The sequence below is a fragment of the Gordionus sp. m RMFG-2023 genome, chromosome 1 (genome assembly GCF_954871325.1).
Source record: "Gordionus sp. m RMFG-2023 chromosome 1, tfGorSpeb1-WG-v2, whole genome shotgun sequence".
Taxonomy (NCBI): domain Eukaryota; kingdom Metazoa; phylum Nematomorpha; class Gordioida; order Chordodea; family Parachordodidae; genus Gordionus; species Gordionus sp. m RMFG-2023.
The window spans coordinates 65,417,398-65,561,576 of NC_088775.1; the positions used below are offsets into that span (position 1 = coordinate 65,417,398).

A 144,179-nucleotide genomic window follows, 5' to 3' on the forward strand; every position below is an offset into this window, starting at 1 on the left:
ATTTTAATTTAACATGTTTATAATTTATTATTTTACCCTTTTACTTCAAAAAAAATCAAAAAAGATTAAAAAAGGCCATTATGACAATTGTCACTTATCTATGGTACATCCACATTTAAATTTAACAAGTTTACAATTTATTATTTTACCCTCTAAGTTCAAAAAAATTTAAAAGGGATTAAAAATGACGATTAAGACAATTTTTACTTTTCTATGGTAGATCTTCAGTGAAATTTTAATTTAATAAGTTTACAATATATAATTTCTTCAAAAAAAATTAAAAAAGATTAAAAATAACGATTATGACAATTGTCACTTTTCTATGGTACATATTCACTGAAATTTTAACTTAACAGGTTTACAATATATATTTTTACCTATTTGCTTTAAAAAAATTCAAAAAAGTTCAAAGATAACAATTATGATAATTGTCACATTTCTATGGTACATCTTCACTGAAATTTTAATTTAACATGTTTACAATATATAATTTTACCCTTTTGCTTCAAAAAAATTCAAAAAAGATTAAAAATAACGATTATGACAATTGTCACTTTTCTATGGTACATCCACATTTAAATTTCAATATAACATGTTTACAATTTATTATTAATCTCTGTTGCTTCAAAAAAATTCAAAAAAGTTCAAAAATAACGATTATGACAATTGTCACTTTTCTATGGTACATCCTCATTTAATTTTATATTTAATAAATTTTTATCTACTTGTAAAAAAGTTCAAAAATAACGATTGTGACAATTTTTACAATCATTAAAACCATCTCGAAACATGCTCAAAAAATTTTTTCTTGCCTATTTTACACCTAAAATTATTTTTATAGGTTCTGATATGAATATTATGACAATTGTCACTTTTGTAGTTTACACATTAAATATTAATTCATGTTTAAAATAATCATTTTTCTCTATTTCCAATTAAAACATATGTGAAATAAGTATTATGACAATTGTCACCTTTATATACTTTACAATCACTGAAATCATCTCAAAACATGCTCAACTAGGCTTTTTTAATTAAAATTATTTTTAAAGGTTCTGAGATGAGTATTATGACAATTGTCACTTTTATAGTTTACATTAAATATAAAACATTAAAATGATCATATAACATTTTTAAAATAATCATTATTAAACCAAATATTAAAAAAAATGCAATCGGTGTTATGACCAATTCTCTCTCACACACATTTACAACTTATTCAAAAAAAAAAATTTTTTTTCATGATTAAAAAATAATTAAAAAAAAATTTTATTTTTAAAGAATTTTTTACCAAAATAATATTTGCACAAAAAATTTTAAGATCAAAATTTCAAAAATGTTTTAATAAAGAATTCCTTACAAAAGATTTTATTTTATTATAAAATCCTCAAAATATTTTCTCAAAATTATAGAAGATTTTTTTACAAAAAATATTTTTTATTTTGCTCAAAAATCTTCTTTGAACAAGTTCAAAATTTTTTTTAGCGAAAAAATCTTCGCATTTATTGATCTTCAAAAGAGCAACGATCTGTGAAGATTTTTGAATTTTGAGCAAATGTTAACCCTGGTTGTAGTGTTGGCAGTGGTTGGAAATTTTTGTTAATAAAAAAAATTGATTTATTAAAATTATTCATAATTTTCTTTCTTTCTATCTTTATTCCATTTTGCATAACACATCATTTCCATAATCATTACATTTTCTCATTTTATCGTTTCTAACTTTTTTTTTTTATTAAGTTCAAAAATGTTACCAATATTTCTTGTCTACAGTTTACTTTGACTTATTCAATAAATATTTTAAAGCCATTTTGAAAAAAAATATAATAAATTTGTTAACAAAAATATGGAACAAAATATATTGAGATAATCTACTATTATTGATGCATTAACTATATTTATTATAAAATATCGAAGATATTGTTATGATTTTTAAGATAAACCCGGCCGAAGGCCGGGCAAAGGGCCGAAGGCCCGTTAAAGAAGGTCTGGGTGGCGAAGCCTCCCAGTCTTATATATGTATGGACCCCCTCTAAGGAAAATTCCTAGCTACGCCACTGGGTCTTGCCTATGTGGCTAATTTTAGCTGACTCTAAAACGACTTTAGAGTTTTTAGGTGAAAAAAATAGCTATATCTAATTAGCCTTAGACAAAGTTTATCGCCGATTATGCAAAGAGATTCGGCCACAATAAAACACTAAGTAATATTGAATGTAAAATTTAGAATCATGCGAATTTCCTTGTTATACATTTTTATAAAAATAATATTTTTATTTAAAAAAAATAATTTATGTTTAAAAAAATGCTTTCAAAGTAACAAAAAACAAAAATTATGTTATATAAACCCAAAGGTTTTAGAACATCTTTCTAAATGCAAAATTTTTAACTAGGTTTTAAAGTTTTTTTAATTTTAATAAGTTTTTCTTCGTGAAGTAATGACAGTGCCAATTTATTACTAGACCCTGGTTTTAGAACTTCTCTCTACCAACTTTTTACTGGGCTTTAAACCTGAAATATATGAAATTTTTTTATATTTCTAAATTTTATGCGTGGAGTCAAATATTAATCTCTTTAAAATTTTTATGAGCTCAAAGGTTTTAGCACATCTTCTAATCTCAAAAACTTTTAACTAGACTTAAAGTAAGGATTTTTGAATTTTAATCATTTTTATCCTCGTGGAGTAAAATAAAATGGCAGTGTCAATTATTTACTAGACCCAATTGTTTTACAACTTCTTTATAATGTCAAAAATCTTTTAGTGAGCTCAAAACATAAATATAATTATTTTTTATCATTTAATGAATGGAGTTTTTAAAAAAATGGAACTTGAAACTTATTTATGAACCTAAATGTTTTAGTACATCTTATAAAATTAAAAGCAAAAATTTTTCATAATTTTTCTTTCTCATAAGGTAAAATATAATGAGAGGGCCAATTTATTGCTAGACCCAATGATTTTAAAAGTTTTTCCAATATCTACTGGGCTTAAAAAAAATAATGGCATGAATATTTTTTATGAGCCCAAAGGTAATAGAACATCGTTCTTATATCTAAAGTATTTAACTAAGCTTAAAACAAAGATTAAAAAATTTTCTAATTTTTTTCCTCGTGGAGTAAAATATAATGGCAATGCCAATTTATTACTAGATCCAATGGTATGAGAACTTCTTCCTAATATCAAAATCTTTTTACAAAAAATAATTATATATTTTTTATATATTTCTGCATGTTACACGTGGAGTTAAAAATTAATGGTACTATAAATTTCTTATTAAATCCAAGGGTTTTCGAAATCTCTAATAACAAAAAGTCTTAATCCCGAGTAAATTAAACGAGTTTAGAATTTTATGTAATTTGTTGACCCAGCGAGCGGACTCATTGGGTCTGGTTGGATCGTGGTCGATTTTTCAACCCTAGCTTAGGGTTGGGTCGATTTCTTCGACTTCGATTCTTCTGGGTAGAACAAAGCGAACCAATTGGCTAAAATAATAAATTGATATATTTTAAAATTTTTGCCAGAAACAAGACGTTAATATTTTTTGTTTGTAGAATATAATTTTTACAATAAAAAATATTTTAAATATATTTGGACAAATAATTTTTTTATTTAGTGGCTTTTTGGGACAAATAAATAAATTTTGACCAGGCCGGGCAGGACACATTTTTAAAAAAATTTCTAACCGGTGTAACGTTTTAAATAAATCCCTGTTTTAAATAAATTCTAATTTAATGATATTGACATTTATGACTGAATTTCAGATTTTTCAATTATGATGAAGAATGTGTTAAGATCAATTTTTCTTAATCAATTTTTCTAATATCTTAATAAAATTAATCATTTTTAGATAAAGTATATAAAAACATAACCAATTGCTAGCCTACAAAGTAATTATATATTATTTTATTATTAAAAATATGGTTTATATATTCAGATCTTGATATCATTATAACAACGATGAACATCATTATCAATAATTTATAGACTGGCATAAAAACCTTATTAATATTATACCAATACTAACCTTTGCAATGTAAATTATTGCAATTATTTTAAATAATAAATTTCAGCTATTTTCATTGAATATATTATTTATTGAATACAATAAATTAAATTTATGGATATGGGCTTGGGCTAAAAAAATTTCATTTCAATTAAGCTTATTTAAATCTTTACTAACTTAAAAAATTATTGCAAATTTTTTCTATATAATAAATTCATTATTGCAAACAAAACGATTGCCTAAATGCACTGAAATATTGTTTATTTTCATTGAATATTTTTTTATTTTCATTGAATACTATAAATTAAATTTTTGGATGTGGACTTGGGCCATTTATTATATATATATTATTTTTTTATTCATTTCAACAGTTGATTTTGATACAAAAATTAACATTCTTTTCCTCAATCAATTGACGAAGACGATAAATCAAATATATAAATTTTGTTTATGATATTTCTATTCATTTTAATATAGAATTCAATGGGATACATTGGCGTACGCAGCTAGGGGGGGAGCAGGGGGACAAATCCCCTCCCCACCCAAAGCCAAAATGCAGATGCCGGACATATTTTTCAAAAATATTATTTTTTATATTTTTATATTTTATTATATTTATTCATATCTATTTCTTTTTAAATTTTTATATTATTACCTTTTTCATTTACTAATTTACTTTATCAATTAATTTCATTTTCAAGTTTTCCTTGTGGCGTAATATTTATCTATTATTTTTAAATTTCCCGGTATTATAATTTTCAAATTTCTAGTCATGGATATTAGACTTTTTTTAAAAAACGCTGAAGGTGAAAATCATGCCAAAAAGCAAAAAAGTATAGTATAATAATTTAATAAAATTTAATTTAAAAATATTTTTAGCAATTAAACCCCCCCCCCTACCCCCATAATAGCTAATAATGAAAGAATTGTTGAAAAAATAATAGATAGTCAGTATATAGAGCCATCTAAAGGTCAGTTATTCTAAAAATACATTTGGTATTTAATAAATAATTTTACATTTTTATGTAAATAAATAATTTTACATTTTTATGTACTTTTGGAGGTTTTTTTAAACACCTACTTTGAAAATGAAATGTTAATTTAATTATGTAATAATAAAATAACTGAATCATAAGATTATTTTAAAGAACCTTGTAATAGTAAGGATGGGATATTAAAATAAGAATTTTAGGTATTTAAATTAGTAAAAGAATGAGATTGCAACAATGTGCAGCAATAATTTTTTTAAAAATAATTTTAATTTAATAACTAGAGTACAATGATCATCCATATGATATAGCCAATTTTTTAGATAAAGATAATATTAGCCTAGAAGAAAGACATATACTTCTTAAAAAGGTATATATTAAAGATAACTATGATAAATATTTTATTTAATAATAGATTTATATTCCACCCCTTAATTTTCAATATCCCCAAACTTTATGTAATCGAAAGTTAAAATTTCAAAATAGCTATTTTACAAGGTGGTTATGGCTAGCATATTCCATCCGAGACAGTGGAGCATATTGCAAAATATGTGTCCTGTTTGGACCACGATATGCTGGCATAAATCTAGTTAAGCTTAACACTCTTGTTAAGACTCATTTCAATAAATACAAAGATGCGGGGGAGATTTTTGACAATCGTCAGAAAACAAATTATCACAAAAGCTGTGAACTTATGATTTCCCCAAAAGAATCAATTCAAAAGGGGATATGATTTCCATTTCAGCAATAATTGATAAAAATAGGGTTAAAATTGCAAAAGAAAATAGAGGCAAGATAAAACTAACTATTGAGGCTATTTTATATTCCTAGCACTTCGTGGCCACAAGGATTCAGGAAGCTTAAATTTTAATAATAATGATAACGAAAGTAATTTACGTGGACTTTTAAAATTTAAAGCATTAGGAGATCCTGTATTAATGGAGAGCCTCATTAGTACCAATAAAAATGCTACTTATCTCAGTCCTAGGATACAATATGAGATAATTGATATTTGCAACAATATCATTTTAGAAAAATTGATTGTTGAAATCAATTCTGCCCCATGCTTCTCAATTTTGGCAGATGAGACCACGGACATTGCTGGCATTGAGCAGATGTCGTTGTGTGCGCGATATGTAGATACTCATAAAAACATTATCAAGGAAATGTTTCTCCAATTTATTCCTGTTTCAAGCATGACTGGGTCTGCTTTAGCTGATGTAATATTTGTGAATCTTAAAAAATTAAAAGTAATAATTAATCTTATTATATAATTATTTTCAAAAATATAGCTAAATATAAATATGATACGTGGACAAGGGTATGATGGAGCACGTGCAATGAGTGGACAATTCAATGGGCTTCAAGCATTTATTAAAAAAAATTCCCAACCGCTATATATGTCCACTGTGCTGCCCATTCACTCAACTTAGCAATATCGGATTCATGTTCTTTACCATTGATATCAAAATGCTTAGGTTTTTAATTATTAAAATTAAATTTTCTATATTTATATCAGGTAAAATATCTAGTATCTAAGAGATGTTTAGATACCCCAATCGTCAAAATATATTGAACAGAATTATATCTGAAACTCCTTGCCCAACAAGGAGAAAAAAATTGCAAAAAGCTTGTCCAACAAGATGGAGTCTTCGACATCAAGCAGCAACAGCTTTTATCGAGTTAGAAGAGCCGATTATTAATGCTCTTACAGAAATATCACAATGGTCTGAAAGAGATATTTCTTCAGAAGCAAGCAAGTTACTGGATTCAATACTTATACCAAATTTTATTTTCGCATTAGAATGTATTAATAAATTATTTAATTATACAACTATTTTATGTAATACTTTTCAAAAACCTGATATTGATTTGATTGAGATGATGAGAATAGCAGAGACAATTATATTAGAACTCGAATAAATTAGAGCTAATGCTGATGAGGAATTTCATATTTTATATGTTAATGTTGAATCAAAAGCAGAGCTATATGAGTTCAATATTTGTCTCCCTCGACTTGCAGTAAGGCAAACTTATCGTCCAAATATTAATATAGGGTCAATAGAAGAATATTATAAAATAAATGTCTTTATACCTTTTTTGGATACATTTATAACCCAAGTAAATGAAAGGTTTTTAAATCATCAAGAAGCACTTATTAATCTGCAGATATTACTTCCGCAAAAGCCCTCTGAACCTTTTTCAGATGGTGATAGAAAAAAATAAAATATTTGAAAGATTTTTATCATGAAGACATTAATGTATCTCATGATGCTTTATTAGCTGAATGCCAACTATGGTATAAAAGATTAACTATGGTTGATATAGTCCCAAAAAATGCTATGGATGCTTTGCATCATTTCAAACATCTTTTAGATTATTTTCCCAATATATTGAAATTATTATATATATTAGCAACTCCTCCCATTAGTACTGCAACTAATGAGAGAACATTCTCTTCTTTAAGAAGATTAAAAACGTACCTAAGAAGTATAACTTCTGAAAGTAGGTTGAATGGTCTGGCCCTTTTGAATATTCATTAGCATTTGACGCCAAACACGGATGAGATAATTGAAAAATTAGCCCACTCCCAACGAAGATTGGATTTTACATTATAAAAATATAATGTTTCTATAATATTTTTTGTGCTATCATTTTTTAATGTCTTATATATTTTTCTTTTACATAAAAAAATATAATTATTCAAATTTCCAACATTTAGATTTTTTATACTCTATATATAAATTTTAAAGGCTCAAAAAAATTTAAATTTTTATTATGGATTATTTATTTTATAGTCATCATATCCTGGTTATATCTTAATATTTTATAATTCAGATTTATTTAAAGTATTTATATGCCGCCGGTTATATCCGTTTAATATTTTTTAAATCAAATTTATTTTTATATACCAGTTTATATATTTAATTTTTTATAATTCATATTAATTTAAATTTGTATATTAGAAATAGTTATTAGTCCTAATAAATTTATGCTTGATTTTAAATAACAATAATTTTATTTAAAAAAATTTTAATTATCCCCCCCCCCCACACTAAATTCCTGCGTACGCTACTGATGGGATAATATCCTTTATCAGAAATATCCACCATCGATGTCTTCCAAAAAGTTTACGACTCAATCTGCGAGTATAGGCCTCAATTCGCAATGGTAAAATGCTTCCCCATTCTCATAAAGGTGAAGCATTTTGGAGCATGACCGAAGAATTCAACTTCTTAAAAAAGTTCTGTGATACTAATGTGTCAGCAATATCCCTTGCTGCCCATTTTTGTAACTCCAAGACTTACAGCAAATTGGCTAATAGTTAAAATATATATAAATAATATATTATATGATCAATAATATATTTTTATATATAATACACAATAGTAAATTGTTTCACCTTTCTTATAATGGTGAAACAATTTTAGATTGTAACAGACGAGCTTAAATCCTTGAACAAGTTATATTGAAGTGGATGTGATACTAATGAGGCAAAACCTTTAGCTGACCATTTTAGTATCACTAAGTCTCAAAGCTAATTGGCTAGTAGATAAAATATTTTTGCTAAATCATGTATTATATTTTTAGCTTTTGGTAGTCAAACGTTAATTTTGTAAAATGTTGTAACATTTTCCAGCGTAGCAACATAAGATTTGATAAAACCAGCAATGAGTTGCATTCAATTACGATGCCAGCAAAGGTTTTAAAGTTGATTACATAACAAAACCTAATGAAGAATAAAATATTGGTAGTCTGTATTACGAGGAATTGCTTTGTAGAATGGATATTAGTAGTAGGAATTTAGCTCAATTTAAATATAAAAATTTAATTAATCAAGAAAAAAACAGTTTTATTATTAAAACTAGTAGAAAGCCCGTCAAAAATGACGGGGAATGAAAATTTTCTTCGTTCTTTTATGAAAGATGTTACCTTTTATTTAAAAACCATAATTTTATACTTTTTACCTCCCCCCTTCAGGTCAAGTCCAACTCTTAATACTAAGAGTGAATACTATTTATTGATTGAAAATATATTTAAATTATCTTTCAACCCAAATCAAAATTCTTTGTTAAAATATTATTGATTCCCTATGGCTAATATTTAATATTATAAAATCCCAAGCCAGGTTCAATCAAGCCCACAATAATTTTTAAAAATTTCTCCACCCGGGGACCATAATAATTTTAGTAGTTCAGAACTAAAATAAAATTTTAAAATATCGTAATACATTAATCAGAGATCCTCATGGTCCTTTTTTTGATCAGGCCCGGTCCAGACCTGGGAAAATTTTTTTTAGCCAATGTCTGGCTCATATTATATATTAAAAACTTTCCAAGCGTCCAAGACCTTAATAATTCTAGAAAATATTTAATTTTAAAATTTCTCAAACCTGGTTCAACCCATAATAATTTTAAAATATTATTCCAAGCCAGGCCCATAATAATTTGTAAAAGATTTTCCCAAGCCCCGAGATAGTTAAATTTCTAATTAATTTATCATAACCCGGCCTTAGGCTGGAGGAAGTGCAGCCTGGGAATTATAAATGACATGAAATCAGAAATTCTCATGAATAACAAATGGCAAAGGATCACAAATCAGGAGATATAAGAGTTTAAATAAAAAATATATGGATATGGGGTTAAGAATGGATATTAAAAAAATATTATTAATTTATGTATTGCCATAATATAAATGTGTTTATTTTCGTAGGCTAGTTTTATTGAGAAAGAACCATGAGAAAAAAATTGTAAAAATATTTACTATATGCAAAATAATAAGTATATATGTGAATTAAGATAAATATTGTTTGGAGAACCATTTTGGCAAGCTTTCTATAATGTAGGATCGTAGAGAATATAATTTGTTTTTAAATATTTAAAAAGGTAACGATTTGCCATTTTGAATTGAAATTTTCCCCTTTTTATTGGATCTTTTCCTTTTTGATAGAACCTTTACCTTTTTTATCAAACTTTTAATGGGTAATTAAGGGTGCTTGAAAGAAAATAGAAATCCAGAATCAGTTGGAATTAAACTTTTTCTAAGAATTATAGGAAGAAAGGGAAAAGAAAAATAAAAAGAAGCAGGAGAAATGAAAGGAATTGGGAAAGGGAAGGAAAAAAGGAAATAGGAAAAAGTAAAATAAAAAATAGAGAAAAGGGGAAAGTGAAAGAAAAAATAGAAAAAAAGGGAAAGTGAAAGAAAAAATAGATTAAAAGGGAAAAGTGAAAGAAAAATGAAAAGGAAAGAAAAGGGGTAAGGAAAAAAAAGAGCAAGGAAAAGAAAAAGGGAAAGGAGGAAAAACATGTAAAGGGAAAGAAAAGATATGAGAAGGAAAAGAAAATAGGAAAGTAGAAAGGAAATAAAATCTGGAAAGGCAAGGGAAAGAGAAAGAAAAAGTAAAGGAAAGGGGAAAGAAAGGTTGTAATGAAAATAAAGGGGGAGGGGGGAGGTAGGATTGTTAAAAATCTGATTTAGGTCGATTTTTAAAAACAACCTAATTATTTTGGCCAAAATAATATTAGGACTGAAGATTTTGCTCGTAGATGGCAAAAATGTTTACACATATATTTTGCCAAACCTTATATAATTTTATTTTTTCTAAAATAATAATAGAATCATTTTTGTAAATCGACTCAAATCAGCATTTTAATAACCCTATAAAAATTGAAAGGTAAAGAAAAAAGGTAGAAAAGGAACAAGGAAAGGGAAAAGAAAAAAGGAAGAAAAAGGAAAGAATAAATACAACTTATTATTATTTTTATTGAAATAAAACCTGTAGAGGACAGCCAGTATTAGTACCCTTTAGAGAGCATATCCAGTGTAGTGGATTATTATCCACTTTGGAAATTTAAACCGGGGGGGGGCACATCCTTGTTGCTAAATCCATCTAACAACACTTTGACAAAAATGAAAATAGCCACCCTTAATAAATTGTGTATTTAAAATTCCCCTCCCTTTACAATGTTATAAATGATATTTATGATATATATCTTTATCATTAATATATAAATATTTATTAGAGTATAAAAGGTTATTATTATAATTTGATTTTATAAATTTATAAAATGCTTTTTAAAAAAAAAAATATTGAAATTTAAATGATGATTAATCTATTTAAAAATTAAATAAATAAGAAAATTAATTTTGAATATTGTAATATAATTGATATAATGAAAATATTATGTATAATATAGTATTTTAGATTGATGGTAAATAACTGTTTTCACTGATAGCAGCTTCTTGAGTGAGAGTGGTAATATCATCTTGAATAGCTTTATAATTGATATAGTAAAAATATTGGTAGAATATTGTATTTTACATTGAATTGGTGAATAATTGTTTTCACTGATAGCAGCTTCTTGAGTGATAGTGGTAATATGATCTTGCATAGCTTTATAATTAATATAATAAAAATATTATGCAAATTTTGTAAAAAATAAATTAAAATGATTTGTAAAATTTTGTAAAGATAAATTAAAAGAATATTTAAGGTTTTACTTTATCATCCTACAGTACAGTTGCATGGTTAACTGAAGTTATTGGCTCATCTGTTAGTATAGATATTAAAATAAAAATCAAATAAATAAATAAAAACGTACTGATGACATGACATAGTGAGGACATCGGGAAATTATAATATAGAATAACTAAATTGAATTGTATTTTCTCACGAACCGGTTATAAAACATAGCTGCAAACTCATAATAACAATTTATAATATAAATTGAGTAAAAATAAAAATAAAAGTTTAGTACATATTATTATAACAAAACTTTAATTGAAATTTTTTATAGTTTTGGTCATTTTAATTATATCTAATTTTTATGTATTTTGTATTTTTCATTTTTAGCCTTATTAATGGTCTGTCTATTATAGCTTATATGTATGTGGCACTTGTTTTTATTAGTTATGTTGGTTTTATTGAACAATTTAAATTTTATTATAACTTATACCTTCTATTTTGAGTTTACAAGAAATATATATTATATTACTTTTTAGTTTCTATAATATTATTAAATAAAACTAATGGTTAATATAACATAGTCTAAAATAAAAATATACTTGGCATATAATCTAACAATTAGAACTTATACATAATCTGAAAATATAATAAATAAAATTAATATAGTCCCCTTCAATCTCAGGTAACAATTGATATATTTATTAGAGGTCTGCGCCCGCCCATTATTTATAAAAAAATTTTAACCCAAGCCCGCTTATAAAATTTAATTGTGGCCATTATTTCAATTTTTAAGCATCTAATAAAAAAAAAATTCAGCATTACACTTTTATTAATTGGCAATTAGACCCAATTTTATCGTTTTGTTTAATTGAGAATTGTCTTTTTGATAATATCCGGTTATTTTTTATTATCTATCAAATCTTCATAATTTACATGCTGAATGAAGAAGGATGTGCCACTTTTGTTATTATATTTATAGATAGATTCGCAATCATTGCAGCGAATCCAATCTAGCTTTTTGTCATTTTCATCGAAAATGATTTAATTGTTTCCACATTAAAGATTTGAGTTTATTGTCGAATTCATTATCTTTTAACTTGCAAAAATTATTTTTTATTTTTTTAGATATATATTCTTATTTCATAATATAATTTTAAAATAAAAATTAAATTAAAAAATTTTTTTTTTAAATTTATGTTATAAAAAATAAAATTATGAAAAAGGCAAATATAAAGATAAACTAAAATAAAATAATACAATGCAGATTGCAGACCCAAAAATGAAATTTTAATTTTCAATATCCAAAAATGATTATTTATTTTTAAAGAAATGTTTTTAAAAGGAAATTTTAATTTTTGATACACAAAAAAGTTTTTTTATTTTAAGAAAAAAGTTTTGTGTTTATTACATAATATAGTTAGGAAAGTGTTCTTCACTTAAAAAAAACGATTGGTACAATAAAAAAAGAAATATTGTTATTGATCATTTAAATAATTATGATTTTTTTTTAAATATCTTTGACCCGCCCATCCATTGTTTAAATTACTTAACCCGCCCACCCATAGGTTCAAAATTTTTTAACCAGCCCTCCTGCCCGTTCTCGAAAAATATTTTACCCGCTCAATGCAGACCTCTAATATATATCATGATTTCATTTTTTAGCTAGTTTAGATTTTATTTTATTTTATCTTATATTATTATATTTTTCCAGCTGCAATCATAAATAGTGGTGAGCAGCTTTACTTTATTATATCATGACACCCAACACTGAATTAACATTCATAAATTTTATATTACATAAATAAATTAGTAAATTAAGGTATTCACTCATAAATCAGATAGATGGCAATTTATCTTAGTCTTAATTTCTATTTTTAGCACACTAAAATTTATGAGGTTAATTCCCTTCTTAATAGAGTATAAAATATATCAATAATCTTTAATTTAACAAAAGGTATGAACACAAATGGGGGTTGATTTAAGTGCTTTGCCTGAAAGTGAGGATGGCTATAATTATATTGATGAGCAGTTGATTACTTCAGCAAATATATTGTAGCCATGCCTTTAAAAGATAAAACAGATCGGTATAGCGTTTCTATGCATACATGGAAGAACAAAAGTATAATAAATTTGATAATAAAATATTAATATTATATTTTAGATTCAAATTAATAATCAAGGAAGTGAGTTTGTGAACGAAATAAGCAATAATTATTACAAACTCGTAGGGCATTGTTGAAAGAGTGACTAGGACCATCCAAAATGCACTACTATATATTAAGGGTGATCAATTAATTTGGACAGATGCCTTGCCTGGCATAATATTTGCCTATAATACGCCTCCCCATGAATCATTAAAATTTACTCCCTATGAGCTGATGTATAGTAGAAAAGCAAAACAAGCTTATGGGTTACGATAAATATCATTTATATATTATATATTATGTCTCTATTTAAGGTTGACGAGGAAAAGGATATAGATCCTGACAATGTCCCTTAAGCATATTTGGAATCTTGTTTTCAAGTTAAAATTTGCAGGATGAATGATATTCATGAGATAGCTGCTAGTAATATAGATATTGCTAAGCTTAAACAACAGAGGGACTATAAAAGTCGTAATGCTGGTAGGGTATTTAGTTAATTATCAAGTGATTATCTGGAACAGCCGTTGGGCTGATAAAAAAAGATGGTAAAATAACCAGGCCTTGGATGGGTCCTTATAAAATAATTATTCTTATAAGTAAAATTTATCATTATTATTAAATTAATTTTAATATCTAGGCAATTTTGAGCTCATAAATGCTAGTGGTAGCTTTTTAAAGAGCAAAACAAATGTAAGTAATATAAAACATTACTTTGCAAGAAAAGGTATATAATTAATTGTCTTAATTACTTAGTAATATTCATATTTCCTAGATGATAAAAACTCTGAAGTAGTGAGATAAATGAGGAGTTAAATGCCCAAGAAAATGAAAGGTATTAATTTTTAAAACTCCCATTATTTTTTTAAAAATATTTAGTCTCAAAATTACTCAACAAGATTATTGGAGAAGTGGATGAGAATTGTGAAGACCAAAAATATAAAATATTTATTATTATACGTATTTTTTAGACGATGCAGATTTTAAGAGGGTTATGATATTAAATAATGAGACGAAGATGGTAAAGCCTGGTAGCCATATAGGAAATAGCATAGTAATATTTTTATAAATTGATATTAATTTGTTTTTTAAATTATTAGTTATGCCTCCTAATCCTAATGTACCAACTGTAATTGACATAATGGGCCTGTTTATTGCGAAAGGTGAAAATTTGTATTATTATTTAATTATGCATATTTTTTAGATAATGAATTAACAGTAGAGACTGTAATTTCCAAGAAAGATGTTGCAAATCTTTTTCTTCCCACCAACATAAATTAGAATATTTATCATTCTGAACGCTTTCATTTTGCGATAAAGAAAACATATCTAATAATGGTGTGATGGGAGATAATTTTTCTACCGAGCAGATTATTGGTGATGGAAATTGTCTTTTCAGGTATATATATTTTCAATAAATTAAATTGTTAATCATTATTATTGATGTAAAGAAGTTTGTAATGACGAATGCCACTATGATTTTCGGAGTCAGCAATGCATTCTCTCTATGAGGAGCAAAGATATGCTTGAACAAATGGAGGAGTTTTTGGGAGAACCCGTTGACGTATATATGGAGAGAACAGGCATGTCCTAAAATGCAACTTATGGAACAGAGGTGGAGATAGTTGCAATGGCAATTATGCTTCAAGCAAATATAATTACCCACACTATTTATAAATGGGCATATTATACGTCAATAAAAAAAATTAAATAACATCAAAAAATTTAATTTGAATATATATTTAAGAAATTATAACAAGCATTTTGACCGTATAATAAATTTTAATTAATCTTATTTTAATTTCAAATTAATCTTATTTATTTCGCAAATTAATTTTATTTATATCGTATATCCAGGCTTGTTAATCGATCCTTTTAAAAAGATCGAATCCCTATCACGATATTTTCAAAAAAAGAGGATCGAAATCCAGGATCGACCTTTTTTTAAAAAAAGGATCGCTATCGCTATCACGATCTTTTTCTTATTAAAATTTCTGAAGGAAATTACTGATCGATGCAAAATTAACTAATATAAAAATAAATTATGTATGGAATAAATTTATTGTAATTGAATAATATAATCTAAGTATAACAATTAGAGTATATTTATTTATAATTAAAATTAGATTTTAATAATAAAAAAAATTTCTAAGTATTATCATTTAAACATCAAAGTCTTTCATTAAGCACATGTTTAGCTTTGCTAAACAGCGCTCCACAGGAGCGCTTGATGGCAAAGGTTTGTTATAATCAATATACTAGTAGAAAGCCCGTCAAAAATAACGGGGAATGAGATTTTTATTCAATTTTTTACGATAGATGTCATGCCAGATCCAAGCTCACAATATTAGGAAGCATCCAAGATCTTATAAATTTTAAAAAGTTTATCAAGCCCAGCGCAACCCTTAATAATTTGTAAAAGATATTCCCAAGTTAGGTGCAAGCTTTTATTAATTTTGAGGTTCCAAGTAGAGGTGGGAGGGCCTAATTTTATATTCACGGCCCGCCCGCTCACGGTGGCAATAAAAAATATTCACGCCCATTCACGCTTACCACTAAAAACATTTCGACCCGACCCGCCCGCTCACGACAAGCAATATTTTGATTCACGCCCGTCACGCCCGAAAATTCACGGTGTTTTTAAATTTTTCAAAACTTTCACACTTTTTTGAATTCATTCTATTTATTTCTCTAATTTAATCCATATTAATAACAAAAATAAATACAATCAATAAATCGAAATTTATTTAGAAAAAGAAGAATGTCCATCTTTTTTTATTTCAATTGTGTAGGCCTTTTCTCTAATAAGAGATTGGCTACCGAAAATAACCTTTTATTAGAAGCTGAACTTGCAGCTGACAAAATTTTACTCCATAATTTTCTCAAAAAAAGAAATGAATATTCCTGCTTCTAAAACTTCAAAATATTGTCTTGTTATTTATCTTATATGAATCTTTTAAGTTCATCCTCACAGCTTCCATCAGTGATGTTGATGCTTCATCAGAATCATCGAAATTATCTATTTTTATTTTATAATAAAAATAATGTACTATGTATATTTTTTTGTGCGTTTTACTAAATATTCAGCAGAGATAATAGAACAATGGTGGATCCGACAAAATGGTAAACTTTTAAAAAAGCAGGATCCTTAAAAATTATTATATTAATTTAGTTAAATATTAAAAATAATGTACTTTGTGTTGTAGCTGTTGAAAAAAAGAAGAAATAAATTTAATATAATACATCAAATGTCAGTTATTTTCTGACAGGGGAATTAGTTTTTCCTTGTGGATGGGGGAAAACGAAATCATCACATGGGTTGTTTTTAAAAAAGTTTCTTTGTTTGCTATTTGGAGTGAAGATATTGGATGAAGACGGGATTGATTGAGGAAGATTTAATATGTTTATATGTTATATATACATGAATAAAGTGGAATTGTAGTAATGTTTATTATATTTATTATATTTATTTAATATTATTAGAGGGATTATTTTCTATTGATAAGTTATATTTTTGAGAGTAAAGGGTTTATTTATTTTTTTCAATAATGTTGACCGTATTCCCAGGATAAGAACCTGGAGATTCAAGATTTATTCGTTATAAAGGTAAGAACCATTTTTTTTCATATAATTTCGAATTTTACTGTGAAACCACAACGCAAGTACTAAAAACTATACAGGGGTAAGTGAAATTAAGAGGTGAGTTTAAGGTTTCTATAATTTTGTTTTAAATATTTAGCTTACAAAGCTTAAGATAGAAAGTATGTAATGAGTATTAGGCAGGAATATGAAAATAAGATCAGGAATTTAAGACAATAATATTTAGTATATATATGTCTAGATGTATATTGTACATCCAATTTTGACAGTAGATATGGTCTTATTATTTGGTATGCCTTAAAACTCATTGAATGGTGTTATAGGTATTCCGTCATAGGAAGATAAGACCTCAAGATCAGCAGGACAGAAAGGATTGCTAAATATTTAAATATTTGAAATTTATGAAAATATATATAGAAATGGACTTTTGTAATAAAGTATGTGTTATATAATTATGCATTTTGGGTTTTTAAAGGGATGGACATGTGTGGGATAATTTATTATTAATTAATGTTAATATATTGTATTGTATATGTAATTCAGTTTCAATTAAGGCTGATTATTAAGGGATCTATTGAGGGTGAGTTAATGTTGTTTATTTTGAAGTAATTAACCATTTTTATGAAATAGGGTGTAATGTGAATTACACATATGATATATTTAATTATGAATGATAATTTAAAGGAATTGAAGTATGATGAAGTCAGAATAATATCTATAATGTTAGATGTGGATAGTTATTTTGATTTAGTGTCTGCATTTGATATATATATAAATTGGGTAGGGATTTATATGATATATTAGATGATGTGTAATATTTTTTTTTAAATTATGAAATCTTTATATTTAATATATATATATTATTTAAATTATAAAATTTTATAAAAGGTTTTATTTGCAATTATTATATTATTTTTATGGTATGCAATGATGTGAAGGGAAAATATTTTTACACATAAGGTCAGCCCATGTTGATGGGTATGCCTTGAGGTGGGAATATTGTTTAGTTTGCATCAGGGTTTCGAACCGTTTAGTATAACGGTTCGGTTCCTTCCGGTTTTTAGTTTAAAGATTTATAAAGGTTTTGTTCCATTTCGGTTTTTTAAAAAAAAAATCATATCGGTTCGGTTCGGTTTATAATTTATAACGGTTCTTTCCGGTTTGTTCCGGTTTTTATAAATTTAATTTTAAAAAAAATTAATCATTAACCATGTATATATTAATTTTAGAGAAAAATCTTTTTATAATTTCTTATTTAAAACCATGAATGATAATCTAATAGATATTTTTATTAAACTTAGTAAATATAAATTAGACAAATCAATTCTTTTTATTTCATAAATAAGATAAACACAAACATGCGCAAATACAATGAGGAATAAAATAACACATAAATATAATGAAATTTATATTATTTATTTTTAAAAAGAGAATTGGAACGGATAACTAAAATATTTTCTAATATTTCAGGATTTAATTTAGTTCTTTGCGCAGAGAGTATAAACTTAAGGCTAGAAAATGCTCTTTCTACGGATACCTGCGTAGCTGGAACTGCTAGCACAACCATAGCTAACTTATAAAGTTCTAGCATACTATTCTTTACATTTCCCCAATAATTCAAAAGATTTGCATCTTTTTCTAATCTCTCTATATTATCAAATGACCGAATTATATACTCTATTTCTACACATTTATTATAATTTTCTATGCCCTGAGAACTATTCTTATTAAGGCTTTCATGAGACATTAATAAATCTTCAAAATCATCATCTAAGTTATCTTTCGAATGTGAACACGTAGGAATAGTATCTAGATTTTCAATATTCTGATTATTTAAATTTTGGATTAAGTTCCAAGTTTTATAAAGATGTTTTTTGGCGATATCTTTTTCTTCAAATGATAAAAATACATTATATCTTGGGTCGAGATATATAGCTGAGCAAAAAACTTCATTTTTCAAATTAATCTCTCGTGCTTTGATTGTACAAACTAAAAGTTTGGCAAATGAAGTGTCTATTTTGCTAGTTTGCATGATACATTTGATCCATGCTGCATAAAAATCGCCCATGGTCATTTGTTCACTTTGTATTTATTTTGTCAAAATATAAGATGGATATAAAGCTTTTAATATATCACTAATTATTTCCCATTCATTCTCTGACAAACATTTTTCACGATCATTACTTTGGGCCGATATTTCTTGGCAAAAGTTTTTTAACTCTAATAATCTTTCCAACATTAAATAGATTGAATTCCATCTTGTGCAACAAGCTATTAGTGGCTTTTTTAAATTTAATTTGGACAAAATAGACATTGTAGTCTGATTTCTTATTTTTTTGCAAATGTTTCTTGCTTTATTAATAATAACAATTTCATTTGAATTTTTTATGCAATCATTAATTGCTAATTGAAATGTGTGGGAGGCACATCTAATGCCCATTAACATGGATCTCGTATGAGGTACAAGATTAATATTTTCAATATTAAAAAAAAGTTCTTCATTTTCATTAACAATTATATCATCATTGTTATTTAAATTATCATTATCTAAATAATCATTAAGGATATCATCTTCATCATCTTCTTCATCATGATGTATTAACAGCTTAATTAATTTAATCATGTTAGCTGCATTGTCTGTGGTTATCGTATAAATTTGATCAATTCTTATTTCATGTTCGCATAGAACATCTAGAATAATTTTTTTTAGATATTCTGATGTATGTCTTTCTTTTATCTCTTTCATGCATAACGTTCTTAATTTTATTTCTCCATTATCTATAAATTGAATATTGATCCCCAGTATGGACCTATCATATCGAGTTGCAATATCTAATTTTAACGATATAAGTTTTTGGTATATTTCTTTTTTTAAATTTTGCGAAAAATCAAATGCCATTTTTTTAATATTATTGCGTATATTTTCAGAATTGATGGTTAAATTACCACCCAATCCTACAATTATCGGATCTATAATATTTCTAAATGCTTTGTCATCAATTGATTTTATTGGTCTCCCATGAACTGTGATTAACTCAGTGCAGGAGCGGATTAAAGTGTCTTTATTAATATTAATTTGTATTGTATTAGTTTTGGTAAAAGCATTTTGAATTGTATTATGATTATTTGCATTTTTTGTTATTGTTTTTTTAATAGTCAAATTATCTTTTTTTTTTTTAATAATTTGAATTCCTTATCGTGGAATCTTTCTATATGTAGTTCAAGATTTGCTGCATGGTCCCCGGTTAAAACTTTACCACAGTTTCTAGTTTACAAGTAGATTGATTTTTTACAATATCTAATTTAAAATATGATCGCACAGGATTTGACTTTTCCCAAACCATTTAATAGATACTAATATGCTATATGATGATGAATAGATCAGAATCTTTTATTATAAAAATAGAATAAATAAATTTCTTAATAGAATCAGTATAATTTTTTATTTATCTTATCTGACAAGATCTCCCCCAAAAATGTGAATTATATGCAGGCCTACCCTTCATATAATTATGCCGATTTTTTCCTCAAAAATACTAACAAAACAAACTTGTACACAGATGAAACTAAATAAGTGAATGGAGCTTACTAATACCATTTTAATTAATAATTTGATTTAATAGAGAAAAGAAAGAAGCAAAAAGATAAGATATAAAATAAGAAGAAAAGAAATAGAAAAGCTGTTTAAAATTCCAAAAACAACTGTCTTTTATTAAAAAATTAAAGTTAATTAAATTAAAACTTTAATGGATACTTTATCATTTTATAATTATCCAATTGAATTTCATGTGTTTAAATTTTATTTGGTACTATAAGATTTAGAAGGTTAATCAGTAAGTAGTTATTATTTCAAGAAATTATCCACTAAATATTAATTAACAATCATATGTTTTTTTTTAATTTCAGAATTCTAATATTCATTTAAGTCTTTATAAATTATTCATTATGAAAATATTAATTAATAAGAAATTAATATAAAACAGTATTTTATTAAAAGTAATCAGTACCTGATTTTCTTTAGATGTTAGTTAGAATTATGATTTTTCCCAAATTATTAGCAAGTATTAATAAGCTAATTAATAACTAATATACATATATATATATAAGAATAAACTTGTTAATTTAAAGAATAGTCTTGTTTGATTTTAAGATTCTTATCTAATTAACTGGTAATTCGCCTAATCTCTATTAAATTGAGTATTTATTAAAGTGAAAAGAAAAAACAATAAACATGGTGGTATTAATTGACATGTAAAAAAAATTCAATTTGAAAAGAAATAAAGAGTTTAAAAATTTCCCCAAGGAAAATTCAAATTTCAAATTTAGGTTAATAATGTTTAAATTTAATTATTTTTAAAAACCGTTTTGAACCGGTTTAAACCGGTTTAAAATATTTATAACGGTTCGGTTCGCTCTTTTTATAGTTTCTTTATAACGGTTCGGTTACGGTTACGGTTCAGAAAATTATAACGGTTCATTCCGGTTTGGCGGTTCGGTTCGGTTCGAAACCCTGGTTTGCATACTGGAGAAAGTTTTTTTTTGTGTAAATTTTTTTTTGTGTAAATTTTTTTTTGTAAATTTATGCTGCATATTACATTTTTTTTATCTTTGTAATAATTTTATAGTACATCACATTTTACTATTTATTTTATGAACATTTTTTTTAAAGAAAAGACATAAATTATCTTATATTGTGAAGGTATATTAAAAATTATTTACATATATACCATATAGCCCATTATATTCTCAATTTTTGTTATTTTGCATTCTACATTTTTGTGAATTTGTGCTAATTGTGATGGCAGAGTTAGGTAGAAATGGTATATTTTTCTTAGGATACTGAGTAATTCCTAGATGGAAAATATTGTATTTTCTACATATTATATATTTTTCCTCCCTATAAAATATTAAATTTATTTCTATACATATGTCTTGTAATTTTATTTAAAATCTTTGTTCGGCAAATTTTCACAATTATTTTTAATACCTAAAAATAGATTTTTATATCTATTTTAGGAGATATTTATAGTAGCTTTGATTTTGTTTACATGACAGAAGGACAACTATATGTGTTGAAATTGCATTTCACACATAGACCATGTGTTCACATTACAGTATTATATGTAAAATCATTATTTCCTAATTATCATTAATCATACCCAAATAATGTATATTATAGCTCCTATTTCCTAAATGTCTTAAAATGAATGAATTATTATGTTTTGCTGATATTACATTGTCCATATTAATGGTCCATAGATTATAAATGCAGATACCCCAATGTACATGTCATTATTGATAATATGCGTTTCCACGATTATATATTGAAATGTATCGGAGATATTATATTATAAATCATCATAAGGGGAGACGATTCGATAAATTCCCTGAACGTCTTCAAGGCGTCCCAATACAATTCAAAGGGACGATTCGATACAACACCACCACAGAGAGGGGGACGCTGGTCTTGTGAAGGGTGGGCGTGTTGTAGCTGTTGAAAAAAGAAGAAATAAATTTAATATAATACATCAAATGTCAGTTATTTTCTGACAAGGGAATTAGTTTTTCCTTGTGGATGGGGGAAAAACGAAATAATCACATGGGTTGTTTTTAAAAAATTTCTTTGTTTGCTATTTGGAGTGAAGATATTGGAGGAAGACGGGATTGATTGGGGAAGATTTAATATGTTTATATGTTATATATACATGAATAAAGTGGAATTGTAGTAATGTTTATTATATTTATTTAATATTATTAGAGGGATTATTTTGGATTGATAAGTTATATTTTTGAGAGTAAAGGGCATATTTATTTTTTTTCAATACTTTGTATATTTTTCAGTTAGTTAGACAAAATATTCATCAGAGATAAAAAAGCATATTGTGCGGCCTGACAAAATGGATAGCTTTAAAAATACGTCGGATGCTTAAATAATATAAATTTGTTTAAATTATAAAAAAATATCATACTAAGTAATGTTCACTCGTAATAAACCGAGATTAATCGGATATAACCTCACGATATACCACATTGGTTGTAGTTCTTGTTTTATTATTGGTTATATAATCTTTAGTTTATGAGGAGAGCAAACTCGAGACATTACATATAGCTGTCCATGTGAAAAAACAGGATGGGTAAATAGATGCCCACTTTGTTCAACGTTTGTCCCTGAGCTTTATTAATTGTCATGATCTTAATAATTTTAAAAAATTTTCTCAAACCCACGTCAATCCCTAATAATTTTGAAAACCAAGCCAATATTTTTTGAGAAATATTTTTTAAGCCCAGTCCAACGCATAATAATTTTGAAAAAATTTTCCCAAGCCTGGAGATATTAAATTTATAATTAATGATGAGGAAATATCTGATTTACCAATTAGCCACTGAGTTAACTCCTAGTTATATATGCAAAAAAAACATGTGAATTCGTAATAAGGGAAACTGAGAAAGCCTGGGCAAACCACTTATTATAGAATCATGACAAAATCAGGTCTGCCCTAATTTTATTATAAGAAATAACAAATAAAACCTCGTATTATTGGAGATAACTCCAAAAATTTTGTAATATTTTGTAAATAGATATATTTAATGTATTACTTTGACATCCAATACTTGCATAGGTTGTAAAATTTTGTAATGATAAATTATAAGAATATTTAAGGTTTTAATATGGCATCCTACAGTTGCATAGAAAACTTAAGTTATAGGATCATCTGTTTGTATAGAAAAAAAATAAAATAAATAAAATCAACAAATAAAAATAAATAAGTACCGATGACATGATATACCAATGACATGATGTACCAATGACATGATGTACCAATGACATGATGTACCAATAACATGATGTACCAATGACATGATGTACCAATGACATGATGTACCAATGACATGACGTAGCGATGACATGACGTAGCGATGACATGACGTCACGATGACGTAGTGAGGACATCGGAAAATTATAATATAGATATATTTTTTAAATTAACATAAATTTAAAAATATTCATTGAATCATAATTTGAATAAAAAAATTTATTAATGGAGCAAGCATTTTGTGAAGAATTCTTCCCCAAAAAGTATCTATTTCATCCATACATTTATTTGAAGCATCTGCATCTAGTTGATCCTGCATATTTCCAAATGGGAAATTAACCTTTCTTTTACCAACAGATTTTGTGGCAGATTAATATAAAGCCAATTAGCTTAATTTTTGGGTGAATTATTGCTGCCAATATGTTACTGTCATCATACAGTGTAGGAAATCTATATTAAGAAATGATAATTAATTTATTATACATCAATAGGGTTGTATTATCTTCTATATCTATAATGGAGGACATTATTAAAACCTTTAATTAATTTATTTTATATATAATAAAATTAAAAAATAAAACTTATAGGCTCTAAATTTCATTCTAGATAAAATTTAGGAAATTGTTGAAATATAAAATATGGTGGAATTGAAGTTGAAATAATATGATGTTGATAGATATTTTTTTTAAAAATAAATATAATTTCAAAATATTTATTTTATTTATTGCTTTTTATGTAAAAAATTAATTTTTAAAAGGAGGATCGAATATTTAAAAAAATGATCTTGATCGATCCTTAATTTAGGTCAGGATCATAAATCGGAAAAATTGACCAATTTCTGATGGAATCCAGGATCGGGAATCTTTTGATTCGATCCTTATATCGTATTTCTTTTTATATCCAGGAGCGTCGCTAGCCTTTACAATCTCATGGGGCTCAACTGAAAATATTTTTATGGGGGGCTTCGCCCTCCATGTCACCCAATTTGCCCCGCTCTTGCCCGGCCTTCAGCCGGGTTTTATATTTACATATTATACTTTTTTTAAATAATTATTCTGAATTTCATATTTTATCATTTATTATATTATGCATACAAAATAAACTGGCATCTGGCATATAAATAATTAAAACAATAGAAGACATTTCTAAAAATAATATTTTTTAATATAAAATCTATTTATTACATTATAAAATATTTTCGATTGCTGATATAAAAAAAAATTTGCGTCTAAAGAATTACAAGTGATAAAAAATATTAATTAATTCATACAAATGCCTCAATTGATAATGGTTTTTAAAACGATATAAGGCAATATAATTCTTATCAACTTACATTGACAAAAGGTCATGAAACTATCTATTACCATTTTAGACAATGTTTTATAGAATGGACTAATATGGAAAATTTATAGGCCTAAACTAAATCAACAATTCTTGAAGAAGAGAGCATAAACGACAAATCAAAATCATAAAACGATATGGTGGTTAGTGCTTCCTTTTAGATGACATGATGAAAGCTGGATAAGTAATCGAGAAAATTATTGTGAGATTTCTAAAAGATTATCTTCCATTTTAAATGATATATAAACGAGTGTTGACTATTATTATTTATCTAAAATATGCTATCATATGCTCTCAGCAGCTGTAGTAATAATCTTAAATTACATAGTTTTAATTTTAATGGAAGGCTCAAAAAAAATACAAAAAAAATTAAATTTTTATTTTATTTTTTAGTAATACTTTAAACACTAAAATATTTAAAATTGTGTTTTTTATATATATTTTGAACTTTACAATTTTTTACATTTTTTACATATTGAAATAATAAGTTTTTTTAAAAGGTTATATACAAAAAATAATTTCGACAAGTTCGTCCTTAATTTTATAAAAAGTAAAAGAAAATTTACAAAAAGGTCATTTAATTTATTTTACAAAAAGTAAAAGAAAGAAAAATATAAAATTTTTTATATACAAAAAATTATTTAATTAACATTTCCTTCTTTTTTTTAAATGTCTTCTTTCCTCAGTTTCTTATCTTCACTTCCAGTCATTTGTTTCTCAATTGCTCCATCAGTCATTTGTACGTATATCTTGAGATTGTTTGTTTGACCATCTGATTATCGTTTGTTGAATCGATTATCTAACATCTTTTGTGAAACATCGTTGGTTGAACATCATTGTTGAAACGTCGTTAGTTGAACACTGCTTGTTGATTTGCTGTTTGTATTGATCATCCCATTTCTCTTTCAAAAATTTATATATATATTTTTTTACAAAATTTTTATTTATTTATAACAATCATTTTATATGTAGTAGGTCATATTCTCGCTTTTGAACTAGACTTTGAATTTTTGAATTATGACCTTGAACTTTTTCACTTCTTCCCCCTCTAAGAATTTTTTCTCCATTGTAGTAGAATTTTCATTTGATATTTTGTTCGTTGTTTAGCCTGAGTCATATCTTTTTCATTGATTTGTTCTTAGCTTGTTATCATCTAATCATTCGCTTGAATATCATCCTCACATTAGCTTGTTCATCTCGTTATTTATTATCATTTTTATTTATTTATCAATGTTTGTAAATTAATATTATGATCAATATATCTCAAATAAAATAATTTTGGAATAATTGATATGATAATGGAATAAATAATTTATCAGAATCATTCATAAGAATAGAATCATATTTGGAATATAGAATAATAGAATATTTGGAATCGTCTCATTTTATATTATAATTCATTATTTATTATTTAACCCTTCCGGTGAAAAAAATGACGTTAGTACTCGGGTGGGGTTTAATTGACCCAATTTTAAATGTATATATCTCCAGTAATATTCATTATTTTCATTTGATATTTGAATATGAAATAGATCTAACTTCTTGATAAAATATTTATATATTTTTATTTCTTAAGCCTAGATTAACGATGATGAGGATAATTATAAATTGTGCCAAAAAATTTTTAAAAAAGCTTACTTTTTTTAAATTTCAAATATAAAATTAAAAAAATAACTTATCCATCATATAATCATGATAATTCAATGGATCTTTATTCTTAAATGAAAAAAAAATTACACTAATACATTCAAATATAAAAAAAATATAGAACATACAAATTTACTCTGGTGGGGTCTCACAAACCCCAACCAGTCACAAAATGCTTATATCTTAAAAATTACTAAACCGAAATATATGAAATTCGGAATATAGGTTCTAAGATATATTTGATGAAGCTACTGAAGAATCCAGATCATAGTATTTAATCCTTTTTATGTAATATCATTTCTAGCATGCCTGGGGTTTCATATACCCCACCAGAGTTTTGAAGGGTTAATTATTAAATTATTTTTATTTTTAAATTTTACTCCCTTATTTTTCAATTTAAACAATTTTTTTATATCATAATTTATCTTCAACTTATTCTTTATAAAAAAATTTCTCTTTCTCCCTCCATCTTCAACATACGATCTCCATATCATACTCTTAAAAACTTTTTCAACACCAATATATTTAATAACATTGCCTCTCTTTTTAATATTTGTTTTAATTTTCTTTATTTCCAAAGTTTTTTTTAAATTTTTTGTTAATTATAAAAAATTTTATTTTATTATTTTCTCTAACTTTTATTTCATTATTGTCTTTAATCACTATTATTTCATCAATTATTATAGTATAATTTATTTCTTTTAATTTATAAGAATTCATTTCTTTTTTAACATTTGGTATTAATTTACATAATTCAATTTTATTCAAGTTTTTATTATTTTGACTTTTAAAATTTTAAATAGGATAAGATATATTTGATCTAGTTTTTCCATTTATATCTACCTCTTTATAATCACAAAAATATTTTAATACAGATATTGCTTCTTCATAACTTGAAGCTCCATATATTGGTAACATTGTGTCCATAAGCAAATATAAGTCATCTGGTAAATTAAATGTTAAACTCAAAACATCTTTACTCTCATGGTATGTTAAATAATTTTCTAATTCATCTATGGATTTTGTTTTATTATTATTATACCATATTGGTTTTTTCATATTTTAAATTTTTATTATATTTATTTTTATTTTTAATTTTACATTTTAATCATCTCTTACGTGTTTTTAGAATTATATTAACATCATTTTCCATAATCCTCTTTCTTCTAGCTTCACCATGTTCCAGTATCTATATCATGCAAAAAATTTTTTTTTATATATTTCAATTTGTAGCGTAATAATTATCTGCCACCATTTTAATTTTAATGAAAGGCTCAAAAAAAATACAAAAAATAATTAAATTTTTATTTTATCTTTTATTAATACTTTAAACACTAAAATATTTAACATTTTGTGTTCTTTATATAGATTTTGAACTTACAATTTTTTACATTTTTTACATAATGAATAATAAGTTTTTTTAAAAGGTTATATTCAAAAAATAATTTCGACAAGTTCGTCCTTAATTTTATATAAAGTAAAAGAAAATTTACGAAAAAGTCATTTAATTTATTTTACAAAAAGTAAAAGAAAGAAAAATATAAAATTTTTATATTCAAAAAATTATCTAATTAACACATAGCAACAAATAATAGATGCTGGTTAATTTGCAATAATAGCCATGAAGGTCACGATGTTAACTAATATCAGAATTTGGTATGTTGGATAAATTGATAAAATAAAAAACACTAAAAATCTTTAGAAAAAATTATACAAATATATTGAAACCTGGAGTTATTTACACGGCAAGGATGCCATATTAGAAATGAAACATTTTCTAACTATAAAATAAAGACCAGAATGATATGATTAAACAACTAAGAAATATATTGTCGCACCACCTCTAGTTGGTATATTATATCTTAAAATAATAGTAGTTTGTAATAATATAAAAAATATATAAAAATTTAACTCAAAACTGTTTTTCGAAAAAGAAAAAAATAGCTTTCCTAAAAATACTAAAAAAAGAGAAGAAAATATATCAAATTTATTACATCTATTGTAGGATGAATAATGAAATGTTTAATTTTTAAAATTATTTATAACTAAATAGATGGCGTTAAATACTTAAATGCAAATTGTTACTATATTTATTATCAAAAGCATTTATATAAAATTCATTATAATATTAACTTTAATATAATATATAACTGTCAAATATGACTATAAAAGTGGCATTTTATCTAATATTTTATAAACAACTGTATATAATAGAGCATTTAAACTATATGTCTAATTACTTATTTTTTATAAAGAAATCTCTTATACTTATTTGGACCTTGAAAATATTTTTAGAAATAGGTATGATAATAAAATTTAAAAATAAATATACAGTTGATTAATGATTTTGAACTCGGTTAATTACAATATTAAATTTTTTAGTTTTCAATTAATAAATGTTTATATTTATTTAATTAAGGATCATATAAAAATTTAAATAATAATTTAAATAATAATAGTCAATTAAGCTTCAACTGTTAATCCTAAATTAACATTTAGTGAGTGATATTGATATTCTATTTTTAACACAAAATTTGATTGCAAGCTGACATAGTGAAAATATAATTTATATGTTTTAATCAATGATAATATATATCATTGGTTTTAATCTAATCTAATATTTAAATAGTATTCATTTAATAAATATTTAGACAGTTTTATTAATTTTTAAATAATAAAATTAAATCTATATATTACTTAATAGAATTATAAAAGAAATCGATCAGGGGACAATTAAAAAAATTTATTTTTAGTTCAAGGGGTTAAGATTCTATTTTTTAAAAAAAATTTTTGCTTCAGGGGGCTATTCAAATTTTTTAGGGGGCTCGAGTCTCCCCCCCCTCCTAGTGACTCCACTGTTTATATCGCATATCGTTATTACTCATGTCTTATGTATATGTTTTTCAAATCTTTATATATACAAATAAATTTTATATACAAATTAAATAAAGTATTATATAAAAGATACACATTATTGTTTATATATATATATATATAATGATATAAACATATTGTCCATCTTTTTCTTTTTCTTTTTTATAAAATATTATTTATGTGGTTGAAATAAAAAAATGTTAATAACTTATAAATTATTTCTTACCCTAAGTGGTAACATGAAAATAAATAGTTGGTTATCTTACCAACATTTTAAAATTGTTTTATCTCACATCTCTATACTTTGACATTTTCGAACTTAACCTTAAATTAATATATAAAATTTTAAGAGTTAGTATTAAATTAATGACATATTATGTCATTGTATTAAATACAAAATTTTACAAAAAGAATAAAGCAAAATTTCTTTAAATATCAATATAACAATAGAAAATATAATATCTAATCTTTACACTAAGTCATAAATGTCAGTATTACTAAAAATCTCATATTTAATATATGCAGGTCAGTCATAAATGACAATATCACTAAAAAATAATATAAAATTCTAACAAGTCATAAATATAATATCACTAAATTATTATTTGAAACAAGGGTTAATTTAAAACGTTACACCGGATCACACTTTTTAAGTTTTTTTGCCCGGTCCTTAAAACCGTTGCTCATCCCATCCCAAACTAATAAGTTTATCCTTGTATTTTAATTTTCCTTTTATTACTTAAATTTTATTTTCTTTTAAAACAGTATTTTTAATTTTCCTTTAAATTATATTTTATTTCTTTTAAAACAATATTTTTAATTTTTCTTTAAATTATATTTTATGAAAATTATAAAAATAAAAGATTCAGGCAAGTTGCGTGACAGACATGTCGAATAACAGAATATCAAAAGTGAAATGTTTGAGCGAGTATATTATTTTTCATTTTAACAGTTCAGGTTAAGGCATGATGTTGGCTTATAATATTTTGGACCAGGCTAGGTAATATTTTTAATAATTTTTTGGGTTAGGGTCCTCCTTTTCATATCATTTATGAAAAAACGTCAAAAATGGCTACAAATATATTTGAAGCGATTATAAATTTGTATAATTTTGAAACGTTTTAACAGATTTGACAAATAAAGTAAAAAATGCTTTTTATTTTAAATTAAATTTAAATAGCTAATTAGTAATTAATATTTATATTAATACAAGAACAGTATATACTAAAAAATAAATTGCAGATAATTTAAAATATTTTAGCAAACTCTTAATACTCTAGATCTATTAATATATAACAGACAGCACAATTGTATTATAAATATATCTTTCAGTAGCGTAGGCAGGAATTTGGTGTGGGGGGGGGGGGGGTAATTAAAATTTTTTTAAATAAAATTATTGTTATTTAAAAATATCAAGCAAACATTTATTAGGACTAATAACTATTTCTAATATACAAATTTAAATTAATATGAATTGTAAAAAATTAAATATATAAACCGATATATAAAAATAAATTTGATTTAAAAAATATTAAACGAATATAACCGGCGGCATATAAATACTTTAAATAAATCTGAATTATAAAATATTAAGTGGATATAACCATGATATGATGACTATAAAATAAATAATCCATAATAGAAATTTAAATTTTTTTGAGCTTTTAAAATTTATATATAAAGTATAAAAAATCTAAATGTTGGAAATATGAATAATTATATTTTTTATGTAAAATAAAAATATATAAGACATTAAAAAATGATAGCACAAAAAATATTATGGAAACATTATATTTTTATTATGTAAAATCCAATCTTCGTTGGGAGGGAGCTAATTTTTCAATTATCTCATCCGTGTTTGGCGTCAAATGCCAATGAATATTCAAAAGGGCCAGACCATTCAACCTACTTTCAGAAGTTGTACTTCTTAGGTACTTTATCTTCTTAAAGAAGAGAATGTTCTCTCATTAGTTGCAGTATTAATGGGAAGAGTTGCTAATATATATAATAATTTCAATATATTGGGAAGATAATTTAAAAGATGTTTGAAATGATGCAAAGCATCATAGCATTTTTTGGGACTATATCAACCATAGTTAATCTTTTATACCATAGTTGGCATTCAGCTAATAAAGCATCATGAGATACATTAATGTCTTCATGATAAAAATCTTCCAAATATTTTATTTTTTTTCTATCACCATCTGAAAAAGGTTCAGAGGGCTTTTGCGGAAGTAATATGTTTCTTGATAAATTAAAAACCTTTCATTTACTTATGTTATAAATGTATCCAAAAGAGGTATAAAAACATTTATTTTATAATATTCTTCTATTGACCCTATATTAATATTTGGACGATAAGTTTGCCTTACTGTAAGTCGATGGAGACAAATATTGAACTCGTATAGCTCTGCTTTTGATTCAACATTAACATATAAAATATGAAATTCCTCATCAGCATTAGCTCTAATTTCTTTGAGTTCTAATAAAATTGTCTCTGCTATTCTCATCATCTCAATCAAATCAATTTCAGGTTTTTGAAAAGTATTACATAAAATAGTTGTATAATTAAATAATTTATTAATACATTCCAATGCGAAAAAAAAATTTGGTATAAGTATTGAATCCAGTAACTTGCTTGCTTCTGAAGAAATATCTTTTTCAGTCATTGTGATATTTCTTTAAGAGCATTAATAATCAGCTCTTCTAACTCGATAAAAGCTATTACTGCTTGATGTCGAAGACTCCATCTTGTTGGACAAGCTTTTTGCAATTTTTTTCTCCTTGTTGGGCAAGGAGTTTCAGATATAATTCTGTTCAAAATATTTTGACGCTTGGGGTATCTAAACATTTCATAGATGCTAGATATTTTACCTTATATAAATATAAAAAATTAATTTAATATTAAAAACCTAAGCAATTTGATATCAATGGTAAATAACATGAATCCGATATTGCTAAATTGAATGAATGGGCAGCACAGTGGACATATATAGCTGTTGGGCATTTTTTTTAAATAAATGCCTGAAGCCCATTGAATTGTCCACTCATTGCACGTGCTCCATCATACCCTTGCCCACGTATTATAATTAAGCTATATTTTTTAAAATAATTATATAATAAGATTAATTATTACTTTTAATTTTTTAAGATTCACAAATATTACACCAGCTAAAGCAGACCAGTCATGCTTGAAACAGGAATAAATTGGAGAAACATTTCCTTGATAATGTTTTTATGAGTATCTACATATCGCGCACACAACGACATCTGCTCAATGCCAGCAATGTCCGTGGTCTCATCTGCCAAAATTGAGAAGCATGGGGCAGAATTGATTTCAACAATCAATTTTTCTAAAATGATATTGTTGCAAATATCAATTATCTCATATTGTATCCTAGGACTGAGATAAGTAGCATTTTTATTGGTACTAATGAGGCTCTCCATTAATACAGGATCTCCTAATGCTTTAAATTTTAAAAGTCCACGGAAATTACCTTCATTATCATTAAAATTTAAGCTTCCTGAATCCTTGTGGCCACGAAGTGCTAGGCCTTGCAAGCCACAATATAAAATAGCCTCAATAGTTAGTTTTATCTTGCCTCTATTTTCTTTTGCTATTTTAACCCTATTTTTATCAATTATTGATGAAATGGGAATCATATCCCCCTTTTGAATTGATTCTTTTGAGGAAATCATCAGTTCACAGCTTTTGTTTATTAAATTATCATACTATACTTTTTTGCTTTTTGGCATGATTTTCACCTTCAGCGTTTTTTTAAAAAAGTCTAATATCCATAACTAGAAATTTGAAAATTATAATACCGGGAAATTTAAAAATAATAGATAAATATTACGCCACAAAGAAAACTTGAAAATGAAATTAATTGATAAAGTAAATTAGTAAATGAAAAAGGTAATAATATAAAAATTTAAAAAGAAATAGATATGAATAATTATAATAAAAATATAAAAAATAATATTTTTGAAAAATAAAATATGTCCGGCATCTGCATTTTGGCTTTGGGGGGGGGGGGTCCTTGCCCCCCCCCCGCTGCGTACGCCAATGATATCTTTGATATCAGTAACGAAGCGTTCATAGAAGCAAGGGAAGCATTGCTTCCCTTGAAGATTTTTCTTACAAAATTTTTAAATAAACTTAATATAATCTTTGTACTATGCTAAATAAACTAAACTGATTTCGTTAAAAAGATTAATATAATTTTTATAACGTTTTAATATTATTTTCACTATATTAAGAAATATTATTATTTTTACTACGTTAAAAAAGTTACTATTATTTTTACTACGTTAAAAAAATTACTATTATTTTTACTACGCTAAAAAAAATATACATGAGGGAAGCAAATCTAATATTGCTTATTTTTTTAATAAATAAAGAGAAAATCATGCCATGGTATTGTGTAATTTTACCATTAAAAAATAAGCATTGGCGAAGCAAATAAAAAAATGCTTATTTTTTTAATAAATGAAAGAGAAACAAATTTTTTTATATAATATTTTTTTTCCTTACTTTTTAAATAAAACATTTTTCGTTTTTAAAATCCTTAATTAATGTTTAATAATTGTAATTGTATTATTGAAAATTTATTAACATTATCATTTAGCTCAAGAAATTTTGATGCGAAAAAATTGATTATTGAAAAAGAAAGACCAAAACCAATTTTACAAATCTTAAAAAAAGAAATCAAAACTTCCATCCTTAATTATTCTATCGATAAATATGAAAAATATGAATCGCTCACTGGATGTGAATTTTCTAATTCTCTATGTTGTTGGTCATGCCTATTATTCCCAAAGGAAAAATAAGTTTGGAATGATAAAGGATTTTTGGATACGAATAATTTTCAAAGGCAGTTAAACGGCAAAGAATCAACCTCTCATTTGCAGTCGATGATTCAATAAAAACATTTGGCCAAAATCGTATTGAAAATATGATAGATTCGCGCAATATCAATCGAACAGCATAATTCTAAAGTCAAATCAAATATAGAAATATTGAAAATATTCTTGGAATTCAGGAGCTCGTATTCCGTGGTGATGATGAATCTTCTAATTCAGTAAATAGAGGAAATTATATTGAATTAATTTATTTGCTCGCGGAAGAAAATTTACTATTAAAACATCATTTACAAATAGTGCAGTTTTTATTGAACTATCAAGCAATATTCAAAATGATTTGATTAATTCTATTTCATATGTCTTACACCAAAAAATATTAAATTCGTCGAATTGTTAGATATTAGTAAATTCCAAATAATCAAAATTTCCCAAATATTTATGAGATAATTTAAACGACACTTATTCTCAATTATTCGACTTACACAAGCTGGAAACCGAATTAAAGGTAGTGTTTCCGGATGTTTAATTTAGAAAGAAAAAGAATGTTAATGAAATACTTCAATTTTTATATGCACGGATTTGATGAAAAGTTTTAAAGAGTTTTTTAAATTATGCAAATTCATCTTAACTTTGACTTTAGCAACAGCAAGTGCAGAACGGAGTTTTTCATCTTTAACAAGAATCAAATCTTATTGCAGAAACAGGATGCGCTAAAATCGATTATCAAATCTATGATTTAGATTGAAAAAAAATTATTATAAAATTTAAAATCTAGCGATAACTTTTATAATCGAGTACTTGATCATTTTACACAAAAACAAAGACGAATACCACTTATTTATAAATCTTAATTATGTTTGAGTTTGACTAAAATAAAAATATTTTTTTGATTGGTTCCCTAGTAGTAAACTTGACGCTTCGTCACTGTTTGATATAATATTAATAAAATTTATATCAAATATCTCATAATAAAAATTTAAATTAATATATAAAAATGCAATCTCTTTTTTTTTGCATGATAATGTATAAATTGAATTAAATATTTGTTAGAATAGATAATATTTTTGTTGTATTTTGATTTAATCAAACTATATTGAACCATTTGATTGTTAGAATTGTTGTGAATAATAGCTATGTTTAAAAATGATATAAATATCTAAAAGATACTATTTACTTATGGTATTTCTGTTATGGGCATCTATTTCCTCCAAGACCTCTTGGTTCATAACTTTGTTAAAAAATAGTTATATCAATATAATTAAAATTTACTTGGACTATTTGTGTTATCCAAAACTGGACTATTTGTGTTATCCAAAACTGGACTATTTGTGTTATCCAAAACTGGACCTTGTAGATTAATAGCTTTGAAAAATTATTGTAAATATTAATTTGATATATTACTTTGGCATTCTGCACAGGCTTGTTAATCGATCCTATTAAAAAGATCGAATCCCGATCATGATAGGATCGAAATCCAGGATCGACCTTTTTTTAAAAAAGGGATCGCGCTCACGATCACGATACTTTTCTTATTTAAATTTCTGATCGATGCAAAATTATCTAATATAAAAATTAATTAAACATGGTATAAATTTATTGTAATTGAATAATATAATATAAGTATAACAATTAGAATATATATAAATTTATAATTAAAATTAGCCTTTATTAATAAATTTATTTCTAAATTATCATCATATAAACAACCATGTTTTTCATTAAGTATATGTTTAGCTTTGCTAAACAGGCGCTCCACAGGAGTGCTTGATGGTAAAGGCGTGTTATATTTAATAAATGTTTCTTATAAATTAACATAATTATTAAAAATATTCACAGAATCATCGTAAGAATAAAAAAAATTATTAATGGAAAAAGCATTTTAATTTTTCCCAAAAAAGGTATCTATTTCATCCATACATTCATTAAATAGTAAAAGATTCACATTCTCACTTATATCTCCCTTGCGATGATTGCAGATGGTGGATTGAGGGGATAGTTTCCTCACCAAATAGTGAGACCTCTTGTTCATGTAATAATACTGGGCCTTGTAAGGTTGCTCCTGAGAATAGATCCAAGTGTTCCCTTGCGGCCATATATATTCTGGATGGTTCGTTGGCTGGGTTTTCATTTGTTAGTACCCATTGAATATTCTGAGATATAGCCGTGAAATTTGCGAGATCAAGTTTAAGTAGTATCTAGGTGATTACTTTTTTTATAGCGGGGGATCTGGATCCGCCTTTCCTAAACGTATAGTATGCTACAGTTGAATCCGTGAAGATGGTAGGTATTCTATTGTCTTTGTGAATTGCTATTATGGCGCCGATACCGACCGCTAGCTCCTCTTATGCATTGATATGTTCGATGGCATGAGATGGGAAGGAACATTCAACAAGAGGCAAGCTTCTTGGAAAGAGACCGACATGTCGTCGATACCCCAAAAGGATATACCGGTATGGGATCCTGATGCGTCCGTGTACACTGGGTCGTGTGCGTGGTATCTAATGCTCCAAGGGTTCTTTCATTCCATTGATAATCGCCATCGTTTGGAATGCTAGATATGTGTCGTCTACTGGGGTTAGCGGACCCCCGTTCATAGTAATGTAAAAGAGGGAGAATAATCTTGACAGGCTTGTTAATCGATCCTTTTAAAAAGATCGAATTACGATCACAATATTTTGAAAAAAATAGGATCGAAATCCAGGATCGACTTTTTTTTAAAAAAAGGATCGCGATCTTATTAAAATTTTTGATCGATGCAAAATTAACTAATATAAAAATTAATTAAATATGGTATGAATTTATTGTAATTGAATAATATAATATAAGTGTAACAATTAGAATATATATATTTATAATTAAAATTAGCCTATAATAATAAAAAAGTTTCTTATCATCTTTAAAACAACCACGTTTTTCATTAAGTATATGTTTAGCTTTACTAAACAAGCGCTCCACAGGAGCGCTTGATAATAAAGGTGTGTTATATTCAATAAATATTTATTTTAAATTAACATAATTATTAAAAATATTCACAGAATCATCATTAGAATAAAAAAAATTATTAATGGAAAAAGCATTTTATGACGAATTTTTTACCAAAAAAGGTATCGATTTCATACATGCCTTCATTTGAAGGATCTGCATGTGGTTGACCCTATATATATTCCAAATGAATTAACCTTTCTTTTAGCAACAAATTTTGTGGCAGATTAATAAAAGGCCAATTGAGCTTAAACTTTGGGTGAATTTTTGATGCCTATATTACTGTCATCATATAGTGTAGGAAATCTATATTAATAAATGATAATTAATTTATTATTAAATAAGTGTTCATTCATATAAATCAGATATCGACAAAGTTAGCCCTTTCAAATTTTACAGTCAGGCCTGACCAATCATCTGTATAATATTGATTAAATTTAAATTTTTAATGCCTATGATGGCCCATATTAAAAGCTGTGAGAAAATATTCTATCATGAATAATACTGAGGCTTTTTAGGTATTTAAGAACTTATGAATTAATGCTTCAACACAAATTTATATTATTTACATGTGGTTAAAAGGGTCATATAGGTTATTTTAAAAATTCAAGTTAAAATTGTCTATCATTAAAAGCTGCTCAAGATGATATGGGCAAAAGATTTTGAGAAAATATTTTTGTTATGATATGAATAAAATGAGGCTTTTTTAGCATTTAAAAATTTATGAATAAAGGGTTCAACATAAATTTTGTTAAATATATTAAGTTAAGTATATTATTTATATGTGGTTGGAGGGTTTTAAATATTAAAAATTAATTTCAACTCCCATTAAAAATATTAGTCTCCCTTTCTTATCAATGCTAAGAATGGGCTAATATTAATAATAATATTAAATTCCTGATTATTATAATTAAGATTAAAAAGAAATAATTACTTTCTAAATGCCTCTTTAGGTTTGAACTGCTAAGAAAATATTTTCTTTTTCATAAAGAGCATTTTGCATAGATCATTGTATGGTTACTTCCATCCGTTTCACATAAAGAAAAATACTTACGTAAATTATGAAATGGTAAAAGATTCTCATTCTTATATCTGCTGTCACATCAATAGAAGTAGATGTATCATCTTCTAAATCTATAATGTAGGACATTATTAAAACCTATAATTTATTTATCTTATTATTATAATTAAATAAATATCACTTGTTCGTATAAAAAAAATGGTAAATTATGTGATACGTGATATATAGCACTTTTGCCCTCTAGCGTTGTAGATTCAACAGTGCTACGCTAGATTTTCCTCATTTCCATCTAATTGAAACTAATTTAATTTGGGTGTAAAAGTAAAAATATGAGGATCCCTCAATACGTTTGTGGGCAAGCCACACGTATCTGTAAGCGCAACATTTCGAAAAAGCTTACATAAACCTCTATAGGCTTATTAAAAATTAGTGGGCAGAAAAAGAGCCTATACCCGATAACTACAGTATAATTTAATTACTTTAAGGATGGGTAGTGGCTGATTTTAAGTTTAAATTCTTTAGTGTAAGAATGATTGCTATCAATATTGAGATTTGATGTTCATAAAATCTGTAAATAAAGATGATTAAATAAAAAAACTTTTCTTGGTCAGTATGATATAGTATTATTTTTTATTGATGATTCATCCATACAATACAGTATTATCACTTATACTTCCAAAAATTTTGCACCGGATGAACCGCCCAAGATAATATTTCTTCCATCATTTTAACAAATTCTTTTTGCTCAGCTATATAAAATGTATACATTCCGGCCATTTTGAAGCAATAAATTCCGGAAAATATTTTAATTTTCACATGTTTTCATGCGTGAATCGGGAAAAAAAATCAGTTAAAAAATTTCACGTCTAAAATAAATTATTAAAAATATTATGAATCAATTGGTAAATTGTTGAAATATAAAATCTGGTGGAATGGTGGTTGATAAAATATGATGTAGATTGATATTTTTTTTAAAATAATATTTTAATTTAATTTTCAAAATTTTTATTTTATTTATTGCTTTTTAAGTAAAAAAATATCAAAAGGATCGGGATCGAATATTTAAAAAAATGATCTCGATCACGATTCACAATTTAAGGTCAGGATCTTAAATCCGAGAAAATTGACAAATTTAGGATCGAATCCAGGATCGGCGATCTTTTGATTCGATCCTTTAACAACTCTGATTCTGCAGTACATAGATTTGTGTAATGTATTTAAATAAATTAATTTTTTATATTCGCTTAAAGATACAATTTATAAAAATAGAAAAACATATATATATATATAGCTGATAATATTATATTAAATCACTTTACAATAAATTTATCAAATCATTTCATTTGGCGACGACCATTTATTTTTCAAGTCATTTTTGACGGCGACGAATTATTTAAAATAAAAAGATTAAAATTATACCATGCCTCTGAAGAAGATTGAAGAACATACTCAATTTCATATTCCAGAATTTGTCAAAGAAAAAGTTAATATTCAGGATTACCTATATAATATAGAACTCATTTTCAAGGTAAAAAATATTTTCAATGAAAATAAAAAAAAGGATCTTTTATTGGCCTATATAGGCACCGAAAATTTAATTAAAATTAAAAAATTTTATTTTCCAAATATTTTAAATAATATAAATTATTTAACTTTAATCGAGAATCTAGAAAAAAATTTTAAGGATGTCTCTAGCATTTTTCTTTATAGGAATAATTTTTTTACATTAAAAAGAAATAACGAAAGTATAATTGACTTTTCAATTAAATTAAAAAGCATTTGCGCTTTATGTAATTTTAAATCGCCGGTTGATGAACTCTTAAGGGATATTTTCATCTTAGGAGTAGGGTTACCCGAGCTGGACAAAGAAATTCGGTCAGAAGTTAATAAAATCATTAAACATAAGCCTATGCAAGTTTCCAAAAATATTTATCCTAGGAATAATTATAACAACGTAAACAAATTCAATAATAATAATTATAATGCTAACAAATTCAACAATAATTTTTATAAACCAAGTTTTAAACCTAATTTCAGTCAAAAAAAAGTAATATGCTTTAGATGCGGAAAAGCAAACCACATAGCGAAAGAGTGTAGAACGCATGCTATACAAATGATTTTACCACGGACACCTCGCCTGTCTTTTGCTAATAAAGCTACGATCGATGTAAAGAAATAGACTGCAGCTTACTATGGAATTCGATACTGGGGCCGCGTGTAGTGTGATAGACGAGGTTACCTGGAGTCGCATAGGCAAACCAACATTATCACCTGCTAATAAACTAGTAGGATATAACCATATCAAAATCGAAGTATTGGGTAAATGTTTAGTGGAAGTCGAAGTAAAAAATATTTCAAAATTTTTACCTATTTGGGTAGTTAAGGGTGAGAATTCCCACATTTTTGGAATGCCTTTTCTTAAATTTGATATAAAACTTCCTGAAGAAGTTTGTATTAACAATATAAATATGAAAGATTCCAGTTTAAATACATTTGTTTCAAAATTTCCGCAAGTTAAAAAAAAATTAGGACAAATAAAATTACAGGAAGCCGTCATAAAGATACAACCAAATACAGTGCCAATTGCGTTACCATCTAGAAGAATTCCATTTCCGTTGCGTCGAACCGTCTGAGTTGGACAGACTTTTAAATGAAGGCGTTATCGAGAAGGTAGATCCAACAAAGACTCCAATTACTTGGGCTACGCCAACGATTAATATTTTAAAGAAATCCGGTGCTGTGCGGATATGCGGAGATTTTCGTTTAACAATCAACAAATATTTAGCGATAGATAACGATTTACTATCAACTTTTGTTGACCTGACAGATAGGATCGCGGGTGGTAAAATATTTTCAACGATAGATTTAAGAGATGCATTTTTACAATTCGGAGTTAGTCCAGAATGTAGAGACTTTTTAGTAATTTCGACTCATGTCGGTTATTACCGATATCAAAGAATTCCTTTTGAATTGACTAGCGCTCCGATAATATTTCAACGTTTTATGCAAAACCTATTAAAGGGAATTCCTATGGTTAGTGTATTTTTAGACGATGTAATTATTGCAGGCGAGAATAATTTTGATCATATAGTTAATCTAGAACAAGTATTAAGAAGATTTGATAAGGCTGGACTGACAACTACGACCGATAAAATTAAAATTGGAGAAAAGTCAGTTACTTATTTAGGTCATGTTATTGATGAATTCGGAATTCACCCGACCGAAGATAAAATTAATGCTATAAAAAATTGTAAAACACCATCTAATGTTAAAGAATTACGTTCGTTTTTGGGAATGGTAAATTATCATGAATCGTTTATTTAAAATTTACATTCTATTTGTGCGCCTTTACACCGACTAACGAGTAAAAATGTGAGTTGGTTTTGGTCAGCTAATGAAGATGAAATATTTAATGTAGTTAAAAAAATATTATCAAAAGAAGATACAATAATTCCTTATTCAGCCGATATTCCTCTCGTGATTTTTTGTGACGCTTCCGAAGATGGTCTAGGAGCTGTTATTACACACCGATTTCTTACTGGCCAGGAGAAACCGATTGCTTACGCATCGAGGACACTTTCAGCAACTGAAAAGAATTACGTCACTATTGATCGGGAGGCTCTGACGATCATGTTAGCTATCGAGAAGTTTCATCAGTACATTTATGGAAGACATTTTATTTTGGTTACTGATCATAAACTTTTAAAATATATCTTAGGTGATAAAAGAGACCTTAATAAGATAACAAATAACCGTTTAATACGGTGGGCCACGAAGCTTTTAAATTACGACTATGAGATAATTCATAGGCCGGGTAATCAAAACAAATGCGCCGACGCTCTGTCCCGTTTGGGGGTAGAGAGAGAAAAAATGAATGAAGTTAAAAAAAAAATTGAAAATGAAATTAGAGAAGTAAGGATCAATTTAATTGAAGATTTATCGTTCACTCGAAGTAAAGTTATTAGTGAAACGATCAATCATATAAATCTAAAAGAGATTGTAAAATTAATAAAAAATCATTGGCATATGGATAATATGAATAATTATTCGGAAAGTTTAAAAAAAATTATCTTAATTAAAGATAATATTTCTTTCGAAGAAGGGCTTTTATTTTATAATGATAGAATCATCATTCCTGATAACCTAAAAAGAGAGATTTTGAATGTTATCCATCGAAAACATCCGGGGATAGTGGGGATGAAATCCTTATGCCTATACTATGTCTTCTAGACAAATCTTGACCGAGATGTAGAAGAATTAGTAAAAAACTGCAAAAGTTGTCAGAAAGGAAGACCGGGAGCCAGAGATGTACCATTATATAATTGGAATATTCCTACCCGACCTTGGGAAAGAATACACATTGATTTGACAGGTCCCGTGTCTGGAAAGTACTGGTTAATTTGCGTAGACGCTTTCACCAAATGGGTTAAAGTTGCAATTTTAACACATATTAATTCGACGAGTGTAATAAATACTCTGCGTAATTATTTTGCTAGATTTGGTTTATCTCGTTACATTGTCTCAGATAGCGGTACTCAGTTTACTGGATCTAAATTCAAAACGTTTCTTTTTAAAAATAATATAAAACATTTTAGATCGGCCCCTTATAGCCCCAAGTCGAATGATTTGGCTGAGCGCTATATACGTACGATAAAGACGCGTTTCTATGCTGGAAGGAGAAGTGGGACTCCGGACCAGTTAAATTTAGCGAATGTTTTAATTACACACCGAAATACTCCAAAAGCAACTACCGGTAAATCCCCTGCCGAAATAATGTTTGGAAGGTCGCTCAGGACGACCTTAGATCAGTGGAAATTATCTACGAGAGAAAGGACTGAAAACGCGCTATGGAAACAAAAAAATTATAATGATAGGAACGTTGAGCCCCGTGAATTTAAAGAGAAACAAAAAGTTTGGGTAAAAAACGAAAGGACTGCGGGATGGCATGAAGGAACAGTGGTTCAACGGAAAAGTGCGATATTGTATGATGTTGAGTCTGAGGGTATTGTAAAAAACAGCATGCCGACCAACTGAGGGAAGCTCATGTACAAGCTAAAGAAACACCCATGACAATGACTGAGGATTTGGACATTGCAGAACATAATGGAAATACAACTCTAGAAAAAAGAGTTTCGAAACCCCCATTACGTTATTATGATGAATTCAATTTATCGTGGGGAGAACTGTAATGTATTTAAATAAATTGTTTTCTTATATTCGCTTAAAGATACAATTTATAAAAATAAAAAAACATATATATATAGCTGATAATATTATATTAAATCACTTTACAATAAATTAAGCAAATCCTTTCAATTTGATACTATAATATAAATACACAAGCATTAATTCAGTAATTAAGGATATAATTTAAGATTAAATATTAATCAAATTTATACACTTTGGATGGGTTTGCAAGTTTCTAAATGTTTTATGGTGATGCTAAATTCAGTAACAATAAGTGTAGCTCTTCCTCCACATTTTCTTCTGCGGGTGTAATAGATTGCTCTCTTTCCAGATTTATGAAACACATAATCATATCCTCCATAAAATATACAATCTTTATTTTGTTTAGTTTTCTTTAAAATTATTTATATGTAAATTAAATAATATATACTTTAACTTCTAAATTTATAAGCTTTGATATTTGTTGTGATTTCTCTCTAACTTCTTGAATCTTCATAGTTACTTCAATTAACTAACAATATCTTTGGGAATCTCTTAAAATAACTAGCAATATCTTTGGGAATCAATTAAATTAACTAACAATATCTTTGGGAATCCATTAAATTAACTAACAATATCTTTGTGAATCTATTAAATTAACTATCTTTGGGAATTTATTAAATTAACTAACTTTATTTGGATTTAGCAATACGACAAAACACCTATTTTAAAATAAAATACGAACTAGAGGGACGATACCACATTATTATTGTGGAGATTTTTATAATTATGTCATATAATAATTTGTCATGTCTTACTTGCCGGATAATTTTTAAAGAGGCTGATGACCAAAGACTCCATTATAAATTAGAATGGCACCGATATAATCTTAAAAGAAAAATGATAGATCTGCCACCAGTTGATTTGGAAACATTTTGTAACAAACTTATAAAACAGGTATATATTATAAGTACTTCTTTATACAATATAATATATAGGAAGATATAAATCCACATCAGTTCTATTGTAAACTCTGCAATAAATTATTTTATTCTGAAAATTCCTATGATGCACATATGAAATCTAAAAAACACATGAATGCCTCAAATTCCTTGACTAAAAAGGATATAGAGTGTAACAAGGAAATAGTTGACATAAATAAAAATACAATTGATAGCTTACAAATTGAAGGTATAATCGAAATTTGTGTAATTTTAATTTAAAATATAGCGAATCTGGATTCAAATAATGAATCTTCCTGGGAAACCCTCTCATCAAATTCTGATGCTACTAATGATGACAATAAAAGTGCACCTATTGTAAACAAGAATTTGACATGTTTATTCTGTGAAAAAAATTCATCCATTATATCAAATATTGATGAAGATTTAATGCATATGAATGAAAATCACTCATTTTTTATTCCCTATTTTGATAAAGTTGTTGACATGAAAGGGTATTTACAATATTTGGGTAATTACTGATTCATATATAAATATATTTATAATATTTAGATTATAAAATAAAAGTTTGTAACACCTGTATTTGGTGCCACAAAAAGTTTGCAAGCACCTTAAATTGTCAAAGGCACATTAATGATAAAGGTCATTCTAAAGTTAAGTTTGATCCAGAAGATGCAATATCAATTGAATATTTACAATTCTACACTAAAAAAAAGTTTATTAATATCTTATAAAGGGTTCACATCCCTATTTATCTTATATAACTATTCTTGATTATCTCCAAAACATTAAACTCACAATGTGTATATGTATCACCTCATCTGAACTGTACTTTTGTTAATCTGCAATTTTAATGCTCCTTTAATGTATAAAATTAAAAATAACAAAATGTTCATGACCATATAACAGAGCATCGAGTATAATTTAATATTTTGAGGAAAAGGCTTTCATACACTATATTTAAATTGAATAACAAAGGATTATGAATATAATGGAGTTTTCCCATATAGTTTCCCCAAATTTTTTAAATTACATTAATCCTTATTTACAACTTTCATCATTAAATGTTTTATCTAGCAGTATTATATCTTTCTGTTATTTTTTTATTGTCTAAACCTAAAAAAATTAATTCAAACTTTATTGAAAAGCATGTGATAAGCTTTATTTAATGCAAGATAAAAAATGTGGCCAAAACTATTTGAAAAATTTTCATAACATTAAGTATTCCTTAAAGTTTTGGATACAACCTTATAAAAAAATTTTATATTAGAAGCATCTTTAGCTTATTTTAGTTCTTTTCATTCTTTTTTATTTGTGTTATTTTCAATAAAATCTTTTCACAACTTAAAAAAAAATTGGATAAACTGAGCAGACCAGACCATTAGAAAATTTTGATTTTCTAATCAGGTGGATCTTGATATAAAAAGATCAAACTTTGGAAACTATTTTTTGTAGAGCTTATAAATACAAACCCTGTTCAGGACTCTTACTTGGCAGAAGAATACATTGCTGGAAATTTTAAAAATCTTAAATAAAACTAAATTCTTATATGAAACCAGTAATTTTTTACTTATAATAATATACTGTGCTGATATTAAATATAGGATCTTGGCATCAATATTTAGAGTTTTCCAAAAATATCAGAATAATATTTCGACTAAAATCTTGATTTAGTCCTTTTTAAAAATTGGCCAAAGGGAGCTGTTTAACAATACTACATTCACCCATACACATTGCAAATATTTTAAATGAGAATATTAAAATTTGGAGAATAAAAAAGACAAAATACTCTTTATCAAAATGAAAGTTATTGTTTATATTGATATTTTTATGATAATGATAAAGATAGATGGTAAATAAATATCGGATCAGTGAAAAATTTGTGGTTTGGCACAGTCCTAAATAATATTCTTTGAGAATCCTATAACTTTTAAATTTCGAATCAATTATGTTATTGCAAGATTTCAAATCAATTAAGTATAGGAAAGAAAGATAATCCTACAATTGCATTAGAAATTGGAGGTTTTGATTTATATCCACTACAATGTTGTGCAGATTTAATTTAAACATTTCTATATTTTTAAATTAGTTTGTAACTAAAATTATTTAACTTGTAAAAATCAATAAGAATATATTAATATGTTATTTTAACAATTTTTTGCAAGTCAATGTTTTCAAAAAAATTGAAAAATATGGAAATGTTTAAAATTAAATCTTCACAACACTATAATTGAAAATATTCAAGGCATATAGTAATTTAACAATTCACCAGTCTTACAAGGACCTGATTACCTAAGATCATGGAGTCTGCTAATTTCTAAGGCCAGATGGTTTAACTCCAGTAAATCCTTAGGACTTCACATGTTTCATTTTTAAAAAATGTTAAATCGAATTTGGTTTATATTTTCAAGTTAGAATTCTAAATGAATTAATTATGTTTTTATCGTTATCTTTTCAATTGGATACAAAGCGAAATTTAGGTTTTTAAAAAAAATAGACACAGTAAAATCAGAGCCATTACATCAGAACTCAAGGATTTTTTTTTTTAAGACAAAAAATATAAATTATTATTTTAAAATATAATTATGCGTGTTTTTTTGGTAGGACTATATCGATCCATAAATTTTTCACCTATCCGATATTATTAAAAATCGATTGATATTTAAATTAATTTTATTTATATCTAGATTCAATGTGAGATATCCGTTTTTATAAATAGGCTAAACTAAGCCGTTTATAGGCTTATTGTGACTCCTTAGATATTTTAAAATTATTCTTTTTTTTGTTGCATATAACAAAAAAAATTGAATTTTTATTTACTCTATCTATTAAAATAATTCGATTTTTAAACTTTAAAAATAAATTCAATTTTGGTTCCTTTTACAAATTTATTATTGTTGCATGCTATGATGCAAATTGAGGTTGATTTCTAAGCCAATAACCAAGGGTTTACAGATACCCCATAATCTATGCATAATCTTAAACTATTATCAGGTTTTTTATGGGAACCAACAGTGTAGCCCATACGCTATGAATTATAGGTCTTGTTATACCTTCTTTCAGCCATTAGTTCCTTGTCTAAGAAAGGAAAATTACCAGCCTAAATTTTGTGGCATAAGAAGATTACTCTTTTCTTGGATAAAGAGATAGACAAGCAACTAGACAAATTGTTAAAAGAAGGTATAATAAGACCTATAATTCATAGCAATGAGCCACACCGTTGGTCCCCATAAAAAAAACTGATATTAGTTTATTATGCATAGATTACAGGGTATCTGTTAACCCTTGGATAATGACATTGAAACACCCTCAAATTTTGTATTAGTGTATTTAGTCAATTGTCGAATTAAATAGAAGTTCAAATTAAATATTAAATTACAAAATTTATTACAAATAAAATATAATTAACACAAAAAATTACAAAAATAAACATTATTTCGCGTATAAATTTCTCGGTATTTATACATTAATTTAGATATCTAATTTAAATAATTATTTCTATAATTTAACATCTTACCGCAATTATTTAAATTTTATATAATAATAAAATGTTATTTATTTTCATCATATTCTAACTAAACTGTTCGTTTTAACATATTTAACTAAGTTATAAAAAACATTTCATCTCAGAAATTATTTGAATAAAATACTACCCAAAATAATTTGCATCGAATTTAATTATTTACTTAAAATAAAAACATAAATTTTCATTAATTGGAATCACGCTCAATTTGCATCGCATGCAAGACCCCTTTTCTTAGACACCTCCTCTTAGGACTGTATTCGTCCCTGGTTGTATAATCAATCGAGGTACTGGTCATTAATGTGGCCATCAATTTCTCGGGACAGAACCGCATTAGGTGATCTCCTCCACAGGTCCAGCATTGTCGTGGTTGGTTATCATTTCTCCGTATAATCTTGTGGCTTCTTCTCTGGCTAAATTTAACCAGTTTCTATCGATCCACCCATCGCTCTAATTTCTATTTGTACTATGTAGTTGCCCATATATGATGCCATCTAAAAAATAATTAATATATAATGATATCCCTCCTCTACATTTACCCCTCTCTGACTTATATGCATCGTTTTTTTTCAACCAATAATACCCAATTCATTTTTCAATAAAAACACATTTCATTTTTTCATTCCCTTTAACTTTTAGCACTTATTACTCTATTAATTTATTTAGTTGAATTAATTTCAATTCTTTGCCTTATCTGTTTTACAATCATATACCTTTTACTCCAATTTCTACCTACTTTTTCCTTACTACACTTTTCCCCCATTTAATTGGACCATCAAACAACAAAACCACACCTAACTTCCTATTGGAAATTTCTCAACATTTATTTGTTCTTTCAGCTTTAAGATTAATAGAGTAATAAGTGTTAAAGGTTAAAGGGAATAAAAAGATGAAAAATGAAATGGTTTTTATTGAAAAACGAAAGCTATGCATATAAGTCAAGGCGGAATAAACGTAGGGAATGGATAGCATTATATACAAATATTAAATATATTTATAAAGAGCATTATATATGCGAGTGGGCGACTACTTAGTAGGAATAGAAATAAGAGCGATAGACGGATCAATAGTATCTAAAAATTGGTTAAATTTAGCCAGGGAAGAAGTCACAAGTTTATACGGGGAAATGATAAATGATGTAAGTAATAGTACAATGGAACCTACAAAAAATGACGGAATTGCCTGAGTGGTACCCTATGGTCAACCACGACGATGCTGAGTCTTTGGGGAGATCACTTGGTTCTGTCCCGAGTAATTAACACAAATTACTAAATACTAATGACTGTTCAAGATGAAGTACCTCGATTGATTATACAAAAAGGGACGAATACAATCCCCTAAAAGGAGGTGTCTAAGAGAGGCGTTGCATCGATGATGCAAATTGAGGGTGATTTCAACTTGAAAATTTATGTTTTTATTTTATGTAAATAATTAAATTCGATGCAAATTATCTTGGGTACTATTTTATTCTGATAATGTCTGAGACGAAATGTTTTTTAATAACTTAATTAAATATGTTAAAACGAAAATTTTACGAAGTACATAATGAAAATAAAGATAATTCATTATTATATAAAATTTGAATAATTACGGCAAGTAATAAATGATGCTAAATTATAAAAATAAATATTAAATTATAAATCCAAATTAATATATAAATACCTAGAAATTTATACGTGAAACAATGTATATTTTTGTAATTTGATATTTAATTTGACAACTTTGTTGACTTAATACAATTATTATTATGAAATTATTAGTGATGTTAAGGTAACTAGTTACAAGTAGCTAGTTACCTGTAACTAGTTACATTTTGGCTAAAAAATAACTGTAACCAGTTATATTTTTAAAATTGTAACTAGTAACTGTAACTAGTTAAAAATTTTGAAATGTAACTGCCAAAAGTAACTAGTTACTTTTAAAGATATATTCAAATAATTAATTTTATTTTTAATATGTTGTGATAAATTAATTTTAAATTAAATTTATTAATTTAAAATTTTGTGAAAATGTCTGATTATTTCCAACAATAATACAAATATATGTATGGCAGATGTGCAGGGATTAAAATATTGTCAATCTCTAAAGGATACTATATTAGCTAGTATTGAAAAAAGGTAACTAAAATCAAATAATTATTTATAAATTAATAATATCATGTTATAGGTTTAATAATCTTTATGATAATGACAACATCATTGCTGCAATTCTTCATCCTTTATTTAAAACTGACTGGCCTTGGATTAAGCAAGAAAGTAATAAAGCAAAAAAGGAGGAAATTTTAAATTTAATAAATACCTAAATCCTAAAAGTGAATCCCAGACGAATGAATCATGCTCAAAACCAACATCACTTGATGTAGTTGAATTTTTTGACCTAAAGCGCCAAAATATTCTGGATAATGAACTTATAGAAAACTTTATCAAATCTAATAACAACACTTTATCTTTATATAACGATTTTCCAAAGTTAAAATTACTCTTTATTAAATATAATGTTGTTCTAACATCAAGTGCTCCCGTAGAGCGCTTATTCAGTCTAGGTAAGCTCATCTTTGGAGATAAACGAGCACGTCTCCTAGATAATAACTTTGAAATTAATTTGTTGTTAAAAGCAAATAAACATTTATTAGATTCTAATTTTTATGAAAAATAAATGTTTTTTTTTTCAATGCAAATATATATTTTTATATTCGATGTAAATATTCAATTTTGCGATATTTTTTTATATAAATAAATTGTATATTATTTTAAATAACTGATTATACTTTGTTTATCCTTATTTTTTTTATATTAAATAAATGCATTTAATAAATAAATAATGCGCATCTGAAGGATGTATAAAGTAAGTAACTAGTTACTTTTGAAAATAACTGTAACTAATAACTAGTTACTTTTGTAAAAATGTAACTAGTAACTGTAACTAGTTATGTTTTTGCCAATATAACTAGTAACTGTAACTAGTTATGTTTCAAAAGTAACTTTTAACATCACTAGAAATTATGTATAAAATAAACGATATTAATTGTAAAAACAATCATAATATAACAAAAATATAAAATGATTGTATTTAATCGGTTATCTCATCCGATATTTTTTAAAGCGCTAAATATCGGTTCAGATCTAAATTCATTTTCGGCACAGCGCAATTTTTTGGGAACCTGCAGTCCTAATTTCGCTCTTATGGAATGGCCGTTTTTATATTATGCTTTTTAAATGAAGTGTTTCTTTTGGTAAACGAAACTTGGTATAAAGGTTAGATAGATTGTATATTTTTTACAAATTCAAATTTTAATGCCCTAGCTCAAATATATCCCGAGTGGCCTTCAAAATTCGATGATAACATTTTCCTCTTTTAACGAATGTCAAAATACTAAAATATTTTTGGTCTAAAGTAACAAATTATATATCATTTTGTAGCCCTTAAAATTCTCCTTAAAATGCCAAAATTATTTGAAAAATATCTTCACTGTCGTATTTCCGGTAAAACAAAAAAAATTATTTTGAACTCATGAAATGTGTATATTACAAATATACTTAAATATTTAAGTAAAAATATTATTTGAGAAAATAAGAATTTTAATTTTATTTAGTTTTTTAATAATTTAGGAATAAGAAAATCAATTAAAGAGACACTATCGATAAAAATAATTATAATATATTTTCTTTTTATTGGGGATAGAAAAAGCGTTTTTTAATAAATTTCTAGTGCAAATAATAATTTTATAAAAATATGAATGTTCATTATAATTATCTTTAAAAATAACGTCCTCTATAATTGATTTATTTATTCCTAAAATTATAAAAATAAAATTTCAATTCCTATTTTCTCCATTAATATTTAAATACATTGGTAATAACATATTTGACGAGTTCATTTCAAACACCCCTTATAATTCATTTTTTTATTTCTAAAATTATAAACTAAATAAAATTTAAATTTTTGTTTTCTCCATTAATATTTTTACTATTTTTACTTAAATATTTAATTGTAATAAACACATATTTAGTGAATTAGGCTCTTTTCAAAATAATATTATTTTTATTTTACGAAATACAACGACACTGAAGGTATTTTTAAGATAAATTTTGCATTTTCTTAAGGAGAATTTTATGGGCTATAAAATAGTATAAAATTTGTTACTTTAGACCAAAAATATTTTGAGTATTTTAAGATTCGTTAAAAGAGTAAAAGGCTCTCGTCAAACTTCGAAGGCTCATAAATCGGGATATATCTGAGATATGGTATTAAAATTTTTATGGTATAATATACATCTATTTAACCTTTATTCTAAGTTTCATCCATTTTAAAGATGGTAGTCAGAAAATCACGTTATGTTGGTCGATTTGTCATGGAATTTCCCTTTACCATGTATTTCTTGAAAAATATATCGAAAAACAAATTTTATAATGTTAGGAGACCTTTAAATTTAATTATTAAATTATGACTTAAAATAAATTTTAAGCACTAAAAACATAGTTCAAGATGGTGATAAGCTCAAGAGATTGATAGATAATGTGTTTGGTATATCCTATAATATCTTGAAAAATATATCCGATTCAAAAGATGAAAGCTACATAACTCAGGAAGATATCTTTCAATTAGCTTTACCAAATGGTATAAATATTTATTCAACACTAAAGATTATTACAAATATTTCAAATGGAGTTACTGGATATATAAATATTTTTAAAATTTTAGGACTACTCCTTGGTCACAGATCCTTAAATGTTTACTATAAGCAAAGAATTGTTAATAACTCTAGGGCGTTGGATATAAGGCGAAAACAAAAATCCATAATTAACACTGCTAAATTATTTAGTTCTTCTAACCTGAATCAATGGAATTTAAACATTAACACTGCCAACGCTAAACAAACTAAACTATCGAGTACGTAATGATAAAATTTATTAAAATTGAGAGGGTGGGGTAGCTAGTTATGAATATACTATATCGTCATTTGAATAGGGGGGGGGGGGTCATTTTGTATTCTCTTTGCTAATTTTGATTTGATAGAGGGAAGGCAGTATCGTCATTGGCTAGGGTGGGTACCCTTATTTTTTTCTTTCGCTTTTTACCTTTTCTGGTGGTAAGCTCATTCAATATCTCTCCACTTTATGTTATTCATACTATCTCTTTTATCTAATTTATACTTCTTCATATTGGCTCTAACTTTATCGCCCCATTGATGTTTTGGCCTTCCTCTTTTACGTTTACCCATCACTTCCTAACCCTCTACCTTATTTCCTGTGTAGTTCATAGGGTTTCTCATTGTATGCCCATACCACCTAAGTGTGTTTACCATTATCTTAGTCTTAATGGGCATTACCTTTAAACTGCCTAGTATTCTTGTAATTCTCACCTTATCCTTTCTTGTTACCATAGCAATCATCCTCAGAATTCTCATCTCCATAGTTTGTAGACTTCTCTCGTCTCATTCTTTGGTTGGCCACAGTGGCGTAGCTAGGAATTTTCCTTAGAGGGGGTCCATACATATAAAAACCTCCTTCGGTCCTTTTACCCGGCCTTCGGTCGGGTTTATCCTAAAAATCATAACCATATCTTCGATAATATATAATAAATATATTTTTTAAATGCATCAATAATATGTTATTATAATTTAGTAGATTATTCTCAAAGACTTTATAATAATACTATCCAGAATAAATTCAATAGTAATATAATATCCTTCCACAGACATCAAAACTAGAAAAATATAAATATTAATGGTATTTATTTGATATAAAGTCACTAAGTCTTTTGAACGTATAATCTAAAAAAAAAATTTCTCTGGAAGGGGTCCAAACCTGAAAACCACCCACGTAGCTACGCCACTGGTTGGCCATGTTTCCGAACTATATAAAATAGTTAATTGTACTATGGAACTGTAAATTTTTCCCTTCAATTTGTGTGGGATTCTTTTGTCAAAGAGCACTCCAGATAAAGATCTCCACACCATCCTTGATTAATTTATCTCTTTCTCTATTCCTATCACCATATACGCCGTCTTTTCTCTATATACTTTTAGTCCGTGCTTTTCTAGGATATTTTTCATCCTTGGATTCGGCAAGTATCACAATATCATCTGCAAATATCATATTCCACGGGACTGTTCCTGGTATAGACTGTGCTAATACATCTATTACTGTTATTAAGAGAAGTGGGCTGAGAGCCGACCCTTAATGAACTCCTTCGGCTATTGTGAAGCCTGTTGAAGTACCAGTTGTGCTACGGATCATTGTTGTATGGCCCATATACATATCCTATATTATTCTTATATATTTTTCGGGAATTTTTTTATGCTGTAGCGCCCATCAGATAAGTTTTCTTGGGATTCTATCGAAGGCCTTTTCTAGATCGAGAAAGACCATGTGTAGCTTTTTGTTCTTTTCCCTGTATTTTCACTCAATGGATAGCATCAGTTGTTGATCTTCCAGGCATAAAGCCACACTGAGTCTCCTATTTCGATTATGTCTCTTAACCTTTTTTCTATTATTTTTTCGTAGAGTTTAAGACAGTGTGACATTAGTTTTATGCCCCTGTAGTTTTGACGTGGATCCCCATTATTTTTGAAGAAAGGAACTAGATAGCTCTGCCTCCATTTTTGAGGAATTCTTCATTTCCCAGTATTTTATTATACAGATTTGTGAGGAGATGTATTCCATCATCTCCTAGTGCTTTAAGGCTTTCTATTGGAATATTATCTGGACCCCTAGCTTTGTCATTTTTCATATTTATGAGGAATGTGATTATTTCTTGCTGTTATTGGTTGTACAAGGTTTTGACATGGAGAGTGTTCATTAGATGTAGTATGTGGGGATTAAAGTTGAGAAGCTCCTGAAATGAAAATATTCTTTCCATCTAATCATTATTTCTTTTTCTTTTATTATCAATTTCCCATCTTTATTCCTGACTAGCTTTGTTGTTTTTCATATTTATGAGGAATGTGATTATTTCTTGCTGTTATTGGTTGTAAAAGGTTTTGACATGGAGAGTGTTCATTAGATGTAGTATGTGGGGATTAAAGTTGAGAAGCTCCTGAAATGAAAATATTCTTTCCATCTATTCATTATTTCTTTTTCTTTTATTATCAATTTCCCATCTTTATTCCTGATTACTTTCGGAGCTCCGTTTATATCTCTAGAATTCTTTTCTTGCTGTTTGGCTAATCTGTATATTTTATTTTGCCCTTCTTTGGTATGTAGATCTTCGTACATGTCATCGTATGCCATAGCTTTGGCCCTAGCCACTACTTTTGTAGCTATTCTCTTGGATTTTTTGTAATTTGTCTTGTCATCTAGGTTTTTGGATTTGTACCATATTTTATGTAGGGCTTTTTTCTCCTGTATAGTTGTACCTCTTCATTCCACCACCATAGTTCTTTGTATGATTTGTTGCCTCCCCTCAGTGGCGTAGCTAGGAATTTTCCTTAGAGGGGGTCCATACATATAAAAGCTGGGGGCTTCGCCCCCAGACCCCCTTTGACGGGCCTTCGGCCATTTTGCCCGGCCTTCGGCCGGTTTTATCTTACAAATCATAACCTTATCTTCGATAATATATAATATATATATTTTTTAAATGCATCAATAATATGTTATTATAATTTAGTAGATTATTCTCAATGACTTTATAATAATACTATCCAGAATAATTTCAATAGTAATATAATTGATATAAAATCACTTTTAAGTCTTTTGAACGTATAATCTAAAAAAAATTGCTCTGGGAGGGGTCCAAACCCGAAAACCACCCCCGTAGCTACGCCACTGCCTCCCCTTGTCAAGCCTAGTGTCGATTTGGCAGTGTCTATTAATTTGGATGAAAGTTCTGCACATTTTTTCACTGACTTGTGAGGAATCTATTGTTTCAATGTTTGCATTGATTACAAAAGCATATGTCATTGATTTTAATCTACCCCATTTAATGCATGGTTCAAGTTTTATCTTGTTTTGAGTGGATTTATTTGTGATGTGCTTCTCCGGGGATGACTTTCTTTTAATCTTCTGTGAGAGATAATGTAATCTATCTGGGTTTTCCTTGCACCCTTTTCATATGTTATTAAATGACTGTTCTTTTTCTTATAGTAGGTATTGGTTAAGGCAAGGTCGAAGGCTTGCACAAATTTCAGTACATGCTCTCCTTCATCATTTATTTTTCCATATCCAAAACCACCATGAGGCCTTTTGTAGCTGTTTCTTGCTTTTCCCACATGCGCATTTAAATCACCACCTATTATGACTAGGTCATCCTTAGGGATTTCCATTACAGCTTCACCAAGGATAGCTCTAAAGTCATCTTTTTCTTCTTCCTTGCAACCCGTTTGAGGAGCATATACTGAAAGGATGTGTAGCATTGATTGACCAATGCAGAGTTTTATCTTGATTAGTCTATCAGAGATCCTGTTGACTTCTACTACTGAGGAGGTTAGATCTTTACTGAGGATGATGCCGACACCGTTCCTATTGCTAACAATTCCATTATAGTACAATTTATACCCATATCCAATCATTAAAGTCTTCTGACCTTTCCATTTCGTCTCTTGTGTGCACGCTATATCAACTTTTCTCTTGTTTAACATTGATGCCAATTCTCTCGTCTCACCTTTAAGTGTCCCAATATTCAAGCTTGTTAACCTTGTCTTCTTTGCTTTGACCTTTATTTTACTTTTCGCAAGATGGAGATCTACACCCTGTGCGTCGCTTGGAGGGAACGCCCTAGCTTTCATATTCATATTTTCATTTGTGTCCTTCATTTTTGTTTATTGGATAAGTCTCCTTAGCACCTGGCTGTCCAAGCCTGTCGGTGACCGGGGTGTCATCTCTAAGCTCCGAAAGACATCTTACCATATGTCTTTACACATCAATCATCGAAGAAAAATCGGAAAATTTTTATGTTCCTTACTAGGATCGAACCTGGAACCTTCTGTTTTCAAGCCTACATCATAACCCACTAGGCCACCCCGGCGATGGGTACCCTTATTATATTAAATAATTATTTGAAACTGAAATAAAAAATTCAGTTTTTTGCTATCTTTGTATAAAATAAAATTCTCAAAATATTTATACATAATTAATATATGGTTGAATATAAATTTTTTTAAATGCGATATGGGGGTTGGATATTGACCCCCACCTAACTTCTCGAGTTAATGTTAATTTTTTAAACAGCATTGTAACTTGATTTGGTGTTCTCTTTACGTCCTGACTATTAATATTGCAGAGGTCATTAATAATTTAATTTATATTTTACAGGGTGTTACTTTTTTTAAAACCAATTTCCATGTTATTTAATAAATACAGAATGGGATATCAGAAGGGACAAAAGAAATTTTTTGATTCCTTACAAAAATTACCATAAAAAGGCCTTGAGTATAATGCTTAGAGCTAACAGCCAAAGACATTTCCGGCAACAAGTCGACTTTTGAAAACTAGACCTATATATTAACAAATCAAATATAATCTTTTCTACATTACATAAACTTTTTTTCACATTATTGTATAATATAAAATCAAACTTTTTGATAGACAAAACTTGTGGTTTTATTTAGTATAATAAATCAGTTGATGGTTAGTAAAAAATTACAAATTAACAGTTTTCATGGATAAGGAGGGATAGTAAATAATGTTAAATTTATATGTAAAAAATATTATATTTTATTGGTCTTTTTTGGCTTTCTCAGTCCACATTTTTCAGGAACAATATGCTCTGGCTCCTTTAAACACAATCCTTCATCTTCTAATGTTTGGCAGAAAATTTTTAACTAAAAATAAAATTTAACATGTTATAATATATGGTTAAAAAATAACTCAACCTAATTATCTATTTAATTATACCTTAATTTTTATATTAACTATTAAAGACAAATATATAAATTAAAACCTTTTCAGATTGAAAATCAGAAGCGAACACTTTTGAGTCTACAAAATTGATTCCAGCTTTTAAACATCTATCTGCTAACATTCTTGCTATGTTTATAGTAGCACAAACATCTGTGTAGCTGAAATATAAATGAATTTTGTTTAATTATATTAACTTGATTTAATTTATGGGTCTTATGTCAAATTGTACATCTCTCATCCCACCAATTTCAACATGATTCTTACCTCTTTCAGATATTAAATTATTAATTAAAATCCAAATCAATTTGATATTTATAGCTAAAACAAATCAGTGATTTGTTTAGAAGAAAAAACAAAAATGATTTTTTTAATATCAATTAAAATAATGACCTCCAATTTTTTTCTATTGTAATGATTGATTTTTTCTTAAATGAAACGCAACATCGACAAAAATATGATGAGTCAAGATTTTAAATGTCCGAGTATTATTTTGCACAAATTGCCCAGTCCGAAAAAATATTACTTTGCGCAATTGTATACAATCTTAAATTTTTTACCTCCTGGCCATGTAGATTTAGTGGCATAGTTAGGAATTTTCCTTAGAGGGGTCCACATCTATGCATGGAGTCCCAGACTCCCGTTTACAGGCTTTAATATTCGGTTTATTTAATCATATTTCTTTCTATTTTTTTAGTGTTGTTAAAAGGCCCGATTTGGATGTATTTTAAAAAACGGCCCGATAAAGATTATAACAAAAATAACATTATGTAAGCCTAAAGATTTTGCACATAGCTGGCAGAAATGTTGGGACATATTGCCAAATCTCGATGCTTTCATAATATTAATTTAGCTAAAATCTTAGTCGGCCCGTTTTGAAAAATCGACCCAAATCGGGCTCTTTAACAACACTATATTTTTTCCTATATATTAAATTCTTAACAATATCAGGTCAATTTTAATTAAAATAACACAAAATTCGATATCTAATAATTTTTATTAGATCATAAAATTATTAAACTTTTTATCTATTTTATAAAATAAATATAATGGTAATTATCGAAAAAAGATGGTTTCCCTTGTTGCTAGGGAAATAGGTTGAATTCTCCACTAAAGCATATATAGGTAGTTTTATACATTCCTCTATTTATTTTTAAAGGCTCCAGAAATAGATAATACTTAAATCATTTATTTATTTTATTTAAAGTTGATAAATGAATGTGATTGGTTGATTCTAAATAAATAACTCAATGTGATTTTATGATTCTAAAATAACTCAATATTAATATAAATGAGATCATTCATTTTTAATATATAAAATATTGCTTATGATATATTATATTAATTATTAATTACACATATAAATCAGAGTTTGAAAAAAATCTTCAAATTTCTAAAAGAAGAAAGATTTTTGATCCAATATTATCTGGAAATTCTTAAAATTTTTTTATTTATAAGATATTATTTTTTCAATGCATTCAAAATTAAAAATAATTTTAAATTTAAATTTGTGTAAAAATAAGTGCCCATTTTTATGTTTACATATTTTATTTAATCCTACATGATGCTTTATCTATTTCTTTTATGACTTCAGCTGGAATAGGATTGAAATCTATTCTTCCCGGCCCAATTTATTTAAATTAAGAAAATTTTAATTTATTTTTTGATTGTAAAAAATATTCTACTAATAAGAGATATGTTTTTAGAATAGTTTGAATATAAAATTTTAAAATATGTTTATTTAAAAATATAATGTCTTAATAATCATCATATATGTATGGGCTGCCTGCTTACAAATTGCCCCAGGACATCATATTGGTTATACTCAATTGATTTTTAAATTTTAATCTAAATACAATTAATATTTTTATTAAAAATATTATATTAATGATTTTTGAATAACTTAAGATTCAAATAAAATTAAAACAAAATTGGCTATCGAGATTTTTTATTAAATAGTTTAATATAAAGGTAATAAACATTTTTAAATAATACACCCAAAAAAAATTTTTCCTAATAATGTTAATTTTTTTTCAATATTTTCCAATGTAAAATTTTAAGGGCTATAAAATGATATATAATTTGTAACTCTATCTTAAGTATATTTTATAAAAACAAGATTTAATGAAATCACACATTGCACAATTTTTGACTTTGAAGGCGTAAATCTTTGGATCTGGTTGACCTAGCATCTAAAATTTTGAATTTACTAAAATATATAAAATAGATAACTATCATGCCAAGTTTCGTTCATTTTAAAAAAAGTCATCCGAAAATCTCATATTTTGGTCGATATGACATGGAATGACCCTATTTAGTTTTGGCACAATGTTAAGTACGCCAAAATGGCAAAGGTCTAATGATAAATTATTTGAAAAAATTTCAACTCCCATTGTCTCCATTCCCTATCTATGCTAAGAATAAGCTAATACTAATATTAAGATGCCAGATTATTATAATTAACTCATCATTAAATATTTTATTAATTGTAAATATTTTCTTATTATATATGTATGTTAAGTTCTTCACAAATAGATAATAAAAACTATATTTTATAAACTATTTAATTTTAAAGTATTTTGTATTTAAGATAGCAAAAGATACAAGTATCTGTATCTAAGATTCATTTTTTTATAAAGAATCTTTTTCTCAAGAACTTCCCCAACTCTGGTAAGAAGATCACATTTGGACAAGGTTAAGAAAAGGTTAGAGATAAGATGTAGAGTTAATATATATACTCTATATTTAAAAAATGGATGACTGTTTATTACGTTAGGACAAGGTTGTCCTCTGGGAATCATGTAAATTATATGAAACATTTGGAAATGATAGACAATAAAAAAATGAAGGTTATTGTGCTTTTGAAATATTAAATTTTCAAATGGCATAAGATGATTATGTAAATTCACTTTTGTTTTTCTTCCTAATTATAAATCACTGCTTTTATTATAAATATCATATTCAATTTGATTTAGTTTTTATTGCCTAAATAGATAAAAATGGCAGATTTGCACCTTTAGCCATTATTCTAGGACATTAAACCTAACAAGCTAAATAAAAATAATACATATCTTAATACAAATTTAAGGAGGTTGGTAAATCCTATTCTTGCTCTTTTGACATGGGATGATTCTTATGAAACTTATATATTCTTTTTAGAATAAACTATATCTAATTATATTTTATTGAAATACCCTCAAATAATTTTTTTAAATATTGATTATGTAAGAAAAAAGATTCAAAAAGCAAGGAAAAAAAATGTTTTCCACAAATTTATGAAGTTTACCTTAACTTATATAATCAAATAATTTAAAATATAATAAGTTCTTAAAAAATATGAAATATTCTCATTAAGAATATTACATACCTATATAGTAATTTGGCAATCCCCCACTCTTTTGTAGAAGCAGAAACAATAATATTTCCCTTATTATGTTCAACCCATGCTGATGTATGTTTATTAGTTGCTTCAAAAAAGAGCCTTAAAAATTTAAATGATTAATATATAAAACATTATAAGATATTGCAGTCTTTATTAAAATACATAAGTTATATTTATATAATATTACCTATTCCAATAATCAACTGAATAGTTTTCTAATCCATAACCTGTTGGTTTCCTTTCATATCTTAATTGTTCCAAATTTCTGGGGTTCTGATTTATGTAGGCATTATTTATATAATCATTTTCGCTTAATTGGGTATAATTTGATTCATTCTTAACTAGATTAGATACTGATATGTTACTATAATTAATAAATAAAATTTTCAAATTATTTTTTATTTTTAACATTTATTCGAATATTATGAATAGGGTTTCCTCGTCAATCATTATCAAATATCTTAAAATAATTATACGTCAATATAGTTTTTCGAAATTGATAAAATTTCTGATAAATAAATATAAAAATCAAAAAATTGATTAATTATTAATGAACAGATGTTTTTCTCTAATTTTGATATTCTTTTTGAGTAAATGTAGCCATCTATCATTTCCATTTATTGAATTTAACATTATAATTCCACTTATTTAATTTTGTATATTTCATATTCACACTAACATATTAACTAAGTGATGACTTTAACTTATTACAAAATTGCCTTTATAGTTTAATATTTAACTTTTTATTATATGAGTATGCATTTTTTTTTTGTATATGATAGTGTATAATAATGTTGAACGGCTCGATTTGAGTCTATTTTAAAAATGGCTATCTCGATATTCCAGAAAAATATAATGCAAGCCTAAAGATTTTAGTCATAGATGGCACAACGGTTTTGAAATTTATTAGCGAAATCTCAAAGCTTAGGGAATATTTTATTTAGCCTTGCTACCAAATCTATTAATTTGATAATTTATCTTTTCATATATCAACTTCAACAATATAATTTTTTTAAATATAATATGTATTGATTTTTATCCAAATTAGAAGCGGGCGCGGACCGTAAAAATTTTCGTAACAAGATGGATTATGGAGTGAACATGAATAATCCTAAATTCCAAGCCATTCGAGCTTTTCCAAAAAATTATCGGGTGCCAATATAAATTTTTAGTGAATCAAGCAAAATTTTATTTTATATGAATTTTTTAAATAATCATAAATACAAATACTTAATATTATTTTACTCCTACGCATATTTTACCCATCAAATTTGGTGCCCGTCCGCTTCTCCTCAGGAGTATAATAATGTGGTTTATTTGGTTGATATCTTATCTCCTCTCCTTTAATCCCACCAAACCGGATTTAAATTTGTATGGGCGAACGCAGCACGAATATATATATCCAAATGATATTTTTTTAAATAAATTTAAAATGAGGGATAATTTTGTCCTTACCTATGAGGAATTATTTCCACAATTTACTTTATATTTATCATAGCTATTTTAATATTTCTTTTCTAAAATATAATAACCATATAATTATATCTCAGAAGGAGATTCAGCAGAAAGTGAGGTCCGCTATCAGCAAGTAATGGTGATAAATAGCCACATTTATAGCACGTTTTGAGACGATTCTATTATGGTTAAATCAAATTTCTAAGTGAAAACAATAATCTTAGTCTTTGTTAACTTAGGATATCTCGGTGTTAAAAAAAATATACTCTTACCTCAAGGCTTGACAAATTTTTTAACGGTTATGATTAAGGCTTTTTAATAACACTATAGGCATAAAATAGCATAATGTTAATAAATTTTTTAAAATGATTAATTTGAAATTTTCAATTAGGTAGGTTGTAAGTTATTAGGAAATCAATCTACTTTGAAAAAAAAAATTAGGATATTTTTTTATCAAGTTCCTCGGTGTCTTTTTGCCAATGAACCATTTTTTTTATTGATTGAATGATATTTATAAAAAATTATCATTAAGAAGATGTTAAAAATAATATTTAAATATCATATAGGTGAATATTTAAAGATATTGCTCGATTCAGAAATTAGACATTTATTTGAAAATACATTCAAAAAATATAAAACTAGTAAGATTAAAAATAGATCAATTTATAATTTCTCCAGAAAGTATCATGCAGTCCCGTCTAAAAGATAGCTTTGAAAAATTGACATAAGAACCAAAATACGCGATTTGGCCGGAAGTAAATAGAAAGAATCTGCAAAATATTTTAATTAAATAAATATAAAACGATTACTGCTGGGCTTCGACAATATATCAATGAAAATATTTTTAATGATAATTTTTAAATTCCTTAACTGCGTGAATACTTTATCCAGCAGTACTGTCAAGTGTGAAAGGGCTTTCATCTTGTGAATTTGATCATGGTAGATATTCGTGTCAGTTTAAAAGTTAATAAATTTAATGTTCATAAATATTGATGAACCTTCGATATCGGAGTTGATTCCAGATCCATATATCAAAATATGAAAAAGAAATAATCGCGGAACAAATAAAATATTTCTAAAAAATGTAGAGCCCAAAAATAATGAAAAAGATATATGGGAGATTTTTTAATTCATATTTATATATAATATAATTATAGAATCATATTGGTAATAAAATTCGATTTTATACATTTCATTACTTTTGTTAATATATATAATAATTGTAGTCCCCTCCCCCTTTTTAAGCAATAAATTACTGTTCTTTACCAGCCCCCCCCTCCAACTTCCTATCCATTTTAAGTCATCTCAGTAAATAACCTAATTGAATCCTCTCATAGAAGGAAAAGAGCTGGTGAACCCATTTTAACACACTCCTTGGGCGTCTTCATTAATTTCAAACCCTTGTTAAAACCTCTTTTCACTCATCAAACTTTTTTCCTCATATTAATCTCGTCTCAGATATATGATGTAAAAAAATATTATAAAGAAATGTTGTGCCTGAACCGCCAAGATGATTTTAGTTACTTTCAGGAAGCATGGTCATATTTTTACAAAAGAGGATGTTAATTTATTTTTTAAAATGTCTCTGGATGTTTTTACTCTAAATATGATAATAGGGGAGGCTTTGTTCAGACATTATTTTTGGAGGGCCTGCGTCCCCTTTTGTCATGACTTCGACTAGATTTAAATATAATTTATATCTTCTATAATTATTTAGTATACATGTATCGCTAATAAAAACAATATCTAACACAAATGTGAAATCGAACTCAATTACTTTACCCTCATAACCAATAAAAAATTCTTAAAAAATCGCAATTAGAGAGAATTTTTACCAAGTTTGTCCTTTGATTTTGCATTTTTAAATCAAAATGTCACTAATTTAAAAATGAAAATTAAATTAATTGGAAAATAATAATCAAAATGTATTTTATATATTAAATTTTGTTTCATTTCGATGTGTATGATTTGATTATATAAGAGAATAATCATAAATATGTGTACCTTTTTTTTCACAATAAATATTTTGATTTTTTACTATTTTGTTTTTGTATAAAGCAAAAGGAAAGAAATTACATTAATAAAATGATAAGTCAGGAAAATAGTATTTATTTAAAATATTATTCTAAATTTTTGTAAATAAGCGGTTTAATAAAATATATATGTATATTACTTAAAAATTGGTTGCTAATTTTTAAAAATAGAATGCTAATCCATTTTTTAAAAATGGTATTGATAAGAACCTGTTTTATAACAACGTATTTCTTATTTGTTATACAACTTACTTTTTATTTGTTTTAATTTTATTATGTTATTCCCTAAGGATATATATTAGGTCCGTGAAGTTGGCCCCACACTTTTTGATTTACAATGGTTTATCAGTTGGACTGATTTATACCCAATATGTACCGATTTGTACCGTTTTCAGTTCGATTTGTACCATCACCGTTTTTGAGATATACAAAGAACAAAATAAGGGGGGTGGGGGCAACTTCACGACAGCCCCCCCCCCCCAACTTTTGAACTTAAAAATAAAAAGTACATAGGTCGATAAAGAATGATTTGTACCGTTTTCAGTTAGATTTGTACCATCACCGTTTTCCAGTTATTGACCTTTAAAAATATGGCGCCAAAAATAAAAAACACTCAAAAAATTTTTTTTTTAAATTTTTTAACGTACAACGATATAGAATTTTTTCCTCTTCCTAATGATGCCTCAAATTAAGCTTTATCTTGATTATTTATTTCGGAAAGCAAATTTTAAACTTTATATTATAGCGTGAAGTTAGCCCCCCCCCCCCCCCCGATATTCAAAATTTGAGATTTTTCAAATTTTTAAAACGGGATTGATTTGTACCCGATTTGTATCAAACTCGATTTGTATCAAACTCGATTTGTATCAAACTCGATTTGTACTATTACCGTTTTCCAGCTATTGACCGTTAAAAATATGGCGCCAAAAATAAAAAACACTCAAAAAATTTTTTTAAACGTACAACGATAGAGAATTTTCTTCTCTTCCGAATGATGCCTCAAATTAAGCTTTATCTTCATTATTTATTTCGGAAATCAAATTTTAAACCTTATATTATAGCGTGAAGTTAGCCCCCCCCCCCTTAATTCAAAATTTGAGATTTTTCAAATCTTCAAAACGAGATTGATTTATAGTACCCTATTATTTGTACCGTTTCAAACTCGATTTGTACTATACCGTTTTCCAGCTTGACCGTTAAAAATATGGCGCCAAAAATAAAAAACACTCAAATTTTTTTTTTTAATTTTTTAACTCACAACGATAGAGAATTTTTGATAACGTGGAGATTAATACGATAAAATTATAAGTGACCCGGAGTAAACCATAAAGAACCGTTAAACCATTATAAACCATTATATATCTGAACCGTAACCAAACCGATATAATTATTTTTGAAGGAGTAAAATTATAAAAAAAGGTTAAAGCCGGTTCAGTTTTTATAAAAAAATCTCTATCGCTATACGTTAAAAAAATTTTTGAATGTTTTTTATTTTTGGCGCCATATTTTTAACGGTCAATATGGAAAACGATAATAATACAAATCGAGTTTGAAACGGTACAAATCGGGTACAAATCAATCCCGTTTTAAAAATTTGAAAAATCTCAAATTTTGAATATCGGGAGAAGGGGGGGGGGTTAACTTCACGCTATAATATAAGGCTTAAAATTTGATTTCCGAAATAAATAATAAAGATAAAGCTTAATTTAAGGCATCATTAGGAAGAGAAAAAAATTATCTATCGTTGTACATTAAGAAATTTTTTAAAAAGTATTTTTTATTTTTGGTGCCATATTTTTAATGGTCAATAGCTGGAAAACGATAATAGTACAAATCGAGTTTGAAATGGTACAAATCGGGTACAAATCAATCCCGCTATAAAAATTTGAAAATCTCAAATTTTGAATATCGGGGGGCTAACTTCACGCTATAATATAAGGTATAAAATTTGATATCCGATATAAATAATGAAGATAAAGCTTAATTTGAATCATTAGGAAGAGAAAATAAATTCTCTATCGTTGTACGTTAAGAAATTTAAAAAAAAAATTTTTGTTTTTTATTTTTGCGCCATATTTTTAACTGTCAATAGCTGGAAAACGGTGATGGTACAAATCGAACTGAAAACGGTAAAAATCATTCTCTATCGACCTATGCACTTTTTATTTTTAAGTTCAAAAGTTGGGGGCTGTCGTGAAGTTGCCCCCCCCCCCATTTTGTTCTAAAACGGTGATGGTACAAATCGAACTGAAAACGGTACAAATTGGGTACAAATCATACCAACTGATAAACCATTGAAAATCAAAAAGTGTGGGGCCAACTTCACGGACCTAAATATATTAGCGTAACCAACATCAAATTGTTATTTACTATTTTACTGTAATTTTTTACCTTAAATGAACTTTTATTAATACTTTCTATCGTTTAAATAATTTACATTAACTATTTTTGTTTTAAATCAATTTAACTAATGCGTTTAAATTATAACCAAACATAATGAGATATAATTTTTTTATATAAACTTTTATATTGAAAGAAAGTGTATTTTAAATATGTGGTTTGATAATTTTTAATGTAATTTTATAACTTATCAAAATGAATCAAACAAAAAACTTAAAATATAACTAAAAACTACACAAAATTAACATGGAGGCCAATTAGGTATCATGCGACCTTCAATAGTCATTATATATTCCTTCAAATAAAGAAAGAAATTTTATTAGTGGAATCAACATCATAAATATAAAATAAAATATAAAAGAGTAAAGCAAAATCTAAATCATAAAAGACAAAGAACAAGAGCATGATTCTATTTCAGATTATCATATTCACACATACTTAAACAAACATGATGACAATAAAAGAAAGCGTAAATATAATTCCCGATCTCTTCAAACTAGAATTCCCTAAATATAGTAGCAATTTAAGTGCAGATAATGGAAGAGTAGGAAATATTTTCAAAATTAGTAACATTTCCGACGTCGAAAAGTCTGCTGCGTTAACTTGATAGATGACGAATACGTCAATATCGAAGCAGTTTGTTCGGAAGCCGAATTTGCTGGCCCCCTTAGTCTAATCAGGAAATTCAGGTTATTACACCCCACTAATACGATAAGTGCTAAGAGAGCGGATTTTTATGCGACGGTTCAAAAAAAGAAGGAAATCTATTCTAAATGAGTGGTCCCCGTTAGTAATTTGAGTTAAGATGCATTAGGACATCAAAGGATTATCCAGAAACTAAGAATCGCTACTTCGTCAGAAATAAGATATACATTAAGCTTGAGAGAAAGCATGACGTTAGATGAATTCATGAACATGGACTTTGGATCAGTCGAACTAGATTCTAATGAGGAAAAAAAATAAGAATTACAGAAGCTACGATAGAAACACACGTCAATCTTATAGTAATAGAAGCCAAGCTCCATATTCTAACAAAATAAATACCCTGAATATTGAAAGAAATTACGGATGATGACAATGTAAAAGCTTTTGAGAAGGAATACAACTTATTGAGTTTAGACTTATCCAATAAGCATAAAGGCGTCTATCTCAACGCCTATAAAGTTGCAGTGAAAACAAACAACAAACTCTTAATTATGCAGGTCGACACAGGTACTAGATTCTCTTTCTTATCATTAGATTCTCTTTCTTATCACTAGATTCTCTTTCTTATCACTAGATTCTCTTTCTTATCACTAGATTCACTTTCTTACCACGATACATAGCATTAAAAACTGGAATTGAGTAACAAAGAAAACATATATTTGACAGGTTATGATGGTAACTCGATTAAAATAATAGGAAAAGTTCAAGTCAAAGTAAGCTATGAAGGGGATACTCTAATCCGGAAGGCAATTGTTGTGGATATCCAGAATATTTCCCTACTAGTCTATGGCTTCACGCAATTAAGGACATCACAAATATTTTTATGGTAAACTCATAAAAAAGATTTTAAGGATAGAATATGAAGTATTAAGGTTGAATCAAAATTACTCATACTGCTAAAAAGAGTGCCTTATTTCAAAAGACATGCCAGGGAAAAGAAAGATGAAATGATATTAAAATCCTTAAATAATTCCAATTTTAATAAGTCATAAATTACATTAGCAAATGATAATCAACCAAATGTAACTATAATTCCACACAATATATCTAAGTTCCAAAATCACCCATCCCCCTTATCAATTTAAAGAATAAATTTTTAAGTGGTCTTATGGATAAAATCTGCAATTAGAGAGTAAAAATTATAATCTTCCTAAGACACCATTGATGCCTAAAACTGTTAAAAAGTTTATGATTTGTCGCTCGATATGATCATACCACAACATTTGAAAACTTCCATAATAGTTTAACTCATCATCAAAATGATCGATCCACAAGAAATTTCTACAAGAGGGGGATAGTTACCAGATATTTAGAAGTTTGTATAAAGAACCTTGATGACATTACATGGCAGCAATTTTTAAATTTACCATCAAGAGGCTTTTGACAATTTTTTTTAAAAGTTACAAAAAATATTAGTGCGAGTGGGGGAGCAGCCCTCGGCTGTCGAAATAAGAGTATATTAAAGGCCGTCAGATTTTGTTTCTCATGCATTTAAAAGTAAAATTTAATTTTAAAAAATTATAAATATTGCAAGAATTATTCTTAATATCTCATAATTCAGTCATTTATTAGAAATTATTAATGAACGAACGGTTTCAAATTAAACAGCTTGTTAATAAACGTTCCTTTTATTTTAGACATATTGTTCCGATTGTTTATAGCTATCTGTTAAAAACATGTAAATTATTTTTTAGATATAGTTTCCTTAAAAAAATTATAAAAAAGGGAAGATGAAAAACATATTGAATAAATTAGTTGATATAGTTTCCTTAAAAGAAATGCAATGTAATAAATGTGTATGTTATTGATTCTGCTGATGTAAAAAAAATGAAAAATATATAAAATACATCAATAGATGTAGTTTCTTAAAAAAATTAAAGTATATAGCTTAAAAATTATAATGTAATAAATGTGTGTTTCTTGCTATTATAATAATAAGACATATTGAATTTATTCCTTTATACTATAATTTTCTATATAAGAATGTAATATCTTGTTGATAACAGTATATAGTTAAGTTATTTGTAGTAATATTGTAAAATTTGTATGTGAGCGATGGGTTCTTAACGCAATTACCAGAAGGAAAAATTATATTTCACCATTCATTCCAGAAGTCCTTTTGATTTTACCAGAATTTATGGCGTAATAGAAATGAAAGTTTAACAAAATGACGAACATTCGCAGGAATAAGGAGAAAGATGGGATGTTTATGACGAAATAGTCTTTAGTGTACGAAGTGAACAGATATGTAAAAACCAAAGCTTTTATTTCATAATTTTAAAAGAAATGTATATAAAATGATAATATATCGTCGTTTTTAGAAAATTGAAGCATGGTATTATATCATATTTCTAAAAATTTATGTTAAAATTTGAAATGAGTTTAATCCATTTTCAATAAAATATATAGGGTTTATAGTATATAATGTATGGCTATAGAAACTTAGAAGTAACTCAATTAAAAATAAAATGCTCGGCACACTTATACTATATCGAATGAGAAATTTTTTCATCTATTATTTTTGCTTACTACTTATCTGAATGATTTGTAGAATCGAGGATAAGAGCATGCACAGTTTTATGGTTTTTTTCTCCAGACCCCACATAAGGCATATCCAAAATAGGGAAGCCAATGCTTTTAAAAGAAATAAAATATTATATATAATAAAATAAAATTACAATTTTCCATTTTATTTTACTTACATACTATTTTAGTAATCACCGAGAGTTTGAGAAAAATAACTTTCAATTTTTTTATGATAATTATTTTTGATATATTATAGTATCGGAGAGAGCATAGTGTTTAAGTGAGCTTAGAGGTCTACAAGGACGGGCATGGTCGGGTTTCTAAAATATTTTAAACATTGGGTGGGTAGCGCAGTTTAAAAATTTTTTAAAGAAATGGGCAGGCGTGGGTGAGTTAATTTTTAATCTTTTTTTGGGCGAAATAAGCAGAATAGAATTCAATTTATTAAAAATGATAGTTTATAATATTGCATATTATATATGTTTAATTAAAAATACATTAGAATAAATAAATAAAGAACCAAACCAGCCATTAAATAATTTTAAACATTGGGCGGGGGGGGGGGGGGCTGGTTAAACAAATTTTATATGTAAATGGGCGGGCGGGTAAATTTTTTAAAAAATATTATAAAAGGGCGGGAGATTTTAAAAAATTTCAAAACAAAGAGGGGGCGGGTTTACTGATTAACCCGCCAATTGCAGAATCTAAGTGGGTTAATGACCAATGGGGTAATATTATTTATATGGAAAGATGGATGTGTGCTGTGGGGTTAATATTCGTATGTATGAGATTAATAGGATCAATATTGTAATAATTTTTCTCAAAAACTTTTGAAACTACCATATTTCTATATTAAAAATTGATAAGTTTTTGATATTAATTAAAACAATAAAATATTCAAAATTGGAAATTAAATATTTCCTATATTTTTACAGACATTAACAAAATCATATAAATAGGGATGCTCTATTGGACGCCGAGGCGAATAAACTCGCTAAATATTTGTCATCGCTACCTGCCAACCATTCATTCCTACCATTAATCGCCACGACTTTAACATTGTTCGGCTCGTATGCCCTGGCCTTTTTAAAAAGCTGGGGCACCGGATCTCTGCTAGAACCGAGGATCCCAACGAAGGATACTAGGGGAGACTGGGGTGAACCAATTTTTACAAAATTGGCTATAGCTCTTGTTGTTTTATAGATAATTTATGATTGGATACCTAAAACTATACTCTATAAAGGTGCCTTATAAAAAATATTAAGAATATAATCATTTTTTTTAAATTTTATTTTTTGTAAAAGTGAAAATTTTGTTCAAAAAGCCCCAATAGCCGGGTGAGGCAAACCACTTCAAGGGGCTTCCTAAACCATTGGTTTTTTTAGGCCATATTAAATTGAAATGCATTTTTATTTATTAATAATGATATGTATAGAATAATTTTATTGTTCAAAATATCATAATACTTATAAATTGAAGCTAATTATATATAAAAATTGAAACTTAATTTTGGCTAATTTAATAAACATTTTGGACATAAATAAATATGAATTTTAAGGAGAGATCAAAATTTCTTAGCATAAATCTAAATACCAATCACAAACAATAATGAAATTGCCTTTTCAAGATTTTGAAATTTTTTTCATTATTAATTGCCATAATTGACGTGTATGGTTTAGCGAACTCCGCTAGCTCTAAATTGACAAATCATGATTGAAATAATATCTAGATTTGATAAATACTCATAAAACTTACCCAAATTATAGAAGAGTGTTTAAACTTTGTAATAAAATTTAATTTACATATAAATGATTATATATTTTATAAAAATTAAAATTATGTAAAAATCTTTTAAAAATTTCATCAAAATTTTATTTCTTAAATAAAATTTTTAGTAATTAATTATTTCAAAATATATTTTGTCCATAGATGTATACTAATGAAAACTATGTTAGGATAAAATTTTAACCTTCTGGTGTATTTAATTTTAAAATGAGATAAAGTGGTTTGCCAAGTCCCGGGGTTTACCTAACCCCAGTCTCCCCTACCTACGTCATAGGTTGGCCCTAAACATAATAGTGCAATTATCTAAGCTTTATACTTTCAATGACCGAACCCCCCTGATTGAACATCCTGTGCATTAGATAGGCTTAGGCTATTTTGCTCCAATTATAATTTTGAAGCTAAAAAGGAGCTTGGATCTCAAACGATAAAAGACAGCAAAAATTAATGACAAAAACAAAAACGCGAATAAAGATGGGCAGAAGTCGAAAAGATCAATATCCACCAAAACAAAGCCAATACTACCTTTTAGATGAAGAATTCACTAATACATACTTAAATTATTAATATTATATAATCTTTCAAATAAATTAATATTATACTAATTTATAATTATAATCTTTATTTATAAAATACAGTCAAAATTATTCAAAAATTTAATGTTCAAGGACCTGATTTGCTCAAACTGAATGATGATGCCAATTTTGCAAAAAAAATTTTAAATTATAGTTTTTTTTATATATGAAACTTTATTACAAAATTTCTGATTATCCAAAAATTTAATTTTAACATTTTGGTAAGTAAAATTTTTTATAAGAGTTTTCGTTTTAACATTTTGGTAAGTAAAATTTTTAATCAAGCAAATGTGCCATTATTATACAGCATATTTTTAACCATAAAAATCATTAAAGACAATCATATAGTTTTCTAATCTAATATTTTATTTTATATAGTTAAAATCAATCATCAAATTGTAATAAAATATATTTTAAAAATTTAAATAAATATTTCAGAAATTTAGAAATAGATAAGAGTTAAGGCCTAGTCAAAGTATTCACCCCTTAATTTGTAATAACTTAAAAGGTCTGGGGTGCAGCTATAATAATTCCATACAATATTTTAGATATGTATGATTATTGTGATGTTTTTTATGTAAATAGACTATTATTTTAAAAAAATTTCTTATAACTGACCATCCTTAACAAAACTTTTATAAAAATTTTTATCATTAAAACTTTAATTTATATGATTAATTAAAGGGGTTAAAAAGTAATATTTTAAATATCAGATTTATAAACCCTACCATTCAAGCGTTAAAAGAATCATATAAACCTCTGTTTTATGCATATTATTAAACAACCTCTATTAGTCTATCGATAATAAACCAGTAGCTTCCCTAGCTCTCTTATTTTGAATTTGAAGTGTTCAAAACATTTTGCTCAATAGGTGTTTTCAAATTAAATAGAGCCGCGCTGAGATCACCAGTTACCAGTGTAATAAATAACCATATAGCAATATTTAAGGATAAGGTCGATATTAATAAAATATTTGACCAACTTATCAATGATGATCCATAAAATCTTGTTGCTAAAGGATTATTTGAGATTTGTGTTATCGATTGAAATGTTGTGTCAAAGATACACCATGGGTAAAATATTGCCTATTAATAAAAATATAAATTATATTAGTTTTTCTCACCTAATTCCAAAGAATTTTTTATCTCCGCCAAAACATTAGCTTGGAAATATACCGATTCAAATTTCTTATCAATTCCCGGTTTCATCTAGCTTTAGAATAAAACATTTTTTAAATCTATTTACGTCTTTTCTAAACTTCATGCACATATTTTATTTTTGTGCCATTATTTTTCCCAATATTTTGAAATTTAAAAAAAAAAAACAAAAAACAAAAAACTTTATAATAATGAAATTAGGAACAAAAACCTTTTATCCTATCCTAAACTACTATATGAAACTTACTCAAATACTCATTTAATCTATTATCATTTACTATAATCATTTAATTACTATAATCATTTAATTTAGATACCATTTATATATATATATTAATTGTATCTTTTTTGAAATAGTGCTGAAACAGTTCTTATATATATTCTATTTATCATCGTGTGTGATTACTATTCTTACAAGGCGGATTCTCTGTAAGATATAGAATCGGCACGGTAATCATAATTAAATTTTTAATAAAGTTTTCAATGAAGGACCACAATATTAAGATGATCTCTTTAAATATAAGATCCCTGAATGAGAAACTAACTATACTAAGACAAATTATGAAAGACCAACATTACGATATCCTCTTTTTGCAGGAGACCCACCTTAAAGTAACTGAGGTAAGAAACCTATTAGATTACACCTTATATTGCAGCTCAAATGCAGAACACGTATGGGCTGGGGTGGCGTTTATGATACATAATAAACTAATAAGACTCGTAAGCTTCAACCCAATTTCCGCCGAATATGCTGCCTCACCCTAAACTTAGGATACAAAAAAGTCCATTTTCTTAATATATACGCGCCTCACAATGATAGCGTTTTCTATATGGAATTGGAGAATGTCTTAAAGGAACTACCTCATCGGGATGGCATCATTCTAGCAGGTGACTTCAATGCTTCGGTAGGTAAATCTAAGAACTCTTCCTGCCTTGGAAACGCCACATTAATACAAAGCACGAACCCCAACGGTAAAAGGTTAATAGAAATCTGTGAGTTTTTCAACTTGAAAATTGGTAATACTTTCTTCAATCACCCAACTCATCACATCATGACTTACAAGAGCCCTTCCTTTGGCACTACCTCACAGATAGATTTCTTTATAATTTCCACTAAGATTTTCAAATGGGTGAAAGACATCAGGGTAATCAGTAAACTTAATCTTACACTTTTTACTGATCATTATCCACTGGGCTGTGAACTCATAATTAACAACAGTATCTTCCCAAACCACACTAGACAGAACAGTCTCACCACTGTAAAATACATAGCTAGAAAAGACTTGGCACAACTAAATGACTTAGAGGTGAAAGAAGAGTTCGTCTCTAAATTAACATCATGGAGAAACTCAGCAAATGGCATGATAAACCCAAACCTCACCTGGAAGGACATTAAGCAGAATGTATTAGGTAGTATAACATCATGCTTAAGACCACGCACCAAGCGCAGAGAGTGGCTCACCCCTTCAACAATACAAATAATTAAGAATCTTACAACAAATATATCCCACCATCAATTCGCAAGACATCACAGGAGGTTCATTACCCACCGCATAAGAGCTGACAAAAGACTGTTCATTGCTAACTTATCGAATTCTATCCAATTCAATTTTGATAATAATAATATTTATAAGGCCTTCCAATCTCTAAAACTACTAACCACCTTTAAAACCAATCCTTTACCAAGACTACAATTAAACAACAAGATTATAACTGACCCTAAGGAACAATTAGACTTATGGATAGACCACTACATGAACCTCTACAAAACGAGATGGCCTAGACCTAGATGTGACTACCCCTTCCAATCACCCAATCAGAATTTGAACAAGTCTGATATAGTCGGTGCCATCAAACGTCTAAAAATGCATAAAGCTGCTGGAGCTGATGGAATTTTTGCAGAACTCTGGAAGATAGAGGTAGACCTAAGTGCCAGCTTACTACTTCCCCTCTTTAGGGAGATTTGGAATACGGGCAAGTTTCCTGACGAATGGATGACATCAATTATACTAAACTTCCCTAAAAATAAGTCCCCAAACTGCCTTAAAGATTACAGAGGTATTGCACTAATTCTAGTCACACTAAAAATGTTCACATACATCATATCAGTCAGGATTAAACCAATCATTAACTTCCTTTCCAATGCTATTACATCATACAGGAAGGGCAGAAATACTACGGAGTTGACCATGGCACTTAAGGTCATTCTGGAAAAGGCCAGAATGCATAAATCCCCCATCTTTGCCCTGATGATTGATTTAAGTCAAGCCTTTGACTCCATAATTCAGAATAAGATATAGCCCTTGCTGGAAAACATTGGAATAGATAAACATCTGATAGCGCTAATTAAGATAATTTACGACAATCATAGCGTAGTTCCTCAGCATTTAAATATGAAGTCGCAACCTTTTAAAGCAAATAGAGGCCTCAAACAAGGATGCATCCTTTGACCGATTATTTTTAATGTAATAATGAATGATATCCTAAATAAATCCTTTAAACAGGAATATGCACTCAACACATATTACAGTGAGCAACAACACCTCAATGATATGCACAACTCTTTAAACTTTCTATGTTATGCTGACGACGTATGTATTCTAGCCAACTCAGAATACAAATTAAGAAATATTTTATCATTATTTGTCAACCACTGTGATGGATATGGTCTAAGAGTAAACTACACAAAAACCAAACTAATCACCTCAAATACTGATGCGAGTCACTTAAACCCCTTTAACTTTGAGGGTAATACGATAGAATTAGTGTCAGATTTTAAATACCTAGGAATCAGGATAACGTCATTAGGCCTCACCTTTTTAGACACGAAATCGAGAACGAATAATGCGAGACTCCGCTATCATCAACTGTCGAAATTATGGTCATCCAACCAAATATCAACTAATTTAAAAATAAGACTCTTCAAATCCCTAATTGTACCCATTTTTACCTACGGCCTGGAGACTTGGCAAGGCTCAAAAAGTAACATCAGCACAATTCAGACTTTTATAAACAAATGCCTTAGAAGAATCACCAAAACGTATTGCCCATACAACACATCAAATACAACGCTCTGGAATAGATGCGACATCCTACCAATCAATCGTCTCATACCCATGAGGAGACTAGAATTACTAGGCCATAGCTTAAGACACTCGCAGGAAAATATGATATTCTCGTCCTTGAAATGGTGCCCTGACGGTAGGAGGAAAAACCCTAAATACTATTGGTTGGCGAAATGTCTGAAAGATATGGACCTGATTAACCTCTCGTTTGCAGATTTCATGGCACTTAGCAAAAACAAGAAACACCTAAAGGAACATTTACAATACATGCTAAAATATGGCCTAAATTAATATCGCAACCGTTCTTCACCTTTACGTTCTTGCAATAAATGGAATAAGTGTATTTGATAATGATAATAACCTGAACAACAACAACATAACCTAACTTCCTCTAATAACCCACGACCTTCCTTTCTGGACACACGATATCGGCGACGATAACGATAACAATTACGAAAATATTAGCTGTATAACAGGCAATGAGAAGATAAACTGGCTATAATAATAACGCAATAAATCGGACGAACCCAAATACCATTGGCACAGAACATATAAGATCTACGGGACATACAATATTTTGGCACACCGAACAACAAACAAGGAAGAGACTCTACATGCAAACTTAACATAAACTCTCAATACTTAACAAGATATAAGGGTTATTTTTTTTGTTGTCTCACTAAATACCACTTAAGGACGCAGGTACATTTTTCTTTATATGACATTATTTTTTATTTCTTCCTTAACACTATTCTGCCGGAAACGGAACTAATACATCACCATTATTGTACTTCTTCCTTCTTCACTTTGCTAACGGGCTACATAGTGGTACCGTCCACTATAATAAAACGGGTAGACATCATGTATGGGATCTATATACTAGTGAAAATACATGATGCACGCTTCAACTCCTGGTGGGTGATGAAATTGCACTTCGTGCAATTTCTGGCGTGGTAATGAATGAATGAACTTTATAATAATTGTACATCTGGTGACCAGATGATAAGAATAAACCATCCATATATAATAAATTATCATATATATTATTCTAGAATGTTCGGTTGTTGTTCAGTATATAGATTTAATTTAATTATTATGTCAGATATATTAACTTGATTGATTGCAACGTTATAAACGTATTTTGATTAAATTATAAACGATATTGAATGAATGATTATGAGTTTTTGTGCTTATTAATATTCATTACTAATAATAATAAAAAAACTCGCTATGCTGGGAAAAATATCTATTTAAATATTTCTTTTTTCTTACTTTCCCGAATATTACCAATTCGGATGCTTGTGGTTTCAACTTTTAATAATGGTTCATTTGCTTAAAAGGCATCAGGCAGAGAGACCGTTTAGGCTGCTTTTTATTTAATCTCATTATTAATTCCTATTATAAAGATTCTTAACACAAATTTAATCAAAATCAATATATGGTATTTAGATGATAGGATATTATGCAGCGATTTATATATGTTCAGAATATCAATATTGACTCTTTATCTTTAGTATTAAACTTTCCTTGAATAAAAATAAATTCGAATTATTTTTCCTTGGACCTCGATCGGTATTGACTTTAACCTTTAGGATTATTGAACGTAGTAGTCTTTCAATGCTGGGTCACTTATCGGCAAATTTCCTTATATTCGTTTAATAATATATTAGGAGACTTGCACGAATTCATGCAAATCTTGATGAACTAACTAATCATCATTTCCTATTCCCTATTTAAAAAAATGTTTATTTCTAGTTTAGCATTTTCTAATTATAAAGAGTTATTGGTCCAAGAAGAAAGTTTAAATAATTTATGGAACAGTCTTTATACTAATTTAGTGCCAGTTGTGAATTAGATCTTTACCCATGAAAAGGGGTGGTATTGGCTTCATTCCTCCTTCATTAGTTTCCCTATCCAGTTTTTTAACATCTAGAGAGCTCATAAGTATAAAGTAAAACAACTCATTTCTCTACCAGATCCTCTTTATGTCCTTGCTTTAGAAGTGGAAAAAACCTGTTTATCCTTTTATAGCGAACCCTTTCGCTGATGAACAAAATGCTTTTACTGTTCCTTTAGATTATGTATTAAGTAGTAAAATTTTAATTTCCCATCACGATGATATCCTTTTGTTAGGTTTGGTTCAAAATATAAAAAAATGAATATCCGGCTTGATGCTCTACCTAGTCAGAGTTTAAATATTTTGTTAAGTGATGAAGAATTAAGTATTACAGGAGGCTTGTTTTAAGATGCCATTGGGACACAATTGTGCAAGATGTTCGATAATACTTGATATTAAAGGCAAACTTAATTTTTCAAGTCGTGTCTTGCAACATAAAACAACAATACTTAACAGCTAATACTCTAGATAAGGCTGGATATTTAACTTACGTCCAGATGGTATCACTAGACTCCGTGCCTTAGGGAGAGACTATTCATGTGATAATTATGCGTAACCTATTTTGAAAATTAGGTTTATATTGTTTTCAATAGGATGGTAAACCTTTTGGCTAGAATTTGACATATTTTATAAATACTTGGGATTTTTTTTATGTAAAACTGTGCCCAAAATCTAAATAAATTTTGAAGTAAAAAAATAACAAGCTATTTTCAATGTAAAAATAAATTATTGTTCTAAATCATTTTTCGTCATTTACAAAAAATTTAAAAAAAAAATAGTAATTAATAAATTTGAATAAAAATTTATTCAAAATTTATTTATTTGGGTAATTTTTATGAAAAAAACTAGTAATATTAAAGTATGTTATTTTTCTTATTTTATTTTATTTATTTTTTTTTCTCGTTTTTTAGTTATGTTATGTTTTTTTTTTGAAAATGGAAAATTTCAGACATGTTTCATTATATTATTAATTTGCAGAAATTTATAAATTTGAGGTAATTTTTAAAACATTTTGGACACAGCCTAAATAGAATTGTATAATTATAAAAATTGATTTATGTAAAAAAAAGTTATTATTTTTGACAAAAGGCCTAATTCTCAAGCGAAGATTTATATGGGATTTTAATAGATTTAACAGTTAAATTATTTACTTTGCAGTTATATGTTAATGTCAACGTTTAGCATATTGCAATATAATAATAATGGTGAAACATGTAATTATATCATGTGAATCAAAATAAATATGCTTTTCAAGATAGCAAACTGACGAATAATATATGTGTTGCATGTGCGCATGTGCGCTATTGTACGCTATTATATTATTAAATACTTTAATAATTTATATTTAAAGTTCAGTTAAACTATTATATATTTAAATACTTAAATAATTTATATTTAAAAGTTCATTTTATATCTTAAGGCAACAAATTATATATATATATAAATTAATATATATTTTTATTTTAGTCATTACTTCTTTTTCTTTTATAATAATTACTTGTTATTCTTATATGATAATAACTTGTATTTCTTTCTTTTTAAATTATATAAATAAAATACCAATTTACTATAACAACCATTCTAGATTAAATATTCAAGCCTTATAAATTCTCTTTCATTAGCCTATATTACATCCTTTGCGAACATTCTAATAACCATTCTACTTTAAATATTCAAGCCTTATAATTATCATTCTCAATAATATGATATAACAAAGAATATTTATATGTACGGTATTTGCATAAATGATTATATTTATGCAGATAAAAAGTTCTTATATGAAGCCTCATATATAATAATATTTTGGAGAATCTAAACCTATTAATGGACTTAAGTAGATTTGCGAACAATAATGAGGTGCGTCAAATATTACTGGCCTGCAAAAGGTTAGAGAATGCAAAAAAAGAAGTTAATAAGCTTATTAAAGAAGATAAATGCCAATTTTTTTATTTAATAAATTTTACCAGATGTAGCCGAAAGCAGAAGTCTGTTTTTCAGTTGGGCCAAAGGATTTTTATTTTAAAAGGGTGATAGGTGTCTAAATTTTGGGGAAACATAGGCCTAAGGATAAACTAATTTGCATTGGATAAGATCTGACATTAGGCGAGTGAAAATTTTCAGAATGTACCAAAAAAGTTTAAAAGGATAAGCCTTGCAATGTCTCTGGAAAGCCAAGGTTGAAGTAACCTTGGTGATAGAGTGTCAACTTTTTATATTACTTCATCATGTTTTATATTAATATTCCTCACACATTTAGTTTATCATTTTTGGAGCTCTCTTGACAATATAAAACAAAATGAAAGGGAACATCAGATCTATTACAATAGGATATTCTGGAGAATAACTTCTAGAATAATTTACTCTCGTATAAAAATCCCACTTTTCTGGTCTATGACAACATAAAATGCTTTCAACTAACTTAGAAGGTAGCATTTATACTCTCTTTCTGCCAAGCATTACAATTTGTCTCTTGATATATTACAACCAATCTACCTTTTTAAAATTTAACAATCCTACATTCGCTTCAAATAAGATACGCAGTAATAAGATCCACTAGGTCGCATTCTGTTGTCAAAGCATTGAGTTAATCATAAATGAAATATTCACAAATAGTGATCTTATATTGAATGTTTGGTGTCTCGAAGAGGATACCCTCTCTGGTCCTAAAAAGTACCGGTAATCATAAATCACTTAACCCTTGGGGCTCACTTTGTAGTTAATAAAACAAGCCTTATACACCTAGGTTTCATACATTGGGGATGAAAGTATAATGTTTAATCTAAAGTATATTTCTAGCCAAATTTATTTAGAATGAAAGATATATTAAGATACTTGCCTAATCATCAAGTATTTTATCTACTTGAAAACTTTTTATCCATCCCAAAAAATTTACATGCCTTTCATTCCTCGCCTTTCGCTTTCTTACCAATATAGAGCTGGGAACAGATATGCTATGATATTGTAACTCTTACCTCTTATACACTTGTAAGATCAATACCCCATTGTCATTTTTTTAAATGAAAGATTCCCCAGATATAATTTAATAAAGGCCAGATCCGAGATCTCCAAATATTCTACCCACTTAAATCTTCAGGTTTGAGTTCTCGATACCTATACTGATTCGATAATATGACCTTCATCTTCTGGAGCCAACCTCGCTCAGGGCCACACCGGCAGAGATCGTTTCCCAAAATTATTCTATCACAACTCCCTACTTAGAATCTATGTAATACTGAAAAATACAATCATTTAAACAATCACCTCAAATTCGGTTAATGTTAAATATCGCATGGTGCGATATTAAACCACCAAAATAAGATCCACCAATGTTTATTTATAATATTTATATTTAAAAAACAGTTATCTTTGGAAAGCACTAATTACATGCGATCAGAGATGTAAAGGTAAGGAAATTTCCCGGGAAATAACCGGAAATTTCCTGGGAATATTCCCCCGGGAAATTTCCCAAATTTTCCCTTAATATAAATATATTATTTATTTGCAAAAATTATGATTTATATTTTATAAAATATAATATTTTATTTCAATAATTATGATTTATAATTTAATTTATAAATAATTTTTATTTTCCTCGTGAGTCTTTAAACTTATTTTTTTTATTAGTGCAATCATTGAGTGCAATTTTTCAAATCTATAATTTTAAAAGTACAAAAATAAAGGTAAAATGTTTCACATTATATTCTCATACATAATATTAATGTGATATATTATAGAATTATTAATAATTAATGATATATTTAGATTTGATATATAATAGTGCGCACAAATTGAGCGTTTGCAGTATGTTTGTTAATGTAACTCATCTTTGTTTAGATTGAAAGCAGTATGTTTTTTATTAAAGTTTTTTTTATAATTTCTTAAACAAAAAGAGTTTATTTCTTACCTTAAGGTAAAATAAGGAAGTTTAATTATATTTGTTTATTTAGATTTCCTAAGAATTTATGATTCAATCAGGGTTTTCAAATTTTTGTGGCCTTGGATGCAAAACATATGTATATAAATGTTTCTTTGTTTATCCTACCTTAATTTATATATTTATAATCTATATATTTTAATAAAAATGTGAAATAAATTTTGAATAGTTTGCATATTAATATATTTTATATTTTTTTCAAGACACTAGATATAAAAATAAATAGATTTAGAAATATTGCTATTCAAATTTATGATATAATTTGATTAAATCTATCTAATAATTGCTAAATAAATTTTGAATAGTATTTATATATATTTTACAAAATAATTTTAATTACATTTTTCAATCTTTAATTATGAAAATGTACACCATAATAAGAGTATTAAATGTCTTATTTAATAAAATAATTTTAATTATATTTTTCAAAAATGGACACTAGAATATGGAATAATATAATTTTATTATATATAAATAAATAGAGTTACAAAAAAAACAAATCAATTTTCATAGATATAATTTCATTAAATAATGAGGTTTGATTTGCAGGTATATCTGTTGAATTTGGAGGCCACAATTCAATTTTCCATTAAAGTATAATACAATGGAGATACTTCATTTTTGAAAAAATATTTGTTTGATTTATATTTTATAGAGAAACATTCTATAATAATGTTAAATTTATAGATAAATATATATTTTACTGGCTCTCAAGGCACCCTTTCCAAAAGAGTCAATATATCCAACAATGCATTTAATTTTAACCCACTTGCCTTCCTTTGGTATAATTTCTTTAGGACTAAAACTATCCTCTATTGTTGGCTCCATAAATTTAATGTAATCATACCATCTGTATGAGAGTTTAGAGCCAGAAGCTCCTGAAACCTTACACAATTATCTTAGTCTTTAAAGTTTTGCAACTTCTTCTATGCATGCTACAGTTGTATCATGCAATGGAAATTCCATCCCCAAGCTATTAAAAATATAATTTATCATTATTTATATATATTTACCTAAAACTACTGGTTAATAAACCATCTAATACTAATATAGAATTCTTATGGTCTGGACGCTGCTGGCTCCAGACCATTTGTTGAGTTCCCAGTAAGGTACAAGTAACCTTATCATCCTTTCTAAAATTATAATATGTATATCCTAAAATTATATAAATATAAATTCCAAAATTATATAAATAATCATTTCTAAAATTATATAAATATCAATTAATATATTCTAAATAATATAATATCAATTAATATATAAAATAAATTATACCTACAATTTGTATCCATTTTTAAATTTTAGCGCAAAATTAAAAAAGCATAGAAAAAATCTAACCAGTTTGCTTTTTTATTAACGTTTGCCGTAAAAAAATCCAAGCTGCACTCTACCATATTAGCTTTTAAAACGGAGAGTTGCAACGCTCAATTTGTGCGCACTATAAGTATCATTATATGTTAATCATACTATATAACTGATATAATGATTTATGATGTTTAATATATTTTAATCATACTATATAACTGGTATAATGATTTATTGATGTTTAATTTAAATTAATATGATTGCAATATTTTATAGATGCCTCGATCTTCCAATATCTGGAAACATTTTATTAAAGATAGAGCTAATAACAAGAAAGGATATATATCAATATGCAAATATTGTCAATTAACATATAATTTCCCAAATTCAACAAAGATGTCTCAGCATATCAAAAAATGTCAAGGGTATATTAACAGTTTACAATTTAATGAAGTTGATCGTGATAATAATAATTCTACTGAAGAGGATGTTGTAGTATGTTTACCAGATTCCAGTAATCCTAATAAAATTATATCCCAAAAAAACATAAATAAAACCATTCTAAATACTTTTAAAGAAAATACCAATAATTTTAATGCTGGCACATCTAAAATTAAAAATTTTTGACACTATAACCGAACAAAATCAAACGCAACTTGACAGTGCTTTGGCATTGGCTATTTTTATGTCAAATTGCCCTTTTAATTTAGTTGAAAATAAATATTTCATTAATTTTTTAAAATTAATGCGTCCAGCCTATAAAATTCCTTCTAGACATGCAATTAGTAAAACATTACTAGATTTTGAATACATTAAAGTGAAAAATAATATTAATAATAAATTCAATAATTTTAAAGATTTTACTCTCATAAACGATGGCTGGACAAATATTCGCGGAGAGTCCATTATTAATTTTATAATAATGACTCCAGAACCAATTTTTTTAAAATCCATTGACACAGGTTCCAATGCTCACACTGGTGAATATCTCATCTGAGTTGATCAAGGTAATAGAAGAAATTGGTTGTCAAAAATTTATCTCACTAGTAACTGATAATGCAAAGAATATGAAAAAGGCCTGGAGTCTTGTTAAGGCAAAATATAATTATATTGAATGCTTTGGATGTGCCGCACATGGGTTGAATCTGCTTATTAAAGATTTATGCCAAATACCTTTTATTGAAAAGATCATCAAAAAAACCAAGCAAATAATTAAATATATAAAATTTCATGGTATTTTATTATCAACTTTTAAAGAAAGGCAAATATTGAAAGGATATAAATCTTCCTTAAAAATTCCAAGTCCGACAAGATGGGGAGGTTTTGTTATAATGTTGCAAAGTGTTGTGAAAAATAAGGAAGTTTTGCAAGAAATTGCAATTTCAAGTTTATTTATAGACAAACAAAGAAGGTGTATTATATTGAACAAAGAAGGATACTGGCATAAATTAGAGCCTGTACTGATTTTTTTTGAATTTATTTATAACAAAATTATAATTGTAGAATCGGATACAGCCATATTATCTGATGTACTAGAAATATTTTGGGATATAAAAGATAAACTCAATTTATCAACTTTTATTTTTAATGAAAATGATTTGAAAAGTGTTAAGATGCATATTAAAAAACGAAAGAAATTTTGTTGCCGAGAATATCATTATGCAACAAATCTTCTGGATCCTCGATATTATGGTGTGAAATTAACAGACCGTGAATTAACAGCAGCTTTAAATATAATAAATATTATTTCAGGCCAAATTAATTGCGATATTGAAAAAATTATGGGTAATTTAGCAGAATATCGTTCAAAACAAGGTTTCTATAAAGGAGCTGGCATATGGGAGAGCTCAATCCATACCAAACCACTCATATGGTGGAAAGGGTTGTGTTCAAATCAACCCCTTTGTCAAGTGGCAGTAAGATGACTTTCGATACCACCCTCAAGTGCCTCGTCAGAAAGAGTCTGGTCAGCATTTGGAAAAATTCATTCAAAAACGAGAAATAGAATAAAGAATGAAAGAGTCGAAAAATTAATATCAATAAGGCATAACATACATTTAAAGGATCATACAAATACATCAAGTTCGGGATATTATCAAAAGAGTTCAGATTCCGATTTATCAATATCAAGTGATAATGATGATATTTCAATTTCATCCCATGAAGATATTGATGCTATTTCATTAGCATCCCAAGAATTTTAAATGTAATTTCTGATACATGCTCTTTGTAATTAATAAAGTTATTCAAAAAATGATGTTTATAGTGTATTTATTTTTGTCTTTATTGTTTAATTATATTATTTTCCCTTAGTTCCCCAAATTTAATAAAGTTATTCCATAAAAAAAATTGAAAGGTTTAAAGTATATTTTGTGGTTATTTTTTAATTTTCCGTTATTTCCCGTTTTTTCCCCAATTTTCCCTTATTTCCCCAATTTTCCCGGGGAAATTTCCCCTGAACCAATTTTCCCGGGAATTTTACATCTATAATCATAAGGAAGAATTTAATCTGAGACAAAGAACCTCTATTGATATTTGTCGCTCAAACAGCATTTACATCTTTAAATCATTGAACCCTATTGGTTTAACTTAGATATTGTTAAACTTATACCTTTTTTTTTACTAGTTATTGTTTATTTATCTTTATAATAGTTACTTTTAAAATATTTATATATTTTTAGATGTTTATTTTTATATAACAGTTTTTGATAAAACAATATAATTTATCCTCTCATCACAGATTTCTAAATTTTACTAATCGCTTTAATATAGAATAAATTAGTCCAAGAGTTTATTTAGTTTAAAAAAAAAGGATGTAGCGATCCTAATTTTTTTACATAGAGACAAACACAAATGTGTAGAAGCCTATATTGAAAAATTTACAAAGATATAAATTCAATTATTATAAGATATTATAACTTCTAAAAGTCTGCATAACTTTAATTACTAATTAATTTCGCTTGAATCTAAATTAGCGATGTTTATTAAATAAATAAAATAAACAAAATTTTAAGTAAATTGACAATGAGTGTTTTAAAATTAATAAATCTAAGATGTAGGAACTTGTAATTTGGTTTAAAAGGTAAATAATTGCAACATAGAGCTTTGTAAGTAATAATTTATTCCACAGATTAATTCAAAAAATAGCACTAATTTACTACAAATAATAATATTTTTAAAGGGGTTGAACAAGGTCAAGAAAATTAATTATAGTTTAGTTCAAATCGCTTCTTTCCGTGATTCTGTATAATGGCCCAGTTCCGATAATGGTTAGGAAATGATAAAAGTTAGATTTGCTACGTTTGTCTGAAGCAACATTTTAAATGTCTTTGATAGTTTCAAACAACATATATGTAACTAATGTAAGAGTATTAATAATATTATATTTACCAATAATCCATGGATTGAATAAAAGAATGCAGAAAGGTAATGCCACGCCCAATACGTTTTCACGAACGGGGCTGTTAATTGCTCGCTGTGACCGAGTATTTGACTAATTTTGGATCTATAAACATCTCCAGAATCGGATTCACCTACACCTAAAACTTTGCGTGTTTTCAATCGACTAATTAAATCTACGCTACTTTGTTTCCTTTTTTGGTAAAATAATTTAATATCTTTTTAAAGTAAACTAAAATCTAAAACCTAGTTTATTTTATATTTTTATAAAAAAAATATACCTGTTTAGAAAAATGGGGATTAATTCCATTATAAAAATGATATAAGAATAAGTTTGTGTAAAAGAATTAAAATCTTTGAATTGATATTTGCAGAGTTGTTAAAAGATACTTTTTAAATGGATCTAGATACAGATACATCGTCTAAATTAATATCATAAATACAGATATTTTAATCAAATCTATATAGATACAGATACGATATTTTTATACCTAGATACAGGATCTAGATACTCAGATCCTTTAACAACTCTGGATATTTGTGACTGTTGGAATAAGTTGTGCTACTAGTTTTTTTTATTTGGGCCAATTTTTTCTTAGTGGTGCTGAAAGATTGGCTCATAGAAAATATTATTTTTAGCCTTTTCAAATTAAATTTATCTGTGCCGCAGAAGCACTAATCAGGGTAGGTAATTTAGTCCATCAGCCACTAACATACTATGTCTCCCAGCAAGATATCTTGTTCCTCATTTAGAATTTTAAACTTTCTTAGATTTCGAATATTAGGGGAGACCGGCATAAAGCGATTGATAGGATAACAATTTTAACCTAAATTAATTTTAGTCCTTAAGCATAAAGACCTAAAATTTATTGTGGACATGTAACCTATGTCCATCTTTTAGCAAATTCTTAGTTTGATATATTTAACCAAAATCCCGTTTTTCTACCAGTAAATTATAAAGATCACCTTTATTGCTTTTAGCAAAATATATTTATTCTAATGATTTAAAACTTCGTAGTTAGATATAAAATTAAAATTCTTGTAAGTTTATAGCTTACTTAGAAGTAATATAAAAACGATTAATTTAATAAATATCATCTTGGAATAAAGCGGACAAAAACAATTAAAATGTATCTGATTAAATCTGTAAAGAAGAATTTTAAAATATTAACGTCTCTCATATAAAAAATTATTGAAAAGTAATATTTATAAAACTTTTGTGTATTAGATGGAGAATATATTTTTTAAAATACCCCAAAGATGAATAAGAAAAATGTATAATATGCAATAATGGGCACACTTAATAAGTGCAAATTTTGATCATATCTTAATATTCTACGTTTGTATTGGTTAGTTCATAATTAAAAAATCTAAATAAATGTTAAAATTTTTCAATCTTGTTTTGTTGATTTTTATGATAGAGATGCGAAATCAACTGTTTTATCCTGATCACCCTTAGATAATAATAAAAGAATATTTTTGGAACTCAAATAAATCTCATCAAATCCTCAAATACAATTATAAATGAAAATAATATACAATATGGGCAGGGGACTGGCGATGTTGCCACAGCGGCCTCATTTTTATGAGGGCCTAGCACACATACCTTCATTTGAGGGCTACATATTTTTATTATTTCTTATATTTTTGTATAAAAATGTCTAAAACGATGGGTACAATGTTAAAGTTAACACATTTTCATTAAAAAAAGACTTATATGAAATGATAATCCAATATTTTAATTTAAGAATTGCACATATAAAATCATGTTACTTGAAAATATAAAAACATACTTATCGCAATTGCGTATGGTATAAAATATAAATTATTGAACTATAAAAGTATAAGACTTATTGTATACATATAAAATCAGGCATATTAAAAATATAGTTTCCCAAATAGAATTTAAATGAATTAAACGAATATTATATAATTTTTAAACTAATAAATCTCGCATTAACTTTCAACTTTGGTGCAAGTAAACAAATATTCGAGTTTACTCAACAATTCTTTTTCATTGGGCATCAATAAATATCTCTCAGCAAAAAATAGATTAATGTATGCAGTTGTGTGCAGATAGTTACAAATAAGGTTAAGTTATATAACATATCTCCCATTATAAAAATATAACGGAGGATTGTGAAACCAATATATTTGCTTGTGTAACTTATAATAAGGTTTGTTTTTTATTACTTTTAAAACATTTTTATGATTTTTTTAAATATATTTTTTATAAAAATAAATATTTTAATTCAAATTTGTAGCCTTTTTATAGCATCATTTATGGAGGCTAAAATTATAAAAGATACAGAAGATTTGGCATCTTCAATCATTTTCAAAACTGTTAAGCTTTTAGTTTGATGATATAATGAGAGCCGCGCCATTATTTCAAAAAAATCTAAGCTGTCTAACGTTTAAAATTTTCTCAGATTCTCAATTAAAGATTTAGCTAATGAGTAGGTTGGTTTTTGCTTTATGGAGATCGGAAGTAAGCCCTCTTTATTATATAACTATCTAAATCTTTTTCACGTGTCCACTACTTTGTTTCCCCTACTTATTAGGAGACTTAACAGCCTCTTTTAGCCAGATATATTATATTACCAAGATCAACTTGCCTTGTTCTACATATTTGCGAACTAAATGGTTATTTTATCATTTTTTTGATATGATTTGTATAACCTCAAAAAAATTCCCACGATTTAAAATTTTTAATTTCGAAATTGATAAGTGTTTCATTGTGTTCTGATCCTCTGTAAGATTACTTTACACAATTGTATTATCTCAAATTTGCATATTGTTACATGGAAATTATTGCATTTATTATTTCAAAACGAACTGCATTTTATTTAAATAACAAATTATAAATAATATAAATTATAAATCAATCAAACTTGACCTTCATTTAAACGGGCACGCATTTTTTTTTTGAAAAAAACACATAAAATAGCAATATCTAGATGGTGATCCTCAAAAATGTATAAATATGATATTCTAAATTCTAAAAAAGAAAATATAACTTTTAATATATAAAATATATGAATGTGGCTTATATGATAAAAAGAAATAATAAATATTTTATATCTTTTTTTCTGATCAGCCTCTTTCCAATTTTTTTACTGATCGATCTCAAAAGTCGACATTTTCTAGCGGTTTCGTTAGCAAAATGCCCACTTAATATTGCGACCGGTCGACCCCTGAGTGTGGATAGATATGGGATTTGAAGTTATGAAGGATCAATGGCTATTTTGATTATGAGGGATTGATATCAGTCATACCTTGTAAAACTGAAAATTATGCAAAACCTCATGCATTACAATCCTAACTATACCAATTTAATATCTCTATATTGACGCCTAAACATCTTTAAAGAATTTAAAACTTCTAATTCTCCTCTATTCTCTTTCAAAGCATTATGCGATTCGATGTTGGAGTGCGCGAAACAAAGCTTTATATAGGTATCGTAATATCTACAGATAAAAATAACATATTATCAATAAACAAAAAAAAATCTTTGATTCTTAGAACAATCTATTTGGTCCACTCTTACTCCCAATGGAATTATTAAAACATGCATAGAATTGAAAATTGGTGTCAAATTATATTTTAAAAAAATCAGTAATAGTGGCGTCTGTAAAGGTAACGGGTCTTTCCCCCAGACCAAGGATTGCCTCCTAGAAGGGACAAGCGCAAAGTCCTAATTATATATATTATTTATACATTGTAGCCACGTGAGAGCAGAAGGTGGGCCTGAACCGCCCTCCATATTTTTTTCGCCTCCTAGACCTGGTCTCAGAATTTTTTTTTGGTTCCCAGAAATGGCCTCCAATCGATTATCAGAAAGGGCCTCCAAAGATATTTCTGGCTCCCAAATTAAAAAAAATATTACTTATTAAATTTCATTTGCCATTATTAGATCTAAATAAAAAAAACAATAATTTAAATTTAATATGGCTTGATGAAAATCTTATTATAAAGAAGTACAAGAATATCGATAATTTTGGTGAACCATCAAGTTAAGAATAATCGATATTATTTGAAATCAATATATGAATTAATAATCTCAGCATACAAGAGCTCTCATTTCGTGGGGCTGGTTCCCCTAAAATAACTAATGCTGCAGATAAAAATATAATTTATTGTTCAGGACATTTTATTGCAATGTTTTCTCATACACCTGCCAAATAAAATGAAAAATTGAAAAAGGTTATATAATCAATACCAAAAATGTCCTCCCAAAACAACTCAATCTATTATAGCAGAATGGTGTTGCAATCTATCTCAACAAATTAAAACAAAATTGAGATATCGTTTTTTTGTCTTAAAGCTGATGGACAAAAGTTACAGCGGGTTGTAAAAATTTGGGTTTAATTATTTGGTATATTTTTTGTGGAAAAATCCAAGGGAATGTAAATAACTTAATAGGAATAATTGATTTAGAAAGTCTTTCTCGCTTTACAAATTGCTTTTTAAGACAGCAATGATTTAAAGATTAATTCATTATATAATAATCCAGCGGTGAGAAATACAAACTTAACTCCAAAGAACATTTAATAAAAAAGTGCGTTTTAACGTATCTTGTTAATATACAGGCCAGAAACTCTATAGAGGCTTTGACCAGAGATGGACTGGCCATTTATAAACTTTCTTATCATTTGAGAATTTTGAGGTTATTGGTGAAGTATTATTTTACTTTTCTAATATAAATCTTATCTCAGAAGTTTATATTCATGAGTCAGTCGAAGCCATTTCTTTTGTCTTGATGCATAAATATAAATTATATTATATTGGGCATTGTAATTTATCAAATTTTATTAATAATTGATCTATTAAATAAGTATCATCAGTTAATAGATACCAATATAGTGGATGCTAAAAATTGTGAAACTACACAATTTATATTTTAAAAAATAAAAGAGGTGAAAATTCATTAGAATTGATAAAGATTAAGGCTGAAAATCTTATATCAAAATTTAATATAACCCCCAAGATTCGTAAAACATAGTGTTGTTGTTACTAATGCGCATTACTTTTTTTCAACGATTTTAGCGCGCTATTTAAAAAAAATAGCGATAGTGGTGGTTCGCTGCTAATTTAGAAAGTAGTGAAGTAGCGCATTTTATATGATAAATGCACATAAAAATTATTAAAATATATTTATAATTATGATGAATTCTAGGATCATAATCTTTTATTTTAAATTTTGTAATTTAAATTTATATTTAAAATTCTAAATTATAAATCTAATTTTCTTAATAATTTAAAATTTAAATGTCGTCGATAGAGATTGATATTGAAGATAGTTTTGGTAGAAATCATATCAACAAAGTAATTTTCCTGGTAAATGATATACAAATATCTAAAACTGGGAAAAAATATGATAAAATATTTAACATCGACTCAGAAGCTATTCAAACATTCCTAGCCACAATTTCCTATTCATTCTATAGATTACGCCGGCCGGGGATTATCACATCTGATTACAAGTTGGATGGCAACTGCAATATCCTTAGAGATGCGATCTACTGTGTTTATTTCTATGCCAGTTCCCGAATGCAACCACCACTACAAATTAATATTTATATTTCAAGAGTATGAGTTGGATTCGACAAAGAATTAAAATGATGTCAAGAATGAAATATTTTTATATCATGATCTATCATTTAAAATTAACATATATATCCGATAATCAAAAAAATTCTTAATTCTTCTTATAATACAAATTTACAAAATGATGTTCTATTTGAAAAATTGGTTCTTTTATCAAATGCTTAAAATTATAATATTGTGTTTAAAGATTATACTCCCTTTTATTATTTTAATGACTTGCAGCAAAATGCATGATTAATTTTTTTTAAATGTAAAAGACTTTTCCGTTACATGCTCTGAATAACGGTAACATAACTGTTACATTTTTTTGAGGTAACGAGTGACTTAATCTTATATTTTTTCCTTGAGCAACAGTAACTGTTATATTTTCAAGTAATGTGCCCACCCTAATTGATAGAATAAATTATATTATAACGAAAATATGGGATTGTTATATATAGGTCAACAATAGCACCTTACTAAGAAGCAATGCCCAATTATATCAAAATCCAGTAATATCCGTTTTAAATGAATATTAACCCTAACCCGTGTAAAACCTACAATTATAACCTAAACCTGTTTAATCTTCTTCCATTCACAGTTGGTGCAAATTCACGGCGAAATATATAAAAATATACAAAATACAGCATATTTTGTATATTCCGCCGCGAATTCGTGCTAACTGTGAATGAACCAAAAATCATCATGTGATATTTACATTAAAACAATACAAACAATACTTTATTTTTATAATAATTTGCTATGTTATTGAATATTTTATGAAAAGACATATAAAAATCCAATAAAACCCGATGCAAATATCATTACTCCAAGATATATATAAAGGAAAAAAAGAATAAATAAAAAAAATAAATAAATGATTATTATTATTATTTAAAATTTTAATTTTTTACCGAAAAAAACAAGTTTTATTTTATAATCATTTCATTTTTAAAAAATATGAAAAATAATCAAAATCAATAAATAAAATTAATGTTATTTTTTAATATAAATTAATAATCGATAAAACCAGAAAAAATATAAATAACCTGAGTGTGGGCTAATTATTTTAAATTGACTTTAACATTTCACTATTAGATAACACAACCTGAGTCGTTTTAATTAAAAATTAACTCGTTTTGACCTGATAAAATTTATTAATTTATTCCAAAAATAAATTCTTCCTTCCTTGCTTGCTTCCTTCCTTCCACCCTTCCTTCCTTTCACGACCCAACCCGAAAATATAAATATAATCACAATTACCCAACCCATGGGTCAGGTCAATAGGTTAGGTTTTCGGATTGGGATATGTTTTGCAGAACTTTCATATATAACTCATCTAGAAGAATCGCGATACACATTTAAATTTACCCGGAATCCTACCAAATGGACCCCAAAATATGTAGGTTTATGAACCAGATCTGAATTTGGTTCTTCCCCTGAATGGTGCAGACAGGTTCAGGAATTTATATTTTATGATTGATTCCTTCAAAATAAAAAATAATAGGTTACACCCAAACTTGATTCTTTATTTTTACTCCTAATTTATTAAGATACAACTGTTCTAGTTGATTAGTGTTTTTAAAAATTTTTATAAAAAATAACCATTGAAATATTTTTTTAATTTTATTTATACAAAATAATCCTACATGGCTCACTCTACGATTGATAGGTTAAAGAATTTATTTATACTTACTGGATTCGGATCAAACCGGATCTGGGTTCGGACTCTCAGGACCCGTATGGAACCATTTTTTTTAAATCCTAGTCTGTGCCCATAAGGAACTCCATTTTTTTTAAATAAAAAAAAATAGAGTATGGATCCGTACAGAACCCGGAAAAATTATTTCGGATCCAAAATCCTGGTTAAAAGCATTGTGAGCTGTCTGATGTGATTAATAAACTATCTATTAATTTTAGTGATATAGAATAATAAATCATTTAAATAAAAAATAGTTAACGCTCTAATCTCACTTACACATATAAATTTAATCTTAATTCATAATTCATCCCTTAGAATTTAATATTCCCCACCCGATACAAATGCAAAAAGAAATTTTCGGAAATTATATGATTTTATTGCCATTAGTGATCTGCATCGGACCTAATTTTTCAAGCCCGGCTCGGCCCGAAATTTTTTTAAAAAAGTTTTGCCGGCCCGGCTCTAATTTATTTAAATATAGAAATTAATTTTTATAATTACTCAAAATTAAAGAGATATGTTATATGTCGTTAGTTTCAATAAATAAAATAAAATATTTTTATTTTACATAAAATATTCAATATAAAATTGATAAATTTAGATATATTTAAAAAAATTTCCAAGGTCCGACCCGGCCCGGTCCAAATTTTTTAAAAAAATATCAGGTCCGGCCCAAACCCGATTATTTTAAAAAGAATTAGACCCGAGCCCGGCCCGAAGCCCATTCGGGCCGGGTATGGGCCAGGCCACACTCTGCAGATCTCTAATTGCCATTACCAAAATAGTATTAAAAATAAATGGGAGAAAGAAACAGCAAATCGAGTTGTGCTAAGATAGGAATGATCCATTTTACATTATGTGTATGACATGAATTAAATATTAATATAACTATTATATATTTTTTATTGTAATAAAATTTATATATATAAATAAAATGTTTTGTTTAAAATTTAATATTTGCCATTACCACGAATGTATTGCTACTTTACATCGGGTATGTTGTAAAGTGAGAAAAATAAATGACTTTACTAGATCTTAAATAACGCCCATATTATGAGAGATATGAATGCAGTTAAAAAATTTTATTAATGTAAATCCCAGGCGCGTACGCAACTGAGAGGGGGGGCAGGGGACAAATCCCCCTCCAAAGCCAAAATTCAGATGCTGGCTAAAATATTTTTCAAAAATATTACTGTTATTTTTATTAATTTATATTTTATAATAATCATTCCTACCTCTTATTGCATATATATTCCAAATTTTCATTTATTTCTCACATTCACATCAGAATTCTCTATATTTTTTTTTATGAATTAATATCGATTTCAAATTTTCCTTGCCATATTTATCTACCATTTTAAAATTTCCAAAAAAATCATTTGAAATCTTTCACTACTAAATTAAAGTCAAACATTTAAAAAAACATCTATTTTGAGAATGTGAGAATAACAGAACGTATATTGAACTTAAGGAAATTGAGGCAAATGATGAATTTTATAAATTATATGTCATTGTTGAGTTAAAAACAGGATTCCATTAATTTAATATTTGACTACCTATTTGGAGCAAGGCAAAGCTATCGTTCCAATATTAATATAGGATCAGTCGAAGATAACTAATAAAATAAATCTCTTTATCCTCTTCTTGGGTACTTTTATAACTCGAATGAATGAAAGGTTCTTGATTATCAGACAGCACGATCTATATCATTACCGCAGTTTAAATCTATTTCATCTTGATAGAGAAAAAATTTAATATTTGTAAGATTTCTATCGTGAGGATATCCCACGATACATTACACGCTCAAAGCAAACTATGGTATAAAAGGTTAAATATGGTTAATAATGTTCCAAAAAATGATATAGATGCTTTTGGCATATTTTCTTAATATATTAAAATTATCATATATTTTGGCACCTACCCATTAGGATTTCTATCAATAAAAGAATTTCTTCTTTGATAGGAATAAAAACATACCTGAGAATAATTTTGTTAATGGCTTGATTTAAGCCGAATAAACGGTTAACTCAACATTTTATCCAGAAAAATATTGCCTAGGCCTCGAAATTTTGCTAATAGATATCCTGCCATCTATAAGTAAAATCTTCAGGCTTATGTAATATTTTTCTGGATAAAATATTGAGTTAGCTGTTTTTTAAAATACAAATTTGAGTTAAAAAGAAATAAACTCGAGCTCGACTAATTTTCTTTAAAACTATCATTTTTTATATATGTTCATAAAATGTAAATAATTGAAGATCATAATCTTACATTGATTCATTATTTATAGGGATTTTAGAAGGTGAATCACCATCGGAATCGATTTCCGACATTTTTCAAATATTATTGTACAATAGATTGTTATATAATATTTTTTTATTTAAAAAATAATAAATATATTGATCAAAAAAAGTATTTATGAAATTTATGCCGCTTGAAACTTGGAAACGTTCTTACAATTTTAGTTTGAAAGGAGGGAGTATTGATTTTTATGTTATAATCGATAAATGTAATTATTTATTTCCCCATACACTTTAAAAAAATGAGATTTTATTTAACTACCTTAATTCAGAATTTTGACAATTATATAATATTAGCACCTACACTTATATAAAAATTCTTATTTAAATTTAAGATAAATGTAATAAAAGATATATTCGATTGTCATTACCCTGGGGATATTTATATCAAAAACTATTGTTATCATTAGAAAAATAATATAATTTTATTAACTTTCTTGCCACGGGTAGAAAAAATATGACAATTGGTGATAAATGTTATAAAAGATATATTCATTTGTCATTATAATCCATGGAGACAAATTAATTTCATATTAAAACTATTGTTCTCTTTTAGAAAAAAATACATAAAAGTAAGTTTTTTAATTTTTTAATTTAAAAAATAAAATAAAAGGAGTTTTATCTTTCTTATATTGTAAAAATACATAAATCGTTTTTAAAATTTTTTAAAATAAAAACCATGGAAGTAGAGGTGAACTGGCCAAGAGACTAAGTGAGGTAGACATTTTGCCCACCGATTTTTGAGGCTGATTAGAATAAAAATATGAAATATATATTTTTTTAAACATAAATAGTACCTAACTCTTTGATTAAAAATATGTCCAAATTTAAAGAGTTAAATAAGCTCTATTTTTTTTGAAAATTTTTTGAAATAATGGAGCAGCCCTCACTATGTCTTTAAATGAAAATTTTAATATTTTATCTGCTTGGAAAATGATCGAAGATGCAAAGTCTTCTCTTTTATTTATAATCTTCACATCCATTTAAAATAAAGCTATAAACATGGCGAATTTAAATGAAAAAATTCCTGATTCAAAGCCACAAGAAATTATTTGGGCAAAATTAAAGTATTTCGCCCCATAATGAATCAAATTAGAAGTAGTTTTACTGGACGGTTTTTGGTGACTAAAGAGCTGAGTGTCATATTTGTGCTAAGAATTTTGGATGAAATAAATGTCAACGTGATTTCTGAAAAAGTCTTGAAGTTTCACAATTGGAAAATGTATTTACTGACAAATTATGACAAGAATTGTTTACAAGATTTAATAATCAAATTAAATAAAAATACTGACGATATAATTTGTGATAGTGAGAATCCTAATAAGGGAAAATGAAATAACACAAGATAATATAACTGTACCAGGCGCAATAACAAGTGTGATCAATGCTTAATATGTCTTAAATTTTGACGCTACAATATGCACATAACCAGAGTTGGACACAATACTTAAAAAAAATTACCGGTTACCGTTATTCAAAAAGGATATATAACGTTAATTACCTCCGTTAACTCAGAAAAAGGTTACATTATTTAGAACATATAACGGTTCCAAAAAGCTCATGCTACATAATTAAAAATAGGAATAAATGAAAATCAAAAAATGCGCTTAATAATTTTATTGATATTCTGTAAAGTCGAAAATAAAAAGGCAATGTAATAAAGTATAAACACTTATAAATATTTTATTATCTAATTTAATACATCATAATAATCAAAAACTATTATTTTAATTTAATAAAACATCATTTTTTCCTGTTTGAGCTTAATTATATTTACAAACAAGAGCTCTGAGCGGAGGAAGGAAAATATGAACTGTAACGAATCAATAATTATTCAATTATTAAATATTTATGCCATATATTGATTACAAATTATGGACAGTAAAGTATTAGATTACTTCCATTTCTTTGCAGACTCAGCGTGAGGAATTTTTTTTTATCAATGCTATTTTGTAAACTAATGTAATGTAAATAATAAAAAAAATGATAATGTTTTTAAATAAACGAAACTTTAAATAATCTGTTTTTCACAATATATAGTATTGAGTTCATTTTCTATCACAATCTATCATCGTCTTCCTCTGCCGAAATAACATTTTACTTATTTGTGAACTTAACTTAACGTTTGTTTTCCATTACTTATAAAACCTTTTACGATTTTAAAAAATAGAAATTGCTATTTTTCAAACAAAAATATATTAATGGATTAAAATGATATGCCTGATTGCATTGGTTAACGGAAAACAAGAAAATTCATAAAAAGATGAAATATTATTTCTTCATTTTCAAAAATTTTTGTTCTGAGATTTGGTGATATCGTTTTCTACTTTCTTAGATAACTGCCTAAAAATTATATAATATTCGTTTAATTCATTTATTTAAATTCTATTTGTAAAACGTATCTGCAATACGCCTAATTTTCTAAGTACAAATCTTATTCGCGGTTCAATCTGATGTAATTTAGAACTCCAATCTTATAGTGTAATATATAATATTTTTATTGGAATATATATTATATTATATGAACAATCATGATTTTATATGTGGTATATTGTATTATGCCAAATTGCGAATGCATTTTGTTATATGTGCTGTGAGGATGATATTGAATATGCAATAATATAAGTGATTATCATGATATATTATTATATTTCTGATTAAAATTGTAATAGCTTCGATGGTGTTTAAGTTTAACCCATCATTATAGACTAATAATAAAACCATGTATATTACGAATAAACCACAGCTGAAGGGCGTTCTGGAGGCCAGAAAAATAGGGAATTTGGGGGTAAAACTTATCATAAAAATAAGGCTGCTAGAAAAAAATGCTCACGAGGCCACAGCGTAGCTAGTGGGCCTTAACGTGAACGTGATTATACTCATAAAATATAAAATGAATCTTTAATCTTTTCTCTGACTAAATAAATGATTCAGAAGATGAGGTTATACTAATTTATCTGCCAAAAAACAAGAAAAAGTATACTATAATTGTATAAATTCAGGATTTAGATAAAAACATATTGATGATATAAAAGTCACAATAGTTATAAATTTTGCGCTTTGTATGAAAATAATTTACTTCATATTAGTTACGACATTAAATTTATAGTAAAATGTTATGTTAAGTTCATATATAGGGAATTTACAACGTTATTAACCATTAAGCAGTTGTTTGTTTATGCACATTAATAAAAGGCCCCCTTGTCTATCTCTAATATCTAGTGGCATAGCCAAGATTTATCAGGAGGGGGGTTATGATATTTTATGGAGGGCTTAGCCCCCAAATTTTCATTTGTCCAGCCTAGCGAAAAATTCTGATTTAACGATGCTGAAAAATTGGTATCACTAATTATAACTAATTAGTATATAGGAAAAATTTTAGCAACAAAATTTTGGCAAACCTAATTAAAAAGCAACTCAAAGCCTTTATTCGGAAATTAATTTTCAGTGCTTAATTGTAAATTATTTAAATCCGTTTGCTGTTTGGTAGACAGTATAAAGAAAAGAAGAGGAAAAAAAAATCAAAAATATTTAGTTCAATCTTGAAACAATTTCGCCAACTATAAAAAAAGTAACCTAATTATAAGCTAAACAAAATTAATATATCACGACTTAAGCATAAAGTCAGACAAACTTTTGGAAACATTAACTGTGGACTTATATCAATAATTAGTGAATATTTAATGGATTTTAGAGCTTCAACCAGTTTAATAGATAGTTTAAAGAAAAAAAGCATTATTGGCACAATAAAAAAAATATCTTGATTAGCTATGCCAGAACAAAAATTATAGAAGCCCATGCTTGATTAATACTTATTGATTCATCAATTTACCATTCAAACATCAATTACTTCCTTTTGGGTTTATTTAATAGCAGAGATCTGTATTTTAATTTTTTTTAAATATACCCAGGCCAGGCCTAAAAAAAATTTTCAAAAAAATACGGGCCGGGTCATATATTTTAAAACCAACTATTTTAAATCGTCATTTTTAGTTATAAAAATTAAAATAAATGTAATATATTTTAAAAAAAATTCGGGTCGGGTCGGGCCGTGCAAATAATATATTTGCAGGTCTCTGTTTAATAGATATAGAAGTAAAACAATATTCTTATTATTTTTGAATTATGTTATTTTCAAAATTTTGTATAAATCGGAGTTCCATATTAAGATGCAGTCCTAAGCATGAAATTTGCCAATCATACTTTTAAAAATATTAATTCTAAAATATGTAATGTTTTACTTGTATACATTTTAGTTTAATTCTTATACGGCTTAGTAGTATAAATAAAAAAGTTATTCGCAAGATAGGAACATTCTAAAATTGATATCAAGTTTAAAATAGAACGAGAATATAGAAGTACTAGAGCAATTATAATGAAAAAATTAAATCGGGTTAGGAGTAAAAAACCCACTTTTATTTCATTTTAAAATAATGGAGCATAAAAATCAGTCAAATAATTTGTGGTATCTTTGGAAAATGTGATATATATACGATAATAATAATATGGATTGATGCAATTAAAACCGATTACAATAGATGATTTTTTATCCTCAAGTGCTAATTTTGAGATGGTTTAGTAAATTAATGTACCAATATTAAGTGAGTTTACACTTGGAAATTAGAAAAGTTAAATATCGTTTCCAAAAAGTATATGGCCTTTGGGAAGAGTCCTGTTTTTCAATTTTTAATATTAACAAATTATTTTTATGTAAAATTAGATTAAAAAATTAATTGTACATACAGTATTGTTTATTCGAACTTTTAGAATTTTTCAAGCACTTTTTCAAATAGAAGAAGTAATTTCTGAGATGTTTTTTTAAATATAAGAAAAAATTTAAGAAACAAAAAAAATTCCCCTAGATATCAATATAAAATATTACGGGAAAACAACATTTTACCTAGTAATATCACTACACCATTGTCTACACTACTATTGGTCATTCAAACAGCCTCATTTCATTGTGAATAATAATATTCTAAAGCAGAACTTGGCAAAAAAGAAGAGAAATATATTAAAGATAACAATGGGATTTCTAAAAAAGATAATTTTAATCTAATCTCAATAGAGCTAATATTATTCTATAATATAAATAAATTGTTACACTGTTATGTTAGTTATCATTTTTTATTATTTCTATATTTGCAAATAAATGAAAATTTAAAATTTCGTAATTTTGTTTTATATGGGTATTTAAACGCAAAACAAAAATTGGTCCAGAACTAGGTTCGGTTTTTATAATTTGGTCCACGGTTCGATCTTTACTGTCATAGTTGGTCTTTGAAAATCTTAATCCAGACTTTACTTTTATAAACAATAAAAAAAAGTTAAAAATTTGTATACAAATTGATAATTATTTGATAATGACTTGAAGATAATGACTATAATTAAAATTTTTCAGAAAATAAAGAAAAAAAAGAAGTGTATAATCAAAATTATCTTTTAAAAAAATATAATACTGCCAAAGGCTAAGGACTCCTAAAACTTTCTAATAAAATTTATGAATAAAATGTCACCCAATTCCCCATTTAGGAAATATAGTTTAGCCTATCCCTATGGAAACAACTGACAAGAATAATAGTTTTCATTTATTTGAAATTTGTATCTCAATTAGAAAACTTGTAAAGAGTTTATTCGCAACCCCTAAAACTGTAATATCACTATGAAAACAATCTTGCCATATCCATGCAGATGCTAAAAATAAACTTGTCTGGGAATTATACCTGATGTTTGTTAGTTTGGAATCTGTAACACATAAATAGTGATTTTGAATTTATTTCCAGATCTATAAATCTGTGATTTTATTATTATCATTTTACAACTCTGATTTCAGGTGACTAGGTAAATCATTCCAGATCTATAAATCTGTGATTTTATTATTATCATTTTACAACTCTGATTTCAGGTGACTAGGTAAATCAATAGATTTTTTAAAGTTTACAACATTCTAACTTATCGCATATATTATTATTATGCCTGGAAAATAATTAAACACCATATAAGTGCCATAAAAGTTATAAAGAAAATTTTAGAAAACATCATTTTAATTAACAAAATTTCCCGACTCTTTAATAATGACCTTAAAGTTTATTACTTTTTATGGATAAATATCAAAGTTTAGGATTATCGATGATTATCTTTTAAATTTTAAAAATGAGTAATCGAGGAATAATAGATGTGGTACAAAGGCTAAGCTAACAATATACAAACACTGTATTCGAATATAAGATTACAGTATATACTTTTTATACTTTCATTTAGGAAATGTTTACCAATTAGTTTTTAAACCTTCTAAGAAACATGTGACAAAAATGTTTTCATAAATTTATGAAAATTTCTTGAGATCCCTTCCTTTCATATAATAAAATAGGTGGATGAATTTAAGAAAATTATTATATACAGATATAGATGATCTCTAGATGTTACATAGGTGTTAAATATTTGAAATATTCAAAGTATTCTAATTAATTTGTATATAAATAATTTTTGAGATTTTGATCAAATTTTGCCTTAACCAAAATCTTTTTTAAAATATCTATAATAAGTAATGATGATTTTCATGCACAGATCAAGATGAAAAAAATTATCCAAAAATATTTTGCTCAAAAATATTTTCGAGTTTTCAAACCCTACAAAATTACATTATAAAACCAGCTTACAACATTTTTCAAGGCATCAAAAATTTAAAAAGTTATAATGGAAACGTTAAAAGCGAATTTAAAAAAATTAATCAAAAAAATTTCTAGAGCTAACCCTAAAACAAAATGTGAGAAGCGATGACATGCATGCTGATTATTATAATGTCTTAAAAAAGTTAAATTATTAATTAGTTTTCTTTAAAATTGGTGTTGACTTGTAATTCCACCTGCCGAATTTGTTCTTTAGTTTCTCGATTACTAATGCAGTAAAATTTATAAGGGATTTTTCTTGCTTACCATAATTTAATAATCTACCGCCTCTTAAATTTTTTTTAAAATAAATAAATTTACTTCTCCAAAGGATGCATTTTCCTGATATCGTTTTTCAGAATAAGAAAGTCAATTTCGTTTTATACTTAATCCCTCACATATTATATTAATTAAACAAATTTCCTCATCAAATTTCATGGTTAAAAATATTCATTTTATTTTTTAGATTTAAATTTTAACAAAAATTATTCTCGATGTTTTTCTTTTATATTATTGATTATTTTTACATGTTAATTTTGCAGTGTAATATTTTTACTATTGTGTGTAATATTTAATATGGATATTGTTATAATTATCTATATTACTAAATAAATTTTTTTTTTAAAAGTTAATTAAAAAATGAAGGAAAAGGGATTCGTCTTTGTATAGATAATCAACTGGGAAAATTATTTACAAGGGGTAAGTTAAATATAATAAATATAAACGACATCTTTCAGTATTTTTCAAATTTTTATTCTAACAAATAAAACAATTGCTTTTAATTTTTTTGTCATGAAGATCGATCTAAATGACATACATAAAATAGCGGAGGGCATTAATTGGGTAATTGAATAGGTTTTAGGCTGTGATAAATATGGCAGGACATAGGCGTAACCAGGGGTTGGGAAAGTGGAAAATTCTAAATTTCCCACTCCAGCGGAAATTTGCCTACTCGTAAATTTTATTTTAAGTTAATAAAAATTTCCTCCTGGAAAACTCTCACCCTCCTCCCTTCCCATATATAAAATATCACTATACATAATAACTTAAAAGAGAAATAAGTAAAAAGTTAATGATTTTTTTAAATAACGACTATAATTCAAAATTTTAAGAAAAAAAACATTATTTAAAAAAATAAGTGGACCTTAAAATTTATGGCGGAAGTAAAAACCCAGCTAATAGTGCTTTTTCCCTTATAGGAAACTCCTGGATAAGCCTATGTGGCTGCATTTTGAAACACCTAATTACCTAAGCTTTAAAGAAAATCATAAAGCAAAGAACTAGGTTGGCCATTTTTAAAATGGAAATAGTAAACAGTTTAGAAAATGGGTTATCGAATTTACTTAATATATTATTGTAAAATATAAATAATTTGTAATAAATGACTAGATCATACATTTATATCTCCCCCCAGCATATGACAATTTTATCTCCTACCCAGTGGCCCCTACAACTGTGGGGGTCCGAAGCAACTGCTTCTAAAAATTTGGATGGGGGTACTATTTAAAATTTTTTAATTCTTTTATTGTTTTACTACACCCATCCATAACCATGTGATTTCTGGTTTATGATATCGGACTCGACTTAGTGATTCCGTTAAAACATATAAAAAAATCGTAATTATATTTAAATTTATTATCATATAATAACATAAATATTCTCATTGAAACCATGAAAATATGGTTATAAAAAAATTCAAAAAGAGATTGAATATAACAGATGCTTCTCAATTATAGTTGATGGCACGTATGATGTTTCTAAATCAGAAATAGCTTTGTTAGTAAGATATGCTGAAAATAGTGAGACGCCTAAGCCGGTTGAAAGACTGATAGACCTATGTTGTACGGAAAATACAACTGGTCTCTATATTAAAAAGAATATAATCCAAACTTGGCTCCATGAATCTACTCTTTGAATTCCTAATTTGGCAAAGCTATGATGGCCCCTCAAACATAAGTGGAAGAATCAATGAAGTACAGGCTTTGATTAAAGCGGAGACTCCAAAAGCAGCTTTTATTTGGTGCTATTGTCATCCATTAAATTTAATCATTGTTCAATTATGTCAATCAATAAAAGAACTGCGAAATGTTTTAGGAATATTAGACGAGATTTATGTATATTTTAATGGTGGTATAATATATGTTCGCTCAAAGCATTGGAGTAATGTACTCACAAAATCGCAACGATTTTTACGCATCAAGAATATCACCCGGTAATATTATTATTTGCTTAGATTTAAAATGTTTATTTTATATATATAGAAGCTAGCTATCATCAAATAAAGCGATTATAAATTTTTTCCTGCTTTAGGATGGCTTGAGGTCAGCTTTGACAAAAGGATTCTGAAGATCCTGCCACTTACACTATGGCTAGTAGTCTAAATTGGGTTTTATTTTATCACTTTGAGTTATGGATAAAAAATTATTGATAATAAGCTTGGCTTGTACAAAATTTCAAACTATTTCGAAGGATATATGGTTTGCAATAAATCAAATTCAATTGGCAAAAAATTGCCGAATTAATTTGAGAAGTATAATTTAAATTATTGTCTTTTATTATTTTTTAATCCTAAGAGATAATAACACAGAATTTTGAATATTTTTTCAAAGTTACAAGATTTTACGAAGGAGATAAATCTACCTTTTGATTTTGAAAGACTTCAAACATTACAATCCAATAAAGAGAAGTGTTTTTATTTTAGCTTTAAAACCAGTGTGTTTTATGCTGCACTTATTTGATTATTATGACCTTCTCAAAAGGAGATAGCTTCCGCTACTTAAATTTTTACAAATAGCCTCTCCTTGATTTTCATTTTATTAAGAAAGTACACGAAACAAAATAATATTTTTTTTTATCAAAAAAGTTTTATTTATATTAAATTATATATCAAAATATTTATAATCTTTTATTAGCTTTTAAAAGTAATAAATTTTCTAAATTTGAATCTAACAAACATCCACGCCTCTCTCCTAAAACTTGTTTAGCAATGCTAAACAGGCGCTCAACAGGATCACTAGAGGGAAGCGGAGTATTATAAATATTTTTTAATTCAGGAAATTTATCAAAAATAGTAATATAAGTATCATTATTTAAATGATATTGTCCAATATATTATCTTCCAGATGATCAATTTCGTGGAATACAAAAAAATCTTCCAAATCATTGCAAGATTCCCGTGAAATAGTAGCATCAGGAATTTGTTTTCTTAAAAAATTAATTAATTTGTATTTTAATTCCATATTTTGTGCATTTTTTTATCCATTCCCAATTAAATTTGATGCAGGATGGATAATAGCCGCAATGATTTCATCATTATAAACATTTGAAATTCTGCAATAAAGTTATTTAAATAGATAATTTATTTTTTATTATAAACCTTTTATTAATACCGTTTATAAGGGACTCTACAAGAGGTTGGTAAAACTCTAAATCTGCTAAATTTTTTATTTTTGATGTAAGTTTAGAAATGGTTGTAGTTAAGAGGAACTCCTTTTCAAAGATTTTCAGAGTTTTCGCCAAATACTCCCTAACCTAAAATTTATCAAGTATCCAAATTGTTAAAATAAAATGTTAAATTGTTGAACAAAATAAAATTAAAAAAATATAAATAGAATAACATAATAAAATAAAATATATAATTTTAATTTATTCAATGAAATAATGTCAATTAACCAAGTTTATATGAAATTATAAAATATTTTAATTAAGTTTAGAAGAAAGAAAAAATGTATAAGGGAGGTTGAACAAGTAATGAGCAAATTAAAATAAATATTTAAAAAGGTTACATGTCAATATCGCGAAATGTATTATCGCGAATGCATTACCGCGAATGTCGATTACCTCAAAATAATATTATAGAGAATGCATAATCGCGAATACATTATCTCTAATGCATTCTAGCGAATATAATATAGCGAATGCATTAGTGAAAATGTAATACCGCGAAAGTGTTATCGCGAATGTATTATAGCAAATACATTACAGCTAAGGAATTATCGGGAATGCATTATCGCGAATGTCGATTACCATGATATAATATTATAGCGAATATAATACAGCAAAAATATTATAGCGAATGCATTAGCACGAATGTAATACCGCGAAAGTTTTATCGCGAATGAATTATTACTAATGCAATATCTCGAATGTATTACCGAGAAAGCATTATCGCGAATGAATTATCGCGAATGAATTATCGCGAATGACGATCGCGAAAATATTAATAAATTTATTATAGCGAATGCATTAACGCGCGCAAATGTATGATTGCGAATGCATATCGCGAATGTATTAGTGCGAATAATAGAAAAAATTTATTAAAAACTTAAACATTTTTTAAAATTAATAAAATGTCGTATTTTTACATTTTTATATGAATTATTTATATGCAAATGGTGTATTATATCAATAAAACATAGTCCATAAAAAATGAAAGAATAATAATAAATATCCAATAGGAAACATAATAAACCAATGGAATCTACAGGAACCGCCGGGTTTGAGGCTTGTTGAGGCAAAAATTAACTTTTACTAGAATCAATCTTGAGAAAAAATATAAAATATTAAAAATATTTATTAATGTATAACTTTAGGTAAGTGTTCGTTGGACTATCTCAAGGTATTTTATAAATTCAAATATAACAATTATTTTCAGGCTTATGATGATTTTGGCAAAAACGCCCTACTAATCCCTATTGGAAGAAAGTTGATAATAAGATGAAAAATTTAGATTATTTACTGGGTGGCTAAAAAACATCGCTATAACTTTGAAACGCGTCATTCGTTTTTTTTTATAAAATTTCCTATTTTATTGTGTTAATATTTTCAAATTATTTTAAATTTTATAAAGTCGGTTTTTAGAAAATTAAGATAAAAAAAATGTAGTCGGACACTTATCTTTTTAAAAATTTCTCCTAAATCATAAACTAATCACAAAATATTTCGATATTATCAAACAAATCTCATTATTAAATGCCACTAACAACAAAACGATAATTTTGTAAATAAAGTATTTAATCAAGAGAAGATTTGGTAATGATAAAATTTTGCCATGAGAAAAAAATTGAAATGAGATTTAATTCCTAAATTCTCTAGGAAAAAGTGGAATATTTGTCCAGTTCAACATGCTTTAAAGAGACCTCTAAATATGGGCTCCATATACCGAAAAATTATAGTAATAGGCTACAATCTTTTGAATCTTACAAACCTGAAAGAAAAATTAAAAAATAGGTAAAACATGGCCTTAATTGGCGTTTATTGTTAAGTGTTATGCAAGATAAAAAAAAAAGGATAGAATAATTACATTAATTATATTTATTATTTTAATAATTTTATAGATCTCAAAGTATGCTTTGTGTTTTGCATTATAATTTATAATTACGAAAAAAATTTGAAAAATAGGCGAGCGTCCGGCTATAGATCAACATAATAGGAACACGTCTAGCCCATTTTTAAATAAATAAAAATTAATGAGGGTCTTTAAGTTATTTTTTGTCAAATATTAATATTTCAAATTTTCTAAAAAACGAAATCTAATTATTAAAAAAAAATTGTGGATACTAAATTCCATATATTTTTTAAATTTGAAATATTTTTTAGATTTTTTTTATATATAAGGTTATTTCATGATTTTTTTTATTGGTTCTGATACATCACGGTAGAGATATAAGAAATAAAACTACGTTTAAACAATTTGGAAAATTCGTTTCATCTATATTTTAATAGTCCCACAACTTTTTTCAGATAATATAGCATTAGTCTTTACTACTATACTAGTAAGTGAGTAGGGACTTCACAAAAAAAGAAAAGGTTGTATTACTCGTTACTTTCTTTAAAAAAAATTTTCAGATATTATGTGAAAAAGACTATAAAATAGAAATATTATAATTGAAATATATCTATATCAATAAAATATATAAAATTTAAAATTTACTAGATAAAATTTATAATTGTTATATTACAATACATTTTCTAACTATTTTTTCTATTATTTATAACAGTCATTGTTTTTTAAATTTTGATCAGATAACAGGAACGTTTGGTACTTAACATAGGTTGCTCAACTGGTACCGACAATAGGGTAGTTTTATATCCAATTAAATAATACTTTAATTATGGTAATTCATTAAAAATACTTGTAGATTATTTTTATATTCTTAAATTATAACTAATTCATCTAAAATTGATGTACCTCAAGACATTCATCGAAATTTGTTTTTCTTAGTAATAGATATTTTCTAAAACCAAATAATCTGGGAGATAAAGTTAATTATTCAATATCACAATTTCTTTATTCTTGAACCTCTTATAGGTGATCTCCATCAGAGGCCAGCTGCTTCGAAAACTGGGAGGGGGATTAAAACGCAGGATCATCAGTAATCTTAGGTCGGAGGATTAGATTTTCATTAGGTAGTTAGGTATATTATTATCGAACATCTTTTGTCCTACTTAAAGAACGCATAGAAAGAGACCATTTAGATTTACATAAGTAACGTAGTGACTCTTTCTAAATCATAATATTTACTTAATATACATACTTAAAAACCAAAATAGGGTGTACTATTTCAAAATCTGTTTTTTGGGTTAAACAGGCATAAGTTTCAAAGATAAGACGAACAAAGACACTGACTAAGTTTTTTTAAAATATATAATGTATGTTAGTTATAGTCAAATCACGTAATCGGTCCCTACGTGCATTGCCTTAGTTAAGTCGATAGTCGTGTAATATCTATGTAAAGTTTATAGGATAGGTGTTACACACAGGCGGAACAATTTCCGAAAAAATTAAAATATTGAAATATAAAAATGCTATTAATGAATGATTTAAAGTTGGTAAATAAGTACAATCATTTGCTTAAAGTTTTTTTTAGTAATAATCTGTTTTTCCAAAATTGTATCCAGCATTTGTAGCATACCTAATTCCGATAATTTGATCATGAAATTTTGGATTATTTTTTTATTTATGTAATGACAATACGTGAATTGACTAAGATTTAAATCAATCTATATGCGTATTGACGGATTATGCGTATTGATGGATTATGCGAATCGACTGTAATATATATATCTTGAATAGAAAAAATATATTGACGTTGAAAAAAACGTATCAAATAATGAGGATTACAATATTAATGAAACCATTAAAGGATACTGGGACAGAACGGGCCAAGTGACACGTAACTTTATAAATATTATTGTCTTGCTCTATTTTGTAGAAATGGAAATATTATATCTCTCAAAAATTTTACCAAATTAATTTTTATATTTATATAATTTAAATATAAATATATCCAAAATGATGTTTTATTGTCACATAAGAAATTAGGGTTTCGGGTAAAAACATAGGTCTAAATTAAATATTCAATATTAAATAACGTTTTGTTTAAGTTTCTTAAATTTATACAAACATTGGGTAAATATTAGTGCTGTAAACATTTCTAAAAAAATCGAACGCGTTCGTGTTCAACGTTAAGTGACAACAATCGAACGCTTTCACGTTCACGTTGTTCAATTTTTTTTAAAATTTAATTTAATATAAATAAATTTCTTATATTTTTTTAACACAATATATTAGCCATGTTAAAAAATAATATAGTTTTATTTTGATAATATAATTATAAATACAATATCATATAGTGATTAAAAATTATTTTTATTTATAAAAAAATTTTTTTTATTAAATTTTAATAACAATTATTTTTCAAAATTTTAATCTGATAGACACTTGGCAGTTAATACGGCATTAGCTATACTAAAAACGCGCCCTACAGGGGTAGATGGAGGGGATTGCGGTATTATACTTAATAAACAATTCTTTAAACATGGGGAATTTATTAAAAATATTTGGTTTATTTTTTATAGGTTCGTTCTGTGGAAGTTTTATCCATGGCCATTATAGCTTGAATATTGGATGTATAATTACAGAAAGAACATATGGATCTTCATATACATATATATATGTATAAATCTTTAAAAAAATAAAATATATTTTAATTAATTTGATAGTGATAGGTTTAATATTATTTATTAATTTGATAGTGATAGGTTTAATATTATTTATTAATCCCATTTAATAATGTGTCTATGTCTATCAATAGTTGACCATAATTTAGGTTATTAATATTTTAATTTTAAAATAACTATCGTTATTGTTGGGCAAATAACCTAAATGCATTTTTTCTTAAAATTAATGATTTTACTTCGTATATTATATAAAATAAAATAAAATAAAATAAAATAAAATAAAATAAAATAAAATAAAATAAAATAAAATAAAATTAAAATAAAATAAAATTAAAATAAAATTAAAATAAAAATAAAATTAAATAAAATAAATATAAATAAAATAAAATAAAATAAAATAAAATAAAATAAAATAAAATAAAATAAAATAAAATAAAATAAAATAAAATAAATAAAATAAAATAAAATAAAATAAAATAAAATAAAATAAAATAAAATAAAATAAAATAAAATAAAATAAAATAAAATAAAATAAAATAAAATAAAATAAAATAAAATAAAATAAAATAAAATAAAAAATAAAATAAAATAAAATAAAATAAAATAAAATAAAATAAAATAAAATAAAATAAAATAAAATAAAATAAAATAAAATAAAATAAAATAAAAATAAAATAAAATAAAATAAAATAAAATAAAATAAAATAAAATAAAATAAAATAAAATAAAAATAAAATAAAATAAAATAAAATAAAATAAAATAAAATAAAATAAAATAAAATAAAATAAATTTAATATCAAATGTTGTTTTTAAATTGGAACTTGAAGATTTTGAAACTGTTATAATACTTTTTGGGCACATTTTACATTTGGTAAGTATTGAATTAGTTCCTTCAATATAGAATGTTACTGTAAAATATTTATCTTATTTGGGTCATGGTAATGTTAATTCATCTGATTTTTAATTTCAGAATCAGATAATGATGATGAAATAATAATATCCATGCATATGCTATAATCTATTAAATTAAAATATGAACAATAATATTTAAATTAATAAACTATAATAATGGTGTGTTAAAAAAAATTGAAATGTGAAAAGAAAAAAACAGTTTTATATAATATAAGATATTTTTCTTAAAAAATTCGGATTAATATTAAATTTTTCAAATAAATAAAAATAAAAGGGTATTTTTAAAATTGAACAAATCGTTAAATTCAAACGCGGTCGTCATAAAAAGGAACGCGTTCACATTCAAAGTTCTTCAAAAATAAAAGGAACGCCGTTTGAACGCGTTCGTTTACAACACTAGTAATATGTTAAACGAGTGCGCAATTTTTAATAATTTTAAAATTAGTTATCAAAATTTTTAAATCGTAATTATTATTTGTTTATAATAATTCAATATATTTTATACTGAAAATATTTAAAAGTAAAAAAAAACAATAAAATTTAAAAAAATACTATGTAAGTCTAAGTAGCGCGGTACTTCGCTACTTTTCAATTAAATCTAATAAATATTTATTACAAATATATTAATTTTAATTTAGTAATTAAGTTGTAAATTTGAATGTATACTTATTAATATATGTAAAATGTTAAGGGATATCTATGAAAATCAGATAGATTTCTTGGAACCGCGATTTCAATAGAATGTAAAATTTTAAAATAATTTACGATCACTATAATTTGGGTTATTTTTTAAACTCTCCTCTTTTTTTTAATGTTCAATTATTTTTTTATTTAATCCTTGGGAACATAAGGACTAAAATAACTATGGGAATTAGAAATTTAAGAGATCATGATCTAATTTCCTAATTAATAGATGTTTAAATAAAAACTTAGTTATTATAGTCTTTTCTAATTTACTCTTCGGGATTCAGAATTTCTCAATTTTAAATCATTTAATTTATATAATTAAAAGATCTGATTTAACCTGTAATGTAATGCAGCATGTAAGGTACCACATTGATTTTCAGGCTAATTCACTCTTAATTTATATAATTTTTATATAGGTTTTTCGTATAAATTAAAAAAACTGGCAGATATTTATAGTAAAATTGATCACAGTATGATCTATACAGAATAGAATGAATAATCGGTTAAATCTTATAATAAAAATTGCCCTCGGTAATGATTTATAATTGAGCTATTCTAATTTACCATGAAACATAAATTCATATTCAAATTAATGAAAATATTTAAAATTTAATATTTATTGTAGGAAATTTTTAGATGGAAAAATAAGGATCTTCGCCGTCATTTGTGTTTCATTGCCATTTGTAACGGGTAATTTTTGATGGTTCTATATATTTTACAAATGATATTGTTGTTAAGCTAAATCGTTTTTTATTTACATTCCAAAATGCAATGTTTTCGAGAAAATTATTTCAGTTTCAAAAGGAACCTTTTGAATTTTATTTTGAAATATATAATTATATAATTATTTTATATAATTCATGTTTAATTTTGCAAAATATTTAGAAGAAAAACTTATAGACTAATAATATGGTGAAAATCTCTATAAATAAACCCATTATATTTTGCCTCTGAAGTGGTCTATAGCTATAGTTATTGTATTTTTGGGGAAAAAAATAGTTTTGGATAAAAAAATTTTTTTAGCAAATAAAAATATATAATATATTTTTCATTTCATTTTAGCCACAGTTGGGGTTGATATTTTAAAAATATATACACTATAATTATTTTCAAATGTTTAATCCAACTTAAAATATTTAAATTTATATATTTTTTTTAAATATAAATGTAAATTATTATATTATTTTTCAACAAAACCTTATCCAGAGAGTTTAGATATTCATTATAAAAAAATTATTTTAAAAAATCGTTTATAAATAATAAATTTTTTATATTCGTTTTATAATTTTAAATTATAATAAAGAAGCTTAATAAAATATTAACGAGAGTTTTTCCTAATGATCATCTTTGGTATATTATATATAAATTCTAAAATATTTAAAAATAAAGGCAATAAACCATATCACAATCATAAAAAAAATTTGATTATGTTAGTATAATATTTAATATGTTTCATATTAAAAACTTAGTGTTTTCCGCAAGCATAGTTTATTACTATTGGGCTAACAAACCCTAAATTAGTAGGTAGAATTGGGGGAAAAGATTTACACCTTCTTGAAATTCATTTCATTTACATCAGGACCCTATAAAACCGGTTCATCAATTTCACCGGGCTGACGGTAACATCATCAATAAAATAGGCTAGGCCATGCCCGTAGTCAAAAAATATGAATGTTATATTTCTACCCTGCTTCATTTGCCTGGTTCAATATCTCAATTAAAAAATAACAAAAGTTTTCACAAAACCCCGTCCGCAACCAAAAATTGACATAGGGCCAAAGGTGGGCACGGGAAAAAATTAATTTTTCAGGTCCCTAATTGGCATAAACATACGTAAATTGATCACTAGAGAGTTAAAAAAAAAATTAAACACTTAAAAAGTGCCAGCAAAATACAATTATATATAATCATTTTTATAAATAGTTATCCTTTAGGATTGTTTATTAGCATGGCAATATATGATAAATAAGTAAATTCACTTAGAATGTAGGAGTGAGTGGGGTAGTGGAGCAGATCAATTTGATTCCATTTTTAGTTTTAAGACAGTTTTATATTTAAATTTTATCCTAAAATTAATCAACTATTAAAAATTTTATATAATAAATAAAATGATAATGTTGAATTTGGAAAATTTAGCAAGACAATATTGTAAATTATATTAAATTTAATAATTAATAAATAATCAAAACTTTTATAGCAACGTTTGACCCCTCTTAGTTGAGAAAGTTTTACGAACATTTGTGATATCTAGATATTATGCCAATCATGATTAATAAAGCTAGTACTTATGGTATTTTCAGTGGCCCCTACAACGGGGGGGGGGTCCGAAGCAACTGCTTCTAAAAATTTGTGTGGGGGTACTTTTTTTTAAAAAAAAAAAAATTATGCTGGAAACATTGGTTAATGTTTAGTAAATTAGGTTGTTATCCAAGATTTCTTGTCATAAAATTATTTTCCCAATTTCAAAATATGCCCAAAAATATTAACCAAAAAAATACAAATGTTTAATTAAAAATTACACATCTCATAATATAAGAGATGATAAATGGACAGACCACAATAGAAAAAGACATGGTGGGCCTAATTTTAACGGTATAAAGGAAAGCTTTGTAATAGTAGCTTTTTTCCATATTGCAATTTATAATACCCCAGAAAGAATGTGTGAACAATAACCGTTCTATTATAAGAATAATAATACGATGTCTAGGTTATTTAATATCTTGTAATTGTAACCAAGCCTTCTGGGGAATAGGCAATAAGAAGGTAATATGATGGGCCTTAATAAATAATTGCAGATTCCGAACCTGTTGTCAAAATGTATTTACAACAAAATGAAGAAAGAAGAAGGGAGAAAAAAAATAAGGAATTAAAATCTAATGTTTTTTGGGAACTTGTAGTCCCACCTCTGTTTTTATATAATATTGTTTTATTTTATTTTATATTTGATATGTTAATTTTAATATTAATTTTATTTCTATATATATTTTTAATTTTTTTTTTTTTATAAAAATTACATAATAATCAATATAAATTTATAAAATAAAAAAAAAAATTATCAAATTTATTATCATATAATAACATAAATATTCTCATTGAAACCATAAAAAATATGAATATAAAAATAATTCAAAAGGAGATTGATGCTTAGTAAGATTTATTGAAAATAGCGAGAGGCCTAACCCCGTTGAAAGACTGATAGACATATATTGTACAATACAACTGATCTCGATATTAAAAAAAATATAATATCCAAATTTGGCTGCATGAATCTTCCCCTGGAATTTCTATTTAGGCAAAACTATGATGGGGCCTGAAACATGAGTGGAAGAATCAATGAAGTGCAGGCTTTGATTAGAGCGGAGGCGTCAAAGGCAGCTTTTATTTGGTGCTATTGTAATCGATTAAATTTAATCATTGTTCAATCATGCCAATCAATTAAAGAACTCAAAAATTTTTTAGGAATATTAGAAGAGATTTTTGTATATTTTAATGTCGTTAAAAGATATGAGGTGCCCAAAGCATGTCAGAGTAATGTACTGACAAAATAGCAACGATTTCTACGCAAAAATACCACTCAGTAATATTATCTTATTTGTTTAGATTTAAAATGTTTATTTTATATTTATAGAAGCTGGCTATCATCATACAAAGCAATTGTAAATTTTTTCCTATTTATGATGCCTTGGGGGCAGCTTTGACAAATTTAAAGGATCCTGAAGATCGCCACTACCACTATGGCTAGTGCTATAGTCTTTAGAATATAAAAATTTTTTTTTATTTTATCGCTTTGTGTTTTGGATAAAATATTGCTGATAACAAGCTTGGCTTTTACAAAATTACAAACCATTTCGAAGGATATATGGTTTGCAATAAATCAAATTCAATTGGCAAAAGATTGCCTGATTAATTTGAGAAATATAATTTAAATTATTGTCTTTTATTATATTTAATCCTAATTGATAATAACACTGAATTTTTATATGTTTTTTCAAAAGCACAAGATTATATGAAGGAGAGAAATCTACCTTTTCATTTTGAAAGTTCTAGACTTCAAACATTCCAATCCAAAAAGGAGAAGAATATACTTTCATCATTTTTATTTTAGCTTTAAAACCAGTGTTTTATGCTGCACTTGATTTTTGATTTGATTATGCATTTTAATAAAAAATTTAATGATGAATCAATGAAATTTTTAAATCAAACATCATTTTTTACACCAAAGGGAGTGGCGGAAAAGTCAATTGTTAAAGATGATATCGAGGATATATGTGAATTTTATCATTTAAATTCAAGTCAAATTTTTGAAGAAATGTTGAAGTTTCGAAATATTTATAAGATGGCTAAAATAGTGGAGTAAATATTACTCGTGACCTAAAGGTTAAAGGATCTAAAGTAGATTGTGAATTTATTTAATTAAAATATTTATACTAATACATTATTTAGCTTCTTCTTCTGATGATGATGATAATTCTGAGACTTATGATTCAGACTGGACAAACTATTCTTTTTTTCCTAATTTAACAATTTTATATAAATATTTATTAACCATCTACTACCTCATGTTCTGCCGAAAGGGTCATGAGTAAAATTAAATTAATTAAAACAAGATTTCGTAGCACCATCATGAAAGATCCATTTCTCATTAATTTAACCACTTTATTAATGAGAAAAAATTTATTTAAACAATTAAATATTGATGAAATTATAAATTCTTTCGCTTTCTTTTCCCCTAATTTATATAAATTATTAATTTAAAAAAAATATTATTAAAGTATATATTTTTTTACATTTTATTTATATTATGAAAGATTGATTCAATAAAAATTATTTTTGATTATGGGTGTCAAAAATAACTAAATTTTTCCAAAGAGGGGGGGTACTTTTTAGGGGGGGGGGGTTATTCTGCTTCCATCCCTCAGAAAGTGTAGGGGCCATTGGGTATTTTATCTTTAGCTATTTTGTAAATTACTTATTTCAAATCTTATGAGATATTATTTTAAAAAATGCAAAGTATATGTCCGAAATGTATATCTAAAATTATCAAAATTATTATGTTTTAATATTTATATATATATTTTGGTTAGATTTTATTGTATAGATATATTCAGAGTTTGAACCGAAACAAGAATCTTACTTGGACAAATAAGAATTAGGAAAATGTAACCCCCTTTAGAAATTTATAGGAACCATTCCAAGAACCGGTTTCAGAACCGGTTCCAGCAAAGCGCAAAGTAAATTCTATATATATTTGTTTAAAATGTTGTGTGATTTATTTTCGGGTTTATTTACTGCTGTTTTTTTAAATGGCGAACTGTGTTAAATTTAGAAACCGGATAACCAGAACCTACCATTATTTAAATATTTAGAACCTAAACCGAAGCTAGAACACTTTTTCTTTTTTTTATCCAAGTTCCAAACCCTGGTGTTATAATTTAAACAACAAAAGGTAACTCACTGAAACTCAGAGAAATCTTTAATATTATTTATATATTTTTTTATTAAAAAATAATAAATATGCGATCGCACAAATCTTATATTTTTTCAAGTTATAACAAAATGGATATGATCATTACTTAGACAATCACAATAGAAACTTTATAGACCCAAATGTTATATTGACCCATATTCAAAGTATTAAGCGTTTATGGGGGGATCTTTAGGCAAGCATCCACAGAACTGGGAGAAAATCTACCTCTCATTTATATATAAGTGAATATTCTTATTTTAGTAATATTAAAAATATGTCAAATTTAAGTAAATTAATTAAATTTTTAAATGATAATAGTTCTATATAAATATATATAGAACTATTTATGTTTTTCCTCAAAATTATATATACCTAGATATTATGTTTATTAAATAAATTGCTTAATTATCTAAGATTTGATTTAATAATCCTAACTTAGTAGCATTCAATACAGCACACGCCTTAATAAAATTTTTAAATAACATAATTTTTAAAGTAAAATTAAAGAAAAGCATTGTGAAAATTTTCGCAAAATATGAAATTCTTAAAACTTTTCAGTAATGAAACTTTGAATTATTATTATATCAAAAAATTTCCACCCATATCCACATGATCGCATATTTTATTAATTTTAAATTAAAAAAATATTTAAAAAAAATAAATTAAAAAAATATTAAAAAAAAATAAATTAAAGAAATATTTTAAAATATAACGTTTTTTTTAATACTTTATATTATTTATTATTTGAAAATTGAAAATAAAGGATTCTTTGATTTCAAATTAAAAAAAAAAAAATAATATTAAAAATTTCCCCGAATTTCAGTGAGTTACCCATAAAATATTTAAATTTTTCTATAAATATTTAAATTTTTCTATAAATATTTAAATTTTTCTATAAATATTATTTAATCTTAAGAATTAAAAAGGACATTTTATTTACAATATAAATGATTTTGGAATTCCCAAAAACCATCATTCAAAAGGAAAGGAAATTTATTTTAAAAAACAGATGAGATGATTAAAAGCAGTGGTTCGAACCGGACCCGAACCCGGAGAAGAAACCCCGGGTTTTGGGGAAAAAATTTGAACCTAAACCGAACCTGAACCCCGTTTATAAAATTTTAAAAACTCTGAGCCGAACCCGGGAATTTTATTTGAACCCGAGTTCAACAGGGTTAAGTGTAATGTTTAAATTAATATAAGATATTTGTATAGTTGTAAATACAAATATTAATAATTAACTTGACATTTTATAATATTTTCAAATTTCCAATTAAGTGAAGTGTTAATAAATTTTAAACAACTTAATTCATTTACTCCATTTAAATTTTTTTAAATTTATTCTCAAAAATTCCTATTGGATTGTTAATAAATTTTAAACAATTAAATTCATTTACGCCATTTACTTTTAATTTTTAACTTATTCTCAAAGATTATTAATTAGAGGAAAATGAAAGTGAACAAGTCATAGTAAAAATTATTATTTAGATATTGTAATTTAAAGAAATAATACGTCTAAATAAATTTTTTTAAATCTATACATGATGACTATGCTTTGTATTTTTAACTATATTAAATAAAATAAAAAATTTATTTTTTATAATTTATGTCAGGTTTCAAAAATATTTCCCTGAACCGAACCCGAACTAAACCCGAGTAAAAATTTTGCCGGGTTCACATCCCTGATTAAAATATAATCCTCGAGGAATTTATGACTGATATATTATAATTTTTATATGTAAAATACTATATCTAAATACTAGAAAAAGTATTATAATTGGGAACATTTTATAATATATAAAATATAAATAAGTAAAAAAAGGAGTATTTATATGTTAAAAAATTCTGATCGGCCTCTTTTTTATTCGTCGGCCTTAAATATCAATATTTTCTCGCTGCCACATGGGCAAATGTCCATTTGATATTATGTCCATAGTCCACCATTAGTAGGAAATATCCTTTTGCTAGTTATGATTTCGAATTCCTATTCTTTGATAATTCTTATGATAAGGATTCTCTAGTTTGCTTTGGGGAAGGGGGAGGTAGATTTTTATAAAAGATAGTCTGATAATTAACTTGGTGCAAGAATGCCTGTTCCAGTGCACCGGTAGAAAGATTTTGTGCCTAAAAATGTGTTTAAGGATAAACGGGGATGCCTTACTAATTAAAACTTTGAGAATATTTTATTATTAAATAAAAGCTAACTATATTTTATAATCACTTTATAATATTTTATATATAAAAAGTATCTAACTGAAAATATTTAGTTCACTTAAAAATTTTAATTTTTTTCCTATTTTGACAGGCACATAGCCAGGAATTTTCTAGAGGAGTTTTTTTTTATGTTGAAATAATTTTTTTGAAACATAAAAAATTTATTAGAACTAATCTATATAAAATAAATAATTTATTATAACCAAATCAAAATATTGGAAAATGCAAAATATTATAGATGTAACCGGTATGCAAATCCAGTAAAATATAGATTAAACATTATATGACGTTTATAAAGAATCAAAATCTAGTTCATAAATGAAGATCAAATCTTCTTTGCGATTGCGTTAAATTTCAATAATTTGTTCTTAATGGGGCTTAAATCTCGGTGTATATTGAGTAAAGCTAGTCCATTCAATCGATTTAAGATGTCGTACTTTTGAGATAGGTTTATTCTCACTAATGAAGAAAAGATTCTCTCATTCGTGCATGTACTTATTGGTATTGTTGCCAAAATAAAAAATTTCAAAAAATATTTAAAAGTATGCAATGCTTCCATCGCGATTCTTGGAGGATTATCTATTAAAATAAATCTATCATATCAAGATTTAAATTCTGAAATTAATAGACCTTCAGATATATTTATATTTTCTGAATAAAATTTAGATAAATATTTAATTTTTTTATAAAGATATAATATATTCTCAGGAGGATTTATAGGTATAGTATATGTAAATTAAATAGAGCCATATGATGAATCACAAATCGTTCATTGATTTGAGTCAAAAATGTAAAAAAGTGGAATAACAATGGATATTTTATAATCCTCAATTGTTTGTTAGATTCAAGTATAGGTTTGCGAATTTCACAATCAAAATTTTGCTTTCGCCTCAACAATCACATGAATCTCTTGAAATGGTCAATATTATCTCTTAAATTTTGAAGTTATAATATAATAATATTCGCAATTCTCATAGCTTCATCATTTTTTTGAAAATATTGCATAAAATTGTGGTGTAATTAAATAATTTGTTGATATACTCCTATGCAATAGAAATCGGCTGTCGTATTAAATAACAATGTAACTACTTCAGATGAAATATCTGTTTGAGGTCATTCTCCCAAGGGCATTATAAATTGGCTCTAGATCCAAAAATGCTGTAACAGCTTGATGTCGAAGGTTCCATCTAGTCCAGCATGCCTTTTGCAGTTTCTTTCATTTTGTTAACACTAAGTCTCAGAAATAATTCTATTCAGAAAATTCTGTCTTTTTGGATCTGGACATTTCATACATTTTAGAAATGTTGCCTAATCATAGTTTATAATAGAGATAAATTAAATAGAATATTTCTGGCTGCTAAGGTTATTCTAGACACATCAATGATTAAGGTTTATAAAAATGCAAGAAAATATATTTAAAATTTTGTAGGATAAAATATTAAAACACACTGATGAATTATTTTAATCAATTTTAACTTTTTGCTAAAATTTAAAATAGAATATAATCTATTTCAAATAGAATACTTTGCAATCATAAAAACTTATATATTTTTTAAAATATTTTTGCTATGGAAGGGGATTTTAGGTCTGTATCTATATCTCTATATACCAGGGGCGTCAACTAGCCTTTACAATTTTTTTTTAGCTAACATTATCCAAAATGACCTTTTTTTAAAAATTCGTATAAAAATTTTTTTTTTAATTTTGATGGGGCTCTTCAAATTTTTCAGGGGTCTCGAGCCCCTGCGCTCTCCTCCTTAGTGACGCTACTGCTGCATTTAAAATGCATCTTTTAAGAACTCTGGTCCACTACAACGTGATTGAATTAAAAAGGACAATATTTAAGTAATTAAGTTAGAGGACACTAAATCTAAGGGATGTCGTCATCAAAAGTTTGATAATAAAAAAATATATAGATTCTTAACTTAATTAAAAATTATTTACGTTTTTGGCGTGTCTGTATTATTATATAAAAAAAATATTATTTAATGATGCTCATCTCTTTTATTTTACGATATAAAATTAGTTATATTTTTGCGAAATATTGATTGTGAAGTGGATCCAACAATTACCATAAATGATACCAATCATCTGTGTGAAACAGGTCATGGTCAGTCACCTATCAATATCCAGACGGAAAAAGCTATCTTCGATTATAATTTAAATAGCTTACACTACGTTGTACATAATGACCTATAAACTACTATTAAAAACACTGGATACACAGGTTATGATAAACAAAAATTATATAAAGGACAGTAATCTAGATTGTATAACGTTTCTCGAGGGGCCATAATTTAAGAAGTTAAACTCGGGAAGCAAGAACAAAAATTATAAATGCAGAATAACGCGAGAACAGCTCGAAGTCTAGCCCTAAACATTTTAAAATATGTTAGAATGGATCAGGGCTAACATATTTATAAAAAATCGGGCAGGGCGTAAAAATGTGTAAAATATCTAAAAAATATATATAGGCGATTCTTTCTTCATAAAAATGTGTTTATATTCTTTAATTTGGCTGAGCCGGGCTCAACCTAAAATAAAAATTTGAAACAGGCCGGACATAAAAATAAATAAAATTTTGGAACAGTAAAAATTAATTTAAAAATTTAGGTAAGTGGGTTATATAGTTTTTAGCTTAAAAAGGAAGGATTGCAATTAACAGAGCTACGCTTGACCACTCTCATTCCCATCTAATTGGGTTCAAAAAAAATTGGAATATCCCATGAGATAGCTCACTCACAGTTTCTTGGCAAACTGCAGTTACCAATGCGCGCAGGGATAGCTCCAGCGGGAGTGTATTAACTTTTTAGGCCAAGAAAAAAAAACCCATGCCCTAGGAAATTAGGATACTTGTTATCATAGAAGTGTGGGGGGGGGTTAAAGTTAATTTCGTATGTACATTATGGATGGATATATTTGAAAGACTTTTCCATATATTAGGAAATTGTAAGTGAGAAAAATTTGAAGAAATTTGAATAGATGCTTATGATGAGATTAAGCAGAAAAATATTTAATTTAAAAACAGATTTACGGGTTAGTACTTAACAATTTTTGAAGAAAAAGGAATGCATTTTATTGTTCTAATACATAAATAAATGAAGGTTATTTACCTAAATGAGATATTTGTGACACCTAGAGAGTATTTAGGATTTTACTGATTAATGTTTTTCGATTATAATTTTGGAAGTTTTTTTTTGAGATTTTATTATTGTTTAGTTTTATGAATTGGTTCATTGTGAGGTTTAAGTTGATCGTTTTGTTGAGCAAATATATTTTATCATAACATCTCCCGTTGCAAAACTATCGCCATATCCTTATAGTCGAAATTATCCTGGAGTAAACCTCTAAGTTGCATGAGACATCGGCTGACAAATGTTTCCAGATTTTAGTTTAAGATTTTTTTATATCTTAAATGTCGCGTCCATAACTGTTTAATAAATAAATATCTGTGATCTAATTTTGGTTGAAATCTCTCTGAAGATCCAAAATTTATGATATTTGTTAACCGTAATTCTTGCATTTCTCAGCCTTGCATGAATTTCAAAGCCTGTGTTTTCTTTATTGTTTATTTCTACGCCTTTAAATATAAGAATCTAATGAATTAATATGTCTATGGATATTTGTCTATAAATTTGACATTGCTAATAACTATGATTAAATATTATCCCAAAAATAAATTTAGAAAAAATTATTAAATATAGATTAACATCTTTTGATTTGTAACCAAAATAAAATAGAATATGAAAAATCATTTTTATATTTTATTTGGCAATAATTTTCTGCAAGGTGGCGTTTCAGCTCTTAAAAATTTTACATAATTAAAACAATTCGGTTTAGAACTAAATAAAAAGTTTTTGATACTAGATCGTATTAAAAAATCCTTCGGAGTAGTTGGAAATTGGTACATTAACTACTTGATTTTGGGCTCGATAAAAAATTTTGGACATTAGAAAGGTCTTACAAACCTTTGGTTGAAATTAATAATGCCATGAAGAAAAAAGTAAAAATTTTTAAACAATTTGATTTTATGGTGTAACTTTATGAGGTGAATACTGTAAATATTCGCGAGTTAATACATTATTATATTTATAATGATACCCGCAAATATTTTCAAAGTTGTAGAATAAATTATATATTGAAATGAGAATTTAATATAAATTTTGATAAATGGCATATGATTTTTGCATTTAAATTGAATCATTAAAATTGGTTTGCCAAGCCCCGGGGTTTACCTAACCCCAGTCTCCCCTATTCCTTGGTCTTAATGAGTTAGATTGGTTTGGGTGGGGGGGGGGGGGTAAAAATGAAAATTTGATATGGGTATCAAATAAAAGGTAATTAAAATATTTTTTGACTACAATATTAAATATCACAAGTGATGAATAAAGTAAATTCTCACATATGTTCCAATTATTTGCTCATATTGAACATTAACATGTTTATAATTAAAATTTTGGAACTCTAATAAAAAAAAAAAGAAGGTAATCTGATTCTAATATCACAAGATAGGCTGATTTCTGATTTATTCATCATCCAAATAAGGGGAAATCTCTGATTTATCTATCATCAAATTAATGAGAAAATTCTAATTTCTCGTCATTCTTGAATGGAATTTTATAACATTTTGGGACAAAGTGTGCAACAATATCCAAATTTGCGGTCTAGCTTAAAACTAAATACTATAACTAAACCGCAGATGCTTGCTATGCCATAATGGGTTCTTATGAAATATCTTTTTTTTAGCTATTTATTTTCTGTTTTACAACTTTATTTATGAATTACGTATATTATTAACCGCCATTTTCAAATTTTTGATATCGATGTTAGTGATCTGCATCGGGCCTAATTTTTCAAGCCCGACCCGACCCGAAATTATTTTAAAAAAGTTTTGCCGGCCCGGCCCGAACCCGAAATTTTTTAAAAAAAATTTACCGACCCAGCCCGGCCCGAATTTATTTAAATATAGAAATTAATCTTTATAATTACTCAAAATAAAAGACATATGTTATATGTCGTTTAGTTTCAATAAATAAAATAAAATATTTTTATTTTACATAAAAAATTCAATATAAAATTGATAAATTTAGATATATTTAAAAAAATTTCCAAGGTCCGACCCGGCCCGAATTTTTTTTAAATATTAGGCCCGGCCTGGCCCGAACCCGATTATTATAAATAGAATTAGGCCCGAGGCCCGAACCCAGACTCGGGTCGGGTACGGACCGGGCCTAACTTTGCAGATCTCTAATCGATGTGTCTAAATAGGGTATATTTATTTTCAAATTATTTTTCCTTTGCTATTATACTTTTATATTTTTATGAATTCTGATTTATAACTAGTATACAAAAGTAGTATAATTTAGTTGAAAATAATTTTGATGGTGCACATAAAGACAATTTTTTCAGATATTATGAAATTAATATATTAAGAATAGTATATTTACAAATATGTTTCAATCTTTGTTCATATTAAAAGTACTAAATATAAGCTTTATTAACAATCTATAAATTTAATGGAAAATTTCGGATTTACCTCTCCAAAATAAAAGTAATTTTGTCTCACGCCTCATAAGATAGGAAAATTTCTAATTCATTCATGGAAAATGACTGGCTATATTCAAATAAATATAAATACCAAAAGATATCTGTATTTAGTATTTTAAATACAAGTATTTACGTTACTACTTAGAGTTAGAGCCCGGGTTAATAGCAATCGAAGTTCGGTATTAAAAGGATACTTATCCAAAACAATTTTGTCGCCTTCTATCCTTCTTATTTGGGGTTTTGTTTTGAAGCAAGAGTATATAGGATATATTTATTAATGTTAAAGCTACCGAATAAACCTAGTCCGGGGTTTCTGGCAAATCCTGGAATCGACAAAGACAAATTTGTGAAGAAACACAAAATATTTTAAGTGAATTTTTTTTCACATTGAATTGATCCACTAAACCAGTATATTTTAACCAATTATATTTGTAATGATCGTTCTAGAGGTAGAACCATCGTTCTTGAAATAAAACCATTTTGATGACGTTATTCCTAATGATACCCAACACTCTAATAGGGAATATAGGTTGCTAAACAATTGAAGATGCTAAATTATTTAGAAAAATTTTATGTTGCATTATTGTCATTGATTTAAGCCGATATCAACACTTTATATCCAAATAGACAAAAAGAAAAATCATGCACAAAAAACGATTACTTATCTTCATATAAATCTTTTTATTAAAATATAAAAAAGGCTTTTTTAAAAAAGGATTGAAATTGTGTCGTTCGCTGCTTACGTTAAAATACCAGTAAAAGGCGCGACGACTATATGATGCATTAATTATGATGAATAAGCATAATCTATTTGTGGCAGGAATGAAATTTTATGTCTGCTTTTATTGTGAAGACTTCTTTTTTTTTTAATATTCATTATTTTTAATAATTTATTAATTATTACAATAAAAATGATAAATTATGTGTTATGGGTTAAATTTTATGTGTGTTATTTACTCCATAGGTTGGTATCTTAACCAGGGTCGTAGGTATATAGTAAAATAAATTCTGAACAGCGCCCACAGTATAAAATCTGAAAAACCATGGTTATATTAATTTTGTAGTCTGATGAGGCTATTCAGTGATACAATTAGTTCAATCTTATTAATTATAAATAAAATTTTACCACAAATGAGAAATATCCCTGCCATATAACCCCTATCTTCCCTATGGTTCTATATAATTGAATTATAAATAACACAATATTCATTTAAAAATGGGCATATACCTTATAAAGCTGCTATCGTGAAATATCTTAAAGAATGAATACAACCTTTTAGTATTCATCTCATAAAGGTATACCGGATAAAATTTGTGTAAATTCCCGAAATTGGTCAATTTTTAAGAAATAATAAATTGTGCAGGAATAAAGAATGGAGGGATTTTGGTTTTTCCTACCTCCTGTACTAGGAATAGACTGGCGATGTTTCAGCCTAACCAATAAAATAACTCTTCATATTATTTTTTTTAAAAGAATTATATATGGGAGGAAAGGTAAACCAAAAAAATTATAATAATAATAGTATACCAAAGTATAAGTTATACAACAATCAAATCTTTATTTATTTACATACTATTTTATAAAAAAAAAGAAAATGTTTTTATTTTCATTTTTTGAATGCTTAACAACTCAATTTCTATAATATTTCAGATCCGTAATTAACTAATTAATTATTATCAACACGAACGTCTGTTTCTTATATGAAATTGTTTGGCATATGTGGATTGGTATTCTTTTCGTATGGTTTGAATTCCTTTTTTTTCCTTTTTTTTACATAGGGTTAACAACTTTAAAATCAACATAAAAATTAACAATGTATGTAAATTATATTATAAAAATGGCTAGTTCGGTTTTTATAACAATAGAATTCTCATAATTTTTATTGGAAATAGAATTTGAATATTTTTTTTCAATGTTCTCCACTCTTCCCATCTATGAACTCTTTCAATTTTTGAAAATTAATATCATTTGAAAATCTAAAATTAAATCTTCGCTTCAAATATTTTTTTAAAAAATTAGTGTTCGAAAAATTGGATATTTGTGTGAATGCTTTACATGTTAAAATCGGGGAAACGAATGTTTTTAACGAAAGATGGGCTTACCACGGGTTTTTGGGACCATCAGTCTGGGCCATTCTATTCCCAGATTTTTGCGACGGCTCGAATCAATCACCTGTTGATGTAGATACTGAACATCTAGCCTACAACAAAAACTTGACTGCCTTTAAAACTAGATTTAAAAAATTGGATGGAATTATGTTGAATTTAGAGAATAATGGTCATACAGGTTAGGCGATGAATAATACCAAAAACTGTTTAAAAATTATTCCATTTCATAAAAAATGGTAATTACTTAAATGGGAAACAAATTGGATCATTAATGGGGGTTATAAGTATATCGCCAAGAGGGGGGGGTTGATATATAAGCCACTGTCATTATACTATTATTATTTTGCATAACCTAAAATGAAGGCGGGGTATTTATGATTATTAGAATTTTTTAAAACCTAGTTTTATATTGAATTTTCAAGTTAAAATCAAATTTAAGGGAGATGGAGCAGCACCCGCTATTAGCGGAGCTGATCTACCAGGCATTTACAAAACATCTGAGATACATTTCCATTGGGGAAGTAGAAATTCAAAAGGTTCTGAACACACGATAGATAAGAGGGTTTATCCTCTTGAGATGCATGTCGTTAACATCAAACAAGAGTACCATATTGATGACAAATTTTTTAATACTACGCAGGCTATGAATGATCCCGAAGGTTAAAAAAATATAATAAATTTAGTGTTTTATATATCGTTTAAAAAATCAATGTTTCCAAGTAAACATTTTGTATTTATAAAATAATTATGTATAGTAAGTATAAGTAGATACTTTTTTAGAGAAAATATAAAATAAAGATTTTAACAATAAAAATTAGTTATTGGAAGAGGAGCAATTAATTTAAATATTTTTTGGCGAATTTTATTTCCTTATATCTGAGCTTTGAACAATTTACGGTCGAAGAGAGAAAAATTCTAAAGCTTAGGTTTTATTAACATTACCTTATATTTAATATAAATTTTTACAAATCAAAAGGATATTAACATTTTTTCTATCTTATAGAAATAAATTGTAAATTTTTCTGGAATTTGAATAAACTCTTAAACAATTATTTATGATGAATAAATTCATTATGTAATAATTTAGGTATGAAGCTAGATTTTTTGACCTAAAATTATTTTGGATACTATATTTTAATTTTCTTAAGTCAAATAACATAAAAAATCAAGCTGCCAGCTATATTCGTCTTTTTAAATATTTTTATACTGTATTTTTTCAAGTATATGCTTATCATATACAGCTCCCCTCAGCGGCTTCTACCACGTAGTGGGTGGGTGGGGGGGGGGAGCTAAGATGCAGAAACTTGCCCATAAAATCGAGGAGGGTAACTTTTTTAGATTAATGAACCCCCTTCGTCCTTGTGGGGAGGGAGAAGCATCATTTTTATATTTATTATTAATTTCAATAAAATATTGAATAAAAATTTATATTATATAACTCAGAAATCTACAGGCCGGCCCGACCCTAAGCCCGGCCTGGGTACACGGGTCGGGCCGTATTTTTTTATGCTCGGGTCGGGGTTCCTAAAAAAAATTTTTTTAAATTCGGGCCAGGTCTGAAAATATAAAACCTTGTAGTGTTGTTAAACGGCTCATTTTGAGCCGATTTTTAAAAACGGCTAACTCCATATTGTAGCCTGAAAAATATAGCCTAAGCCTTGAGATTTCGCTAATAGATGTCCAAACCTTTGTTCCTTCTACAAACAAAATCTTCAGGCTTGAGTTAAATTATTCTGGATGAAATAGTGAGTTAGCCGTTTTTAAAAATCGGCTCAAAACGAGCCGTTTAACAACACTAAAACCTTGGCAGGTCCAAAAAATTCTTTTTAAAAAAATCCAGGTGTGCTGAAATTTTTTTAAAAAAAAACAATATGGTACCTCTGCAGGTCACTGATATAACTAAATTTATTGGTAATCTCAAGTATACTACAATAATATATTTACTTCTTATTTTGCAAACGTTTTTTAATTTTGTTATAATTATATATATTTTGAAATATATTCACTGTCATGTTCACAAAATGGATATTATATGCTATATATCTTATTTGGGGTTTAATTGGTACCAATATTTATTCTCATTTTTATTTCCTTAACTAGGCCACCATCTAATTGAAATATAGATCCTAAGTGTTCAAAACTATCCATGCTTTTCATCTGGCATCTATCCATGCCAATAGTGGCTTTATTCTCAATGACATCGAAAAACCTCGTGTACATCATGATTTTCTTATTTATCCTTAACCATATTGTATATAACCTTTATTTTTTAAGATGGGGACTAGAAAAATATTCCTCCACTCGTCTGGTAATCTCCAGTATCCATTACCTTTTTCATCAAACCTGCAAGGTCTTATCTATTACCTTTTTATCAAACCTGCAAGGTCTATATTCTACCTATAGATTTGAAATCTTTTATTGCAGTGTTATCACATCTCATCGCTTTTTGTACACTTTTTTACTGTTGAATATACTCATGATTGTAATAATAAAATTTAAAAAAAACTTCACCATGTGTAATTGGCTGACCTAAATGCCATTGTTTTATTTTTTTTTAGAATATGAATATAAATCTAAGAATAATATCAATTGTATTGTTTGCAGAAATAAGTACTAATATAATCTAAAAAAACTACACAAGAATTTTTAGTTAGGGTAAGCGAGGGGGGGGCATGGGAAATGGGTTAAATTTTTTAACAATTTGTTTATTTTATCAAAAAGGTAAGCAAACCTTTAAAATTAATAAAATATAATAATTAATATTATATTGTTCCATAAAATAATAAATTTTTTTCGTTTATAAATGACTCGCCTATGGGAATTTTGATGGTATTTTTGATTTCCCATAGTTACATTTATTTTTTTAAATATATAACATCTCTTCATCTCCGTGAAAGTTGGCTGAACAATTGGAAACACTAATTCTAAAATTTATGCCAATATTTGGTGCTTTTGGACCTCAGTTACGACATTGCCTTATAAATTTATTGAACCTCATTACTGTTGTTAAACGGCTCGTTTTGAGCCGATTTTTTAAAATGGCTATCTCAACATTTTACCCAGGATAATATTGCCTAAGCCTCGAGATTTCGATATTATATGTTTAGACCTTTGTTCCTTCTATGAGCAAAATCTTCAGCCTTGCGTAATATTTTTCTAAATGAAATATTGAGTTAGCTGCTTTTTAAAATCGGCTCGAAAAGAGCCGTTTAACAACACTAAACCTCATAGTCTCTCAATGTATGGATCATCTATCGGTGGATCACCTCATATTGTTTCAAAATTTTGCAATAACATATAGGAGAACTTGCACAAATTCTGCAATAACATATAGGAGACCTTGCACAAATTCATGCAATAACATATAGGAGACCTTGCACAAATTCATGCGAATCCTGATGAACTACCAAAACAGCTATTATTCCTTATTTTAAATTTTTTTTACCCAACTTATATAAGGATTTGGATGTTCCACTTTCTCAATTATCAAGATTTATTGGTCCTAAGAGAAAGTTTAAACAATTATAAATCAACCTATAACTAAGATCTAGGGATTTTAAATAGAAATTAGCATCCTTACCTACTAAAATAGGTAGACTTCGTTTCATTCCTCTTTCATTTATTTGCCTAGCTTCATGAGCATATAACAAAACAACTCATTCCTCTACCAGATCCTCTCTATGTCCTTGCTTTAGGATAATGTCGTGATCCATAAGCCTTTATTGAACTTTTAATTGATGTATTACCAGGTAATACATTGTAGATCGCCCATCCCAATGATATCTCTTTACTAGAGGCTTGGTTCAAAATAAAAAAATTCATCATCACTGACTAGTTAAGGATGTTTTAATCGATGAAGAATTAAGAATTGCTATGGACTTTCGCTTATGATACGATATCACACGGCCACAAGTTTTCTAAACGTTCCATACTAATAGGTAAGTAGTCATTGCCTCTATTTCTATCATATTTTACGACATCGAACAATAAATACATTAATGACGAAAACTCTGGATAAAGCTGACTTTCTAATTCAGTCTTTCACTTCTAAATAACCTCGTCCAAATGGGATCACTACAAGTTCCTGGCTTAGAGGTAGGTCATTCATTTGCGATTATTTATGTGTTGCCAGATTTCCTTTCAAATTAAATATGTATCTTATCGACTCAACCGAGAACCTCAAGAATCGATAAATACATATTCAGAAATATGATCAGGATTCATATTGACACCTTTTATTTCTAATATATTAGGATACCTTGATCCCAAATTTGAATGCTTTTTAAAATAATAGGTTTAAAACTTAAAATTCTGTCAAATGACACTAATCATATTTTTATTTGAAACAATATTTTATATTGAAAAATTCAGAGGTAACTTCATATGTATTCGGAATACATTTCCTCTACCTTTTTAACAGAAATAGAAGTAGAAAAGTAAGGATTTGCTTTCTTTTCTTCTTCTCTATCATGCTAATTTCAAAATTAGTTGGGGTCTTTCTCTAATAGAGCTCGGCATTGGGCCATATCAACAACAATTTTATTATCTAATATGTATTTGCGGATTTGAAAAATTCAAGTAGTCGTGATCTGCCTCTAGTTCGTTAGCCTGTAACTACAAGATAGAGAACTACATTAGTTGAGCCAGTCCTTAACACATGTCCATACTATCTCAGCCTATTTTCCTTTATCTTTTCCCTGACCAGTCCTAAGCCCGGTAGAGAAATGAGGAAGGTTTGCGTCAGGCTGGTAGCCGGCAGTAAAAATTTTTACCGCCAAAAAATAACAAGTCCTAAATATTTTTCAAACAAGAAAGGAGGGGGGTTATATCAAAATAAAAAAATAAAAGCAAATTTTCGTCTAGTTGTATTATAAAATGGCAAAATTTTACCCAATCATATTTTCTAATTATTTTTTAGGAAGGGGGGGGGGGCACTTCTAAATACTCTTTGCTTAAGATATTGACCTGGTTCTAAGTTATCATAGCTCTGGGTCTGATTGACAATTAAATTTTTTTACTTTAAATAATATCTAAATTATATCTAACCAACAAATCGATTGACGATATACTAAGTAAATAAATTTAAAACAAAATATATAGGGCTAGCAGTATTGGGTGTACTATTCGAAATTGGTGATTATAATGCTGCATTTTCCGAAATATCTGAAAATTTGGACTTGATTCCATACCATGGGGATAGTGTCACCTTACCGGCATTATCCTTGAAAAAAATGAGGGGAATGTTCCCTAAAAATATCCACGATTATTATCGGTAAAATTGAATATATATTTTTCCTTAAAGTTATGTATATAAAAAAAAAATTTCACAGTGGTATTGTCTTTATAAAAAGTGCTAATTTTGATTATTTATAAGACATTAAATAAATAATATATGTTTCAATTCTATAACTAATTATATAATTAATTAATATCTTATTAATTGATACATATTAATTATAACATAATTAATAATATAATTTATGCGGGTTTAATAAAAATTAAAGCATTTTTCTTGATATTTAAGATATTAAACTTACTTTTAACCCTTTATATCTTGGAATTTTTGCAAAAAAAATATATGCTTATTCACAGTATACATATATATTTTAACTATTTATTTTCATTCAAAAACATAAAATTTATAAACTTGACAGTGAATTACAGATATAATAGAAAGTAAATATGCACAAATTTTATATACACATAATCCTAATAAAATTAGGAATCTTCTTCTCCGTTTTATGGCGATTTCCAGGTTTACCCGGGTAGGCCAGTTTTTCCTCTGATTTTTCTTTTCCATTTTTGACGGTCCTGAGCATCAATATTTGTAAGATTCATGCTTCTAATATCCGCCGCTATCACATTTGTCCACGTCATCTTGGGTCTTCCTCTAGGTCTTGATTCTCCTACTTCCATCATTGTGCATCTCTTTACCCAGTCATCTTTTGTCATACGTTCCACATGCCCAAACCATCTTAGTCTATTTCGTCGCATTACCATTCCAATCATTTCTATACCCTATCTTGCTCGCAATTCCTTGCTAGTTTTTCTCTCTCTCATAGATACCCCACACATCTATCTAATCATCCTTATCTCTGTTCTTTTTAATTTGGCTTCGTGATTGCCCATATTTCGTTTTCAAACATTTAACACTTACCACATCCTGCCTCTGCTATCTGCTTTGCAATTCGGACCACATTTCCCATTCCTTCCGCTCATTTCATTTCTTTAGCAAACTCCTGTCTTTTTTCTTTTTGCGCCTTCGCTATTAATTTCTTTTAGCCATCTTGTAAATATCGTTATCAATATTTTTTTTTGCTGTTATACCATTCTTCGAAGCACCTTCGTTTCTCATCCACAGCCTTCGCTACCTCCTGGTTCCACCACCAACTCTCCTTATGTCTAGGCGGCTCTTTTGTCCATCCACATACCTCCTCGGTTGTCATCACCCAGGTTTTCTTCATGGCTTCCCACTTGTCATTTACCCCAGATGCTTGTGCCACCTCCGCCTCCCTAATCTCCAATGTCATACTGAATTGATGTCTAGCACTCGCCTCCTTCAATTTCCAAACCTTCAGCCTTGGCACAAACTTTCTTTTAGTGACCCTGGCACCTTTAAGAGTGAGATCTCCTACAACTAGTCGATGCTGATTTATACATTCCTCTCCCGATATCACTTTCACATTTTTTACTATACATCGGTAACATCTCCTTAATAACAAGTAATCCACTGCACATTTGGTACTACCCGACTTATAAGTCACCAGCTTCTCGGATTCTTTCTTAAACATTGTATTACAGACAATCATATCCATAGTATCACTAAAATCTTCTCTCCTTCCAAATTTTTCATGCCGTAACTGAACCCTCCATGTACTCCTTCATAACCCTCGCTACTCGCTCCCGCATGTCCATTCAGATCACCAGCCAGGATTATTCCCACTTCATTTGCCGGTCTCGATGTCACCCCCAATAGACTGTCCCAAAATATATCTTTCTTTCTTCACTTCTTCCAACCTGAGGAACATATGCCGAGATAATATTATATAGCTTTCTACCAAAAATCATCTTGATAACCATTATCTGGTTATCTAGCCTTCTTTCGACTACTTTGTCTACCAATTTCTCCGCAACCAATACCCCAACTCCAGCCTTACCATCATTACCTCCTTGCCAAAAGAATATATATTTTTCGCTAGTCTTGCCAATCATTCTGGTCCCTTTTCCTTTCCATCTAGTCTCCTGTATGCAGCACACATCTATATGCCTTCTGTGCAATACATCGACGACTTCTCCCGCTCTTCCCATCATACTCCCAACATTCCATGTCGCGACCCTAACTCGATCCCCCGTAGACTGGTTTCTCCACTTATTATCAGGTCGTTTATGGCCGTTATAAGTTTCATTATCATGAATCGTGGTTCCACCGTGTTTCCCATCCTTCTTTTTATCGTAGACGGATAAGGAGGCCCACGGGGTACTTTGGGCTGTACCCCGCTCATGCTTTGTTGTAACCATAGGGAAATTTTGTAGCAAGGTTTTTACAATCGGATGCCTTTCCTGACATCAACCTCTTTAAGTGGTTTTTACACCCCGTCGAGGAGACGGTGATCCTATTCTAGACCCAGATCACAGGGAACCTTTTAGACATCCATTAGCTGCCAAAAGACGTTGCCACTCCCCCGCCACGATGAGGCTGAAGGTAGGATTTTTATTTCAATTTAATTATTTTTTTGTATTATGCTTAAAAAACAAAAAAAACTTAAAAGTAATGTACGGAAAAGGCTATAGAATTATATACGTTAAATTTTATTTATTTTAAATCCTAATAATATATTTTTTTAAATGAACACATTAATTAAAATTAAAAAGTGATACCCACAACTTTAACTATATTAGGCTTTGATTCAGTGATAAATGCTGAACCAACCACTATGATATAAAGGGTTAATCTAAAAAAAATTATTATATATTAAAAATAGATTGTAGGCTTTAGATTTATTTTAAAATATTGCGTAAATAAAGATAATTTGTGGAAAACTATTTATATATTAAAGGTGTAATTGTCAATATTTACTACAAATATGATATTTTATAACATATATTCAAAAAATTATTATAATAGTTACAGAGGTTCACTAACCAGCCCGGATTGTAACGAGGTCGTCATATGGACGATATTCGCTGATACAGTTACAATATCTCAAGAACAAATGGACACTTTTAGAAGTTTAAAAACGACCAAAAAATTTGCCAAATTTCACGAGGATTTAGTCAATAACTTCAGGCCCACCCAACTATTGAATAACAGAATCATAACAACTTCCATAAGGCAAAGTCTTAATTATCCTCCGCCTTTAGACATCGATGAAAACCCTAAGAATGTACCTGATAATGAATACCAACAACCTACATGAAAAGGAAAAATTATTTTTCCCTAAATCATACTGTCGATACCAATTAGTTTAATAAATGTAGCTTGAAATGGAATAATAATTATGATTTTTTACTGATAGCCTATTTAATACATATTAATCTAAATGTATACTTATCGCTATGCATATTATAAGGACACCGATTTGAAACTAACGTATCGTAATAAATAGGAATTATGTAGGATAACATGTGTGAATATCTGGTTAACAGCGATCTTGTTTTTAGTGTTCCATAACCTGCATACGACGAGATTAATAAAAAATATTATTGGTGAGATCTTATAAGACCAAATCTTTTTAAATCTAGATTGGGTCTATTAGGATTATTATAATTTATTTTTTCCTCTTTAGCTTTTACCTATTATGGTGGGTGGTAAGCTCCTTCAATATCTCTCTCCACTTTATGTTATTCATACTATCTCTTTTATCTAATTTATACTTCTTCATATTGGCTCTAACTTTATGGCCCTATTGAAGTTTTGGCCTTCCTCTTTTACGTTTACCCATCACTTCCAAACCTTCAACCTTATTTCCTATGTAGTTAATAGGCCTTCTCATTGAATGCCCATACCACCTAAGTTTGTTTACCATTATCTTAGTCTTAATGGGCACTACCTTTAAACTTCCTAGTATTCTTGTACTGCGCACTTTATCCTTTCTTGTTACCCCTGCAATCATCCTCAGAATTCTCATTTCCATAGTTTGTAAACTTCTCTCTTCTGATTCTTTGGTTGGCCATGTTTCCGAACTATATAGAATAGTTGGTTGTACTATGGAACTGTAAATTTTTCCCTTCAATTTTTGTGGGATTCTTTTGTCAAATAGCACTCCAAATAAAGATCTCCACTTTAACCACCCTTGATTAATTTTACTCTTTATCTCTTTCTCTATTGTGCCGTTTATTTGTATAGTGGAGACCAAATATTTGCAGCTTTCAATTGCCGATATCTGCCATTCATTTATATCAATGCTCTCTGTTTCATCTCATCCTATCACCATATACTCCATCTTTTCTTTATTTACTTTTATCCCGTGCTTTTCTAGGATATTTATCCAACTCACTAATATTTCTTTCATTTCATCCTTAGATTCGGCAAGTATCACAATATCATCTGCAAATATCATATTCCAAGGGACTGTTTGAGGTATAGACTGTGCTAATACATCTATTACTGTAATGAAGAGAAGTGAGCTGAGAGTCGACCCTTGATGAACTCCTTCGGCTATTGTGAAGCCTGCTGAAGTACCTGTTGTGCTACGGACCATTGTTGTATGGACCATATACATATCCTGTATTATTCTTATATATTTTTCGGGAATTTTTTTATGCCATAGCGCCCATCAGATAAGTTTTCTTGGGATTCTATCGAAGGCCTTTTCTAGATCGAGAAAGACCATGTGTAGCTTTTTGTTCTTTTCCCTGTATTTTCACTCAATGGATAGCATCAGTTGTTGATCTTCCAGGCATAAAGCCAAACTGAGTCTCCTATTTCGATTATGTCTCTTAACCTTTTTTCTATTATTTTTTCGTAGAGTTTAAGACAGTGGACATTAGTTTTATGCCCCTGTAATTTTGACAATTGTGTGGATCCCCTTTATTTTTGAAGTATTATAATTTATGGCATTAAAAATCTATTCAAAATTTTATAAAATAATCAAATCAGCAGAGTTGATAAAGTATCTAAATACAAAAATGTGGTAATGTTTAGATACAAAAATTGGTATTTGTAACTAGATAAAAAGCATCGGTATCTCGATATTATTTTAGATGAATAGGTATTTTAGATACATTATAGGTACATTTTGATATACTTTTATGTTTTTTATATTAAAAATAATAATATTTTTTGGAATTTATTTCATTACAAAAACAAACCAGATAAATTATATTTTACACAAAGGATGACGATAACATGGCAATTTTAAATTTTAGGTGATGGTCTATTAAAGTTTCCAACTGATTGTAAACACTTTTGAAAAATGATGGAATAATTTAATTCAGACTTTCAGCACCCCCCCCCCTAGAGGATATAAATTGAAACTTTTGAATAATTTTAAATGAATGTCAGGATTTCAGTACATTTAAATATTATCTCAGCATAAAGTTGTCTTGTTATTCATAACCCACCGCCTGTCAAATGCCTCGGTAGAAAGATTTTTTAGTACGAATAAAAATGTTTTTTACAGATTAACGGGGGTGCCTTAATGATAAAAATTTTAAGAATGTTTCATTATTATAATCTAAAAATTATTTAAATTATTATTTATCTATTAATTATCTATTTTGCATGTATGTGCGGTATCAATTCAATAAAAAATTTTTTAGCTCACTTCAAAATTTTAATTTTATCAATATATTATAAATTAGGCATTTTAATAAAAATGTAACTTACGGAACTATTATAAATTGATACATTTGCAAAAAGTTATATCTGTACGCAGGCACAATTAAGAATATATCTAGTTACATATATATTTCTTTAAACGATGTATCAATATCTAGATCTATTTGAAAAGTTCGGTAATTAAAAATTTGGTATATAAAGTTGAGATCATACGCTAATTGTGAAAGTTTTAATATTAAATAATAAATAATATTACTTTTAAGTCTATAATTTTAATCATATTCTTGCTTATCATTTATATATTTCAAACCAGAGCCTTGCGTGAACCTGAAACCAATCCGAATAAACTAATATCGATCGGACTCGGGAAGACATTTTTTTAGACGCGATCGGGACAGCTTAATTCTTAGTTTTTATTAGGGCCGGACTTGATCTAATAAAAATTTTAACTTATTTTGTTGAAAAGCACCAAATTCTTTAACTGTCTAGTTAATAAATATTTTCTGCCATCCACCATAATGCAATAGAGTCATAAAGAAATGCTGGGGAGGGGGTTTAAATCTAAATTTAATAAGCAAACCTATTATGGACAGACATTTCAAAATTTTAATAAAATTCTTTTTTGTTAGATATTTTAATGCGTCCCACCAGTTACAAACTATGCCATTGTACTATTGTGCAACATTGTGCCTTAGTCATTATTATTAAATATACACTAAATTTTTAATGATTTTAGTATAGTTAGTAACAGTTATTCTAAGCCTTATGGTATGTATTAACCTATCATGATGAGAAAGTTTATGATACTCTGTTGAGAATATGATGTTGTCAAGTGAATAACAAGTATTTAAACTTTTTGAAAGACTATCGGGAAAATTTATTTGTACAAGTAAATATTGATACTGGCGAGCTTGCATTCGCCATCGATCCCGCGGAATATCCTCTAGAAAGCCAGATTAGTAAACGAATTAAGAAACAATTATTTGACTATAAAAGTAAGGATACATTCCACTCTTTACAAAAAAAAATGAAACATTTTTTTAAATATAATTCATTCATCATATCCTATACAGAACATAAATAAGAACATACACTCTCAATTGAATTGATACACAATTTGTTTTGATAATAAATCTGTTAATTATAAAATAAACTTAATTTTTTAGATTGACAGAGGGATAAAATTTCAATGTTTTCTGCTAATTGTATAAATTCTATCAACAGAGTCCAATGTTATGCACATTCAAGGTTGGACAAACAAAATTTGTACTTTCCAACATGTAAAAATTTATTTTTTATTAAACTTTACAATTCGATATAAATTATAAAAATATAACAATAAAAATTAGACAAATGTTGTTCTTCACTAATGTTAAAAATCAACATTAGCTTGAATACATGCTATAAGGCTATTTAACCATTCATCGATTGCACGATCAACAATTCTTTAATCAAATCGGTTCCATTTCTCTACAAGCTGCTGTTTGAGATGGTCTAGGTTTGTGAGTTTGATTAATACGTTCTTAAAGGACCCTCCAGTTTGTAGTCAACCAGATTGAGATCAGGGCTATTTGGGGGGGGGGGCAAAAAGTAGGTAAAATAAAATATGGAGCTTCTCTTGAAAGCAGATCCACAGTTTCTGGCTCGATGAGCTGGAACGATGTCTGCTGGAATATGAAAAATTTACTGCCCGACAATTCTCTAATAGCATTAAATGTTCACCGAATAAAACGTCACGATAGTATGCACAATTAATTTTAACATATGATCAATAAAGATGAGCTCTGTTCAGCAAAAACTTTGATTGGCTGCAACTTGCTTGTTTTTCTGATTGGGACTGAAATGTAAACTCCCTATCCTTTTATAGTTTTATTGGTGGAGTTACTGTGAACACTTTTCATTGGTATGTCTCAGACGGGCAATCTTATTCTCATCGGTTCGGTTCTAGTATCTTTTTAAACATTTTAATGCCTCTTTGTAGATAATCCGCTGGGCTAAGGTTAGTAAAATATTCTCTTAATACTTGGCGAATTGTTATTTGGGTGCCAACTACTACCATACCGTTTTTCTGCCGATTAAATAGCATCCAATTTTGCAATCATTAGAATCAATATTGCGATAGACCAGTTTCTGTTATGAAATTCCTTTAAAAACTTTTTGGCTCAGTAATATTTTTCTTATTTTAAAATTTTAAGGAAATGATTTTAGAGGTCATCATTTTTAGTAAGTAAGGTATGCAGTTTGCGAAAAAATAATTTTTATCTTTTCATGATGGAAAGTTCCATGTTTGTCTAACTTTGAATTTATATAACTTTGAACCCAGTTGATAGAATTTGATGAAGTTTGCAGATAACATTCATTGTTTATTTTACTGTTAATTTTTAAAATTTTATTGAATCATTTTTAGATTGACAGATTTATTAACAAATCAAATAGAGTATTAGGACAGAGGTAGTTTAAATTTACATTTCCCCTACAGCTTTAATTCCTTTATTGATTATAATCCAGAAATTTTCCTAACATATTATAAAGATTTCGCATATATTTTAAAAATATCGATGGCTTTAAAAGGAGCTTATAGTAAAAATGTCCCTAAAAAACAGGTATAATTATGTTTAAAAATTTCTAATTAGAGTTTTTGCTTAAGAAAAATTGATTCGCGTTTTTCGTTCTAAAATTTTTAAAAAAATATATGTTGATTGTGAGATATTGCCATTAGTTGAAATGACTATGGGTTGAAAAATAAAATTTAGTATTGAGTATTTATTAATTTTTTTATTTCCCCTACTAGTAAGAGGGTTTGAATTAATTGATGAGGGAAAGGAAAAGACGCAGGTTGCATCCCAAAATAGGGATTTCCCATCGGACCATGGTGTGTAGGTTAAACCGACAGGTCTGAGATCATCTTGAAATATATATATAAAGGTTTATTCTCCTAAGACTTTTATTCCTATGAATTTTTTTCCCTCCGTTTTTTAAGATTTTTGTCTCCAGTCACTTACTTTTTTTTCCCATTGTCACATTATTTTTAGGATAATAATTGAATAAATAAATTATATTTATAATTTAGACAATGACGACCAAAAATAAAAGATTTTTATAAATTATATTTTTTTATTTTATAATCTGTGTAGATATTATATTATGATTATTATTCAAACCTAAATTTTATATACTATATATAATATATATGCCTTTCCATAGAAAAGGTCAAAAGGCAACTATGAAATGCTTTTAGATCATTGTTTACAACCTTATACATTTTGTAAACTTTTTAATAAATTAAAATAGCGAATAATGGATAAATAAATGATAAACTTGTTTTCCATTACCTATAAAATTAATACATCATATTTCACAAAAAAAATGATTGGTTATATGTTCTTTATTCCTATATTATGAGATATAAACAACCAATGTTTATTATTTACTAGGATCCATGTTTAAATAAACAAGTTTTGGTTGGAACTCATAAATAAATAAAGTATATAAATTATTATTGTATTATGTTATTAAATATTCCATCACTTAATTCCCTGATAGAAAATATATACATCACACAAAGGGTATTTTTAAGAAAAACATATACGTCTTTAAAAAAATTATATTTTATTTCTTCTTGCTGCCTATCTAATTAGACTCCTAGCATTTAGGCAATATTTAGGCAGGGGCCCCTACAACGGGGAGGGGGGGGTCCGAAGCAACTGCTTCAGTAAATTTGAGTGGGGGTGCTTTTTTTACATCCATCATGATCATGTGATTTCTGGTTTATAAATGTAACAATAAGACCCCCCCCCCCCAACTTAATATTTAATTTAATATATTGACGGAAATTTTGGTCGATGTTTAGTAAATTTGTTATCCGAAATTTCTTGTCATAAATTATTTTTCCAATTTTAAAATATGCCTAAAAATATTAACCAATATTGACAATAGCAAAATTCCTAGAAATTGGATTACTTATAGTATTAAAATGTATAAAGTTTTTTGCTTAACATGTCTCTTATTTGGTGGTCCACACGCAAATTTATAATGATGTGAAGATCTAGATAAATGGCAAAATATTAATCGTGATATTATTCTGTATGAATCTTCACAGGCACATATGATGGCCGATTATGGAAGGCTTTCTCATAATAAAAATTCGATATTAAAATTTATAACACCTCAGAAAGAATGTGTAGATAATAACCGTTCTATTATAAGAATTATAATAAGATGTTTTTTTAATATCTCGTAACCAAGCCTTCTGGGGGAACAGGCAACAAGAAGGCAATATGATGGCCCTTATTAAGCTTATTGCAGATTCTGAACCTATACTAAAAATGTATATACAGCAAAATGAAGAAAGAAAAAAGGATAAAAAAAATAAGGGATTAAAAACGAAATTACATTCAAACCTATT

At 27.0% G+C, this 144,179-nt stretch overlaps 4 protein-coding genes and 1 long non-coding RNA gene across 5 annotated transcripts; 2 read left to right on the forward strand and 3 right to left on the reverse strand.

The window, feature by feature from the left end:
• Window positions 1-11,343: 11,343 nt before the first annotated feature.
• Window positions 11,344-11,622, reverse strand: LOC135931574 (uncharacterized). Its single transcript, XR_010573090.1, has 3 exons — window positions 11,590-11,622; window positions 11,489-11,538; window positions 11,344-11,381 (listed from the first exon to the last, which is right to left on the reverse strand). It is a non-coding gene; the product is annotated as an uncharacterized LOC135931574 (long non-coding RNA).
• A 33,025-nt stretch (window positions 11,623-44,647) lies between these two features.
• Window positions 44,648-57,955, forward strand: LOC135931533 (cytoplasmic 60S subunit biogenesis factor ZNF622-like). Its single transcript, XM_065468723.1, has 7 exons — window positions 44,648-44,860; window positions 44,902-45,094; window positions 45,134-45,376; window positions 45,418-45,580; window positions 52,854-53,005; window positions 53,090-53,278; window positions 57,688-57,955. The coding sequence occupies exons 1-7, from the start codon at window positions 44,693-44,695 to the stop codon at window positions 57,810-57,812; spliced, it is 1,233 nt and encodes a 410-aa protein (XP_065324795.1). The 5' UTR covers window positions 44,648-44,692; the 3' UTR covers window positions 57,813-57,955.
• Window positions 57,896-62,017, reverse strand: LOC135928646 (large ribosomal subunit protein uL18m-like). The gene is made up of 4 exons (XM_065465105.1): window positions 61,794-62,017; window positions 61,592-61,705; window positions 58,268-58,385; window positions 57,896-58,148 (listed from the first exon to the last, which is right to left on the reverse strand). The coding sequence occupies exons 1-4, from the start codon at window positions 62,015-62,017 to the stop codon at window positions 58,035-58,037; spliced, it is 570 nt and encodes a 189-aa protein (XP_065321177.1). The 3' UTR covers window positions 57,896-58,034.
• Window positions 62,018-68,312: 6,295 nt separating this feature from the next.
• On the reverse strand, window positions 68,313-104,518 carry LOC135928653 (tumor protein p53-inducible protein 11-like). Its single transcript, XM_065465112.1, has 6 exons — window positions 104,417-104,518; window positions 87,831-88,032; window positions 74,065-74,167; window positions 70,729-70,833; window positions 70,299-70,460; window positions 68,313-68,437 (listed from the first exon to the last, which is right to left on the reverse strand). The coding sequence occupies exons 1-6, from the start codon at window positions 104,431-104,433 to the stop codon at window positions 68,313-68,315; spliced, it is 714 nt and encodes a 237-aa protein (XP_065321184.1). The 5' UTR covers window positions 104,434-104,518.
• A 23,740-nt stretch (window positions 104,519-128,258) lies between these two features.
• LOC135928662 (carbonic anhydrase 2-like) lies at window positions 128,259-137,411 on the forward strand. The gene is made up of 5 exons (XM_065465119.1): window positions 128,259-128,310; window positions 128,906-129,172; window positions 129,417-129,653; window positions 134,095-134,266; window positions 137,120-137,411. Exons 1-5 carry the CDS (start codon window positions 128,259-128,261, stop codon window positions 137,409-137,411), a joined length of 1,020 nt encoding a protein of 339 aa, XP_065321191.1.
• Window positions 137,412-144,179: the final 6,768 nt, after the last annotated feature.

Bases quoted from the DNA above. Each gene is read 5' to 3' on its own strand.
- LOC135931533 (XM_065468723.1), top strand. From the start codon at position 44,693: ATGTCATATAATAATTTGTCATGTCTTACTTGCCGGATAATTTTTAAA. The intron at 44,861-44,901 runs GTATATATTATA...TATAATATATAG, and splicing joins GTAACAAACTTATAAAACAG to GAAGATATAAATCCACATCA. The intron at 45,095-45,133 runs GTATAATCGAAA...TTTAAAATATAG, and splicing joins TGATAGCTTACAAATTGAAG to CGAATCTGGATTCAAATAAT.
- LOC135928662 (XM_065465119.1), top strand. From the start codon at position 128,259: ATGGAGGGATTTTGGTTTTTCCTACCTCCTGTACTAGGAATAGACTGG. The intron at 129,654-134,094 runs GTTAAAAAAATA...CAAAATATATAG, and splicing joins GGCTATGAATGATCCCGAAG to GGCTAGCAGTATTGGGTGTA. The intron at 134,267-137,119 runs GTAAAATTGAAT...TTATTATAATAG, and splicing joins AATATCCACGATTATTATCG to TTACAGAGGTTCACTAACCA.
- LOC135928653 (XM_065465112.1), bottom strand. The intron at 70,834-74,064 runs GTTGGTCAAATA...TTCTTTTAAAAG, and splicing joins TTATGGATCATCATTGATAA to CATTGGCTTCCCTATTTTGG. The intron at 70,461-70,728 runs GTAAGCAAAAAT...ATGAAATAAAAG, and splicing joins ACAAATCATTCAGATAAGTA to CTTTGGTTTTTACATATCTG.
- LOC135928646 (XM_065465105.1), bottom strand. From the start codon at position 62,017: ATGTTAAAAATAAAAAATAATTTGAAAATTTTATTTATTAATTATAGT. The intron at 58,386-61,591 runs GTATGTAATATT...TTTATATTTCAG, and splicing joins ATTGCCAAATTACTATATAG to CTACACAGATGTTTGTGCTA. The intron at 58,149-58,267 runs GTTTTAATTTAT...TTTTATTTTTAG, and splicing joins CTGATTTTCAATCTGAAAAG to TTAAAAATTTTCTGCCAAAC.